At 41.0% G+C, this 109204-nt stretch overlaps 1 protein-coding gene across 2 annotated transcripts; it reads left to right on the top strand.

Moving 5' to 3' along the window:
- The first annotated feature begins 823 nt into the window (after nucleotides 1-823).
- Nucleotides 824-77737, top strand: MSH2 (mutS homolog 2). 2 transcript variants are annotated; one of them, XM_082642839.1, is made up of 16 exons: nucleotides 824-1095; nucleotides 8007-8161; nucleotides 11165-11443; nucleotides 12689-12835; nucleotides 15130-15279; nucleotides 16207-16340; nucleotides 28246-28445; nucleotides 46462-46571; nucleotides 62164-62287; nucleotides 63986-64136; nucleotides 66810-66907; nucleotides 70203-70448; nucleotides 71557-71761; nucleotides 73012-73259; nucleotides 75284-75459; nucleotides 77285-77737. In XM_082642839.1, exons 1-16 carry the CDS (start codon nucleotides 885-887, stop codon nucleotides 77453-77455), a joined length of 2805 nt encoding a protein of 934 aa, XP_082498965.1. In that variant the 5' UTR covers nucleotides 824-884; the 3' UTR covers nucleotides 77456-77737. The 2 variants fall into 2 exon arrangements, with proteins under 2 accessions (XP_082498965.1, XP_082498966.1); XM_082642840.1 differs by having other exon boundaries at nucleotides 824-957.
- Nucleotides 77738-109204: the final 31467 nt, after the last annotated feature.

Here is a 109204-nt window from a genome sequence, read left to right on the forward strand (position 1 = left end):
CAATACCTTTTGTAAGGCAGGTAACTGTGCAGGACGTATCCTGACCTCCTTCAAGTCTTTGCTCAACATTAAAAAAAAAAAAGAAAAAAGTCAACTCCCCCATCTTTTTTATCTAAACACTTATCTTCTAACAGTTTACTTATTATAAGTTTACTTAGGATATTATCTGAATCCATTCATTAGAATGTAAGTTCAACAAAGGCAGTGGTTTTTCTCTTCTTTACTAGTGATCCTCAGATCCTAGAAGTCTGGCGCATAGCAGGCCTTCTGTTTTTGAATGAATGCATCATTCAAGGAGTGGACAATACGAGAATCTGGCCAGGACGGAGGCTGTGGAGAAGAAACGTGTAACCTTAATGCAGGCAGTTTGCTTAAAAACGAAAAGTGAGGCAGTTGGAGAGAGAGGGGCACAGGTTAAACAAATACTGTGATAGGGAGGAAGGCTAGTTTTTCCTTGTTTTCACGTTTCTTTCTGATTTCACTCTCTTTCTTCCGGGTACATAACAAACTCAAAACCTGCCAGAACTTCCCACCTGGTCTCCTAAACTAGCTAACCATACACCTGGGACCCACACCAGTGCAACCGAGAAGACCCAGAGAACTGAATTCTCTCAAGGACGGGTGTCTGCCGGGGCGGCGCGCGACCTAGGCTCAAGCATGCGCAGTGGACAGAATCACCAGCGTGCGCGGGAAGCTGGGCCGCGTCCTATTATGATTGGCTGTCGTGACGCACTCCCACCCACCGAAACGCAGCGCTGGATGCTGATTGGGTGTCTCCACAGAGGCCGGACGCCGCACGGGGGGCGAGGGAGGGGAGGCGGGAAACAGCTTAGTGGGTGCGGGGTCGCGCAGTTCCGTCAGGCAGGCGGCGGAGAGGTTCTGAAATGGCGGTGCAGCCGAAGGAGACGCTGCAGCTGGAGAGCGCGGCCGAGGTCGGCTTCGTGCGCTTCTTCCAGGGCATGCCGGAGAAGCCAACCACCACGGTGCGCCTCTTCGACCGGGGCGACTTCTACACGGCGCACCGGGAGGACGCGCTGCTGGCCGCCCGGGAGGTGTTCAAGACCCAGGGGGTGGTCAAGTACATGGGGCCGGCAGGTGAGGGCGGGGACGGCGCGGGCTCAGGGGAGGACCCCGCGGAGTTGGCTCCTCTCAGGAAGTGGGAGGGTGTCGGGCAGGGAGACAACGGGGGCGGGGACGCTGGTGCCTCGTGGGGGCACTGCGCGTGCTCCGGCCCCTGCCTGGCCTAGTGGGGCGCCACCCGCCCACTGCCCTGCCTCCGCCCTGAGTCTGTCCCTCCGGAGCTGCCCCGGATCAGACCTAATAGCGATCGCTACGTGCCAGGCTTCGTGCGAGGCGTTTTAACACATTGTTCTATTTAATTTTGCTGCAGTCCGCGTGGGTGTCTGCTTCTCGCTCCAGCTTTGGCGCTGTGGATATCATCACAAACGCCGCCAAACCTCTTTATCACAAACGCCAGTCCAGGATTGAGATTTAGAATAGAAGGGGGTTAGGGAGACGGTTTTACGTCACCAGCGTGATTTTGCCTGTTGGGCGAACGTGATTTATATCGCTGTTCAGCGCAGGGACCTATAGTGTCTACTGTTAATAGGCAGTATGCCAAGTGGTCAGGACCTCGAACTGGAGCCAGATTGCCTGGCTTCAAGTCGCAGCCCCTCCACTTACCAGCTGTGTGGCCTTGAGCTAGTCATGTATGTCTGTGCCTCAGCTCGGCATTCAGTGCCCTCGGTAACCCATCCCCATCTCTCTAGCATCATCTCTCCCTGGAAAGCTACAAACTTCTCGCTCTCTTGTAGTTAGATGTTCTGAACATCTAGTTTTCTGTTAATCTCTTTTATCCCTGGCTCCTAGGAATGAACATAATAGGAGGAGTAAGGAGTTGTGGGTTTTAGTCCTGCCTCTGCCATATGCAGATGGAAGGTTACTGACAAAAGATGTTTCATTCATTAGATAGACATTTATTGAGTGCTGCCTTGTCGGGCAGGGTTGTGGACACTGGGAGTACTTAGATCAAAAGGCAGTATCCCCACCTTCACAGAGCTCCCCCTAGTGGAGAGCAAGGTAGAAGTAATTCCAGTTCCACGTGAAGACCTATGGAGGATGCTCCATAACAAGTTGCCAAAGAGGCAGAGGCAGGATTGCCAAAGACTGGAGCCATCAGAAGAGGCATTACAAGAGAGGTTAAATTTCACTTGAGTCTTGAGAAACCCTGTACCCATTAGCAGGAACTAGATTTGCCTATAACATTGGTCTTTTGTGACTGATTTCTTTCACTTAACATTTTCAAGGTTCATCTGTGTTATCAGTACTTCATTTCTTTTTATTGCCAAATATTCCATTGTATGGATATACAATATATTGTTTAATCCATTCGTTAGGTGATGGATATTTGGGCTCTTTCTTTTTTCTTTTTTCTTTTTTTTTTAAAGGGAACTTTATTTATTTATTTATGGCTGCGTTGGGTCTTCGTTGCTGCACAGGCTTTCTTTAGTTGCAGCGAGCAGGAGTTACTCTTCATTGCAGTGCACGGGCTTCTCACTGTGGTGGCTTCTCTTGTTTCAGAGCACGGGCTCCAGGCACGCGGGCTTCAGTAGCTGTGGCACGTGGGCTCAGTAGTTGTGGCGCACGGGCCTAGTTGCTCTGAAGCATGTGGGATCTTCCTGGACTAGGGCTCGAACCCATGTCCCCTGCATCGGCAGGTGGACTCTTAACCACTGCGCCACCAGGGAAGCCCTGGGCTGTTTCTTGAACCAATACTTTTAATGTCGTCTGTACCCGTTCTCTCCTTCCGTGTTGTGCCAGTGAAGAGATGAGCCTTTTGCTGTGGTCTGGATCCCCTCTCCTCTTCTCACAGATGGCTTTTCTGTTGATCATTTCTTCTCTCTTTGGTTCATTCTTTTGGCATTCAGGCTTATTCATATCCTTTTAGCTACTTTTCTCTTATTTTTCAACAACTATCAAAACATTATTATAATAAAGCCCTGTGAGGTGGGTTAGTACCTAGCTTCAATTTAGATAAGGAATCTGAGTCCCTAAAAAAGGAAGTTGCTTAGAAGCATCTCCTCTTGGAAGCCTTTTTTTTTTTTTTTTTGCGGTACGCGGGCCTCTCACTGCTGTGGCTTTTCCCGTTGCGGAGCACAGGCTCTGGACGCGCAGGCTCAGCGGCCATAGCTCACGGGCCCAGCCGCTCTGCGGCATGTGGGATCTTCCCGGACCGGGGCACGAACCCGTGTCCCTTGTATTGTCAGGCGGACTCTCAACCACTGCGCCACTGGGGAAGCCCTTGGAAGCCTTTCTTAACTCCCATCTTAAGGCTTCCTGGTTAGCTGCCCCTCTCACGTGTTCCCTGCCCTAGGACCTTCTCCTTACCCTAGACACAACATTTATTTTACTCTATGCCAATATACTGAAAACTCCTAGAGGGCAGGAACTCTGTCTTAACCAGTCTCTGCCTTTGAATCCCAGCACCTGGCACAGTGCCCACATGTAAGCAGACACATTATCAGCTGAATGAAGATGGGGGCTCCAAATTATTCTTGAAGAGGAGGATCTTGTATCAACCTGAGGTTTTTCTTCTGTGCCATGTGGAGGCTGGGTAGCTTTCCCTTCCAGTTTCCCTTCAGTCTTACTTCCCAGCTTTCAGACTTAAAGCATACAGCCAAGCTCTTCACCAGGAACATCCAGTGTGTCACAAACACTCCTTTGAGAGAAATAGTATCTTCGGAGGATAACCTTTTTTTTTTTTTAAAATAAACTTATTTATTTTTATTTTTGGCTGCGTTGGGTCTTTGGTGCTGTGCGCGGACTTTCTCTGGTTGCAGCGAGCAGGGGGGCTACTCTTCGTTGTGGTGTGCGGGCTTCTCAATGCGGTGGCTTCTCTTGTTGCAGAGCACGGGCTCTAGGCGCGCGAGCTTCAGTCGTTGTGGCTCGTGGGCTCTAGAGCGCAGGCTCAGTAGCTGTGGCGCACGGGCTTAGTTGCTCCGTGGCATGTGGGATCTTCCCGAACCAGGGCTCGAACCCGTGTCCACTGCATTGGCAGGCGGATTCTTAACCACTGTGCCACCAGGGAAGCCTGGAGGATAATCTTGATGGTTGGGCAACCTATCTGGAGATTAGTAATGGAGGAAGTAGGGGAGGCCATGGTGGGGAGGGGAATCACCTCATTTACCTCTTCACCCACCCACTCTTAAGAAATCAGCACTGGGGACTTCCCTGGCAGTCCAGTGGTTAGGGCTCCATGCTTCCACTGCAGGGGGCACAGGATTGATTACTGGTTGGGGAAAGATCCCGCATGCTGCGTGGTGTGACCAAAAAAAAAAAAAAAGGGAAGAAGGAAATCAGCACTGTTGTGAATGTGTTCCTGTGTTCCTGTTGAGTGTGTCTAGAAAAAGACTGAGGATTGCTCTGGATCCCTCTGCCCTTGGCCTGGCAGATAACATTGATGTGCAAATAGTCAGGTATAAGTAATAGGGAGTGGTGGGGCTTGTGGATCTGAGAGTGCTTGTTCACGTGCGCTAAGCATTCAAATTCAAATGCTTTAAAAACCCAGTGCTGGCCAGACAGCTATGCTGGTACATCCTGTTGGGCTGATGATTTTTAAGACCTGTTTCTGAATTAGGTGCCAGACCAGTGTTATTTTGTCTTCTAAATTAAAGGATGATATAACACTGTTTTGAAATTCATTGCTGTATTTACTGGAAGTTGCTGACTGATACAGTGGCATTTATAAGTGTCTCTGGGAGAAATTCATCTCTAATTTTGTATTAACTCTGGTTTAGTGCTTTCTGTGAGCAAATTTTTTTTAATGATAATATTTTGTCATATGAGTAATGTTACTTATGTAGAATTCAACTGGATAAGCTGATAGTGTGTTCAATCATTCTGGTTTGCTTGAGACTGACCGGCGGGGTGGGGGGGGTCTCCTGGGATGCTGGACTTTCAGTACTAAAACCTGGGGAGTCTTGGGCAAAATGGGATGAGTTGCTCACCCTATGTGCTAGGCAAAAACAGGAAATAATTTAAATGGGGCCTACCATTCCACTGAGGTTCTGGTTCTGAGGGAGTCTTAATTGGGAGATGTGAGTCTGTTGCAGCCTGGATAGGCCTTAGATACCGCTTATGCCTCTGAGAATGTTAGTACAGGCTTTGCTGAATGAGTAACGTTCACAGTAAACATAATTTTCATGCAGCTTTCCAAATGCAAGGTAAAAAAACAGCAGTATATTCAAGTCTGTAAAATGTGGCTGTGTTGAACTTGCCGAGTTGGAAACTGGTGGCCTAAATAGTGTTTTCTTAAAAGTTTGAATTAATTGCCTATATTTTAAAGATTGGGTAGTTTCAAGAAAAAATTCAGATTTTGAGCTTCTTTTGAAAATTCTGCACAGTTGGAAACTCTGGGCAAATTAGCATTGGGTTGGAGTTGAGTGGCTGCTCCCTCTGACCTACTGAGTCTAGATTTTTTCTTTACCCTGATGTGCTTTCCTTGTTTTGCCACAGTTCCCACCATTTGAAGTCATTTTTCATCTGTCAGTTGTGTTGTTCTTCCTTTGGCTTTCTCTGATTATTAGATCCTGCCTGGTCCCTGTAGATATTTTTTGCCAGTCCTAGGTTAGATCTTAAGGAATGTTCTAGGGAATAACTTTAAAGAGGCAAGATTTGAGCCAGTTTTCAGGGTGTCTGTGACAGCAGAGGGATTCTTTTTTTTTTTTTGTCTGCATTGGGTCTTCGTTGCTGCGCACCAGCTTTCTCTAGTTGCGGCGAGCGGGGGCTACTCTTTGTTGCGGTGCGTGGGCTTCTCATTGTGGTGGCTTATCTTGTTGTGGAGCACGGGCTCTAGGTGTGCTGGCTTCAGTAGTTGCAGCACATGGGCTCAGTAGTTGCGGTGCACGGGCTCTAGAGTGCAGGCTCAGTAGTTGTGGCACACAGGCAGCGGGGATTCTTGTCTACTACTTATAACTAGTGAACTGATATTGAAAGTATCAGCTGCGTTTTGCTGTACAAAACAATTGTATTATGTCATTTAATTAATCTTTATGCTTATTTGTATTTGATATTTGTACTTGATATGATCTATTGTTAAATTTAGGTTAAATCTTTCATAAGATCCAGAATTGTCAGAATAATCTACAAGTATAATCTGAATTACCTTTAAGTGAATAATTTGTATTACCTATATTATATGAAAATTGAATTTTAATTCCATTTGATGATGTGTGTGATTTTATTTATTTTGTAAAGAAATTGTTATTTACAAATCAAAGCTAAGGTGAAACACTATATTCCATCTAAGACAATTTTTTAGCCTTGGCACTACTGATATTTTGGACCGAAGAATTAATTTGTTACTGTGAGGGGCTATCCTGTTCACATTTAACAACATCCCTGCCTCTTCCTACTAGATTCTGTTATTATTCCCTTTCCCCAGTTGTAACAACCTAAATGCCCCCCAGGCATTGACAGTTTTCCGCTAAGGGAGCACGATCGTCCCCCGTTGAGAACCAGTGATGTAAGATGAAGGCCAGGAAGTTCGAAAACTCGGTTGACTGGATAGGGGAAATAGGTGCACTCATACTTTACGGGTGGTAGGGTTAATTGGTACAGCCAACCAAGGGAGATAGTCTGCAATATTTATAAAAATCACACATATCATCCTTTGATAAAATCCAGTTTTAGGACTTTATCTCACAGATACACTCAGATGTTTGGAGAGTGAAGCACATACAAGGTTATTCATGCAACACTGTTGTAATAACAAAGATTGGAAACAACCCATAGGTCCATCAGGAGGAGGCTAAATTATAGAAATTCCTTAGGTTCATTGGAACGTTTGCAGCTGTAAACAGAAAGAAGCTAATTATGTACTGATGGAACAATCTCCAAAATACTATATCAAAGTTAAAAAAAAGATACAGTACAGTGTGTATAGTGTGCAATTATTTATGTAAAAGAGGAAAAAAGCGGGCTTCCCTGGTGGCGCAGTGGTTGAGAGTCCGCCTGCCAATGCAGGGGACACGGGTTCGTGCCCCGGTCTGGGAAGATCCCACATGCCGCGGAGTGGCTGGGCCCGTGAGCCGTGGCTGCTGAGCCTGCGCGTCCGGAGCCTGTGCTCCGCGGCGGGAGAGGCCACAACAGTGAGAGGCCCGCATATCGCAAAAAAAAAAAAAAAAAAAAAAGAGGAAAAAAGCAATGCCTTATATTTGCTTGTGTGTGCCTAGACTATGTTTGGAAATATATTCTATAAAGTGATAACACTTGGGTGGTGAACTGGATGTGTAGGGGACTGGTGAAATGCAAGTCTCCTTTTTGATGTACCTTTTTGAGCCTTCAAGTTTTCTTTTCTTTTTTTCTTTTTTCTTTTTTGATGTGGACGATTTTTAAAGTCTTTATTGAATTTGTTACAATATTGTTTCTGTTCCGTGTTTTGGCTTTTTGGCCGCAAGCCATGTGGGATCCCACCTCCCTGACCAGGGATTGAACCCACACCCCGTGCATTGAAAGGCCAAGTCCCAACCACTGGGCTGCCAGGGAAGTCTCTGAACCTTCAAGTTTTGAACTCTGTTACCTAGAACATTTTATAATGAATAATAACTAATTTGTTTTTATGGACTTTTGAAAAAAATCCTATACAAATACTATTGTAGCTATTACATAAGAGTTTTATTCAAACTTGTGAAAAACAAATGATAAAAAAGGACAAGTAGGATTAGCTGTATGTATATTGACTCATTCTTTTGTCTTTGTATCTTCTCAATTTTTTATTTTGATGTGTAGGCTCCACAGGTGCAGGGGGTTATGTCTATCCACCATTGTATACCCTTCATCTACTAAAGTCTCTAGGATATGTAATAGGTGCTTGATAAATAGTTTATTGAGTGAATGAATTACTGGGAAAACAGCATAGCTTGGGGGGAGGCATTGTGTTAGGTCTTCAACACTTATGACTTCAAATCCTCAAATCCGTAACATGTATTTTTAATATTTTTCTTTAGGAGCAAAGACTCTGGAGAGTGTTGTGCTTAGTAAAATGAATTTTGAGTCTTTTGTAAAAGATCTTCTTCTAGTTCGTCAGTACAGAGTTGAAGTTTATAAGAATAGAGCTGGAAATAAGGCCTCCAAGGAGAATGATTGGTATTTGGCATTTAAGGTAATTATCTTCCTTTTAAATTTAGTTGTGTTTTTAAGAGTAGACAAAATAAAAACATGAGAGAATTCTGTGTTGGTTTAATATTTTAGCCATGTTGTGATAGTAAAATGCTGTGAGAAACTTTAATATTCTTTAGCATGTGGGTTTTAAAATCACAGTTTAATAGCAATTCAGAAATTCAGTAAATCCTTATGAGTATGAATACTATGAGCTTTGTCACTGTCCCTAAAACCTAAATAATAAATAGCCTTTAAATAAAGTTGAATACCAGCATTAAAGAAGATTTGATTTTACTGTTTTTGAAGTAATATCACGCAAATTTACATATCCCAAATATCTGTTTATACACGTTTTTAATATGTTTGGATATTTGTATGTTCCTTTCTCTTTCATTAGACTAATTTTTTAGAAGTGTGGAACTTTGTTTAATGCTGATCATATTCCTAGGTGTGCCTAGAAGGGCTTATTGACGTGCTTCTAATGCCTTCATGGAGATGGGGGTACTATTTTGTTTTATTTAAGGACTATCTTTATTTTTAGTCTGTAAAATCATGTTTCTGTTTGTTCACACACAATACCTTCACATAAATATTGGATAATGGTTAAAATGTTGGGGAGGTGAGATTTATCCTTGAAAGGGAATAAATGTGTGGTAAGGTGGGACAGTGTTCTGGGCTTGTATTTGGCTGATCTCATTTCTCCTCTGTCCCTCTGCATGACCTTGGCAAATTTCCCAGCCTTCTCCTGTATCTGTTTCTTTATAAACAGTAAAATTAGAAGGTTTTTAAGATGTTTTCTGACGTGAAAGCCCTGTGAAAGTTTTTTTGTGAGGTTTAATACAACATTTCAACACTTGATGTTGGTGCTGCCCCAAATAGAATATTCTTCAATATTCCTTCCATACTGCCTGCTGTCACCACCCCCCGCCTTTGTAAATGTCGACATGTACTGAAGATTATATCTGAGAACATTTATCATTCTTTATTATGGAATTTCCTTGGAATTTTCGTTGCTACTTTACTGAGAAAAGTGGGACTTATAGTTTTATCCTACATTTTGAAAGATTTTTTTTTTTTTTTTTTTTTTTTTTTTTTGTGGTACGCGGGCCTCCCACTGTTGTGGCCCCTCCCGTTGCGGAGCACAGGCTCCGGACGCACAGGCTCAGCGGCCTCTCAGGTTAAAAGATAGTATCTTCATCCTGATATTTATTTTAAGAAGTTCAGATCTAAAACTGCTAAAACTGATTTATCTTTTAATTTTTAGCTTATTGATTCTATTGTAAAGTATTAGTGATATTTGGGATAGTTGACCTCTATAATTGACTTTTTTTTTTAAATTTAATTTTTGGCCTTGTTGTGCGGCTTGCGGGATCTTACTTGATAAGCTAGCTTCTAGTTTACTTTTGAGAGTTTTTTTTTTTTTTTGCGGTACGTGGGCCTCTCACTGCCGCGGCCTCTCCCGTTGCGGAGCACAGGCTCCGGACGCGCAGGCCCAGCGGCCACGGCCCACGGGCCCAGCCGCTCCACCGCATGCGGGACCCTCCCGGACCGGGGCACAAACCCGTGTCCTCTGCATCGGCAGGCGGACTCCCAACCACTGCGCCACCAGGGATACCCTTTTGAGAGTTTTTTTAAGGTGTGCATAACCTGTGCGTGTAAATCCAAAGCATGTATGTGAAAATATGTTCACATTTGTGATTGAATCAGTGCTTTTAAAATTTGAGTATCAGGTAATACTAGCTTTCCATTTCTTTTTTTTTTTTTTGGTCGCAGGGATTGAACCCAAGCCCCCTGCAGTGGAAGTGCGAAGTCTTGACTGCTAGACTGCCAGGGAACTTCCTCCATTCATTTTTGATCCAGATTTTAATTAATAATCCATATATAGTTATAGGATATTCAGAACCATATTGGGAAAAGATAAATGATTATCATGATTATGATGCTAAAGACATTTGAGAACTATTGATGGCTACTTGTTGCTTAAATTTGGCTTGTCACTCTGCTCATTTGGACTATTTCTGACTATCTCATGTTTCATACCGTGGTCCATCAGTTGCCCCAGAAATGCCTCACGTTAACAGCAACCTGTTAGCTTCTGATCATGTTGAAGTACTGTTACCCACCAGCTTGACACAGGTGGAGCCAAAAGCAAAGAAACTTGACCCTTTACTTACCTTGTACAGTCTTAAAGAGATTTCTAATCTTTTTGAAATTTTGAAAATAGGTCAGGGACTTCTCTGGTGGTCCAGTAGTTAAGATGCCGCACTCTCAATGCAGGGGGCCCGGGTTCGATCCCTGGTCAGGTAACTAGATCCCACCTGCCACAACTAAAGATCCCACATGCCGCAACTAAAAGATCCCACATGCCTCAACTAAAGATCCTGTATGCCGCAACAAAGATCCTGAATGTGGCAACAAAGATCCCGCGTGCTGCAACTAAGACCCGGCACAGCCAGAAACAAACAAACAAACAAAATTGGTCAAAGACCCTTTATTTGGAAATCATTGATCTAGAAGAATCTCTGCATTTTACAAATAAATACATTGATATAGAGAGATGTCTATTCAAGGTTAATATTTAAGCTAATAATACTGTTTTTCTATGTGGTATAACTACTCAGTGAAAATTCTGATATGTGCAACCAATAGGTAGTTTGGCAGAGTGTAGAAATTTAGGCACACCATTGAGAGGGTTATCACTTTGGGTACCTCAATGATTGTGTGAGTGAGTGTAAACTTAGATGCCAAATTTCAAACTGAAAATCGCTTTTGATACTATTACTTTTAGATGTGCCCAAGTGTTCTGAAATTAATTGGAAAAGTAGGGAGGATACTTTATAGAAAATGTGGTAATATTAATTGGACTATATGGTTATAAGTAATTTATTTTGGTAAGAAAACGTTTAATTAATAAAATTCATCTAGGTTGGGTAATTTCTGTTGGTTAGTAAAGTTTTAAAGTACATTCAACAGTTTCTTAAAATTTTTCTTTATTTTTGCTTAGGCTTCTCCAGGTAATCTTTCTCAGTTTGAAGACATTCTCTTTGGTAACAACGATATGTCAGCTTCCATTGGTGTTGTGGGTGTTAAAATGTCTACAGTTGATGGCCAAAGACAGGTTGGAGTTGGGTATGTTGACTCCATACAGAGGAAGCTAGGACTGTGTGAGTTTCCCGATAATGATCAATTCTCCAATCTGGAGGCTCTCCTGATTCAGATTGGACCAAAGGAATGTGTTTTACCAGGAGGAGAGACTGCTGGAGACATGGGAAAACTGAGGCAGGTAAGGAAATGGAGTGTAGAGATAGAGGAGAATCCAAGGCTAGGAATGGCTCTAAATTAACATAATACTGTTTTACTTAAGGAAAAAAAATTTTTAAGTCAAAACCTTTTAAATCTAATCACAACAGGGCTTTGAGGAATGTCTTGATGTTTGTCTTTGATAGAAACTTTGTATCTTTATTAGGACTTCAGAAGGAGCTGTTTCTTAAGGCTTGTTCTACCTCAGATCATCCCCCCTCCCCCTGCCTTCCAGAAGAGTAACTCAGTGCCATTTTAAAGGGATCACAATTGATAAAAGGAGTGCTTTCACAGTTGGGGGGTGCAGGATGGGGAAGAGGTGATTTAGGGCCATTAAAGAAAAAAAAACTATGACTGTATTTAGCCTGGATATATCAAATAAGTTGTAGTTCTTCAGGATTGATTTTTAATAGTTCAAGTGGAACTTTAGCCTATTATTATTATTATTTTAATTAATTTTTGACTGCATTGGGTCTTCATTGTGGTGCGCTGGCTTCTCATCGCGGTGGCTTCTCTTGCTGTGAAGCATGGGCTCTAGGCACACAGGCTTTGGTAGTTGTGGTATGCAGCCTCAGTAGTTGTGGCTCACAGGCTCCAGAGCGCAAGCTCAGCAGTTGTGGTGCACTGGCTTAGTTGCTCCATGGCACGTGGGATCCTCCCGGACCAGGGCTCGAGCCCGTGTCCCCTGCATTGGCAGGTGGATTCTTAACCATTGTGCCACCAGGGAAGCCCTAGCCTCTTATTATTTTACTGATTCTTTTATTTTAACAAAGTTCGGTTTTGCTATTTGTATAGATATATGGTTTATTATTTAGATATTTAAGGGATGTTGTATTCCCCCCAAGGATTCTTTTCTTCTCATGAGCCTCAAATACAATAAGAACTACTTGAGAGTTAGCATATCTGTGATGGGCATTTTTAGTATAAATAGTATTTAGGGAACTTTCCACAAGTATTATTCTGTTAAGAGTTTTTACTATTGAGACTATTTTTTGAAAGCTTTATGTGAGCCTAATTTTAAATTTCCATGAAAATTTGATTTACAGATTTTAAAAATACATGTTAATACATATATTACCAGTGTCTTCTTGCATGTTGTATAAAAATTTAATGTGGGTTAATAATTTGTTAATCTGTTGTCACTTTATATTTGTCAGTGATACAGCTTTCCTTATTGCTTTTCTTGTTCCTTTTCTCCTAGTAATTTAAAATATTTCTTGTAAAATAGGTTATTCAGAGAGGAGGAATTCTGATCACAGAAAGAAAAAGAGCTGACTTTTCCACAAAAGATATTTATCAGGACCTCAACCGGTTGTTGAAAGGCAAAAAGGGAGAACAGATGAATAGTGCTGTGTTGCCAGAAATGGAGAATCAGGTATGTGGATTACAAATGTGAATTTATCATTAAATAGTGACTTTTTAGAAGGCTACTTCTGTCATCTATATCTCAAAGCCTAAACTGGATCACTGATATTTAAGCTTATTTTAATCTATGAAGAAGCTTGTGAAAAACTCAAGGACTGACTAGAAAAATTTAAACATAACCTTAAATATAATTTCATTATATTTACACAATATATATCCTTGGGGTAAGGAAGAGTTTATTGTTTTATTGGTTTCACCTGAAAGAGCCTGATTACTGTCACCTAAGTAGGTGAGGTAGCTTAGTTGTTCAGGGGGAAAAAGACCTATCAAAGTTTTATAATGTACGAGCTGTGGGGGTTTTAATAAATTACTTCAGTTTCATTATCTGTCTTAAAGGATCGTTGTGGAGATTAGGAAGTAATAAGGGTGAAAGTATATACAGTGCATAATAGTTGCATAATAAATGTTACATTTAAACAATTCAAAAATTGGCACTGGTTATGTATGTTCAGTGTAGAAATGAATATGCAAACAATGTAACTTTTTATGGGATTTTTCAGTGGTTGAAGTTTATCTTCAGTTTTTCAAATCTTTGAGGCAAGTATGGTTTGAGGGATGTATTTTTATGGTAAAATATTAGAAACTCTTGACAGGTTATTTGTGGATCACTGATAAGTAAAATGAAGAATTGTATATTTAAATAAGAGCAAGCTCTAGCTTATAATTTTGAAAATTGATTTCAAACTACAATAAACAGAGACTATTATTACTATCATGATCTTGCAGTGATTGCTTATCACATAATAGTTTGATCCTTATAAACTAAGTTTACCTGTTTTACTTTTCTTGTGTGACAGAATCAGAAGCAGTTGTGTATGAGCAATAATCCCAATATAGACGTTCCCTGACTTATGGTGGTTCAACTTACAATTTTTTTTTACTTTACAATGGTGCGAAAGTGATATGCATTCAGAAGAAACTATACTTCGCATTTTGACCTTTTCCTGGGCTAACAATACTCAGTGCAATTCTCTTGTGATGTTGGGCAGGGCAGCGTGTAGCAGCTCCCAATCAGCCACGCAATCACAAGGGTTAAATGGCTGATACACTTACAACCATGCTGTACCCATAGAACCATTCTGTTTTTCACTTTCAGCACAGTATTCAATAAATTTTGAGTTATTCAACTTTATTATAAAGTAGGCTTTGTGTTAGATGATTTTGCCCAACTATAGGCTAATGTAATGCTCTGAGCACATTTAAGGTAGGTGAGGCTAAGCTACAATGTTCAGTAGGTTAGGTGTATTAAATGCATTTTACATTTATGATGCGTTTATTGGGATGTAACCCCATCATAAGTCAAGGCAGATCTGTATTAGAGAAACTTACTTCAGCGTTGAAAATGGGAAGAAGCTTTTAGAGCTACTAAAAGGTGTTATCATCTGTGCCTTGTGGTGACGTAGCAGGAGATTCTTGTGACAACCTTATATATTTGTTAGAGTTTGGCAGAGGCAGATGGATGACTGTGTTATCAATTAGGAAATATATGCACATTCACAATGAATCTGGTATCGAGTATAAGTAGAACTTGTCATTGGGCTATCAGTTTGATGTCCTTAGCGTCTTTATTTTATGTTACAGTAGTAATATTTATTTAAACTTTTTATTTAAATACACATATAGGAAAGTGCATATATCATAAGTGTATAACTAAATTTTCATAAATTATAAGTACCCACATGACCAGCACCCATGAAACAGAAGAGTAGCAGGATCGTAAAGACCCTTTTTGTTTTCTTCCAGTTGTTACCTCCACCAAGGGTAACCCTGCTTCTTACCTCTGACAGTATGGATTAGTTTGGTCTATTTTTGAGGTTTATATAAATGGACTCATACAGTTCATGCTCTTGTGTTTGATTTCTTTTGTTCAGTATTATGTTTGTGAGATTTATCTATATTGTCGCATGTTGTTGTGGATTGTTTGTGCTTATATCTGTTGTTGTGTGTAGTATTCCACAATGTGAACATGCCAGGCTGTATCCATTTTACTCTTGGTGGACATTTGCATAATTTCTACTTTTGGCTATTATAAATAATGTTGCTGTTACAGTAAATTTTCACTTTCTGAAAATCATTTTTTAGTCTTATGTTTATTTAAACTTTGTCTGATTTTCTTGGTTTGGATTGGGAAAGAACAGGGAAAATGATAGTGTTTGAAATTATTTTCATCTTGCCATTTGTTTTTTTAAAAAATCTCTGGAATTCTAGTGATAGTCATCTCTTATTTTAAATTCTTAATCTTAGGTTGCAGTTTCTTCATTGTGTGCAGTAATCAAGTTTCTAGAACTCTTATCAGATGATTCAAACTTCGGACAGTTTGAACTGACTACTTTTGACTTCAGCCAGTACATGAAATTGGATATTGCAGCAGTCAGAGCCCTTAACCTTTTCCAGGTAAAAAAAAAAAATACATGGCTTAAAAATATTGAGTGGTTAAAAATCTCTCTCTCTCTCTCTCTCTCTCTCTCTCTCTCTCTCTCTCTGTATATAAAAGACTCTTACTAAGGAGCTTAAATATTTTGAAATATTATACTTAAAATAGATAGTTTTGAATTACTGTATTTTTCTAATTGCAAGCTATATAAATAGTATTTGTCCTGGTTTTATGAATAATTTTGTGTATTAATAGCAGTTGTTTTTTTTTTTTTTTTTTTTTTTTTTTTTTTTTTTTTTGCGGTACGCGGGCCTCTCGCTGTTGTGACCTCTCCCATTGCGGAGCACAGGCTCCGGACACGCAGGCTCAGTGGCCATGGCCCACGGGCCCAGCCGCTCCGCAGTATGTGGGATCTTCCCAGACCGGGACATGAACCCGTGTCCCCTGCATCAGCAGGCGGACTCTCAACCACTGCGCCACCAGGGAAGCCCTAATAGCAGTTTTTTAAAAATTACACTCTAAGAAGTTTTATGTCTAGAACTGCAGTAATTTGGTGGTTTTGGTTTGGGGGAAAATATACAGCAGAAAATCAGATTAACAGGTTGAAAGTTTGATTTTCGGATGAGGAACCTTTGTGTACATTTCTGTTTAATATTTGAAGAATGTTAAGTGTTTTTTGTTTGTTTGTTTTTACAAGTTTGGGGAGTGTAGGGGTTGGTTATTTTTAAATTTTTTTTGGCTGCGTGGCTTGTGGGATTTTAGTTCTCTGACCAAGGATCGAACCCAGGCCCTCGGCAGTGTGGGCACAGAGTCCTAACCACTGGACTGCCAGGGAATTCCCAGTGTTAAGTGTTCTTGTTCCCCAAATTACTTAATCATTATTCATGGCATAGTAAAGTTTTCACTAATGAGCGTGCCATTTTTCTATTTTATTTTTTGTTCACTAGGGTTCCGTTGAAGATACTACTGGCTCTCAGTCTCTGGCTGCATTGCTGAATAAATGCAAAACCCCTCAAGGACAAAGACTGGTTAACCAGTGGATTAAGCAGCCTCTCATGGACAAGAACAGAATAGAAGAGAGGTATATTACTAGTATATACTTCTGTAAGCTCTGAGTAACTTCCAGTCACTCCGTATGATTATACCCCTTATTGTAACATGCAATTTTGCACCTATATTTTAGCATCTAACTGCACAGAAAGCTAATAAAGTAATATAGTAGTAACGATTTAGATTGATTAAATAACTTATTTTCTTAATTATTATTTTTTTCCTCCACTATGAAAACGTAAAATTTTATTACGGAGGTGGTATGGATAATGTCTCAGCATGAGCTTGGGAGCCAGATGACCTTGGTTCATGTTAAAGCTCTACCACTTAGGAGCTGTGTTATATTGGGTGTTATTCAACCTCTGTGTGGCAGTTTCTTCCCTTTTAAAATGACAGTAATAACACACCTACTTCTTAGGGTTGTTTTGAGGATTTGATGATTTTCTGAGGATTAGATGATCTAATGTGTATAAAGTACTTTGAACAGGTCTGGCACATAGGAAGCACTTATGCTTTATTATTCTAGAAAGGATTTAAGGCAGCCTAAATGTATTTCAGAAAATCTTTAAAATTGAGGAAATAAAAGTTATATAATGCTGCTGTCCTAATATAATTAGCATTGGAGTAGGTTTTATTTTATTTATTTATTTATTTTTTTTGCGGTATGCAGGCCTCTCACTGTTGTGGCCTCTCCCGTTGCGGAGCACAGGCTCCGGATGTGCAGGCCTAGCGGCCATGGCTCACGGGCCCAGCCGCTCTGCGGCATGTGGGATCTTCCTGGACTGGGGCACAAACCCGTGTCCCCTGCATTGGCAGGTGGACTCTCAACCACTGCGCCACTAGGGAAGCCCGGAGTAGGTTTTATTTTTATCTTTTGTTTTAGATACAAGTTTTAAAACTTAAATGAAGTATACTGTGCACAAGAGCACAAATCCTAAATGTGCAGTTTGATGGATTTTCACAAAGTGAACACATTGGTAATAACACACAAGTCAAGAAACAACATAACTAGCATCCCAGAAACTCCCCTCAATTATCCTGATAGTTACTACCTCTCCTCACTTCAAGAGTAATTACTGTCCTTCTAACATCATAGATTAATTAGTTTTGCCTGTTTTTGAACTGCCTATAAATAAAATAATTTTCTATAGTGCACTCTTATGTTTGATTGTCTTTATAAAAACATAATTGTAATCCTAACATAGTTTTGTGCCCTTGTTTTTTCCCACTTGTGCTTACATTATCATAAGCATTTTTTAGTGTTGTTTTATGTTCATATTCAGCATTTTTAATAAGTACGTAATACTTTATTGACTAGATATACTTTACCTTTTTCAATAATTACGTTATTTCATGTGACCTTATACCTAATTTTTTTTTTTTACTTTATTTATTTATTTATTTATATTTCTTTTTGGCTACGTTGGGTCTTCGTTGCTGCATGCGGGCTTTCTCTAGTTGTGGCGAGTGGGGGCTACTCTTCCTTGTGGTGCGCGGGTTTCTCATTGTGGTGGCTTCTCGTTGCAGAGCACGGGCTCTAGGCGCGCGTGCTTCAGTAGTTGTGGCGCACGTGCTTCAGTAGTTGTGGCGCACAGGCTTAGTTGCTCCGTGGCATGTGGGATCTTCCCGGACCAGGGCTCGAACCTGTGTGCCCTGAATTGGCAGGTGGATTCTTAACCCCTGCGCCACCAGGGAAGTCCCTATACCTCATGTTTTCGATTTGGTAAATTAAAATATATTGCCAGGATAGGTAAAAGAGAGTCAGTATTTTTATAGATTTGATGTTGTCAAATTGTTCAAGAATTTGTTGAATAGCTACTGAATTCTGATGGTATAAAGCATGGTGATCCCTTGACTGTTTGGGACTCTGTGTATGCCAGGCAAATGTAAAATAGTTGATCAGTATCATAAGACACCCTGCAGATAACTACCAAGCTAAGTGTTGATCCTGTGGATTCTCAAGGGTCTTAAAATAAAAATAACTCATGAGGTCAGTTATTCGTGGGTATGTTGATATATCATTGAAAATGCAAAAATTGAAATGCTAAGGCAACTTTCTGAAGGCAGTTTTTTTGGGGAAGAAAAGTGGAATTTAGTAACTTAAAATAAGAAATAGGAAGGATTGGATATTTGCAAGTAATTAAGGCAGTTTACAATTTTTTATTTTAATAATTTGTGAGTAAGTAACTACATTAACATGTGTCAAAAGTCCAACAGAACAGAAGGATATACAGTGATGAGTCTCTTACTCTTGTCTTCCAGTTTCTCAGTACTTTTTCTCAGGGCCTCTGCACAGCTCCAGGGACACATTTCTTATTGTACTCTATGTGAATTGCCAGCACCTGCCCTGGGAGCAACTTGTCTTAATCAGTTTCTTGAGTATCCTACCATGGAAAGCCTGTGCCTAAACAAGTAAAAGTTTATGTCCATTCTCCCTCATCTTTTAGTTGTTTCTTAAAAGAAATATTAGGTAATTTAAATAATTCCCAAGATCTAGGTCATTGGTTTTATTTTTAACTTTGGGCTTGTGGGAACAGGGCACATGTCAGTGGTCCTCTTCCGGCTTAACAACTAGAGCCTGCATGTATTTAAACCCTTCAAAAACCTTACATACTATTACCAGAATAACAAATTACTTAGAAGACAAGATATCAAAATTAATTTTTTTTGACTGTAAGTAAAGGTTATTTTCATAGGACATAGCAATAATTTCCAAAATCTGGTGGCCTTATAAGACTTACTAATTAGAAATAATATTTGCGAGAAAGGCTTTATAAGTCAAAATATGATCTACTAAGATAAGAGGAAATATTTTCCCCTTTTTATCTTGGGGAGAAATTTTTTTTTTTAACCAGCAATTACTAAGGCCTGTGGTTTTCAAAGCCAAATGCTGAAATTCCACAGACCAGGAAGAAAAAGTTATACTCCTTAAGGCAGACTTTCACTGGGACAGTCTCCTTTTCTTATCACCATTTCTCAATTCCACCTGCTGTGATACCTCATGCTTTCTAGTTAATGCCTTCCTGGGGTTCTCAGGGCAAGTCTATTAGCTCCCTCTCTAAAGATTGATCTTCAGGATTACACACTGAATCAAGTTTTTTCTTTTTTAATATTTATTTATTTTTTGGCTGCGCCGGGTCTTAGTTGCGTCGCGCGGGCTTAGTTGCCCTGCGGCATGTGGGATCTTAGTTCCCCAACCAGGGATCGAACCGGCGTTCCCTGCATTGCAGGACGGACTCTTAACCGCTGGACCACCAGGGAAGTCCCCAGTTTTTTCTTTTTTTTTACTGTCATTGTTTTGGGATGATTTTCTAGCAGAGAAAGTAGTGGAAATTTCTACTCCATCCTCTTAAACAGTAAGTGAGGAGTTAATTTTAAAGTGTGTGGCCGTGCGGTGAATTCTGTTAAGGGAAGCAAAGATTTCTCTTTCTTCTATTTTTATTAGAGCAGACATAGGGACAGTTATGACTAGATCTTTGAGTTTGATGCATACATCTTGTCCAGGACTATAGCCCAGTGATAGGTTCAGGAACAATGATGAAAATAGGATTACTTTTAAGTTACGGTCAGGCTCTTAGGAGGAAGAGAAGACAGGTTGCCTGGCACTGTGCTAAGCATCTCATGTTCATTAGCTGTGTGGTGATGGAGGCTGGCTTTAAAGCCAGGCTGGCCTGACTCCAGAGCCCATGCCCTTAAATGCTGTACTGTATTTCTTTTTTTGAATATAAATTTATTTTATTTATTTACTTTTGGCTGCGTTGGGTCTTCGTTGCTGCATGCAGGCTTTCTCTAGTTGTGGCGAGCAGGGGCTGCTCTTCGTTGCGGTGCTCAGGCTTCTCATTGTGGTGGCTTCTTGTTGCAGAGCGCGGACTCTAGGTGTGCGGGCTTCAGTAGTCGCAGTGCGTGGGCTCAGTAGTTGTGGCTCGTGGGCTTTAGGGCTCAGGCTCAGTAGTTGTGATGCATGGGCTTAGTTGCTCCATGGCATGTGGGATCTTCCCGGACCATTAGCCGGTGGATTCTTAACCATTGCGCCACCAGGGAAGTCCCTGTACTGTATTTCTTGTTTCTGTCAATTGTATTTAATTTGATCCAAGTTGGATTAACATCAGAAGTGAAATGTACTATTTTGGCTTTTATTTAAGTTAAATCCATGGAATTGCTTTATGTGTTGTAATGCTCATTTTTCCATTCATTAGAACCTGTTTGCACTGAGACTACAAATACTTTTTAGCTAATGGCTTAAATACTTTAATCTCCAATGAGAATTGATATGTTATTACCTTTTTAGGAGTGAGTTTCTGGGTATTTCTTCCTTTTGTGCTTTATCTAACAATCAAATTAGGAATTATAAGAACACTGTCCATATTACTATTTTTGCACTTATTTTCTGATAGGTCCAAAGAGTCCTCATGTTTGCACATACACTAGGACTGTTACTATTACTTTTAATCTTCTGGGATTTTTTTTGTTTTTGTTTTTTTGTCTTTCCATAGATTGATCTGAAGCCTTGGTAATTTTCCCATGTTTTTTCAAAGTTAGAATTCTTTTTTTTTTTTTTTGCGGTACACAGGCCTCTCACTATCGTGGCCTCTCCCGTTGCGGAGCACAGGCTCCGGACGCGCAGGCTCAGTGGCCATGGCTCACGGGCCCAGCCGCTCCACGGCATGTGAGATCTTCCCGGACCGGGGCACGATCCTATGTCCCCTGCATCGGCAGGCGGACTCTCAACCACTGCGCCACCAGGGAAGCCCCTCAAAGTTAGAATTCTTTAAAGAACGTTGAATATATGTTAGCATATGAAATAGTTCACTTGTGAAATTGCTGATGGTGTCATTTGCGTATGTTGAATTTGGTATTCTTATTGCCTTCTAGTTTAAAACTGAGTATTTCTTTTTCTATGACATTTAATATGATTAATGTAGCAATCTTATTAGAAATATATATCTCCAAATAAAAGTAGTTCTGGGCTTCCCTGGTGGCACAGTGGTTGAGAATCCACCTGCCAATGCAGGGGACACGGGTTTGAGCCCTGGTCCGGGAAGATCCCACATGCCGTGGAGCAGCTAAGCCCATGCACCACAACTACTGAGCCTGTGCTCTAGAGCACACAAGCCACAACTACTGAGCCCCCGTGCTGCAACTACTGAAGCCCACGTGCCTAGAGCCTGTGCTCCACAAGAGAAGCCACCACAATGAGAAGCCCGTGCACCGCAACGAAGAGTAGCCCCCACTCGCCGCAACTAGAGAAAGCCCGTACACAGCAACGAAGACCCAACACAGCCAAAAATAATAAATAAAATAAATAAATTTATTTTTAAAAAAGTGGTTCCTATAAATGTAGAAATGGTGGTGGTGCTTATGTGATAATATATCATGCTTCTTGAGGCAGTGTACTTCCAGGGTTATATTAAGACTTAGACCTAGACTTCTTTCCAGATTATATTAAGTATCCTTTTGTGCAAGGATGTCTTTAGTTAGTAGTCTGTATTCTGTGGAAACAGAGAGGTCTGGAAGTCATACAGTGAGTGCAGTTTCTTTAAAACAGCAAAGCATTGCTCTGGCCTCAGAGGAAGAACAGGAGGGCTGTCACTCTACTGCTTTTCCACCACTTTTCTCTGCTTCCAGTCAAGTTTAGTGGAAACCCCTTTTTTCTGGTCTCTGGGCTGATGTGTTAGTCCCTTTGAATTTTATTTGCCTTCCTGTCCAGTCTGCACCACAAAGGCAGCCCTCTTTCCAGTGCTTTCATGGGGGCCATAGAATTTCTTGCCCCATTGGTCCTTTGTCATACTGGCCCCTCTCTCCTTAGCTTTCTTTCTCAATTAAAAGTGTCTGGAGAAGGTCACAGAATGCTGATTGGACCCACTGTACTTTCAAGCTATCTAGTTTTCACTGCTGCCTGGTATTACTTTTGTTACATGACTCATTTCAGTGACCAATCTAACATTTTTTATTTTCCCTTCAGCTGCCTCCTACGTGTAAGCAGATGATCTCCTCCCTGATTCTTATAATCTCAAAATGTACCTGTATTTTCAGTCTTTTACTCCCTGGCTCTTTCTCAGAAGAGGAAATAATGCTCTTTCCTTTCCAAAGGCAACCTTTCCATTTTGCCTTGGTTATAGTTTTTTTCCCTATTCCTTCTCTGCTTCAGTTTTCTTCCAGTGCATTCTGTACTGTTCTCCCTTCAAGTCTCTGCTGTTGCTGCTCCACCCTCGCCTCTCAAGTATTTTCCTCAAGATCCTATCTCTTTAAATCCCAACTATTTAGAATATAGGCAAATGAAATACCCAAAAATGAGGTTCCCCAGCTCCCATAGAAATTCTCTGCTTTCTTACTTGTACCACATTTCATTGCATTTTGTATCTTGGTTGTTACTCAGCACTAACTGTAAGATGCAACATGTCCTTCTCCACTAGATTGAAAATTCCTTGAAAGCATGTTCCTTTCTCTTATATTTTGCCATACTTTTTTTTCTTTTTTAATTTTCTCAAGCCTATGTAGCAGATTATCTGCTATTTAATGTATCAAATGAGTGGTTCTGTCTGCGTTAAACCATGTGAAGAACAGATAAAGAAGAGGCTCAAAAACTTGTAATTGTATTTAGGTACCAGATGTGTTCTCAGCCATATAAATAAGCTGTCATGAAATTCTAGTCAACTGTTTTTACAGTGAGAGATCAGAAGTGCTGGTTTTAAAGAACAGAATGGTGATTTTAAAATATCAAAAATTTCATGACTAATTTTATAATTTATTCTTTGGAATTTTAGAGATTAACTTACCCTAAAAATTATCTTGTATTCCAGTCAACTTTTGAATTAATGTATCAAATTGTGACAGCTGAGTAATTTTGAGTAGGATTGACAGGTATACTCTGTTTTGCCAACACTAACTTTGGTACTTCTGAAATTGTGATTTGAAAGTGGGATTGTCATGGAAACAGTAGAGCAGTCTTTTAAAAAAAAACCTCTGTTAGCCAGAACACAAACTAATACTATAATTATTTCTGAAATGGCATGTTGAATAGACTTGTGAAACTAGCAATTTATTAGACTTTTTTTTTAATAAATTTATTTATTTTTGGCTGCATTGGGTCTTCGTTGCTGCGCACGGGCTTTCTCTAGTTGCGGTGAGCAGGGGCTGCTCTTCACTGCGGTGCATGGGCTTCTTATTGCGGTGGCTTCTCATTGCAGAGGACGGGCTCTACCTGCGTGGGCTTCAGTAGTTGTGGCACGTGGGCTCAGTAGTTGTGGCGCGTGGGGGCTTAGTTGCTCCGTGGCATGTGGAATCTTCCCGGACCAGGGCTCGAACCCGTGTTGCCTGCATTGTCAGGCGGATTCCTAACCACTGTGCCACCAGGGAAGTCCATTATTAGACTTTTAATGATATCCAGGCCAAAGACTGAGGGGGCTGTGTATCTTGCCTTGTGCTATGTGTTTTAGAAACTTTTTCATTCCCTTGCTGTTTTACTTCTTAATACTCTTTCTGGAACTTTATGCTCTTTTTTTTTTTAATTAAAGTACAGTTGATTTACAATGTGTTAATTTCTGCTGTACAGCAAGGTGATTCAGTTATATATATGTATATACATTCTTTTTTTATATTCTTTTCCATTGTAGTTTCTCATAGGATATCGAATATAGTTCCATTTGCTATACAGTAGGACCTTGCTGTTTATCCGTTCTATATATAATAGCTTACATCTCCTAACTCCAACCTCCCACTCAATCCCTCTTGCCCTTGGCAACCACAAGTCTGTTCTGTATGTCCATGAGTCTTGCTGTTTTGTAGATAGATTCATTTGTGTCATATTTTAGATTCCACATATAAGTGATATCATATGGTATTTGTCTTTCTCTTTCTGACTGACTTAGTATGGTAATCTCTAGTTGCATCCATGTTGCTGCAAATGGCTTTATTTTGTTCTTTTTCATGCCTGAGTATTATTCCATTATATATATATATATATATATATATATATATATATATATATATATATACACTACATCTTCTTTATCCATTCATCCATCGATGGACATTAGGTTGCTTCCATGTCTTGGCTCTTGTGAATAGTGCTGCTGTGAACATAGGGGGTGCATGTATCTTTTTGAATTAGTTTTGTCTGGGTATATGCCCAGGAATGGGATTGCTGGATCATAAGGTAATTCTATTTTTAGTTTTCTGGGGAACCTCCATGCTGTTTTCCAAGTGGCTGCACCAACTTACATTCCCACCTTTTCTCCACACCCTCTCCAACATTTGTTACTTGTAGACTTTTTAGTGATGGCCATTCTGACTGGTGTGAGGTGATACCTCATTGTAGTTTTGATTTGCATTTCTCTAATGATTAGTGATGTTGAGCATCTTTTCATGTGCTTATTGGGCATCTGTATGTCTTCTTTGGAGAAATGTCTATTTAGGTCTTCTGCCCATTTTTCGATTGGGTTGTTTGTTTTTTTGTTGTTGAGTTGTATGAGCTGTTTGTATATTTTGGAAATTAAGCCCTGGTCAGTTGCATTGTTTACAAATATTTTCTCCCAATCTGTAGGTTGTCTTTTCGTTTTGTTTGTGGTTTCCTTTGCTGTGCAAAAGCTTCTAAGTTTGATTAGGTCCCATTTGTTTATTTTTGTTTTTATTTCTATTGCCTTGGGAGACTGAGCTAAGAAAACATTGGTAGGACTTATGTCAGAAAATGTTTTACAAAATTATGATCTCTTCTAGGAGTTTTATGGCATCATGTCTTATGTTTAAGTCTTTAAGCTATTTTGAGTTTATTTTTCTGTGTGGTATGAGGCTGTTTTCAACTTCATTGATGTACATGTGGCTGTCCCAGCTTTCCCAACACCACTTGCTGAAGAGACCGTCTTTTTCTCATTGTATATTCTTGCCTCCTTGGTTGAAGATTAATTGACCGTAGGTGTGTGGGTTTATTTCTGGGCTCTCTATTCTGTGGAACTTTATGCCCTTGAACAATGTTGGTTACTTATGATTCTGTGGTCAGCTTGAGAGGAAACAGTGATAAGACACTTGGTGGAACAGGAAAGAAGCATAGGGAGATTCTAGATCAGAGATGTCTTCTCTATGGATACTTACCATTTATGGAGAGTGGCCTAAGGAGTTTTAGGAAAAGAAAGATGAGGTAGGTGAAGCCAGCATCAGGTTTCTTTCATCCTTTTCCTGACCCCCTTAAACTTCTCTTCCTGCTTTATCATGAGAACTCAGAAATTTCTTGTGATTGTTAGAACTCACTTTTTTAAACTGTTCCGGGCCGAAGAATCGCTTGAGAAGCTCATTGCAGTTTCACAGGTGGGCCCCAACCTTGGGGATTCTGTATTCCACCTCCAAGTGATTTTAATATGGGTAATCTTGGATCAAACTTGGAGAAGCCCAGTTAGAGCCAGAGGATAGCTAGGAAGGCCCGAATTTGCTGTGATTTGGCTGCATCCCTTACTCAATTTTGTTTGCTTTGTTTTTAAAATCTAGAGTACAAGCCATAGAAATCTTTTCCTAAGCAGTAAGTGCCTGAATAATTCTGTTTATATAACCTGTGACTGGTTCGTAATACAAGCTTGGTAGAAGATTATTTCCCCACTAATTTGGCATTTGCTACAACAAATACATCTACTACCAACTCCCTAAATATTATCTTGACATTCTATAGAGTTTGTTATTTTTCTCTTTATTTTCATCTTTTAAAGTGATTCAAGGTCATTTAAACCAGTGGCCCAGCCTGGGGCTGTCCTCCCCTCCCCCGCCACCTCTGGGACATTTGGCAGTGTCTGGAGACATTTTGGGTTGTTACTCTGGAAAGAGTATAGTGGGTGGAATTCAGGGATGCTGTTAAACAGCACAGAACAACCCCTCACAGCAAAGAATTATCTAGCCTAAATGTCAGTGTTGCCAAGGTTGCAAAATCTTTTTTTTTAACTTTTTACTTTATATTGGAGTATAGCTGATTAACAATGCTGTGATAGTTTCAGGTGCACAGCAAAGCGACTCAGCTATACATAAACATGTATCCACTCTCCCTCAGGCTCCCCTCCCATCCAGGCTGCCCCATACCAAGGTTGCAAAATCTTGCTTTAATATTTGTAGTCATTATATGATTACTACAGGGGCAGCATATTTTTCCCTTCATATGACATGCTAGATGAACGTTATGATGATGCAGGAATTGTAAATGCTGATGGAGAGATCAGCAAATAGTTAAGAAATTTAGAAAGCTGATTTGGTTCCTTTTCCTGTTCCTGTGCAATTTGAGGATTAATTTACTACTCATATAGTTTACAAATGTAAGGAAAACGGTTGTTTGTCTGATAGCGTTCTAAACCTAGGATTGTCTTCTGTGCCCACACCATTTCCCCTACGTTTGAATGTTAAAGTTTACCTTTCAGCTATTACTTCAATACCATCTACTACAGTTTTTCATACTGCATGTTGTGCCCCAGTGGTGGGTTGTGAAGTTAGTGTAGCAGGTGATAACTAGCATTTTTGAAAAGTTAAATACAATAGAAAGATAAAAGAGTGCACCACGTATAGTAAGAGTTAAGTTTTGTCTTGCAAAACCTATTTTAATTATATGTTGTCAGGGAGGAAAGTTTCTTTTTCCTACTACTCTCCTAGTTCTTTGGCTGTGGCCCTATGAATTGGACTGACAAAAGACAGATTAACAAGAGAAAAAACAAACAAGTTTATGCTTACATGTGGGAGCACTCAGAGATGAGTAACTCTAGGGTTAGTTGGAACTTGGGCTTATATAGCATCTTAGCAAAGGAACAATAAATTTTCAGAGAAGTGACAAGACAAAGGAAAAGGACTTTGAGTTCGTAGGGCTACAAATTGTGGGAAGGGAAATGTATGGACACTAAAGGTAGATAAAGGCTAGCTGGTAGGGTTATGTAGGTTCCTCTGTTGCCATTTCCAGGCTGTTAAGGATCTAAAGTTGAGATTAATTGTTGTCCTTCCTGGTAAAGAAGGAAGGGGGAGCACCTTGGTAAATTTATGTCCTGCTTTCGGGCAAATAGGGAGAAGGCAAAGAGCTTTCCTTCTTTCTGCTCCTTTTCAATTGTCCTCAACTAAAAATAGTCCTTAAGGACCAAAGTAGTCCTTATGGACACTAGAGTGGCATGTTTTGAGGTGGCTTATTTTGCCCGCTACAATATCTGTGCATGTGTGTGCTGGGTCATGATGTAAAACTATATTTCTTGCTGTGGATTTACAGGGAAAAAAATGGAAAGCCACTGATTCCAATAAATTACAAAAGCAATATTAGCTGTGTATTTTATAGTTCTTGAAACAAGCTAAGATTTTATTTATTGATTTTGTGAAGCAATAAACTTATTTCAGTTTTTTAATTAGAAAATTTTGGCTTTGTACTATCATGAGGTAATTTTAGAATGCATTTTGAATTTATAAGACTTTCTGATAGAATAAGTACTGAATTTGGCAACATTCTTGAATTGTAATTCTGTTTTATTAAAGATCATTTTGGCTTTGTACTATCATGAGGTAATTTTAGAATACATTTTGAATTTATAAGACTTTCTGATAGAATAAATAATTGAATTTGGCAACATTCTTGAATTGTAATTCTGTTTCATTAAAGATCATTGTTTCCATGTGCAGTAATGTGTCAATACCAACAATCCCAATAATGAGATTCCTCTATTTAAGAAATGTCAATTTGGTGAAAGGCAAACAAAATTGGGTATATTTCAGTATCATATGATACTACTTAACTAAACATTAATTTGGTTATTAACTAATCACAAACTGCTTACATCACAGTGTTATGGAGCTTTCCATCCTCTATAAAAAACTAACATTTCAGAATAGATTCAAGCTTCTTACATGGAGTTTTTGAGTTGAGACATGCACCTAGTTGACAAATTTTAGTTTCATACTAAAATATTTAAGATTAATTCTAGTATAATTTATTTCAGATTAAATTTAGTAGAAGCTTTTGTAGAAGATGCAGAATTGAGGCAGAGTTTACAAGAAGATTTACTTCGTCGATTTCCAGATCTTAACCGACTTGCCAAGAAATTTCAAAGACAAGCAGCAAACTTACAAGATTGTTACCGACTCTATCAGGGTATAAATCAACTCCCTAATGTTATTCAGGCTCTGGAAAAATATGAAGGTAATAAAATGATTTTGTTTTTGTTTTCCTTCACTCTCAATATACTTAGCAAATGTTCTGTCCTTTTAAAGTTGGTTCTAGTGACTCATCTTTAAGTTTTCCTAATAGGTTTGTATTGCCCTCTGGCTGTATCACAGAAGCCAGAAGTCATGAGACAATTTAGAATTTTTGTTTTTTAGAAATGAATATTAGGATTACGAGGTTTATTAATAGGTGTCTTTCACTAACAGTGGCAGTTGAACAGGGTTTGATTCCTAAAGACTCACAGGACCCGAAATGACAGTGCTTACAAACATATGGTTTATTACGGGAAAAGGATACAGTCTAGCAGCTGCACTGAAGTAAGGATAATGCATCACAGCCAAAGGCTGTCACAGCAAGGGGGCCAGGGAGGTCAGGTGCAGGTACCTATAAAAAGGTCCTTGGTGAGGTGCACCTTCTCAGATCAGGGACCATTATTGTATGCAGAACACCCTGGAACCAGGGAGCCTAAAACTGTATTGCTGGGCTTCTTAATACTTTACTGGTCTTGTGGGCGTATTCCTGTTCTGTAACTAGTTTCTACAGCAGAGCCCTCTTGGGGCCTCAGTGAGACCAGGTGCAAATCATCGATCACATGGTGCTAAGCTGAATGAACCACCTTGAATCTCCTGGGACTAGAGATTACAAAACAACACAATTAGTATGTTTCATGCCTTGACCATTGCCATGCAGGAACTTTAAGAAAACACTGGAGGCTAATTCCAGGCCTGCGGGAATTAACCTTTCCAGTACACCTATGAAAGAAAGTTAAGACAGAAGGTCTTGGTGGTAACAGTTGAAGTCAGAGGGAAGTTACTACAGTAAAGTAAGCAAAGTCATACATTAGTTAATCAATATAGTATTGGTGGATAAAATCAACTTGCTCTTACAAGCGTAGTTTTTAACTTTAAGTGAACATAAGTTTCTACAACAAATATTTTAGTAAGTACAAAGTTATATGTCTAATACATAAAGCATTTTAAGTTTCAGAGTTAAAAATCAACATCTCTTAGAACTATGGAAAACAAACCTTTCAATATTATGAGAAAGCTTTATGATTTTTTTTGTAGGCAGACTTAAAAAAAACTATGATGACTGGTACAAAATAAGTATAGATTTAATTTAAATTTTATGGTAACCTTTCCTCTTACTTATCTAACAGAGTGTAAAAGAATAGCTAACTGCTTATCGTTTCAGAGTACCACTGTATAAAAAGTATTCCTGTTCTAGTCAAGGCTCCTCATTAGACTGATGAGGCTTAAATGCCATAGAATTTAGTTCCACCAAAGTGGAATTAAAGAAAATGGGTCTTTAATCTTTTCTGTTTCACATTTCTTTAGTGTGGCTTAATTTCCCTCCTTTGTGCCTCAATTTCCTCATCCTGTAAATGAATATCTTCTACTGCTACGATTTTCTGACTCTGTCTCCTCTGGCCTCATTCCAGCAGGATCAGTTGGAAGCACAAGGGGATTGACTGGTGTTAGGGATGTAATCAGGGTGTAATCATGGGGATAGGGTCTCTAAACAATTTACTCTTACCACTTAACATCAGCTGTTTTAAACATTTGTCTCACATCTCTTCCCTCATGAGGTAAAAAAGCCATCCTTGTCCCTGTGTCCTCCTCTTGTACCTGTACTCAGTGAAGTTTCTGAAAGCCTACATTTCCATATTCCATTCACTCCACTGGCTTCAGCCCTGACCACTGTACTGAAATGGCATTTGCTAAGTGACTTACTTGTTGCTGAGTTCAGTGAACACGGTCCAGTCCTTATCTTACTAGGTTTCACTGGTGAGTGTGACAGGCTTTTTTTCCTCCCAGTTTTATTGAGAAATAATTGACATATAACATTGTATAAATTTAGGTGTACAACACGATTTGATATGTATATATATACTACGTAAATGATCACCACAATAAGTTTAGTTAACACCGTCACCTCACGTAGTTTTTTTTTTCTTATGAAGAGACCTTTTAAGGTCTAATCTCTTAGCAGCTTTTCGAATATACAATACAGTTTTAGTTTTTGTTTTTTAATTAGTCACCATGTTGTACATTACCTTGCCAGGACCTAAATCTTATAACTTGAAATGTGTACCTTTTGACCACCTTCACCCATTTCCTCCACCCCCTGCCTCTCGCAACCACCAGTCTGTTCTGTGTTTATGAGTTTGGTTTTATTAGGTTCCACATATAAGTGAGATCACAAAGTATTTGACTTTCCCTGTCTCACTCTTTTCACTTGACATAATGCCCTCAAGGTCCATCCATGTTGTTGCAGATGGCAGGATTTCTTTCTTTATGGTTGAAGGATACTCCATTGTACATATGTATCACAGTTTCTTTATCCATTCCTTCGCTGGTGGACACTTAGGGTGTTTCCGTGTCTTGGCTGTTGTAAATGATGCTGCAGTGAACATGGTGGGGGGGTGCAGATATTTCTTCGAGATAATGATTTTGTTTCCTTTAGATATATACCCAGAACTGGAATTGCTGGATCTTTCTATTTTTTGCCATCCTCTTCAGTGTAGTCAACCCACGCCCACCCCACAACCCCCAGTTCTATTTTTGGCCCCCTTTTCACTCAATACCTGAAACTTTAAACCTGGGATTTTTGAATGAGTTCTTGAAAGTATCCTGAAATTTAATGCAAAATTTTGTGTATTTGTATTTTTGGAGGGGTAAAGGATCTGCAAGTTTCATCAGATATTCGAAGGTATATGTAAACCACCCCCCCCAAAAAATGTAAGAAATATTGCTCTGCATATTCTCTGGGGAATCTTTCTTATTCCCTGAGATAAGCATGGAAGTTAGGAATTGGATTTGAAAGGCTTGGCTCTCTTCATGAACCTCTCTGCATATGTGTGGATTAATGTACTTGAGAGTTTTCAACAAATCAGTAATTCCCTACTTTTTCAGTGATACACTTAATATAAGACCTGTGAGATATCATAACATTAGACATCATCACATATGGACCTGTGAGATATCATAACATTATGTAAATCAAATGCTTTACATTGTCAGTTTGATAACTGATGTCCAGTTAAGGTATTTGAAATCACCCAGCCTAGAAAATATTAAAGGAAGACTGTTCCAAGTTTCGTGGTGCTAAGAGCTATGTATTTTCTTTCAATAACATGGAACATTGGAGAATCTAGGTGTATCCTAGTCACTGGGAACCTAACTAATCTCTCCTGAGTTGATTTACAGTATTAGTTTCAGGTGTACAACATAGTGATTCAGTATTTTTATAGATTATACTCCATTTAAAGTTATTATAAAATATTGGCTATATTCCCCATGCTGTACAATATATCCTTGTAACTTATTTTACCCATAGTAGTTTGTACCTCTTAATCCCCTAGCCCTATGTTGCCCCTCCCCACTTCTCTCTCCCCAGTGGTAACCACTAGCTTGTTCTCTATATCTGTGCGTCTCTTTGTTTTATTATATTCATTTGTTTGTTTTATTTTTTAGATTCCGCATATAAACGATAACACAGTATTTGGCTTTCTCTGTCTGACTTCATTAAGCATCATACCCTCCAGGTCCATCCATGTTGTTGGAAATGGCAAAATTTCATCCTTTTTTACGGCTGAGTAATATTCCATTTATATTTATATGTATACACACACACACATCTTCTTTGCCCATTAATTTGTTGATGGACACAGGTTCCTTCCATATCTTGGCAATTGTAAATAATGCTGATAGGAATATTGGGATTTGTGTATCTTTTTGAATTAGTGTTTTCATTTTCTTCGGATATATACCCAGGAGTGGAATTGCTGGATCATATGGTAGTTCTATGTTTAGTTATTTTTTTTTTTTGCATACTGTTTTTCACAGTGGCTGCACCAGTTTACACTCCCACCAACAGTTTATGAGGGTTCCCTTTTTTCTACATCCTTGCCAACAATTTCTTATTTGTGGTCTTTTTAATGATAGCCATTCTGACAGGTGTGAGGTGATGTCTCATTGTGGTTTTGATTTGCATTTTTCTGATGATTAGCGATGTTGAGCATCTTTTCATGTGCCTCTCTTGAGTTTAAAATGGCATTTTGCAGAGTTCAGCATAGCTCCTTAGCCTACTGACTTCATGGAGAAAGTCAAAACTGAGGCTAATTTATGAGGAAAAGCCAGATGCACTCTCCTTAAAAGTAAAATCATTAAAAGTTTTTAAAAATATATTTGTATATTACTAGAAATTGAGTGTATTCTGCTATCCTGTGATGTTTTGGTTTTGATTAACTCTAGGTTTAATGTTATTTTAATGTTATTACTGGAAAAAAAATGAAAAAAAGTAAATTCAGAGACAGCAGAGGGCAGCAACAGTTTAGAAAGTAGATTTGCATTGAGAGATAAAAGCTCTACTCTAAATTATCTTTCTCCTGTTAAAAAAAAAAAGGCTATTTGAAAAATGTACTTGGCCTCCCTTATTCCTCATCTTTTAAAATTGAAAAGTTGAGACACACATTTGCAGCAACATGGATGGATCCAGTGTTTATCAAGCTAAGCGAAGTAAGTCAGAAAGAGAAAGACAAATACCATATAATATCATTTATATATGGAATCTAAACTACGACGTAAATGAACCTATCTACAAAACAGAAACAGACTCATAGACATAGAGAACAGACTTTTGGTTGCCAAGGGGGAAGGGGGTCGGGGAGGGAAGGATTGGGAGTTTGGGGTTAGCGGATGCAAACTATTATATATAGAATGGATAAAAAATGAGGTCCTACTGTATGGCAAAGGGAACTATATTCAATATCCTGTGATAAACCATAATGCAAAAGAATATGAAAAAGAATATGTACGTGTAACTGAATCATTTTGCTATATAACAGAAATTAACAGAACATTGTAAATTATAGTTCAATAAATTTTTTTTTAAAAATTGAGGCACAACCTAAAACAATGGTATTCTGCATTGGGAGCATATTTCTGATAGTGCTTAAAACAACTCTAAGTATCTAGATTCTGTTGATGAATTTTATTGTAACAGCTATCACACTGAGGTATGTAACCCTTCCTTCTGCCCACATCCAAGTAATCATCCTTTTCTGTTTCAGTATATTTAAAAACCTTACATGTGCTATTTTCCCTCCCCTGGTCATTGCATCCTCCTCAATGAACCCATAGTAATCTTTCTTAGCACGTCTGATCATATCATTTCTTCCCTTTTGGTTATGAACACATTAATTTGCTTCCCATAACCTACCAGAAGAAGACCCATTCCTGTGCCTGGCTGGCTGCTACTTCTCAGTCAGCCTCCCTTATACTCCCTCACCTACTCTTCTCCTCACTGTGCTGGTTCTCCAGACTGCTCTCATTTTTTGTGCTTTTCTCCATGTTTTTCCTTTGTCTTAAATGCCCTTCACTACCTTGTCCATGTGATGCAACCCTACTAATATTTAAGATTGAGCCCAAATATCACCCTTTCTGTGAAGCTTTCTCTGCCCTCCTCATGCAGTTTTCTGGTTTCCATAGCACCTTCTGCTTATCTCCATTGCTTTTTAACCCTAAATAACAGTAAGTTAGTCTAATAATAATCCCCCCCCCCTTTTTTTTTTGCGGTGCACGGGCCTCTCACTGTTGTGGTCTCCCGTTGCGGAGCATAGGCTCCGGACGCGCGGGCTCAGCGGCCATGGCTCACGGGCCCAGCTGCTCCGCGGCGTGTGGGATCTTCCCGGACCGGGGCACGAACCCGTGTCCCCTGTATCGGCAGGGGTACTCTCAACCACTGCACCACCAGGGAAGCCCCAATAATGCCCCCTTTTAACCTGATTGCTCAGTTTCCTTCTAAATAGAAGATAAGAATATGAAAGCAATTTGGCATTTCTGAAAAGGAATCTGTTTACTAATGTAGCACTTTTTAAACTTTAGCCTATAAAGCTGCAATTTAAGATCTGGTTGGATTTTGTATTTTGGAGATATTTTCTTTAAATTTCGTCTTTATCAGTTTATAAAAGCAAGGTAAACTCTTTGTAGTAATTATTCTACCATCCAGAGGTAATCATTATTAATATTTTGCTTTATGTTGTTTCATTCTTTAAGCAAAATTATAGAAGGTCAGTTAAGCTTAACACTTTCTTTGACAAGCAAGACTTGTTCTAATGTAGTTCATATATTAGGAAACAATTTGAGCATAATGTGAATTTTGTGTTGCTTATGCACATTTTGCCCATGGGAAACACTGGGTGAATGCAGAAAATTGCACCCAGCTGAACTGAGCAGTGCAGGCATACACAAAATATACACAGACACACACATCAAACATCCACCGTGTATTCATGAGCCACACTCATTTGCACGTGGTGTTACAGCTTTGCACTGCACTTCAGAGGACTCACCATTTCACAGTAACTTACAAGCTGCAGCCTTTTGGAAGTCCACCTCCACAAGCAAACTTCATGTCTTTTGTGAGGTAAAATGCATTATTTATTGTAGTATTTTTGTATTTCCTATACATTTAATTTAATTTAACATGTGTAAAACTGCCCTTTAAATTTTTTTGTTTTTTATTTCTTTTCTTAATTTTATTTATTTTTTTCATGGAAGTATAATTGACTTACCCAGTTAGTGTCAAGTCATAGAGGTTAAATTATGGCAACTAACAATTAGTACTATCTTTACTATTGTAAAATCAGTACTATTTATTTATTAAATGTACAATTAGAACATTTTTATCCCACCAATATATTCTGTTACACTTTTGCATACAGCCAGTTCTGTTATAATGAAACATATGCATCCCTATGCAAAACTGCAATAAAAACTAGTTTACGAGATAAAAGAGGTCAAGGCACAACACTCAGAAACTTCATCAGTTACACTTCCGGTCGCCAAATGTGTGGAGGTTTTGCCCCACAACAAGTGATTTCCTGTGACACTAACTGGGTGTTCTGCAGTTTAACTCAGTTGTGACACTGTCTCCCTGGAGATAGCATCAGATCCCATAGGTTAAGGGTTCAATCCCACAAGCCTGCAACCTCTCTACCCAGTCTCAAGCCCAGGTATTACCTGTACTTCTGACCAACCGGTTACAGAGGAGGTCCCAATGACCCCCTTCTTGGGTTTAATCAATTTGCTAAAACAGCTCACTGAACTCAGGGAAACACTTAACTTACACTTAACAGTTTATTGATAAAGGATGCAGATGAACAGCCAGATGAAGAGATACGACAAGTCTCGGGGGGGTCCTGAGCACAGGAGCTTCTGTCCTATAGAGTTGAGTTGTGTCACCTTTCTGGTGGATGTGTTTGCCCTCCTGAAACCTCTCTGAACCAAACATGCCCCCCGCCACCACTACTGGGGTTTTAGGAAGCTTCCTCACGTAGGCATGATCAATTTCCCCTCTCTGGATGACGGGGGAGTGGGGGGTAGAGCTAAAAATTCCAAGCTCCTAATCATGGCTGGTCTTTCTGGTGACCAGCCCCCATTCAAGAGCTCATCTCGGGTCACCTTATTAGAACAAGAGATGCTCCTAGTACTCTGGTCACTTAGGAAATTACAAGCGTTTTAGGAACTCTGTGTCAGGAGCCAGGAGCAGAGACCAGTACATTTTCTGTTATCTCACAGAGACTAGCATGGTGTAAAATGATACTCATAACTAATCAGTGGAATCAGAAGAGAAAGTCAGCATAGGAAAGAAAATTACTGTTTTGTCAAAATGACAATAGTAAGAAAGGAAAATGAGGTATATTGTCAGGGAAAGTATTACCTGCAAATGAAGGAATGGAAACAGGTGGCTGTGCTCAACAAAAGGGGTGACGTGACCCGAGAATCTGAAAAGGAAGAGAGGGCAGGGGCCATGAGGGAGGATAAGAGGCCAAAACTATAGGGCGGCTGTTGGTGGTGGAGGAATAACAGAGATGCCCTTGTGCTAAAGGTTGTTATTCAGAGCGATTGAATTATTTTGATCTTTTATCATGATTGACTGCACTTCAACTGTTGGCTTCTTTGCTAATTTGGTAATGTTTTGGCTCCAGCCTCATATTTGTGTGAATACTGTAAACTTTCATTAGCAGCATCTTGCTAGCCTTTTTTCCACTTACATGAATTTTTAAATCCATTTCATAAATATATTTAAAGGGTCAGATAAAATTTAATTGTACTTCATAAAACTTCTAGGTTGGAGTTAATAATAGAAGGAAATTATGTTAAATTAGTCAAGGGAACATGGGCATAGAATAAATTTTTAAATCTTTGTTAATTGAAACTCATGTCTTTTTATTACCATTTACCAAAATATTTACTAGAGGGCTTCCCTGGTGGTGCAGTGGTTGAGAGTCCGCCTGCCGATGCAGGGGACACGGGTTCGTGCCCCGGTCCGGGAAGATCCCACATGCCGTGGAGCGGCTGGGCCCGTGAGCCATGGCCGCTGAGCCTGCACGTCTGGAGCCTGTGCTCCGCAACGGGAGAGGCCACAGCAGTGAGAGGCCTGCGTACCGCAAAAAAAAAAAAATTTACTAGAACAAGGATGTTAATACTAACTTGATAATTAATTTAGACTTTAGGTTGGTTTTTCCGGTCATATTCTATTTGGAAAGTCTGATTCAGCAGATTTGTGACTAGTGGTAGGCCTTGGACCTGAGTTAGTGTCGGGAGGGCACGTGTAGGGAGGCACCTCATGTCTGTTACCCAGAACTCTCCTATAGTTCATTTTGATTTTAGTGTTACTTGCTCATTTAACTTGATTAGAAAATCTTAGTGTCTTTTTCTTAATTATTTTGCCAGCTGTTTCCAGTTACTTCTCAGTTACATTAAATAAAATGTAAATGATTTGAGAGAGAAGACGTTTACCAGTGAGTATCAATAATTTAGGTGCAATTACAGCCAATTTACCCAGCAACCTCAACTTTGCCAGACACAGATCTGGGAAAGTCTTCTCGTGGTGGGAAGTTGGGGGCCTGTGGTGTGGTTGGTGTCTGCCTGTGGTGAATAAGACTGGGCATTGCAAGCTTGTGCCTGGAGGGGCCCGTCAGGTTACAGATATTGAGGCAGAATGGTGGGCTGATATTCTGATGAGCTAGGGAAGTCATGGTCTGACTAAAGTGGACCGTTGCCGGTCGGACTACCTGATTATCACTGAATGGGAATTCTGACTGAGGATTTCTCATATGGGCCCATGTTTCAAAGTCTACTCTGAATTCCTCCTTCTAAACTCTGCTTTTGGTGTTCTCTCTCTCAGTCAACGGCCCCATTATCTACCCAGTGGTCTAAGCCTTGGGAATCAGCCTTAACTGTTTGCTCTCCCTCTTTGCATTCACTTAGTCACTAAGTCCTATTGGTATCGCATCATATATATTCTTCACCTCGGACACCTTTCCATCCCACTGCCAGCACCCTAGTCCAGGCTATAGCATTTCTTACCTGAACTACTCTCAGCCTCCTAATGCTTTTACTCTCTTGTCTTGGCTCTTTCTAATCCTTTCTCTTTGCTTCAGCCAACTGTCTTTCTCAATATGTAAATATATTTATAAATAAAAATATAAATGTGTTGTTAACCCTTCAGGGGTTTTTCACTGCCTTTATATATTTACTGCCCTTATATTTCACTGCCTTATATTTTTGTGTGATTACTTGTCTAATGTCTGTTTCCCTCACATGCTGTAAGGGCAGAGACAAGACTGGGGTTTGACAGGCCCCTCATAAATTGTTGCCTCTGCCTATCTCTCTATCCTTTCCCTCCTAGGATTCATTGCCAGTGTTTCTCAGACTTTTTTGACCATGTCTCACAGTAAGATATATATTTTCATTTGACTTAGTGCATACCCATGGGTGTGTCTATGCAGTGTTAAAAAACAAAATTCAACTGAGTGAATTTTAAAGATCTTATTGGCTTTATTGAACAATTCATGAATTGGGCAGCATCCCATCCAGGAGGTAGAAAGGAGCTCTCTAGAGCTGTACAAAATGAAAGACTTTCATAGGCAGAAGGGAGCTGAAACAAGGAAGTTATAAAAAGCGGGTTGGTTATTGTAAGGTCACTTTCCTTTAGGGGATTTTAGGGTCTGTCAGGTGTATTACCTAACTGGTGCTGATCAGGTGATTCCTGATTGGCTGGTTTAAGCTTCCATTTCTGGGAGAGCCGAAACTGTAGTTAAGGTAAGCCTCGATTTGGTGACATGGGGCCTAGCATAAGCGACTCCATTTGGGGCCTGGTGTCTTGTTTTTAACAACATGTATACATGGTATATATAAAAACTGAAATAATTTTATAATAAATTGTATAAACTGAAATAATATGTAAAACTGAAACAACAATACAGTGTACTTGGACATTTTTCAATTTTTTCACTGAAAAATGCTAAGATTTATTAAATCTATGCTGGAGAAAAGTCTGCAATTTGAAAAAACAAACTGCATTTGTTTTTTGCATCTGTTCAAGTGAACTTGAACATCCTCCGGATCTCACATATACTGCACACTCTTTGGCCTTTGTATGTGCTGTTCCTTTAGAGTCAGACATTTATCTCTTCCTGTCTCACCTGGCTTTGTTGTCTTCATCTTTAGATTTTCACCTTCAAAGTCATTTCTTTGGGTAGACCTACCTTGTTCCTACATTTGAGTACACTCCTGTCCTGGTTATGTGTTTCCAAAGCACCCTGTATTCCCCTGTCATTATACTTGCCATCGTTCTTTGTAATTAGTTTAATGACTGTGTCATCTCTCCCCGACACCTGAGTGTACGGTATGTCCCCAGGGAACAAGTATTCCAGCCCAACTTCTGACATGTAATAGGCCTTCAGAAACTTCTTTTGGGAGAATGAGAAAATACCACGTAGTGTAGGAGAGAGAATGTGTCAGAAAGGAAACTGAAAAGCAGTGAAAGAATAGGAAAGTACTTAGTGATGAATGGTTGTGCTAGGGGTTCAAGATGCTTTGTCTTACCATTGTTATTTAAGAGGTCCTGAAAGCTTACGGTGTTCTTTATTTTACTTTAGTGTCTATACTAATAAAGGTATGTTAGCAAAAATTGATTAATTCATTGCTTACATCATAACAAAGGACTGGTATCCAGAGGTTGTTAGGGAAGATAAGGGAGAAGCAGAAACAGCGAGAAGGTTTAGCAAACACTTGGAGTACTCACTATGTTCCTGACACTGCTAGCTGCTGAGGCTGTGATAGGACCCCAAAACAGTCTCTGCCCTTATAGCATGCGAGGGAAACAGACATTAGACAAATAATCACACAAAAGTATAATTTTGATAGATGTCATAAAAGGAGAATTCTAAAGTGGTATTTCAAGAAAGTGCAACATTTTATTTGGGGGCAGTGCACATGCCAAAGTGGTTTTCATTGGTGTTTTTGCCACTTGACAAGTAGCCGTGCGGCTTGTGGGCTCCTAGTTCCCTGACCAGTGATTGAACCCGGGCCCCAGCAGTGAAAGTGCTGAGCCCTAACCACTGGACCGCCAGGGAGTTCCCCTGAAAATTTACCTTTCTAAATTCACTAAGGATAGCCTCCATAGTATTTCTCTCAATCTATGATTAAGTGGCATGAACATAGGCAAGATGGAGAAAACAAGTCCCAAAAGTGGTATTAATACACCAGTTAAGGCTTAGATTTAAAGCTGGCCTGGGCGTCATTCCAGGAGTATATTTAATGAACCACTTAACTTTTTTTTTTAGTATTTAAATATTTATTTATTTATTTATTTTTGGCTGCATCAGGTATTAGTTGCTGCACGCGGAGTCTTCATTGCGGCATGCGGGATATTTCCTTGCGGTGCATGGGCTTCTCTCTAGTTGTGGCATGCAGCCTCAGTAGCTGTGGCGCATGAGCTTGGTAGTTGTGGCTCATGTGCTCAGTTACCCTGCAGCATGTGGGATCCTAGTTCCCTGATAAGGAATCAAACCTGCATCCCCTGCATTGGAAGGCGGATTCTTTTTTTTTTTGGCAGTACGCGGGCCTCTCACTGTTGTGGCCTCCCCCGTTGCAGAGCACAGCTCCAGACACGCAGCCCCAGCAGCCATGGCTCACGGGCCCAGCCGCTCTGTGGCATGTGGGATCCTCCCGGACCGGGGCACGAACCCGTGTCCCCTGCATCGGCAGGCGGACTCTCAACCACTGCGCCACCAGGGAAGCCCCACATTTTCTTTATCCCTTTATCCATCGATGGATACTTAGGTTGTTTCCATATCTTGGCTATTGTGAATAATGCTGCTGTGAACATGGGAGGTGCAGATACCTTTTCCAGTTAGTGTTTTGGGTTTCTTTGGTTCTATTCCCAGGAGTGGAATTTCTGGATCATACGGCAGTTCTATTTTTAATTTTTTGAGGATCCTCCATATACAGTTTTCCATAGTGGCTGTACCAGTTTACAGTCTCACCAGGAGGCTCAAGTGTTCCCTTTTCTCTACATCCTCACCAGCATTTGTTCTCTTGTCTCTTTGATGATGACCATTCTAACAGGCATGAAGTGTTATCTCATTGTGTTTTTGGTTTGCATTTCATCTCTTCATGTACCTGTTGGCCATTCATGTATCTTCTTTAGAAAAATGTCTTTTGTCCGTTTTTAAATTGGATTAATTGGAGTTTCTTTGTTATTGAGTTGTGTTGTTAGTTTTTTATCTATTTTGTGTATTAGTGCCTTATCAGATAAATGTTTTGCAACTATTTTCTCCCCTTCCATAGGTTGGCTTTTCACTTTGTTAATTGTTTCTTTTGCTGTGCAGAAGCTTTTTGGTTTGATGTAGTCCCACTCGTTTATTTTTAATTTTATTACTTGTGCTTTGGGTATTATATCCAAAAAATTATTGCCAAGACCCATGTCAAGGAGCTTCTCCCCCATGTTTTCTTTTTTCTTAAAAAATATTTATTTATTTATTTGGCTGTGTTGGGTCTTAGTTGTGTCATGCAGCATCTTTGTTGTGGCATGTGGGATCTTTCATTGTGGTGCGTGGGTTCTTTGTTGCGGCACGTGGGCTCTAGAGCACACAGGCTTAGTTGCCCTGCGGCATGTGGGATCTTAGTCCCCCAACCAGGGATCGAACCCATGTCGCCTGCGTTGGAAGGTGGATTCTTAACTACTGGACCACCAGGGAAGTCCCTCCCCCGTGTTTTCTTCTAGGAGTTTCATGTTTTCAGGTCTTAACAAATTTAAGTATTTAATCCATTTCAAGTTAATTTTTTTAAGTGGTGCAAGATAAGGGTCTAGTTTCATTCTTTTACATGTGAATATCCAATCTTCCCAGCACTGTTTATTGAAGAAGATTGTCTTTTCTCCATTGAGTATTCAGCAGCATTCTCAAAAATGAAATCTTCAGCGAGTTTAAATGAATCTTTAGGGGCTGACAATGAATCTGGAGTTCTTAGAGAAATTATTGAATTTGATTGCTTAGATATTCCACATTTTGATGCATTTAAGGAGGTAACAGGGACTTCCCTGGCAGTCCAGTGGTTAAGACTCTGTACTTCCATTGCAGGGGACGCAGGTTCAATCCGTGGTCAGGGAGCTAAGATCCTGCGTGCCAAGGCCAAAAAATAAAAATTATTAAAAAAAAAAAAGAAGAAGAAGCTTAACAGTTATTTCCCGGTGTGATCTTTTGTATTTTTCCTAGGTGACTGTTGTGTGTATCAGAACTAATGACCAGTGATTGGTTGCTTCATTAGTCCCTTGCTCCCTTCATAAAGTCATTCATTCAGCATAGAGTTATCCATTGCCTACTTTGTGCCAGGCATTGTTCTGGGAACTACAATGGTAGATATGACAGATAAGGTCCCTCTTCTTATGGAGGTTCAGTAACAGTGGAAGGGTAGAGAGAGAGAAATAAATGAGCAAGAATTTCAAAGAGTAGTAAGTACAACAAAGAAAGCATAATATTTTGATGTGACAGAGTGACTTGGCTGGGCCAGGAAGATGCTGAATATGGTGGTCAAGGATGGCCTCTCTATGGAATTCCTGTCTCAGGTGAATCTCAAATGATGACAAAGAGCTCACTGTTAAGATCTAGGGGAGGCTAGTGGGGCCAGCTAGTATAAGTACCTATAGCTTGACTTGTTGAAGGAGTGAAGGGAAGCTAGGGTTGTCAAGCATGGAGATAGAGAATAAGGGCGCTTGTTAGGAGGTGAGGCCAGAGAGGTGAGGCCTATCCAAGGTTCTTAACATTTTTCGTGCTGTGGACCCTTTTGGCTTCTAATAAAGTCTATGAACCACTTGTCAGAATAGTGTTTTTAAATGCGTAAAATGAAACACATAGAGTTAAATAGGAAGCCAATTATATTGAAATACACTTATCAAAATATAAAAAAAATTCTTGAGAAATAAGTCCTTTTTATTAATGCATTAAATAACATGATCTGAGTGAAGTTCGAACTTCTTTAATTTTGAACTAATGAGTTTAAATGTTAAAGTTATCTCCAAAAAACTATAATATGATATGAAAATATATCTGGAATTTTAATTGATGACAAAGACACAAGTACTGATGATACTACTGTGGTTTATTACTTACATTAACAATGGAAGAAAATGCTTGATTCCAGTTAGAGGTTAGAGAAAATGAAGATGGGATTTACTTCTTTGTTTATGTACTACCTTGAATTCAAGGATCTATGGACCTTTGTTTAAGACCCTGGGATAGATCATGTAAGGCTTTTTAGGTTGTGGTAACTAGTGGAAGATGGAGTTTATCAAAACCCAATGGTGATGTTCGCTTTGGCAGTACATACACTAAAATTGGAACGATACAGAGAAGATTAGCATGGCCTCTGCACAAGGATGACATGCAAATTCGTGAAATGTTCCATATTTTTAGGTAATAGTGTTATTTATTTATTTTTTTTTTTGTGGTACGCGGGCCTCTCACTGTTGTGGCCTCTCCCGTTGCGGAGCACAGGCTCTGGACGCGCAGGCTCAGCGGCCATGGCTCACGGGCCCAGCCGCTCCATGGCATGTGGGATCTTCCCGGAGCGGGGCACGAACCCTTGTCCCCTGCATCGGCAGGCGGACTCTCAACCACTGCGCCACCAGGGAAGCCCAATAGTGTTATTAAGATTTTATTTTAGGGCTTCCCTGGTGGCGCAGTGGTTGAGCGTCCGCCTGCCGATGCAGGGGACACAGGTTCGTGCCCCAGTCCGGGAAGATCCCACATGCTGCAGAGCAGCTGGGCCCGTGAGCCATGGTCACTGAGCCTGCGCGTCCGGAGCCTGTGGTCCACAATGGGAGAGGCCACAACAGTGAGAGGCCTGCGTACCGCAAAAAAAAAAAAAAAAAAAAAAAAAGATTTTATTTTAGTTTCTGTACTTCTGTAATTAAAAACAATCGTACTGAAAAGTATGTTATTTTGTTACTAGAAATAAAAATGATTAAAAAAAAAAACCAATGGTGCCCATCAATTGATGAATGAATAAATAAAATGTGGCATATCCATACAATGGAATATTGTTCCTCAGTCAAAAGTAATGAAGTACTGGGCTTCCCTGGTGGCGCAGTGGTTGAGAATCTGCCTGCTAATGCAGGGGACACGGGTTCGAGCCCTGGTCTGGGAAGATCCCACATGCCGCGGAACAACTGGGCCCGTGAGCCACAGCTACTGAGCCTGCGCATCTGGAGCCTGTGCTCCAGCAACAAAAGAGGCCTCGATAGTGAGAGGCCCGCGCACCGCGATGAAAAATGACCCCCCGCTTGCCACAACTAGAGAAAGCCCTCGCACAGAAGTGAAGAACCAACATAGCCAAAAATAAATAAATAAATGTGGGTTAAAAAAAAAAAAAAAAAAGTAATGAAGTACTGATGCATGATACAACATGGATGAACCTTGAAAACATTATGCTAAGTGAAAAAAAGCTGTCACAATATAATGTGATCCATTTATATAAAAAGACCAGAATAGGAAAATTTATAGATTCAGAAGGTAGATTAGTGATTGCCTAGGCTTGGAGGAATGGCAGGAGGTTGGAAGGAAATTGTAAGTTACCGCTAATGGGTACAGGGTTCCTTGTTTATTTTGAGGGCAGTGACAGAGTTTGAAAATTGATTGTGGCAATGGTTGCACAAATCTGTGAATATACTAAAAACCATTGAATCGTACACTTTAAAATGGAGAATTGTTTGGTATATGATTTATATCTCAATAGAGCTGTTATTTTTAATTAAAACCATAACCAATTGGGGGAAAAAAAACCCAGTTGGAAATTGCCAACTGGGGCTCAGTACAAATTACAAGTAGGGGAAGGAATTCAAGATGCTAGTGAAGGCTTTGCAGGATATGGAACAAGTGAGCAGAGGAAGGGACTTTAACTCTTAGAAGAGCTGCAGCAAGGTGGGCCTTTGTGTGTGAGGGGCTAGAGGACATGTTCTGAAGTTTATACAGGTACTTCTGTAATAATACTACTTGTGTTTTCTTGGAAAACCTTACCTTCTTCAAAGTCATGTGCTAGAAAACAGAACTTACAGAAAAAAATAGAGTTAAGGTAGACCTCAAAATATATGAAAAATTTTAAGTGATTAATAACAAAAGCATTAACAACCTTTAATAGAAACAATAGCCTGCGTAAATCTCCATTGCATTTGTAGCCAGCATCAAGTGACACTTTGCAGCTTTAAAGTCTGGGGCTTATTTCCTCCTTTGAGATGCCCTTTGAGGTCATTTGCTTCAAATGTCAGTTTCAACAAAGTTAAAAATCTGAACCAGGGTATGTAGAATTCAGTTAAATAAAAAATTTCTTTTTAAACAGTGGCAAATGTTTTTGTACTCTTCATCTATACTCAGCCTTTCCACATATCTTAACATAGTGGAAAGTATAATGGTCATTAAGCCAGCCACTCTCAGGTCTTTGTATGTTGCTAAGCTTACTTTTAATTGTGTGAAAGCTTTCCCTTGATCTCTTCAAAACATTAATGGGCTGGGGGAAAAATCATTTGTGAACCAGTGCCACCACCATGTTTTGCTGCCATCATTCCCCTCTACCAATAGCATATGAGCTAATTCAGAATAAAGAACCAGGCATTGTAGCACAACAAACATTATGTGGGCAAAGTGTTGTTTATAGGCTGTCTAAATAATGTTTCACACATATGTACTATTTTCTAAATATGTCTAGATGCTGTTGTGATTAATAATAAAATATGAATTCTCACAATAGTTTTACTGACTGCCATCATAACGTTTTCATCATTTTCTCAATCAAGAGCTACCAATACTTCTGGAAAATGTTGGGAATTATTGCTTTGGAGTGAAATGCAGTATGCTAGAGATCACTTGCAGCGTTCTCCTAAGGGAATTTATTGGAGATCAGAAGAAAATCCTTGTGTTATAACCAATAATAATGCGTGGTAACTATTGCTGAGCTTCTATTGTGTCAACTACTGTATATATACTAAGCATAGTTGTCTTATTTATTCACCTTCTAGGTAGCTGTTATTATTACTCCCATTGTAATAGACAAGGAAAAGGAGGCTCCAGATCACAGAGCCAGTAGATACCAGAGCAGGGATTGGCTTCCAGGTCTCTCTACTCATGCCTTTCACACTACAGACTGTTGCTTCACTTACTTCTCCTTACATAATTCCCCAGCATGTGCTCTTAAACAGCATCAAGTGAAGTTCCATTTACTTGTGGCTTGATTTAACCTCTGTTAATTGGAACACTGTATTATTAATGGAAATTAGGGATTTATAAGGTAAGTTAGATATTTTATTTTAATGACTTCAACTTTGGGTTATTAAATCTAAAAGAAACGCTATTCATTTGGTTGTAATTAATGTCACGTTTCTGCATCTATAGTACCTCTTCTGAAGGAGATTAGCAGACATGCAGGGCAGGCAGTGTTTTACTAGAGTGCCAGATCATCTCCCTTACTATATAAGTACTAAACACATTTGAATTAAGATACCTGAGTGAGTAGTAACTTCAGAGATCTGCTACACAGTTTGTGCTTTTGGGATCAAAGGCTGCTCATTATCGCAAATTTTCATGATTTGTAGTTTTGTATTTTTAATATAGGACCTATTTATTTATTTACTTTTTGCTTTCTTTTAGGAAAACATCAGGCATTGTTGTTGGCAGTTTTTATGACTCCTCTTATTGATCTTCGTTCTGATTTCTCCAAGTTTCAGGAAATGATAGAAACAACTTTAGATATGGATCAGGTATGCAATATACTCTTTAAAACAAGTGGCAGAATAGTTTTGAAAAGCAAAGGCACATCAGAAAACTTTCCAGATTTCTCTTTTTAATATTTAATTTTGGCACTTTTGTAAGGCACCTTTGAGACAGTGGATGTAAGATTAAGTGATGGGAAAAGGTTTTTAAACTTTTTTAAAATAACAATCATTTCGGTGGACGAAAATTAAGAAAGATTAACAGAGGAAGTGAATATTGGGCATAAGTGGCCTGGTTAAAGGAAATTTCATAAATAAAAGATTTCACATATGCCAGCTGAGTTTTGTTTTAATTCCAAGAAAGAAGGAAAGTTATAGTCACTGGAAAAGGGAAGGGTATAGAGGTAAACATAGAACGTAAGAGAAGTCAGCTTCTCTTGTTTTATTTTCCACGTAGGGAAGGTCTTTGGGGGAGGAGGTTAGAGTATGGGTGTATCTCCTGAGTAGGAGTATACTAAAAAGTTAACCATGACTCTAAATACTAATACTTTGAAATTTTCTACATACTAACTTTCCTGTTAAACATAATCATGCAGGAAATATGTGCTTACATTATTCCTATTAAAGAATAGTTAGATTCTTTGCATTCTTCTTAATAACTGGATTAAGTGGAGTTAACATTTGCCATATATGATGTTGATTTATTTTGTTTTTATTGGATCATTAACTGAGATTTAAAGAAATTAAACCTCGTTTACTCTGTGCTCTTTGGATTTTAGAATTACGTGTGTGTGTGTGTGTGTGTGTGCATGTGCACGCGTGTAGGTATAAATGCTCTTTTCTGGTAATTTGTCAGTGATAGGGCAATCTTTTCCATTTACTTGTAGGTTAAGCAGTCAGAAAACTTGCATCGTTCATCCTTTGTTTAGGAAAACTTGTTTTAGCTCTTGTTTCCTCTGTAATATTGCTGTTAGTGGAATGATTTTAGGTGCCCAACTTTTAGATCATTGGGAGCCCAGCAATCTGTTTTAACAAGCCCACCAGGTGATTCTGATACATGATTAAGTTTGAGACCCACAATATTAAGGCATGGAGATAGCAACTTAGAAGTTTCTAATAAAGCTAGCCACAAAGGGCAAAATCAACTGCAGCATTTCATCAGAGCTTTGCCTGGCCTCTGGGTTCCTTCAAGTGTGTAAATAGGTGTAATGACATGGAAAAGTTCAATTCTTGCTTTCCCACCTCTATTTTAGTCAGTTTTTTTTAACCATCAAGAGCTACACATTTACTTGCTTTCATTTAAAGGAATGTTTACAAATATCCAACTCTGCCCAGTCACAGGTAAGGCCACATCCTCACCTGTTGGGAAGAAGGGGGCAGCAGTATCCACCTGTTTAAAATCTTTGGATTTTAGAAGCACATGAATGTGTGTGAGTGTGTGTGTTTGTGTGTGTGTGTCTATGTGTGTGTAGGTATAAATGTTTTTCTGGTAATATTTTGTCAGTGATAGGGCAGTTTTTTTCATTTGCTTGTAGGTTAGTGTGCTTGTGGGTAGTTTTCCAGAAAGATATTTAAAATACCATGATATACACTTTTAAAGTGTTTTTCTTTATTTGGTGCATTTCTACTTATAAATGGAGCACATAGTATTAGAACAAGTGAAACGAAATGATGGAAAGAAATACAGAGTCAAAAATAACTGTCCTTGATATTTCTCTTTCCCTCTTTTCAGATGAACAATGTTAACAGCCTGGTGTGCTTTTCTTCAACTCAATTGTATTATCCTTATTGTGGGTTAAGGATTTTTACTTTGATCTGAAATACTTGACACATATCTGTTAAACTAGAATTTGCTGTGACTGTAAAATAGTAGTCAGTGTTAATTCTTGAATGATGCTATGGGATTAGAGCATTATAAGATTTTATAAATATCTGGGAAGAGTGGATTGCGAAGGTAAGCAGTGCAGTAATTGGTTGGATATAGACTGCAAAAGAAGAGGTCATTTGTCCTAATTTCATTGCTGTCACTTTAGATACAACAAGCCCTAGTTTTTAAATCTGAAAGTACAGTATTAAGTAGTTCACTTTGTAGGGAAAGAAAACTTTTCTTCTCCTTTCTTAGGTTCATTGTTTGGGGGACTGGTAATTAAACTGACCAAAAAAAAAATTTAGCAAGAGAACACAGAAAATGTGACTCAAGGAAGCTGTTATGAGTAACAGAAAAATGTGACTCAAGGAAGCTGTTAGAATTTGGGAATATTAGGGGAAGGGGAGTGGGAGAGAAGGCACTTATTGGAAAACAAATGGCTTTTAGGAAAGATAAATGAGCTCTTTGGAGAACAGATGGAAGATATGATAGTTTTGACTTCCCTGGTTGTGAAACTCCCTGGGAAAGGACTTAACGACAATTGAGTTCTTTGGGGAGGCTCTGCTTTTAGGTAGATAAGAGAGTTCAGAAACAAAGTCTACTCTCATGCTTTCATCTCAATATAATTTTTATGCCACAGTGACATGAGTAGATTACTTGTGGTTAAACTTTATATCAATTAGGACTCTTTATTTTTGCAGGTAATCTAAACTCTCAGTACACCTTGGCTCATGAAATTTTAAGTCTAGAGATACGGTAGGCTTTATTTAGAGTTGCTTTATTCAGCAGCTCTGTAAGGCCATCCAAAGGACCTAGTTTCTTGATCTCTTCTATTTTTTTGTGATTTAAATTTTGACCTAAGGCTGGTTCCTCTTTTGGCTCTAGGATGGCTACCTACCAGGAGCAGTTCATGCCATATTCCAAGAAAGAGTCCTGAAGTTTGCCTTGATGGGACTATTTAAGCAATGATAGTGGCCAGAGAAATAGAATGTGATGTTTGGCCTAAGGTACAAGGGGTAGGTTATTTCTCTAGTTGGAGATACACAAAGTATAAGAGCACTACTGGGAAGGGAGAAGTAGGGAAATAACTGTTGTAAGACCACCAGGAGTGTCTCCTAAGATTCTGTCTTTATTCTCAGTTACAAACTTTTAAACTTAGCTCAAGTTATGAGGTGAATTCAACCCTTCACTGTCATTGTAGATATTTGTAGTGAATTTAGGCGTTTCAATCACGTGATTCAGAACCACTTTGAGAAAACCTCAAGAGGATATCGATCGTTTCATGTATGATTTAATATTTTCTACCTGTGCACTTAGGAATTCATGTGATGAGAGGAGCAGTCATTTATATGAGTGGTTGGGTTAATTTTTGTTTTTTCCTAGGCTTAGCTTTTTATATAAATGTGTTGGGTGTTTTTTGTGGCTACTTTCTTATAGAAAGGTTTTCCATTTTTGAAGTAAATGTAGAGCAAAACTACCCCAAGACAGGGTTCAAAAAAAACAATGATTTTTCACAAAAATGTAAACAATATTTGTTTATTGGGTGATTCAGTGAGATGTATTAAATTTTTAAACCTTTCTATATGTATTTGGACCATTATATCTTTGAATCTTAGTTTTCACATACACTTATTATTGATATTGCATCTACTATTGGAAAAGTAATGACTTTAGATAAATTTTTATTGAAAATACTGGGACAGAAGAAATTGAAATAGTTTTTAAAAAGCCACAATTGAATAATCCTCATACAATATATATATATTTCATATATCATTACTGTATAAGTATATGAAAGTATAAAGATACTTTATAACTTTAAATTAACTATAACTTTAAATTAAATATAAATACTTTAAAGTTTTTGTACTTGGAAATGAAAAAGAAATACAAAAAATGGAAGTATTCATATTCTTCCATCTAGAATTCTGTCAAAGTGTTGACATTTTTTCTTATAGTTGTCCTATAAAAAACAAAACACTGTTTTTGTAAAACTGATACCTATATAAAATAGCATTCACACAATGCAGAAAGGTAGAGAGATGGTAGTTAAAAATATCCTCCACATCTATCACCCAGAAATAACTGTTACTAACATTTAGTCTTTTCTCAAGTATGGGCAGTATTGAAGGTTTAGAGGACAGATGTTGAAATTTTGTGTTTTAGTCCCTTACAATAAAGTATTGTCCCACTCAAAATCCTAGTAGTGCCCTTTACGCCGCGTAAGAACACAGCGAGAAGGTGCTGACTCTGAACCAGAAAGTGGGCCCTTAACCAAAACTGAGCCATGCTGGGACCCTCATCTTGGACTTCCCAGCCTTCAGAACTTGTATAGGAATGCAAGAGATTTCTGTGTCTTAATGTTGTATCCTGCAACTTTACTGAATTCATTGATAGACTTTAAAATAAAGACTGTTACAAGAGACAAAGAAGGACACTACACAATGATCAAGGAATCAATCCAACAAGAAGATATAACAATTGTAAATATATATGCACCCAACATAGGAGCACCTCAATATATAAGTCAAATGCTAAGAGCCATAAATGGAGAAAGAAAATTGACAATAATAGTGGGGGACTTTAACACCACACTTACATCAATGGACAGATCGTCCAGACAGAAAATCAATAAGGAAAAACAGTCCTGAAATGAAACATTAGACCAGATGGACTTAACTGATATTTATAGGACATTCCATCCAAAAGCAGCAGAATACACATTCTTCTCAAGTACACAAGGAACATTCTCAAGGATAGATCACATGCTGGGCCACAAAGCAAACCTAGGTAAATTTATGAAAATTGAAGTCATATCAAGCATATTTTCTGACCACAGCAGTAAGAGATTAGAAATCAGATACAAGAAAAAAAACTGTAAAAAAAACACAAACACGTGGAGACTAAACAGTATGCTACTAAACAACTAATGGATCACTGAAGAAATAAAAAAAATACCTAGAAACAAATTACAATGAAAACACGACAATCCAAAACCTATGGACATGGCAAAAGCAGTTCAAGAGGGAAGTTTACAGCGATACAAGCTTACCTCAGCAAACAAGAAAAAACTCAAATAAACAACCTAACCTTAAACCTAGATCAACTAGAGAAAGAAGAACAAACAAAGCCCAAAATTAGTAGAAGGAAAAAAATCATGAAGATCAGAGCAGAAATAAATGAAATAGAGATGAAGAAAACAATAGAAAGATCAATGAAACTAGAAGATGGTTCTTTGAAAAGATACACAATATTGACAAACTTTTAGCCAGACTCATCAAGAAAAAAAGGGAAAGGGCTCAAATCAATAAAAGTAGAAATGAAAAAGAATTACAATGGACACCACAGAAATACAAAGGACAATAAGAGACTACTCCAATTTATACAATTTTAAAGGTTATACTCCACTTATTATTACAAAATATTGGCTATATTCCCTATGTTGTACAATTCATGTTTGTAGCCTTTCTTACACCCAATAGTTTGTACGTCCCATTCTGCCCCCCCTATATTTCTCCTTCCCACCCTCTCCCTGTTGGTAACCACTAGTTTGTTCTCTGTATTTGTGAGTATGCTTCTTTTTTGTTACAATCACTAGTTTGTTGTATTTTTTAGATTCCGCATGTAAGTGATATCATTAAAAAAAAAAATCCTAGTAGTGCCTCCATTGAGACACAGCTAATGGTCTTTTTATGGTTATGTACAGACAGATGCATAGATAGGGAAATGAGTTCATACTATAGACATAACTTCTAATTTAAAAAGGATCCAACCTAATGGTTTTCAGTGTAACAGAAAAAAAAAATTATGGGAGGGAATTGTTGAACTTCAAATGAATAATTTTTCACCATAAGAGAGGGAAAATAATCTAAAACATAGGTTAAAGAAACTCACATTAGGAAAAATATGAGGAGATTGGAGATTTCTTTGAAGGACATGTTTCAATTTTGGAGTATTAATTAACCTGCTCTGAAAGTTGAGCAGTTAACCACTCTTGTATGTGCTTCTGTAGAACTCCCTTCATACCTCTTGGTATTTATTAATAGTTATATTTTTACACTGGCCAGGTCTAAAATATGCACAACATGTCTGTAGCCTTAATTCCAATCTCCAGGCTGTTTAATGTTCATGTTTATATGTAAATGGATTCAGTGCTTACCATGTCCTTTTACCATGGCTTCTTCATTCCTGGCTTTAAAATGCTTGATTCCACTTTTATTTGGCTAGATCTGTTTTTCAGGTGTTTTGGGTTTTTTAAAAAGAAAGGTTGATGGATATTATAGTCCTTGAATTATTTTATGCTTGATAAGCATATCTGTCTTTTAGCTTTATTCTCGAGCAAATCTTCATTATTATAGTTGCAGCTTTCCTAAACTTTGAGGGTGATGCACCACTATCTTCTGACATTCAGCGTTAATGAAATGTCTGTTATCACTTTGATTTACTACCGCCCTGTCCTCCCACCTGCCTCCCCATCCCCGCATTCCAGGTAATCTGCTCTGCCTGGATGCCTGAAGAATTCTTCATTCCTGTTCTCTTTCCTTCACCCCTTATCTTTCCCCACTTTCACCTTCCCCCTTTCCTCTGTCTGGCCCCCTCTGGGCCTTGACCTCTTTTTCTTTCCTTCTCTCTTCCCACCCCTTTTCCTTCCTTCCCCCTTCTTTCTATCCACATTCTTTCTCCTGTTAATTTCTCCATCCACTTTCCTCCGTTTTGAGGTATTTAAAAGTTTTAAATTTTGATTATAAAATACTTGTCATACTAATATAATCAACATTTGTATGCACACTATAAAGTCCTGTTTGCATACATCCCTCCACAGAATTACATGCTATCCTGAAATTGGTGTTTATTATAATTTTCATGCATTTCATTAATATTAATATTTTCATCATATTTCATTAATATGTGCTATTGGTTATTTCTAAACTTTATAAATAATATTGTCTTAAGTATTTTGATTGAAATTGCATTTAATTTAATGATTAACTTGGGAGAATCAACATCATTACAACATTGAGTCTTTTTAAAAATTAATTAATTAATTTAACATCTTTATTGGAGTATAATTGCTTTACAATGTTGTGTTTCTGCTTTATAACAAAGTGGGTCAGCTATACATATACATATATCCCCATATCTCCTCCCTCTCAACATTGAGTCTTTCTATCCATAAATATATTTTTCCTTTGTTTTGTTTCCAATGATTACATTTTTTGGAGGGGAATTTACATAAAATTAACCAATTTAAAGGGTGTTATTCATTGGTATTTAGTACATTTACACTGTTGTGCAACCACTACCAGTTAGTTCTAAAATATTTTCATTACCACCAAAAGAAAACCCATATCCATTAGCAGTTACTTACTTTTCCCAATTTCCCTAGATGCTGGCAACCACTAATCTACTTTTCATCTCTATGGACTTGCCAATTCTTGACATTTTTTATAAATGGAATCATACAATATGTGACCTTTCGTGACTGGCTTCTTTTATGACTCAATAATATTCCATTATATGTATATACTACATTTTGTTTATCTAGTCAGTTGTTGATAGACTTAAAGGTTGTTTCTACTTTTTGGCTATTATGAATAGTACTGCTTTGAACAGTCATGTACAAGTATTTGTTCAGTTCTTTTAGGTATATACCTAGGAGTGAAATTGCTGAGTCATATGGTAATTTTATGTTTAACTTTTTGAGGAATCACTAAACTGTTTTCCATAGTCCCTGCACCATTTATCATTCCCACCAGCAATATATGAGGATTCCAGTTTCTCCACATTCTTGCTAATACTTGTTATTTTCTGTGGTTTTTGTTTGTTTTGTTGTTTTAATAGCCATCCTAGTTGGTATGAAGTTGTATTTGATTGTGGTTTTGATTTGCATTTCCCTGGTGTCTAATGATAAGTATCTTTTCATATTTTGTTGATCATTTTATTTTATTTTTAAATTTTATTGATTGCTTTTTGGCTGCGTTGGGTTTTCGTTGCTGTGCACGGGTTTTCTCTAGTTGCGGCGAGCGGGGGCTGCTCTTCGTTGTGGTGCATGGGCTTCTTATTGCTGTGGCTTCTCTTGTGGAGCATGGGCTCTAGGTGCATGGGCTTCAGTAGTTGCACGCGGGCTCAGTAGTTGTGGCTCGCAGGCTCTACAGCGCAGGCTCAGTAGTTGTGGCGCACGGGCTTAGTTGCTCTGCGGCATGTGGGATCTTCCCGGACCAGGGCTCGAACCCGTGTCCCCTGCATTGGCAGGAGGATTCTTAACCACTGCGCCACCAGGGAAGTCCCTGTTGATCATTTTATATCTTTGGAGAAATGTCTCTTCAGATCCTTTGCTCATTTTTAAATTGTGTTGTCTTTCTGTTGTTGAGTTGTAAGTGTTCTATTTATATTCTGAATATATTTCTAGTAGATATATATTTCTGAGTTTTCCAATTGCTAAAAGTTGTTCATAGTGATTGCTTATTATTTTTAAAAGGACTGCTGGGCTTCCCTGGTGGCGCAGTGGTTGAGAGTCCGCCTGCCGATGCAGGGGACACGGGTTCGTGCCCCGGTCTGGGAAGATCCCACATGCCCTGGAGCGGCTGGGCCCGTGAGCCATGGCCACTGAGCCTGCGTGTCCGGAGCCTGTGCTCCGCAATGGGAGAGACCACAACAGTGAGAGGCCCGCATACCGCAAAAAAAAAAAAAAAAAAAAAGGACTGCTGTATTTGCAGATAGATTTCTTATTTATTTTTAATATAATTTGTTTGTGCCTCCCTTGACACTTCTTCCTTTCCATAGTTTGTCTGTTTTTTAGAGGTCAGCTTGTCTAAATCGACCTTTAAAATCCTCTTTTGTATCTTTGGTTTTTTTTTTCCCATTAATTTCCATTCTTACATATATATTTCATCTATTTTTGGTCTCTTTTCAGCCTCTTTAGTTGAGCGTTCACTATTTTTCCAGCCTTTTCTTTTTTAGTAAGCACTTAAGATTATACTTTTCTTTCAGTGTGTTGTTTTAGCTGACTGAATCCTATACGTTTTGAGAGGTACAATTTCTTACTTAGTTTTAAGTCCTTTATTCCATTATCATTTATTTGTTCTTTGGTTGTCATTTGTTTAGAAGTAAGTTTTTAAATTTCCAAGCTTGGTATGTGTCAATTTCATAAAAATTCTCCGTGTGTGTGGATTATGAGTGCTCCCTAATTTTGGTTGCAGAGTTCTCTATATGTCCATTAGATAAAGCTTTAGTTGTTTTGTTCACATTGTCTGGATACTTGCTAATTTTAATCTGCTGAGTTACTGAGAGAAATGTGGATGTCTTCATAAATTCAGTACATTTTTGCTTCATGTTTTCAAGGCACAGAGCTGTCATTTTTTGTGTATGTGTGGGCAATTGAACCTTTATCATTCTTAGGGGTATTTAAATAATAGTAATGCTATTATTATGTAATGCTTTTTGCCTCAGATTTATTTTGTCTGATAATAAGAAAGCAGTGCCAGAGTCCTTCTTTTTTGTTTTTCACATGGTATATCTTTTCCCATCCTTTGTGAGTTTTTTTGGTTTAGGTAAAACTTATAGCAGGATTTTATTTATTTTAAAATTTAATTTGAGGGCTTCCCTGGTGGCACAGTGGTTGAGAATCCGCCTGCCATTGGTCTGGGAGGATCCCACGTGCCGCGGAGCAACTAAGCCCGTGTGCCACGACTGCTGAGCCTGTACTCTGAAGCCCACGAGCCACAACTACTGAGCCCGCATGCTACAACTACTGAAGCCCTCACGCCGCAACAAGAGGGGCCACTGTGGTGAGATGCCTGTGCACCTCAGCAAGGAGTAGCCCCCGCTTGCTGCAACTGGAGGGGGCCCGCGGCAGCAACAAAGACCCAACACAGCCAAAATAAATAAATAAAATAAATAAAATAACTAAATTTTTAAAAAATTAAAAAAAATTTTAATTTGATAGGGACTTCTCTGGTGGTGCGTTGGTTAAGAATCTGCCTGGCAGTGGGTTCAATCCCTGGTGTGGGAAGATCCCACATGCCGTGGGGCAACTAGACCCATGAGCCACAACTGCTGAAGCCTGCATGCCTGGAGCCTGTGCTCTGCAACAAGAGAAGCCAGTGCAGTGAGAAGCCTGTGCACTGCATCGAAGAGTGGCCCAGCTCACCGCAACTAGAGAAAGCTTGCGCGCAGCAACGAAGACCCAAAGCAGCCAAAAAAAGTTTAATTTGATAAGCTCTTTTTTTAAAGTGGTAATTTGGATTTATTTCTACCAAATTATTTTGTGATTCTTATTGTTCCTGGTTCCCCTTACCTGTTCTTTCTTAATTTTATGTTGATGGGGTTTTAAAAATTACCATTTTCCCTCTTATGCTCCTCCTGTATCCTATCACACATGCACTGGTTTGAAGTTCTTCACAAATTTTTTTTTTTAATGTGTATACATAACTCGTCAAAGTCAAAAACATTATCAGCATCTTCTTACTTCTCCCCCAGAATACTAGGACCTTAGAATACCTTAGATCAGATTATATTTCTTCATTACTGGCTGATAGTTTAGTTCTATTTTTTATACCCCTTAGATTTCTCTATAGTCAGTGTTAAGATTTGCCCATATGCTTACCATTTTCTTTGCTGTTCATTTCTTCTTCCTGGATATTCTTTAGGAGTTCCTTTATTGGTGGAGGGGAGTCTGTTAGTCAGATTTTGTTTGTTGGAAAATGTCTGTATTTCACCCTTGTTCTTTTTTTTATTGGGGTATAGTTGTTTTTACAATGTTGTGTTAGTTTCTACTGTACAGTGGAGTGAAGTAGAATTCCCTGTGCTATACAGCAGGTTCTTATTAGCTATCTATTTTATACATATTAGTGTATATATGTCAATCCCAATCTCCCAATTCATCCCACCCCCGAACCCCCGCTTTCCCCTCTTGGTGTCACCCTTGTTCTTGAAGGATATTTTATCTGAGTGTACAATTCCATGTTGATAGCTGCTTTTCCTTAGTACCTGTAAGATTGTGTTGCGTTGTCTGTTGGCTTGCACTATTGTTGTTTACAAGTTTTGATCCCAGATATTGGTTCCTTTTACTACACTGGGTCCAAGAGTGGATTTCTTTTTTATTTTTCCTATTTGGATTTGCTGTGTTTTCTTTCTTTTTTTTTTTTGTGGTACGCGGGCCTCTCACTGTTGTGGCCTCTCCCGTTGCGGAGCACAGGCTCCAGACGCACAGGCCCAGCGGCCATGGCTCACGGGCCCAGCCACTCCGCGGCACACGGGATCCTCCCGGACCGGGGCACGAACCCGCGTCCCCTGCATCGGCAGGCAGACTCTCAACCACTGCGCCAACAGGGAAGCCCTGCTGTGTTTTCTTAATAAGAGAACTGAAAATTATTAGTCATTATCTCTTTGACTATTGTGTTTCTTTACTCTTTTTTTCTAAAGCTATGATTAGACATGTTAGACTTTTGCATTCTTTTTCTGCCATGTGTCTGTGCTTCTCTCTTTGTGATTATTTCAGATTGTCTAATTCTTCAGCTCTAATATGTTGTTTAACAATCCCATTGGGTTTTTTAAAAATAAATTTATTTATTTTATTTATATTTATTTTTGGCTGTCTTGGGTCTTTGTTGCTGCGCGCAGACTTTCTCTAGTTGTGACGAGCAGGGACTACTCTTCATTGTGGTGCACAGGCTTCTCATTGTGGTGGCTTCTCGTTGCAGAGCATGGGCTCTAGGCGGGTGGGCTTCACTAGTTGCGGCACGTGGGCTCAGTAGTTGTGGTGCAGGCTCTAGAGCACAGGCTCAGTGGTTGTGGCGCACGGGCTTAGTTGCTCCGCGGCATGTGGGATGTTCCTGGGCCAGGGCTCGAACCCATGTCCCCTGCATTGACAGGCAGATTCTTAACCACTGCCCGACCAGGGAAGCCCCGGTTTTTTTTTTTTTTTTAATGATTATATTTTTCATTTATAAAAGTTGTTCGGTTCATTTCTAAGTCTGCCTAGTCTTTTTTTTTTTTAAGTAGTATCTTGTTCTTTGCTCATGTATTCCATTCCCATTCTTAATATTCCATCTCTAAAATTTCTTGGATTTAAATCTGCTCCTTGTCTTCTTTCTGCTGAGTCTTACCTTTTTTTTTTTTTTTTTTGACTCTCTTACTCGTGGTGGCTTGTTTCCTTGTCTGTTACGTATGTTTAGATTATGAAGTCTCATTTATCTGGGTTCCTTCTGTGCAAATCATACAGGCAAATCATATATCCTCTCACATAAAATTTGCTTTTGCTTTTTGCCTGATACCCTACAAATGTAATTAACCCAGTAACACATTTAAGTTAATTTCTCAGCCTGTAGCTTTCTACATTTGTTAGGGCAGAGATTTAGCTGTTGAAAAAGAAACCTCAAATAAATAAGTAACAGTGGCTTAAACAGGAATAGGGGTTTCATTATCTATCACGACAGTGTGGGCATAGCAGCACAGGGCTGGCAGGGACTGTCTCTGCACCCTGTCTCCTCCTCTACTTCTCTAGCATCCTTAGGGTGTTGCCTTCATCTTCAAGGTCTAGGATGGCTTACTACCTTATCTTTATTCCAGCCAATGGGAGAGGACTAAAGGGGAAGAGGAGGACACATTCTGGAAATGGTACACATCATTCCTGCTCACATTCTATTGGTCAGAATTTAGTTACATGCCCACACCAGCTTCAAGCAAAGCTGGAAAATGTAGTCTTTGTTCTTAGTAGCTACGTGTCTCATGAAAAATTGTCAGTTCTGTCACTGTAGAAGGAGGGGATAATGGAAATGGCCACACCCAGCAGCCTTTTTCACTGCTAAGACATACAGCAGACATTTGAAATCCCAGCCCCAGTGAAGGCAGGCTTTTATTTATTTAAAATTAATTTTTATTGGAATATAGTTGATTTCCAGTGTTGTGTTAGTTTCTGCTGTAGAGCAAAGTGAATCAGTTATACATATACATATATCCACTCTTTGTTAGATTCTTTTCCCATATAGGTCATTACAGAGTACTGAGTAGAGTTTCCTGTGCCAGACAGTAGGTTCTTATTAGTTACCTATTTTATATATAGTAAAGGCTGGCTTTTAGTCACATATTGTCAGAGAGGAGATTCTGCCCCCGCCTTCCCTTTTCCAGGGGCCCAGGCTGATAGAGGCAGGTTTCCCTAATTGTTACCATATCTCATGAAGTAGATTTTTAACATGGTCCCCCGGCCTTGCTCTATGCTGGGGACTCTCCACTTTGCAGGAGCTGAGACATAGTTTTCCCTAACTCAACTATACATTTATTTGAAAAAGTGCTTATAATATTTTATCTAGTATTTCTAGGATAGTGGAGTTTTTGCTTTTGTTTTTGAAGATTTCTAGTATCTTCCATACTTATTTTCTCCTCTCTAATTACTTTAATCTCTTTCATGTGAATTCTCTCTGATTATATCAAGTCTTTTCTACTATGTCAGTACAGGTAATATGATTCAACGGTATCTCTCTTCTTTGTTATGTTGTATTTATTTGTATTTTAATGATATTGCTAGGATCTAACTTCCCTTCTTTATTCTTTTTATCGTTTCTTGATTACATTATCCCGTTTTGGAGTTCTAAGTCTGGGTTTATTTTGTTCCATTTCCTTTGTGTAGGCTGGTGTAATGGGTGTGTGTGTTTCTGGAGCTAGGTGGGTGATAATCTGAAAGATAACTCGTAGAGGTCATTGTATGGTGTTTGTTAGAATACCTCAGTTCTAGGTTAGATCACTTAGTTGGGTGGTATATTTTCTTATCCATTGTTTGGGAGGAGTAAGGCATTACTGAAGGATACTCCATTTGGCGTGTGGCCTAAGAGTGTTTACTAAGTTAGAGTTCAGTCATCACTTTCCCTTGCTTCACTGGGGTCTCCCAGCAGCATTTTCAGAATAGTATTCCCCCATCTGCAGAAGGAAAATGTAAGGGCACCCCTCAACTTTCTACTCTCCAGGTTGGGATTATTAGTGAGATTTCTCAGGGTTTTGTTGACTCACCAGGGAATTTCTGGAAGGTGGGAGTGAGGATGGGAACTAAGCCTGGCTCAGCCTCACTTCTCTTTAAGTTTCATTGGAAGAAGGCAGTTCTGCTGTAACACTGTCAATCCACCATTGTAACATTATTTTTTTCCTTGGATTATCATGTCTTGGTCCTTGTTTCTAGATCATCTTCATTGTTCGTTTAAATAACTGTATAATATTCTAGTGATGTACGATTGTGCAAATATTGTGATGTTCTGTTATTTCCAGGTCTTGTTGTAACAGATAAATCTGTAGAGATTTTATTCATCCCTGTGTTGTTTGCTTCTGTTGCATTATTTCCTTAGATTGAATTTCCAGGAGTAGAATTGCTATGTCAGAGTATAACAGATATCTCTGAGTCTTGTCTCATATTGCTTTCTCTTTTTTAAAGGTTATAACAACTTAGATTCTCACCAGAAATGAATGAGTATACTAATTTCACTATAGCCTCATTAGTATTTCGTGATAGGTTTTTTCCTTTTTCTTTAAAAAAAAATAGCTATAGAATAATACCTTAAGGTTGCTTAAATATTCATGTGTTTTGGGCTTCCCTGGTGGCGCAGTGGTTGAGAGTTCGCCTGCCGATGCAGGGGACACGGGTTCATGCCCCGGTCCGGGAAGATCCCACATGCCGCGGAGCGGCTGGGTCCGTGAGCCATGGCTGCTGAGCCTGCGCATCCGGAGCCTGTGCTCCACAACGGGAGAGGCCACAACAGTGAGAGGCCCGCATAACGCAAAAAAAAAAAAAAAAAAAAAAAAAAATTCATGTGTTTTATTATTATGGAGCTTTAGCAGTTTTCTGTGGCTTTAGTTTACTACTTATTTTCTCATCTGTGAGTTGTGTGTTTTTATTCCTGCTCATTTAATGACTTGATGTTTTTCTCATACATGCAAACAAGTGCCGTTTTATAAAAGAAAATGTCAACCTTTACATTTTTATATTTTGCAAAGCTATTTTTATAAATCTTTTGCCTTTTAAAAAATTAGGTTTATTTAAAATTTTAGTATATTATATAATTAAATCTTTTGTTGGTTTAAATTGAGAAAGTTATTTGATAAACGTTTTATTCTCTTTTTTGCTAGCTTTCTGTATTGTGATTTTATTTCCTTATTGTGGTGTTCAATTTTGGTATGTGAAGAAGGTGTGCTCTGATTAAGTGGATAGTAATTGGGAGGAATTTATATCAATCTCACTTACTGAACTTTTAAAAATCTTGTTTTAGAAAACTGACTCATATTTTTACATAAAATTAGGTCTTTTCAATAGTTCTTAATGTCTATAAGGATAGGATTAATTCTTTTTAAAAGTATTCTTTCAAAAGAATGTCTGTTCAAGTTTTAGTCGTTTTGTTTCAAAAAGGGATTTCAAGGCCTAACTTTTCGAGATTCCTAAGATGGATCCTTGATTTGGGCAAAAACTACACATTCTGTTACAGTCTTTAAACATTGCTTAGGGAAAAATATAAATAAAAATAATGAATACTGTTAGGGACAAAATTATCATCAGCACTATGTTTCATATGAATAATTTTTCTATATCTAGAGATCTAAGCTCCTAATAAACAGAGCTCTTTATATCTGTTAATGTATACAAACTCCTTATAGTTGTGACTGAATAACTTATGGATAGTGAATCATTTAACTCAAAACATTAGTGAATTTTAAATTAAATAAGAAAAATACTTTCATGACTTCCATCTTTACCCATCATTGATAAAATTTAGCTACTCTTTGTTCTGTCTCTAGGTGGAAAACCATGAATTCCTTGTAAAACCTTCATTTGATCCTAACTTGAGTGAATTAAGAGAAATAATGGATGACTTAGAAAAGAAGATGCAGTCAACATTAATGAGTGCAGCTAGAGATCTAGGTAAGAATGGGTTCTTGGAGGTTTGAATAATTCTTTTGTCTACATAGTGTCCACACTGGAGCCAGAATTGCTTTCCTAGAAGACACAATTGATCATGCCACTTCCTTGTTTAAAGTGCCAGCCCCCTTTTCTACTGAATAATATTACAGTCACATAAAGTTTACATACAGGGTTCTTTACATCTGGAGCCTGGCCTCCCCTTCAGATTCTTCTCTTACTAATTTCCCTAATCCCAGGATGACCCCACGTTCCTGCCAGACAAATCATCCTACATGCCCTTGCATCATGTCTTTTAAATAAGACCTGTTTTAAATGTCACCACCTCTATAAGCCTAATTCTACTAGGAATAGTTCATTGATTTGCCTTTGGGGTTCCCAAGCACTTCATTAATGTCAACTTAAAAAAATTACTAGATTTAAATTCTCTAGATTATCAGTTCCCTAATAAGTCTCACACTGTTTTGTTCTCTTTTGCTTTGAATTTATAAACCTCTTCGTTCTGAGCATCTCTCACATGTATGTTGAGCAAATAAATCTTAGCATATCAGAAGAGCCCTCAGAGCAGTAATACTCTTGTATATGCCCATATCAACATATATAAAATTTTTTACAAATTTCCTTGGAGAGTCCTTATATGAACTAGATCCTAGATTTAAGAATCTTTGCCTTGAAGGATACTGAAATTTACCCTCCTCATTTCATAGATCTCTCCATGTTCTCTCTCTGTCTCTTTGCTCCCTGGTCAAGTGACGTCTGTCTTTAGTTGTTTGCTGCTTCTGACATTCCATAGTCATGCTTTAGCAAATAAGTTTGTAGATGCTATCTCTCTCTTCTGGTTTAGGGTCTAAAGATCACAATGATGGATGAGATTATGAGGACAGGACAAACATAAAAACTCAAAAATCTTAGGTGCATAAAGTCTAGCTGATTGATCATTGCTTGTTTTGTGAAGCTTCCTACACTTAACACGAAGTATATGTTCTAATTTTTCTAGGGCTTCATTGTCAGAGTCTCACGTTTTTGTTTGGAAAGTATATTTGTTTTCTTAATTACACTCTATATTAGTTCCAGAGAAATGCTTTGGTTAACTAGAGAACGCTCAGCAGAACTTCTCAAGGACAATGACCATTTCTTACCTACCCTCATGCCCACAGCATCTTAGAACAGTGTGCGCTACCCACTGCTGGTGCTCCGCAGCCTTGGTTGGGTTTACCTAGAAAGGCCTCCACATCAGAAGCTAACATTAATAAGGGGATTTAAATATTTTCATGTAGTTTTTTGAGTGAAGTAGGATGTGCATCTTTCCCAGTTGGATAATATTAATAATTTCCGGTATGCTGTCATGTAATAAAAGTGTATTTTTCACTATTTAGATTTAAGTATTTTAAACACTTACATTGAAAATGGCTGTAGGGCTTCCCTGGTGGCGCAGTGGTTGAGAGTCCGCCTGCCGATGCAGGGGACACGGGTTCGTGCCCCGGTCCGGGAAGATCCCACATGCCGCGGAGCGGCTGGGCCCGTGAGCCATGGCTGCTGAGCCTGCACGTCCACAGCCTATGCTCCGCAACGGGAGAGGCCACAACAGTGAGAGGCCCGCATATCACAAAAAAAAAAAAGAAAAAAAAAAAAAGAAAAAAAAAAAAGAAAATGGCTGTAGATATCTATGACATACTTTTTCTTTTTTTCCTGATCATGAAGGCTTGGATCCTGGCAGACAGATTAAACTGGATTCCAGCACACAATTTGGATATTATTTTCGCGTAACATGCAAGGAAGAAAAAGTCCTTCGTAATAATAAAAATTTCAGTACAGTGGATATCCAGAAGAATGGTGTTAAATTTACCAACAGGTTTGTAAGCCTATGTTAAATTAAGTCTTTACTAGTCCCATGAAACTATTCTCTGATGAAATGTGAATGTTCTATGATAAGGAAGTTTTACCGTATTTATTGTTAATTGATATAAGGCATAAGATAAGATTGAAGCTTTTTTTTCCCTTACAAGAGGTTGGTCAGATATCCCAACACCACTTGTTAAATAATTCATTTTTTCCTCATTGACTGAAATGGCACTTTGGGTCTATTTTTAAGATTATTCTTTCATGTATGTCTCTTACCATCCTTTTATCAGTGTGAAACGCATTATATTACATTTATTTTATGTTTCCATATCTATTAGAGTTAGTTCCCCTTCATATCTCTGTTATTTTCACATTTATTTTTTCTAAGAAAACTTTGTTATTCTTGATCAATTAAATTCTGGTATATCAGTTGGATGTATCATTTAGTTTAGGGAGATGTCTACCAGCCTTAATAAGGCCATTCATTAGACTACAGCTTTAAAAAAAAAAAATGTGTTCCATGTTAAAAAACCTTACCAGTTTTTTTCTGTGTTTTCTCTTGCTGATGTTAGGAAGTTCCTGAGGCAGATTATTCATGGGTGAAAAAAGAATTATTTAAAAATAAATCTTCTGTGACCGGTAGAGTGAGGGCATTTATCCTTTCTCTTCTGTATTGTTCTAGAACTTATGGCCAGCCTTACTCCCACCCTCCTGAATATTCTTAGTATTTACAGCTAACTTTTGTATATATGATCCTCTTTTATCCATTTATTTAGTAAGTGTTTTGAGTATCTGTTATATGTAGACATTATTCTAGGTGTTCAGACAACCTAGTAATGAGAACAGTCGGTCTGTTTAGTTTGTTTCTCATAACAACTCTCTGAGATAAATAGAACAGGTTAGGGCTTCCCTGGTGGCGCAGTGATTGGGAGTCCGCCCGCCGATGCAGGGGACACGCGTTCGTGCCCCGATCCGGGAGGATCCCACATGCCGCGGAGCGGCTGGGCCCGTGAGCCATGGCCGCTGAGCCTGCGCATCCGGAGCCTGTGCTCCGCAACGGGAGAGGCCGCAACAGTGAGAGGCCCGCATACCGCAAAATGAATAAATAAATAAATAAATAAGGCTTGCTAAACGGGAAGATTTAAAAAAAAAAAAATAGAACAGGTTACAGTTCTCTCACTTTTTAGATGGAGAAACTGAAACTCCAGTTCCCCAGGATTGGACAGCTAGTAACAATAGATACTCAAACCTGGATCTTCTGTTGCCAAATTTATTAGTTGCTGCTTCTCAATCACACTATATCCCTGATTCAAGAAATTTATATATGTTATAACTAACCACTGGGTGACTGGAAGATGATTATAACACCTCAAAATTTCTGTCTTATCTAAGCCAAAATATATATAAAGTTTGAACTGACCACAGTGGTTCCAAAAGTTGTGAAAGATTCATTCGTTCATTCATTCATTGCTTGTTGTCAACAGATTGCTTGCTGTGGATCTGACTCAGATCATATAATTGTCCTTAAAAACCTCCAGTGTCTGTCATCCAGAAAAATTTTAAATCTTTACTGTAACCTGTACAATCTGATTCCTGTCCACCTCTTCTTTTCTCTCTGTCAGCTCTTCCCGTCACACAGCAGTCTCACTTTTATAATGTCTTTGCTTCTTTCTTTTCTTCCTTTAATTCTTTCCAGTTGCCTGTTTCATAGTCTTTTTGTGCCAATGTACTGTTCTCGAGCTGTATATGCATGTTATGGCATTGGCTGGTTCCATCATGTTCACAATTATTGCCTTGATTGACTAGTACTCTCCTTCTGATAAGTACTTCCCCCTCTTTCTCGTATCCTCTGTGACCCCCTCATCTTGCCTTTTTGTTTTTAATTTCATTCCCTTCCTTTGATACCAGTGAATATCTTTTCTCTATTCTCATCTCCAGTAATTTTTATTTCAACCTTTAATTTTCATTTACTCTTCAAATTGCTCAGTAAGATTGTTTTCAAAACATTTACCTTACTTCGACAACTTTCAGTATCAAAGACCGTTTCCTACAGTGATGAGAGAAACTGTGTGGGTGTGTGGGTGTTATTTATTTTTTAATCGAAGTATAGCTCATTTACAATATTATATTAGTTTCAGGAATACAGCATAGTGATTCAGTATTTTTATAGTTTATACTCCATTAAAAGTTATTATGAGATAATGGCTATAATTCCCTGTGCTGTACAATATATCCTTGTTGCCTTATCTATTTTATACATAGTAGTTTCTATCTCTTAATCCTATATCCCTAATTTCCCCCTCTCCCCACTGGTAACCACTAGCTTGTTTTCTGTATCTGTGTCTGTTTCTGTTTTGCTGTATACATTCATTTGTTTTATTTTTTAGGTTCCATTTAAATATTTTTGAAAAGGTCACAGACCAGAATTTTACTCAAGGGAATAATTGTTATAGCAAGAATACTATTGGTGCCAGTGGGCCATTCCAAACAGCATAAATGTTAATACACTGAATTCCAGCCACATCTGCCCCTAATCTAATGAGTTGCCCATTTTCTACTGATATTTCGATTTTAATTGTTTTGATGCTTTATAGGATAATACTCTGGATATATTTTATATAGTGCACATTATCTCCAGTAGATGTTTTAATATTTTTAATAATACCATTATCTTGATTTGCAGTAAATTGTCTTCTCTCAATGAAGAGTATACCAAAAATAAAACCGAATATGAGGAAGCCCAGGATGCCATTGTTAAAGAAATTGTTAATATTTCTTCAGGTAAATTTAATAGAACCAATACATTAAACGTTGAAGGTTTGTGGCAACCCTACCTTGTCAAATGATGGTTAGCATTTTTTAGCAATAAAGTATTTTTTAATTTAAGGTATATACTTTTTTGTTATTGCACACTTATAGACTACAGTATAGTGTAAACGTAACTTTTATGTGCACTGTGAAACCAGAACATTTGTGTGTTGCTTTATTCTGATATTCCCTTTATTGCGGTGGTCTGGAACTGAATCTGCAATATCTCCGTTGAAAAAAATGTTTAACCTGGGGCTTCCCTGGTGGCGCAGTGGTTGAGAGTCCGCCTGCCGATGCAGGGAACACGGGTTCGTGCCCCGGTCCGGGAAGATCCCACATGCCGCGGAGTGGCTGGGTCCGTGAGCCATGGCCGCTGAGCCTGCGCATCCGGAGCCTGTGCTCCGCAACGGGAGAGGCCACAACAGTGAGAGGCCCACGTACCGCAAAAAGAAAAAAAAAAAAAAAAAAAAGAAAAAAATTTGTTTAACCTGAATAGTAACAAGAAGAAAAAAAATTGGATAAATTTAGATTGTGGGACATACTTTTTAACGCCTGCAGTCTTTAAAAATGTCAGTGTCATGGAAGCAAAGAAGGAATGGGCAGATTCTGTTCCAGATAAAAGGATACTTAAAGTGACAGAACAGTCAAAGGCAGAGGATGATCCTTGATTGGATCCAGTACTAGGGGTTGGAATTGGGGACTAGCTATAAAGGGCACTATTGGGACAAATTGGCAAAGTTTAATATGAGATAATATGATATTGGTGTCACATTTCTTGGGTGTGTATAGTGGTTAAGTAGGAAAATGTCCTTGTTCTCGGGTTATGTGTGCTGGATTATTTAGGGGTAGTAAGTCATTTAAAAAGTATAAGCATGTATAATTCTGTAAATTGTTTTACTATTACGAATTTTTATAGTAAGTCAGAAAGAAACATAAAACTTTTAAAGGGTTTTAGTATACTTTATATATTTGTGTTGAGATGAATGAGATTTGTAAAGATTACATTTTTGCTTGGTGGTATCAGATTGCTGTAGCATGGTAATCTTCTAGTTGAATTAAGTTCCTAGCCTAGATTGCATTTGTAAGGACCCTAAAAAACACTACATATATTCAAACTGGGAGTCTTCCCCCAAAATAATATTAACTACTATTCATTAAATACCTAGTAGGTTAAAGCTGCTAGATTTTAACATTTAAATGGAAGGTTTTGTATTTAGAGTCACCTTGAATTTAAATGAAACCTCTTCTTGGTCTAATATACACATTATAAACTATCTTTATTAAAAATGTAATAGATCATTTTTGTAATTTATCTTGCTCTTAAACCAGAAAAGGTGATGCTGTGAAGAGCCAGGTGTTGTGAGATACCAAATATAGACTCTTGATTAAGAGGCTTTTGGTTTTCTTATATTATAAACCTATTCTTGTTGGTATGTTAGAAATTTTATGAGTTAAAGTAATTATGTAAGTACTCCACTAATATTTAAGTAATTCTCACAGGTTCCTATTGCTATATGGTAGGGTAGTATGATGAACTCCCCGCCCCCCCCCTTTTTTAATATGTTAGGTAAAACAGGAATAAATTTAAAAGTGGTGAAACAGTAAGAATTATTTGTTTTGGGCCATTCATAAGTTAATTTTTATTTTCAAAAAATATTTTATCACTTTTTTTTTTTTTTTTTTTTTTTTTTTGCGGTACGCGGGCCTCTCACTGCTGTGGCCTCTCCCGTTGCGGAGCACAGGCTCCGGACGCGCAGGCCCAGCGGCCATGGCTCACGGGCCCAGCCGCTCCGCGGCATATGGGATCCTCCCGGACCGGGGCGCGAACCCGTATCCCCTGCATCGGCAGGCGGACTCCCAACCACTGCGCCACCAGGGAGGCCCTATTTTATCACTTTTAATGGGGAACAAGGGAATCAGAGATTAGTCAGATTTTCTGCCATTTGATTAAACTCATAATGTTGTATTTTTCTAAAATTAAACAGTGTTCTCTTGATTGTCTTTTGAAGCTTTTGACACATTGATGTCCATGTGATAGTTCCGTGTGACCCATGTGTCTATTATACCAGCCCCTCCGACCTATTAAAATTTTAGAATCTATTCTGAAAATTTTGACCATTTTTGTTGCCTAATCATGCTTTGCCTAGCATGTGTCAGGGACTGTTTAATGTATGTAATAGCTTTTAGTTTTACTGCTCTAGCGGAGTGGAATCTTGTTGAAAGTGTTTTAAGAGACAATTATGGAACTAAATTTATGCTAAAATTTAACTGCATGGGAAAAAAACCTCAAGTAACAATCTTGACAGTCACATTATATCTTATTACCTTGTGTTTGCAGGTTTCTTAGGATAATTGTGAAATGCCATCCTGGTTTCAGACTCTTAAAATTTGGAAATGTGCCTCACATATCACTGCACCCTGCTTTTCTTACCTTATCAATATATCATGAAAGCTTTTCCATAGAAGCTTTTTCTTGTTAGTTTTTTTTTTTTAACCTACCTCATTTCCTTATATAAGCAGCTATGCACTCTTTTTTTTTTTTTTTTTTTTTGAGAACAGTCCATTTATTTTGTAGAACATTTCTCAGTTTGAGTTTGTCTGATGTTTCCTTATGATTGTTTTCAGGTGATACAGTTTTGTCTGGAATACACAGACGTTACCGTTGTCTGTGGATTCATATTAAGGGGCACATGATGTCTTTTGCCGTATCATTGGTGATGTTAACTTTTGCTGCGTGCGGGTTTCTCTAGTTGCCGTGAGCTGGGGGCTACTCTTTGTTGCAGTGTGCAGCCTTCTCGTTGTGGTGGCTTCTCTTGTTGCAGAGCATGGGCTCTAGGCACGCCGCCTTCAGTAGTTGTGGAACATGGGCTTAGTTGCTCTGCGGCATGTGGGATCTTCCTGGACCAGGGATTGAACGGTGTCCCGGCATTGGCAGGCGGCTTCTTAACCACTGCACCACCAGGGAAGTCCAGGCAGCTATGCACTTTTATATTTTAATGGATCTTGGTAAGGGAGGGCATCATACTCTATTTTTGAAATCTGTTCATAGTAAGGGAAAATGTGACAACACATTTTAACCTCATGTTAAGTTTTAGGTGTTCCTTTCATGTTTAGTTATGGCAAACCTCTGTTAGTTTTAAAAAATTATATAAACTAGGAAATGGTTTTTGAATTCCCAAATGGAGGAGGGTTGAATTTACTCTTACAGCTGCTTATATGTATTTTTTCTTATCCAATATTCCTGTGTACCTTTTCTGTTTTTATATAGGCTATGTAGAACCGATGCAGACACTAAATGATGTGTTAGCTCAGCTAGATGCTGTTGTCAGCTTTGCTCATGTGTCCAATGGAGCACCTGTTCCATATGTACGGCCGGTCATTTTGGAGAAAGGACAAGGGAGAATTATACTGAAAGCATCCAGACATGCTTGTGTTGAAGTTCAAGATGAAGTTGCATTTATTCCTAATGATGTTCACTTTGAAAAAGATAAACAGATGTTCCACATCATTACTGGTAAAAAACTTAGTTTATGGGCTTTTTGCGGGTAATGTTTCCCATTTATTATGTTGGAGTGGAAATATATTTTAAGTTGATGAAGAAAATCCTAGTCCTTGATGTTAGAAAAAGAACGTTGTTCATTCTAGTTAGTAGTATATTAATAATATGTGAATGAGTGAATGAACGAATGAACGAATGAATGAAGATATGTGAACAGAATGAAACCCCTGTTCCAGGGGTTCAGTGCATTTAAAAATGAACATCTCTTCATCCTCCAAGCTTACCTTTGGGCCAAACCTTTCAATAGTGAGGTCATTGAAAGCCAAGCAGAATTAGGTGCTGGAATGACCTCAGCTTAGGGTAGCAATTCTTTAAAAGACATGATACTATATTCATGTGAAACTCGAAAAAAGTAGACTTGTGTATTGACTAAGGTAGCTTGTCTCAAAGTAAAGGGTTTTGAGAGATCTTAACGAGATTCTAGAAAATAAAAGTGTTGGGGTGCAGGGGTGATAGGAGTCTTTGGGCAAATGTGTTTGGGAAGCAGTCAGTGATTGTATTTTATTTCCCCAAATGGATTTTCAACTTGTTCATATAATCTAACACCATTAATTGGTAAATTGCACATTTTCCAAAAGTAGGGTCATGTCTTTGGGTTTTAGTGTGGAATTTACTTGATTTGAAGGATTTGATCATACTGATTCATTCTCTGATAGATGCATTTATTAATGAATTACAGTGTTTAGTTAATTAATCAGTTAGGCCTGTACTGCTTTTCTGAATGTCATAAAATTATCCAGCAGGCAGCTTTGTGAGCTGTGGGGAAGTGGTCTGTATGTTCTTTCTAGACCATAGTCAAATTATAGGTAAGATATATTTTTCATGGGTCTTCTTGAAGAAGGGTACAGTATAGGTTTGTCTGAAGAGAAAATAGCATTGTTTCAGGGACTAGTATAAGGCAGGAACTTTGTTCATGCCTTTGGGCAGCCTGTGGTCTGCTTCTTGTATGTCATATCACATGACCTAGGTAATTAGTAACCAATGTGCAATTTAGGAGTAATATTTAATTTATTAGTAGCACAAATAAGTTAATAATTTTGCTTGTTGATATCATGTTTTGTAGGTCCCAACATGGGAGGTAAATCAACATATATTCGCCAGACTGGGGTGGTAGTTCTCATGGCCCAGATTGGGTGTTTTGTGCCATGTGAGTCAGCAGAAGTGTCCATGGTGGACTGCATCTTGGCCCGGGTAGGGGCTGGTGACAGTCAGTTGAAAGGAGTCTCCACATTCATGGCTGAAATGTTAGAAACTGCTTCTATTCTCAGGTGAGTTCATTTCCCAGTCTCCTGAAAATGGAAATGGATATGGATGTCTCTGTCCTTTGAAAAGTAGATTTGCAGGTTCATCTTTAAAACATCTGTGATCTTTTATCTAGTTTAATAGTTTTCCTCTGAACTTTATGCACTTTATATTATCTTAAAAGGGTGATTGGCGATAGTTGTGGAAAGCTTCTTTGATTTTTAATGTTGTCTTCTTAAGGCTTCTGGTAGTTGTTCACCTTATGAATCTCCCCGCTGCCATGCTTTTGCTTACGCTGTTCACGCTACCCGGAATGGTCCTTCCCTGCTGTTTACCCAAGCACGTCCTTTCTAATCTTTACAGGCCCGTAATGACAGAAATTCTACTTCTCTGATGACTTTCCTTGTCACATGTGCCTAAGGTCATGGGTGTTTCTTTGAACTCTTTGACATGCCTGTAATTTATTAGCTTTTAATTTTAGAGTTTATGAAATCTCTTGTCTTTATTTCATTTTTTGGAGCTTCTTTGAAGACAGGGAGGCTATGCCTTCTATTTCTTGGAGTCTTCTAAAGTACTTTGCATATAGTAGTAGATCCTTAATAAATTATGCTTTGATTATCGTTTGTGGGGAATTATAAAAGCAATACAAATGTTCAGTAATTAGTCAATAAGTTAATATGCATAACTTAAAAAATTAAAGAAATAAGCAAAAGGTGTCAGTGGCATTTCATGGAGAAGGAAAGAAATGACCAATAAGCACATGAAGAACTGTCAAATTCTCTAATTAAAAAAAAAGTTCCCCTCCTTTCACTTGGTTAAAGAGAAAATAAAATGCTAATATCTGGTGTTGGTAGGGCTGTGGCAGGCACACAGATTCACGTGACCACCAGCCGTGTATGTGAGTGTTGGTGTCACCACACCCTTGTCCCATCTTCTTGTGGTATTATTTTTTTTAATCTTGACTGATTTCATTGTTAAGAAATGAATGATAGCTGCTTTATTTGGAAATTCTTAGATTACAGCTAATGAGATTGGTAATTTAAAAAATATTTATTCACCATTTGTTTCCTCTTATGTCAATTGTTTGTTCATGTCCATGCCCATTTTCTGACTGAAATTTAGTGCTTTTCATTGACCTTATTGAATTTTTGTATATATTAGGATAATTAATCTGTTACATTTGTGGCACATCTTTCCCGTTGTATTGCCTTAATTTTGTTGTTTGCATTACCACATGCTATATCATGGGAAATTTTCATGTAATTATGTGTTTCAGGTCTGCAACCAAAGATTCTTTAATAATCATAGATGAATTGGGAAGAGGAACCTCTACCTATGATGGATTTGGGTTAGCGTGGGCTATATCAGAGTACATTGCAACAAGGATCCGTGCTTTTTGCATGTTTGCAACCCATTTTCATGAACTTACTACCTTGGCCAATCAGATACCAACTGTTAACAATCTACATGTCACAGCACTAACTACTGAAGAGACCTTAACTATGCTTTATCAGGTGAAGAAAGGTGAGTGCATACCACTGGTGTACTGTAAATTAGGTGTTCCTATCCTTGGAATCATTAGTAATTGCCTTATTCTGCATTAGGATGAATTAACTGATGTTTTTACGGAACACATTTACCTCTTAATTTACAGTCTGGGGACAGGGACGTGGTATGTTATCTATATTTCTTTTTTTTTTTTTTTTTTTTGCAGTACACGGGCCTCTCACTGTTGTGGCCTCTCCCGTTGCGGAACACAGGCTCCGGATGCGCAGGCTCAGCGGCCATGGCTCACGGGCCCAGCCGCTCCGCGGCATGTGGGATCTTCCCAGACCGGGGCACGAACCCGGACTCTCAACCCCTGCGCCACCAGGGAAGCCCTATCTATATTTCTGTGTGTCACAGTAGAGCCAGTCATTTTAAAAAGGTCACAGAAAGAATGATCTGCACTTTGGAACATCGTCACAGGGGTTTTGTTCTACCTCCCATGGCAGCATGTTTTCTTGTCAAATGAGCCACTTGATAGTAACAATAAGCTTTGAAGTTCTGAGGCTCTAGCTGTTACTGTTTAATAAACTGTCATAATTATCTGATTATATTTTTAAGAATGTGTTATATAACAGGTTCATTTAAAGCTGGGGTTTCCAGAAACCTTGAAATTTTTAGTAGTTATCAAGTAAGGAATGACTTATTTGTTGGCATTTCATCCTTTGAGAAAAGTTTGTCATTAGTGGACCTGGCAGCTAATCAGCTGACTGCGTTGATGAGATTAACATACTGTAAAGTTTTTATTGCTTTAACATTTCACCAATCATCAGAATAGCTTTTTCAGATGGCTCTCTGATTTTCCATGAATGCATTTTTCTGCATCAGTTGGTTGCACATAAATGAGATTATTTTTGATTCTTTGTTGCTTATGCTTCTTAGGAATCCTTCTGAGTTACTGTTTGCATTGTTGTTGCTGATAGAGAATATAGATACTCTTGGTTGGACATGGCATTTAGCATGAAGTTGAGGTTTTGCTTTTAAAAGGTGTTTTGTGTGATAAAGAAATGGGTTCAGGGCTTCCCTGGTGGCGCAGTGGTTGAGAGTCCGCCTGCCGATGTGGGGGGCACTGGTTCGTGCCCTGGTCCGGGAGGATCCCACATGCTGCGGAGCGGCTGGGCCCATGGGCCATGGCTGCTGAGCCTGTGCATCCGGAGCCTGTGCTCCACAACGGGAGAGGCCACAACAGTGAGAGGCCTGCGTACCAAAAAAAAAAAAAAGAAAAGAAATGGGTTCAAAGTATTAAAAAAGATGAGGTGGAGTTTGGAGAAGATAGGAACAGGTTCCTCCTTCACTGTGGATGTTTATCAAACACTTGCTTCTATTTTATTTTTGTTTCTCTAAGCTGTGCAAAATATCCAGCTCCAGAATGCATGGGATACATAACTAGGCTAAAGGAAAATTTACGGTTGAGGCGAAAATGGGAGCTCCATGATAACACTGTGAGCATCACTGGTATTTAACATTTGGAAGGAACGTCTTAAGTCAGTTTATTTTCTGCAAATGTGGGTGAAGTTAACATACCTAGTCTAAAAATTTACTAGACTAGATTTGGGTCAAAAATTTCATTGTCATTTGAAATACATTTTGAATTAAATACTCCTCCTAATTAGTGATACTTTACATTTATCTTTTTTTTTTCACAGTACTTTAGTTCCTCCCTTATGAAATGCGAAAACCTCAGAGATATTGTGTTGATTAATTTTTCTTCCGATTCAGATATTTGTCTAGGCTTTTGAGGACTATCTGTCAAGGCTTTTCTCTGCTATTTTTATTTTTCCTACTACATTTGTCGAGGATAAAATACAGCACTGTGCCAAGTCATAATCACTTTTCACTGGAGGCTTAATTAAAATTTCTTTAAGTTACTCTGAAACATTTGGCTAATGTATTTGAAATAATACAAAATTAAGTTTCCTAATGACAAAGTGAGAAAGTAAGTTCCATTTGCATAAATTGCTCTCTTCCTACGCTGCCCCTCACACTCCTCAAATTTCTTACAGGTGTCTGTGATCAGAGTTTTGGGATTCACGTTGCTGAGCTTGCTAATTTCCCCAGGCATGTAATAGAGTGTGCTAAACAAAAAGCCCTGGAACTAGAGGAGTTTCAGAATATTGGGAAACCACAGGAATATGATGAAATGGAACCAGCAGCAAAGAGGTGCTATCTGGAAAGAGAGGTTTGTCAAATTATTTTTGTAGTTATTTTTTTCCTATATGATTCTAATGTTTACTTATTGATCATTCATTATTGGTTTCCACTTACATTTCTTTGCACGGTAAAGAATCCATCTGTATCATTTTGGTTTCACCACTGCACACATCTGCACAATTGAAAGATAGCACTTCAAGTACCAGATTTCAAAAGTAGGAGGATAGGAATATTAGTGTAGGTTAGTGTAGGTAATTCAAAGGAGTTATAGAGGTCCATGCACATCTTTGATTACTTGTAAACAAATAGATCGAGTTCAGTTAAATTACGTATTTACTCAGTGCTTAGCTAAGATGATGAAGAAATGAACACAGTTCCTGCCCTCCAGTTGTTTAGAAACTAGTTAGGGAGGTAGTAATAGTGAGCATGTCATGGAGAATTATGACAAATGTTTACTCAGGAAAGCTCTCTGTGGGCAGGATGTTTCAGTTCTTGTGGGAGCAGTGGATCTTAAGTTAGGCCTTCTGAGTGGTGGGTGAAATTTAGATGTTCACACAGAAAGGTATAAGCGTATGCCCAGTGAATTTTTTAAAAATTAAAGGATTATTAGTTTTCTGTAATAACGAAAATAAAAGAATCTTAATTTACATCTAGGTCCTGGCAGCATTTACTGTGATTATGCATTGTGACAACTTCTTGTCACATTGTTAGCTTTTACCTGGTGAATTTTTTGTTGTTCTTACTTGAAGGATAGATGATGTTACAATAATAGATGATGTGTATGGTTTTGGGGCTTAAAAGATAAGGTTTTATCTGTTGTACCTATACAAGCAGGAGATATGTATTATAACTTGTTAATAGTTTTAAGTAGGGAAGGTTGCCATCCTGGATATGAAACGGTCTTGGTATCAGCCCCACAGCTATCCATGATCCAGGATTAGGTAGGCTCCTTTATGTAAATGATTCCCAATTAGAATAGAAGTCATATACTTTTGATAATATTAATTACAATGAATTTTTAAAAAATTTTAAGCTAAGGGAGACATATAACACAGAATTATTGATGTTACTCAATCTAGATTTTATTTTTTGGGAAAAAGAGGCACTTGTTATTTAATAGAGATGTGTTTCTTCTCTATCTTATCATTTGGATTATCTACTTTCACCTCTTAAGGTACATATTACTAACTGGCTCCCTGGTAAAAAGCAGACTTTTCAGTTCAGCTTCACATGCAGTAATAAACATTATATCCTTTGCCAGGCACTGTTCTTAGCACTTTACACTCTTTAACTCTTTAATTCTCACAACAGCCCTGTGTGGTTGGTAATATTATTGTCCCCATTTTACGGATGAGGAATGTGTGTTAAGGAATTAGCCCACGGGTCACATAGCAAGTAATAACCACGTTCTTTAGAATGGCAATAACTAGGCAGTAAAATAAACAAAGAAGAAACATCCCATGTGTGTATGAGTATTAAATTTTCAGTGACTGTTTATACCTTATAGTATTTGTAAACCTTGAGTTCTTTTTCCCCCAGAAAGTTAAGTTTATATATCAGTTATAAAAGCTGAGGGATTTGGGAACTACTAAAATATTCAGTTTCTTTGGCATTAGCAGCTGAAAATATATTTATAAATATCCTTTTAATGACTTGCTATGAAGAAATACAGTCAACTAAGGCCTTTGCTATAAATTCTAGATGGTGCACACTTAAAACTTAAAGAATGTTGTTTAAATATTGGGTGGGTGGAGTGTTTAGATTGAAATTATAATGGGACAATTCATTACTATTTAATGTGACTTTTAGAAAAGTCATTTTAAAGACTAATGAAACGTTCACGTGTTTTTCAGCAAGGTGAAAAAATTATTCAAGAGTTTTTATCCAAGGTGAAGCAAGTGCCCTTTACTGAAATGTCAGAAGAAAACATCATAATGAAGTTAAAACAGCTGAAAGCTGAGGTGATAGCAAAGAATAATCGTTTTGTAAATGAAATAATTTCAAGAATAAAGGTAACTACATGAGTAAATTCCACTAATGGAATGAAGATAGTATTGATAAGCTATTGTCTGTAATGCTTTTGTACTGTTTTATATTAACCCTTTTTCCATAGTGTTAGCAACTGATGTCCATGGGATATCAAGTTAATAAAATATTTAGTATACTTTGCTCTACCTGAGTATATTTTCAAAGATCTTTATTTTGAAAAATGAGAGCTGTAACTGAGGAATACTTAAATGGACATGGGCAATAGTAGGCAATATGTTGAATTTTATAAATAAAATCGTGTAGTTTTTAGAATTTGATATGTGTTGTATTTCTTTGTGATAAGACTTTTACACGTATTCCCGAATGGTATGGAAGAAACAAGTAGCCCAGAGACTTTGTAAAAAAGTAAGGGATCTTAAAGCTAGAAGGAAGCATGGAACCCATTTCCAGTAATTTCCCCACAGTGTCCATCTGTTGGCACGAGCCAGGTTGGCTGCATATGCATTAGTCAAGGAACTTATTATAAATCCAGGGTCCTAGTGTGATCCTCCAGCCCCTCTGCCATTCTCCCACCCCCAGTTTGTAATGAGATTTAGAAATCTGGGTTTTAACAAAATCTTTCAGATTGTGAACGCTGATTTATTCTACTTTCATTTTACAGGGAGATGGAGAGGTTAAGAGTGTAGTGGCTGGTCCTGCTGAACATGGGAGGAAAAGGATAGCCTTTTTAATAAATGGTGATGGGATGATAGGGTATTCATATAGGAACAAAACGAGATTGGATCCCTATTCCATATCGTATAGAAAAATCAACTCCAGTGAATTTTTTACCTAAATGTACAAAGCAACACTACCAAGATTTTAGTGTTTGTAATTCTGTAGAAAATAAAATAGGGAAATATTTTTATGACTATAAAAATATAGGAAATATGAAGTTGGCTCTGGGAAGGATAGTTCTTTTTTTTTTTTTTTTTTTTTTTTTGCGGTACGCAGGCCTCTCACTGTTGTGGCCTCTCCCGTTGCGGAGCACAGGCTCCAGACGCGCAGGTTCAGCGGCCATGGCTCACGGGCCCAGCCGCTCCGCGGCTTGTGGGATCCTCCCAGACGGGGGCATGAACCCGTGTCCCCTGCATCGGCAGGCGGACTCTCAACCACTGCGCCACCAGGGAAGCCCGAAGGATAGTTCTTAAGTCACAAACACCATCCATAAAGTTTGACACACTTAGCAATATTGAAATTAGGAACTTATTTTCATAAAAAGGCATCACAAAGTTCTAAGAGTACAGTTGACCCTTGAACAGCGAGCAGTCTGGGGCACTGACCCCCTGTGCAGTCGAAAATCCACATATAACTTTACAGTCCCTTCATATCCACAGCTCTGCATCTATAGATTCAAACAACTGTGGATCATGTAATATTGCAGTATGTATTGAAAAAATCCAAGTATAAATGGACCCACAGAGTTCAGACCGGTGTTGGTCAAGGGTCAACTGTAGATCCATAATGGGAGAACATATTGGTATCACATAAAATATCAAAGAATTTATATCTATGATATAGAAAGAACTATAAAAATCACTAAACAGACACGATTCTTAATACAACTCATTAACAAAAAGACAACCCAGTTAAAAGGCAAAGGATCTGAATAATTTTCCAAGGAAGATACGCAAATAGCCAATAGGCAAATGAAAAGATGCAAGATGTTATCAGGGAAATGCACATAAAAACCACAGTGAGCTACTACTTCACACACATTAGGATACTAAAATCAAATCAGATAAACCAGTATTGAGGATGTGGAGAAATTGGAACTCTCCTACACTGCTATGAAAACGTAAAATGGTGCAGTCACTTTTGGAAAACAGTCTGGCATTTCCTCAGTTAAACATAAGAGTTACCAGATGACCCAGTATTTCCATTCCTAGATATATATCCAAGAGGAACATGTTTACACAAAAACTTATGCACAAATGTTTATAGCAGAATTATTATATTTTTAATTAATTAATTTTTATTTTTGGCTGTGTTGGGTCTTTGTTGCTGTGCGTGGGCTTTCTCTAGTTGCGGCAAGCGGGGGCTACTCTGTTGTGGTGGGCGGGCTTCTCATTGCAGTGGCTTCTCTTGTTGCGGAGCATGGGCTCTAGCCATGCAGGCTTCAGTAGTTGTGGCACACAGGCTCTAGAGCGCAGGCTCAGTAGTTGTGGCACACGGGTTTAGTTGCTCCATGTCATGTGGGATCTTCCTGGAGCAGGGCTCGAACCCGCGTCGCCTGCATTGGCAGGCGGATCCCTAACCACTGCGCCACCAGAGAAGTCCCAGCAGAATTATTTATAATAGCTCAGAAGTAGAAATGATCCAAATGTCCATCAGTGGATTAATGAATGGATGTACAAAATATAGAATATCCATACAATGGACTATTGTTTTTTTAATTTTATTTATGTATGTATGTATGTATGTATGGCTGCGTTGGGTCTTTGTTGCTGCATGTGAGCTTTCTCTAGTTGCGGTGGGCAGGGGCTACTCTTCATTGCAGTGTGCGGGCTTCTCATTGTGGTGGCTTCTCTTGTTGGGAGCACGGGCTCTAAGGCACGAGGACTCCTTAGTTGTGGCACCCGGGCTTAGTTGCTCCTCAACATGTCTGATCTTCCCGGACCAGGGCTTGAACCCATGTCCCCTGCATTGGCAGGCGGATTCTTAACCACTGTGCCACCAGGGAAGCCATATACAATGGACTATTAATTGGCCATAAAAGGAATGAAGGACTGATACATGCTAAAGCTAGGATGAGCCTTGGAAATATTAGTGAAGAAGCCAGGCACAAGAGCCTACATAATATGTAATTTCATTCTTGTGAAAGTCCAATCCAGAATAGGAAAAGGTATAGAAACAACGTAGATTAGCATAGGGCTGGCAGGCAGGGCATGGATGGCTAGGGAGGTGATAGCTAAAGGATATGGGGTTCCTTTTTCAGATGAAAATGTTCTAAAATTGGTGATGGTTGCACATATCTGTGAATATACCTAAAAACCATTGAAGCATACACTTTAAATGGGTGCACTGTACAATGTAAATTATATTTCAAACTTTTTTTAATTTTAAAATTTTTATTGAAGTATAGTTGATTTATAATGTGTTAGTTTCTAGTATACAGCAAAGTGATTGAGTTTTATATATATATATTCTGTTTCATATTCTTTTCCATTATGGTTTATTACAGGATATTGAGTTTAGTTCCCTGTGCTATACAGTAGGGGGCTTGTTGTTTGTGTATTTTATATACAGTAGTTTGTATCTGCTAATCCCAAACTCCTAATTTATCCCTCCCCCATCCCCTTTCCCCTTTGGTAACCGTAAGTTTGTTTTCTGTGTCTGTGAGTCTGTTTCTGTTTTGTAAATAATTTCATTGGTATCGTATTTTAGATTTTATATGGAAGTGATATATGATATTTGTCTTTCTCTGTCTGACTTCACTTAGTATGGTAATCTCTAGGTCCATCCATATTGCTGCAAATTGACATTATTTCATTCTTTTTTATGGTTAGGTAGTATTCCATTGTATATACAACACCTTTATCCATTCATCTGTCATTGGACATTTAGGTTGTTTCCATGTCTTGGCACTTGTAAGTAGTGCTGCTATGAACATTGGAGTGCATGTATCTTTTTGAATTATAGTTTTCTCTGGATATATGCCCAGGAGTGGGATTGCTGGATCATATGGCAACTCTATTTTTAGCTTTTTAAGGAATCTCCATACTGTTTTCCTTAATGGTTGCACCAATTTACATTCCCACCAACAGTGTAGGGAAGAGTTCCCTTTTCTCCAACAAAACTTGTTTTAAAAGAAGTTCAGGCACTTTACCCAAGAGGAAATATAAATGATCCATACACATGAAAAGGTCTTCAGTCACCAGTCAGAAAAATGAAAATGAAAACTTCTGGGTTACACCCTCCTGACTCTGCCCTCCCCATCAGATTGACAGTCCTTTAAAATGTGACAGTACCAACTATTGGTGGTATTTGTTGATGTGGCACAATACTGCTGGTGAGAATAATTACCTTGTAAAGTTGACCAGTTGACATATGACCCAGCAATGTTGCTCCTAGGTGCATACTGTGGAGATACGTATACACACTGTACAATGATGGTATACAAGAATATTTGTGGTAGACCCAAACTGGAAACAACCCAGCTATGAATTAGCTACACAAAATAACATAGATGGAATCTTAAAAACAGTAAGCAAAAGAAATGTCAGAAAACAAATAATACCGTTTTTCTCCCAATCATATGAAGTTGAAGAATAGGTAAAATACTGTTTAATGGTACATTCATGGGGGTGAGACGATAAAGAAAAGCAAGAACTTGACTATGTAAGTCGGGAGAGTGGTTGGCGGTGCTGACAGGGAGGGGCTTCTAGAGGGCTTCTTGTGTGCTACAGCATTCTGGTTATTGACCTGAGTGGTGGTTATGCAGGTGCTTGCTTTATGATTATTGCTAAACTCTGCAATTATGTGTTAAGCGCTTAGTTTGGTATGAGAACAGATGAAAATTTAATGCCAATAAGCCCTTTAAAATGCTCATCTTGATTTACCACGCTCTTTTTCATCATTGATAATTTGGAGTAAGATACATCAGCTTTTCTTTTCTGGCTAGCAAATGCTTGGGTAGAAGGCAGACTTAACAGAGAAAAAATTTAAATGTGGACATTTTTATTGGTTTAACAAAATCATGTAGCTGCTTATAAGCGGAAGACTTTTATATAATTCAAAAGGCAATTTTAAAATTCCAGTGAAATATTTTATCCCCTGGTTAGCTATGAGCACGTGTTTTTAGATTGCTGTACAAAAGCATGTATAAAATGGAGATCAGCCCATGGTTTTAGTTGTTAGGGCTACGAGAAATGGAGGGGGGGAGGTGTTGATTCTAAGAAAACATGTAGTCTCTCAAGCTCTGATAAATCAGGCTGCTTTCATTTCTCTAAAAGAGACTTAATGTTTAGTTCTAAGATGTTTTTGAAAGTGAAAAAAACATAATGGACCTGTTGTTTAAGATGTTTCAGACTTAAGCTGTGCTTATTACATGAATATGCTAATGAAGCAACCAGTCTCCTTCCTTTTGGAATGGTAGATGTAAAGCAAAAGATAAACTAATTTCTGACCTGTCAAAAGACAAGTTGCGTTTTAAAACTCTAATTGCAGTGTGGCTTGGTTTTCCTTCTCCACTCAGACACGAACTTGGATAATACCAGAATAAAGCCGAATCTATAAATATTATCCAAGATTTAGAACTCAACCATACTGTTACCATGAAATCTGTTGGCCACATAACCATGTTTCTGAGAAAATACATGGCTTTTTTGCATTTTAAAAAAGTTAGCACTAAGAATCCATCCAAGATGCAATTGTTTTTGTAGTTAGATATTTTTCCTTAAAATACTCTTTTGAGGGTAAAAATTAGAACAGAAGGAAGATGTTTTAGGATATATTTAAAGAATAACTTTTTCCCTGTAAAATCTCAGTGTTCCACATACTAAGCACATCCTGTTAGACTTCATGAGTATTAAATGCATCTTCTATCCTTAGTCTTTCTGCATTTAGCTTTTTTGGGAAGTATGTTTTTACCCACAGCATATGGTATGAGCTGCTGATTCAGTGCTGAGCGGTTCTTTAAGCTTGTTAGTTATATTCTGTTGATTAAGATGGTGTGCAGAATAGTCAGAAGGAAAACCAGTGCCTGGTCTGAAATAAATTAAACCATGTTAATCAGCTTATGGGGAAGAACAAATGAGTAAAGAGAACTTTCATATACAAAGGAAATCTCTATTATTGCCTTCCTAGTGTCGGTCAGTGTGTTTGGGATAAGGAGATAGGGTGTGGCCGGGAGAGATGATGAAAGTGCCCAGAATGCTGCACATATTTTCCGACTAAAACTGGAAGTGGAGCCCAACTTAAAATAATAGTTTCCTGCCTGATGTTCTCCCCACTCCGCTTCCCTTGATAGACAGAGCCACTGCTTTCTCTTATTATTCTGCTCCAGAATTTACCTATTTGGCCAGCTTTCAGTTATCTGTGAACATTGTGGTACAGGGCCAGGGTATCCAGAGGAAGTAGTCCCTTGCAGACACTGTCTCATTGCAGGTAGCAATGCCTCCTGTTCTTTGAGGAGGAAAATGGGGAGCCCTCGCCTTGCCTTTGACACAGCAGCTTTCCCACGGTCCTGGAAGCAACAGTGTTTCCTGTGTCAGACCACATTCAGAACATGATCCAAATTCAATGTATGTTAGCATATTTTTGCCTTGGCATGTGGTTTGTCCAAACAAGTGCCCACACACATCTTTCATCCAGCTATGTGGGGAACTCAGCAGTGGCATGAATGATACTGGATGCTGGGTGGCCTTCACTGGACCATTCCCATCCTATTTCTAGACTTGGTAAATAGAAGACCAGACTGCTGCTGCCTTTGCTTCACCTCAAAGAGATAAAATTATAAACTCCCCAAAATTGTTAAATTTAGAAGAAAGGATAATTCTGTCAGTGGACAATTTCTTATTCTAGCAAAAGACCAATGGCAGTGAATTCCTCAGTGTTCAGAATCAACCAGTAAATGAAACCATAGGGATTAACCTGTATTATCACAATATTACTATTGCATTTATTTCCTAGAATTTTGTTGACACTTATCTGTTACAATTAGCAGTCAGTTTAATTTTATGAATAATCTTGATATGTTTTAAAACCACATTAAGTATAGTTAAATCTAATTAAGGCAATGCAACTACTTTCAGTTCAGCCACTAATCTAAAATTTTATGGTGCATTGCCCATCTAGCAGGATGTGTTTTATCAATTTTTTCTTCACATAATGATTAGGACTTCATATTTATTATCAATTCTAATGTGATGTTTTATTGCTAAACATTGTTTGGCTCAGCCAAATCCATCATGAAAATGACTTTACACATTGAATCCTTAATATTACAAAGTAGATGCACGATTTGGCAACATTAAATACTTTGTGAATATCTGAAAATGGCAAGGTGCTGTGCTGGGCTCCTCAAAAGACTCGTCCTCTTCAGCAGTACTGAAAGGTGGGTACTTCTATTACCTGCGCTTCACAGATGAGAACGTCGAGGCTTAGAGGTTGAGTAACTTGCCCCGGGCACCCAGCCAGTAAGTGGCAGAGCTGGGGCCTGAACCCCAAGCAGTGTGTCTCCAAAATCCGTACCTTTTTTCTTTCCATTTAAAGGCTTAAAATATTGTTAGGAATCTGAGATGCGCATGTGACAAATTTAATCTTTCTAAATATTATTTAGTGTCAAATGAGTGATGTCGGCAGTGCAACAGGAGTTAAGGAAGACGGGAGGTGTGGTGCAGACATTAAGAAGTACTATTTCTGTTCTCTTGTGAAAGCTGGTTCTCCTGTGGAAAGCTTCTCTCGGGGCTGTGGACACAGCAAGAGGCATCCACCTGGGGCCCTGCCGCCCATCTGGCTCATGGCAACTACATGGCTGCTCTCTGGGGCTTGATACCCCAAAGGAAACAGGAGCTAAGCAGCTGCATTCTTTCAGAAGTTCACCAGTCACCAAATGCCAACATCTGGCCAAGGGATTACATTGAAACATTTGGACAAAGGATTATGTTTAAATGAGAAGAGAGACAGTCAGCCAGAAGCTTGCAAAATGAGGAGATGGAATTAAATGTCAACAGTGTTTGGAGCAGGACACCGAATCTGGCACACTTAGATATTCGGATCACTTAACTTGGAGGTGTTATGTATGTTCTCTCTTGAGCCAGGAAAGTTTTATCCAGCCTGTGGGGAATAACCCTGGAGGTTTTCTCCACCGCTGTGCTCTGAATTCGTGCCTAGTGAGTAAAGTGCTGAGTAAGCCTGCACAGGTCAAGATATGGATGAGTTAAAGTGAGCAGCAATGTGGTGCATCAGGAAGGCTGCTTGAATTGGATTAGCCCTTGCTTGGCTACTTAGCTGTGTGACTAGAAACTGCCCCTCCTTGGATTGCCCCTCTTCTGTAATTTAAGGGGGTTGGGTTGTTAGAGTTCTCAAATGCCACACCTTCAGGGCCAGGCAGGTGCAGAGTACAGGGAATAGTAGGGTTAAGGTGAATGCCCCAACCTAAAAACAAATGATTTTTTTCATAGGTACTATAAAAGGGCTTAAGCCTTGGTTGCAGTTAGTCTAAGCCAGCATCCAAAGAGCCACCCTGAGGTGATACCCGCTCTCCTCAAAGTGCCATGTCAGTAATCTAGCTCGTAATTCTCTAATCAGCAACAGAGCACTTTGCTGCTTTATTTTTATCATTTTTAGCTGTGATCTTAGCATCCAAGTATGTTGAGGCCTAGAAATATTCATTGATAATGCTTTTTCCTGAAACCCTTTTGGTGGCCCTTTCACTAGAATCAGACATGGAGAAAAAAGGTCCAGTGAATTCCAAGTAAATAGAATGGGGGAGTCTGGTTACCTGAGAAGGGAAAGAAAGGCAAGGCGGTCAGACCAAAGTGGCACTTCCAAGCCTCTTTCAGCTCCATGAGCTTAAGTCTAGGTTTTGGGGGCAATGGGGATGAGATAAAGCAGGCTGTTGCCTTCAGAATTGGCTATGACTGAAGTAACTTTCAAGATTGAAAAATAGTAGCTTGAAGTAAGTCCGTAAAGCAACCAGGTCGAGGATGGGAATCCCCAGAAGGATGGACTCGAGGAAGAAATGGGACGAGTGGACCTGCCGTGTTTGAGTGCAGTGAGGGGAGCGTGGGGGTGAGTTAATAATAGCTGCAAAGGAAGAGCAATAAAGAAGAAAGGGGGCAGGATTATTAACTCCAGGAATATCAAAACTGTATCATGATAGTACACTGCCTATCCTAACTATGAATTTTACTCATTTAGTGATAAGTTAAACACCGACAAGTGATTTAAGAAAAATAGTAAAACAAACTATATTTGGGATGAAGGGTGTAAGAGAATAAATCTGCCACTCTTTCTGTAAGGTAATGTCTAAAATTGTAAAATAAAGAAATAGTAGTATAAGCATGTTAAAAATATGGAGATAAATGCTAGAGGATTCTAAGCTGAAAGTGAGCAGGGCAGCATTGAGAGGGGGGACTGGTATTTTTTACTATAAACCTCATGATGCTCCAATTTGATCTTTTAAAACTATATTGCTTTGATAAAATCAATATTAAATTGAAAATGACTGTCTTATCTTAAATCAAGGACTATCTAATATTACAAAATATCTTCAAGCACCCTTACAATTGTGACTAAAGAGAATTTACTATTAAAAACAAAACATACCTAGGACTGGGGAGGCAGAGGCAGAAATGGGGAGTGACTGATAATGGTACAAGCTTTCTTTAGGGGATGATAAAAATGTTCTAAAATTAGATCATGGTAATAATTGAAGAACTCTATAAGTATGCTGAGTTGAATACTTTACACAGGCAAACTGGTATGTAAGTTTATATATCAATAAAGCTCTTAAAAATAGTAGCTTCAATAAGATGTAATAATAGCTATGTGTCTGGCACCCAGTTTATTCTCAACCTATTAGGTAAATACTATTCATTTTAGAAATGAAGAAGCTGGGGTGTAGAGAAGATAAGTGACTCGACAAAGATCATCAGACATGAGTAGATTAGGGTGGAAGTTATTTTTCTTTCATGTAAAAGAAATCTGGAGGGAGGAAGACTAGGTAAGGTGGCTCTATGAGCATCAGGGACCCTGATTCTTTTTTTTTTTTTTTTTTTTGGGACCCTGATTCTTGAAGCTTGTGTCTCTACTGTGCTTGGCTTCTCTTCCCAAGGTCCCCTCATGGCCCAAGGTGACTGCTGGGGCTCCATCCAGTGCACCCACATTTTAGGCAGCAGGAAGGAGGAATGTGTAAGGATGCTCTTCCTAGCTTTAAGGAATCATGGACATTGTACACATTGCTTCCACTTACATCTTCTTGGCCAGAATTAAGTCATGTGTCCACACAGAGAAAGCCAGGAAATGGAGTCTTGGCTGTCCTCCCTACCTCATAGGGGGCAGTTGGACCAAACTCATTTTGAAAAGTGTGTTTTGGGAATGGCAAGGATTTGGTGCTTTGGGGTGATGATGTTTCTTTCCTCTTCAGCCTACCATCTTCAAAGCCCCACCCTGTCTAAATGTTAATTTTTTACTGTTATTTAATTTGTTTTTTCTCAAAGCATGTCTTGGCTTCTGTTCTTTCCTTCTCTTTCCCGAATAATAGCTTCTTTGGACTCCACTCTGTTCTGTAATCCTGTTTCCACTGAACTCAACTAAACTAAAAACTCAGGACCTCAGCACAGCAGGCATGGAGTAGTTTCTTAGGAAAGACTTGTGCACAGAGCATGAGCTCCCTGGGGACTTGGGTCACTGACACCATGGAGCAGGGACTCTAATGTGGCCCCATGCAGATACTTCTCCCTCTGTGCTGTCGTGAAGGGTAGCGGAGCACTTGAACATTGGCACAGGTGGAACAAGATGACCCTCCACAGGATGCAGAGGGCGGTTGATGTGCCGATGACCTCATGGCTGGTTGGTGGCAGAGCTGTCCTGGAGGGTGAGCCTCCTGACCCTCCAGCACCTCTGACCACAGAGCTTCTCAATCAGACACTGAGTTCCAGGTGGAGCCACTTCACACAGGGTCATTAAGTAAAAGAAATGGATGATAAATTTTTGTGTATTCAGAAATTGTTTCTCTCCTCCCCTCCTCTTGGGATTGATTAACTTCGTTGGAAATAATGAACCTGAACTGATTTTTGAGCACCAGGTCTAAGTGGTAGTTGCTATACTTGTACTTTGTTTGCAGACTTTGCAGAGACCGTAATACTTGCTAAGATGATCCTTTTCTCTCCCCTACTCTCCCAGTTTTCCCCTTGGTGTGAGAACTGACAAGCCAGAAAATAAATGAGCTGGAAAAAAGAATAGTTTCATTTTTCTAGGAGTTGTGTCCTTTTTCTAAAGGTCAGCTCTGGAAGTGCTATCTTCCCTTTGGGGAAGCCATCATGCTTCAAGGACACTCAGTGGCGGGCAGGCTCCAGGGCAGAGTGGCCATTTCAGGACCTACAGTCATTGGCCAGACTCCTTCCTTCCCACAGTCTTGCTGACAGAGGCCGTAGGGTCACCTCCAAGGGTGTTTTGAGGCCATTTCTGCTTTCTTCTGACTTTTCTCAGTAGATTTTTGTGGGTCTCTTAATGATATTGTCTCTCAGACCACTTGGAATCAACCCACATCTATCTCTTGGTTCCTCCTTATGTGAAGTTGACTCCTGTTCTCAACTGGCGTCACAGGTTTTAAAGGCAGCCCTTTCTCCGAGTCTCAGGGGTTGGTGGGCAATTCTGTCTACCTAGCGAGGGACATGGAAGCATCACAATCTCCCCTGGAGCTAGTCCGATGGTGACTCCTGCCCAGATTCTGTGGTCACCAGAGGTCCCAGGTGACAACTCAGAGAGGTCACCATCCCCTGGGAGCCCTGGGGACTCGGCCTCTTGTTAGCTTGAAGATGTTCTCTGTACTTCCCACCTGGGCCCTGGCAGCACAACAGCCAAGTAAGAAGAGGCGCAACCTCCTTGGCCTGAAGCTGAGTTGCTTCCTCTATACGTGTAGCTTTTACTCTCTCTGGTTCCTTCCTGGAGCTTCCAGATCCCTGCCATCCCGGCCCCACATTCTCCCCAATAGTCCAGGCAGACTGAGGCCCGAGTTCCTGGAGCACCTTCACAACTTCCAACAGTCTGATGCCAGTTCTTCCTCACCCACAAGCAATTTGATCTTCCAGTGATGCCAAGCCCAGCTGCTTCCTGATCTTTGCTCTGTGAGGGCTGGCCTTTGGTCCTGGCTTTGGCCCTTTCCCCTGCCTTTGGCCAGCCCCCCGCTTTAGCTACTTTAGTACCAGCTCCTGCACAGTTTGGGGCTCAGGCTGTGGCAGGGATCCCTTTCCCAGGAGGGCTTCATGTATTGTTGCTGTGACAGTCCTTGGATGATAACGCTGGGAGGGTCTTCAGACAACTCTGCCAAGTTCAAATGCTGGATTTAGATACGAGGAAACCAAGGAACCGAGGCCACACAGGTGGTATGAAGTGGAATTGCCAGGAATGGAGATGGTAAGCAGCTGTGTGCCCCCATCCCAGGGTGTTGTTGCGGGGAGGCTGGACTGGACGTCCTCCACTGAGCCTTCTACAAACTCTAATCCACTTTGACAGTGAGGTGATGTCTGATGTTTTATCTGTTCACCATCCCTTCCCTCCCCACCTTTCTTGGTGAAGCCCCTCTATGTAGTTCAAAAGTGGCTGCCAGTCACAGGGCCCATTTTCCTGGCCACAGAGGTGGGCCAATGAGCCAAGCTTCCTACTAGAGTTTATACACAGATTTGGGGAATGAGAAACTCTCCTTCCTCCAAGATGGTTTGGGATGTTGCTTACCCATAACTGTCTATGGGCATGCCCCTCCCCTCCCTTCATCTTCCCTCACCCACCAGCCATCATCACATGGAGCCCAGCAGCAGCAGGAAAAATTGAGTCAACATCCAGAGAGAGGAGAGCTCTTAGATGTTGGTGGGGGAAAGGTGCAAAAGCAGGCTGACCATGTTGTGGTCCCTGGGGTTTCTGAGGGCAGCTCCACCCCTGGTCTCTGAGTCACCAAGCCAACCAATTCCCTTTTGGCTAAGTTACTTTGAGTGCAGTTTCTGTTGCTGGTGACCAAAGGGTCCCTGGATGATTCATGCACAGATTTCGTTCTGAGCCAGAGTGAAAACCCATGACAGCCAACTCCTAATGGGCCTCAAAAGAGACATAAGAGACTCGTGCTTCTGTGAATTATTCAGGCATCCACTGTTTAGGGCAACTCTGCTATGAGTTGTTTTGCAGCATCATGCAGACCGTAAATATGGCTTTGCATACGTGGATTTGAATAAAGTGGGGTTGTATCAGTAACATGTGACTGCACCTCTTCCCTAGGCTGTTCTAAGAGAAGAACAACCCTTTCTCCACTGTTGTATTTGCACGGCATCCAGCGTATGGCCACATTGGGCACTCATTTAGAATGAAATATATTCATGCAAAAATCTTTGCTCTGCCTCTGGACCTCAGAACCTTAACCTCATCTTCCACAGCTTTAAATTGAGGATAATAATAGAATTTATCTAATATACCTATCTACGAATAATCAGAACTTTTTTGCTTTCAGGTGAGAGAAAGCCAACCTATACCAATTTATACAAAAAGAGACATCTGGGGTCGGAGCTGCTGGGAACTGGAGCAGTGCCAGCTGGCCTCCCTCCCTCCCTCCCTCATCCCTGCCTGTCTGGGTGTTGGCCTCGTCCTCAGGTTCCTTCATGTGACGGGGAGGACATGGCCACCAGCAAACAGCAACAGGGTCATACCCTTACAGCTCTCATCCCAGAGAAAAGAGGGCCTCTCTCTTTAGGGTCCACATGTAAAGTCCCAGGAAGGATTTCAATCACCTTGACGTGAGGCAAAGGCTACCAGGGCAGCCCCCAAGAACCACGCAGCATGGGGGTGGGGCTTCTTGGAGGAAATGGGGGGCAGTACCATGATGCAAGGAAGTGAAGAAGGGGTGCTGGGCTGAAGAAAAGGGCACATGTCCACACACTTCTTTTTGGAGGCTTTCGAGGATCAGAAGGGACATGACTCGGGAAACGCGGAGCACAGCGTCTGGCTCCTGGCGAGCCCTCAAGAAGTGTCAGCTGCCGCTAACATGGCCGCTGGAGGGAGGGAGGGAGGGAGGGGAGGGGGAAGGGGAGAAAGCGGAAGGAACAGGAACAGTGATGTGGCAGCTCTGCGCCTTGCATGGGGGTGGCCAGCTCGTGGCTGAGGGGGCGACACTGCAGCCTTCACTCCACCAGTCGCCCTGGTCTGGCCTTTATCTGCTCAGAGGGGCGTCTGGTTCTCATTACCACAAAGGCCTCTGAGGAGAAGGGGATCTCTTTGTGCTGAAGCACAATGAATGAAAGTGATTCTCAAGTCTGGTAAAGGATGCTGAACTGGGGCGTGAATTGGTGGCTGGTGGTGCAGTGAAAGGAGGAAGGGTTTCAGAAAATCATTTCCTAGGAGCCGTCAGCTACTGAGCCTGGCTTGGTTTCCAAGTAGAAGTCATCCTAAGGCCTCAGAGGTGTTAGTCAAAAATGGGGGGCACCAGAGAGTGTTTGGTTGGCCTCAGCATTCGGGATCCAGGGGAACCCTGTGCCTCCTGTTCTAGGCTGAGGGCACTCCTCTGAGTGTGGACAGCAAAGACGGGGGGCGGGGGAAGGGAACAAAAACCAATGAGCACCTGGCGTGCTCCGCGTGCGCCATGCGTCTCATTTAATCCGCACGCGAACCCGTAATCTACACAAACACGGAAGCGGAGGCTGAGGGGAGGGATGCTACTTGCCCAAGGCCACTGAGCTCATGAGAGATGGGAAGACCGTCCCCACCAGGCCTCTCGCCCCGGTGAGCTGGCGCCCGGAGAGAGCACCGTCGCAAGCAAGCCGGCCGGCCGATATAAGCGAGGTGGGTGCTTTTCCTACTTACCCGCTAGTAAATGGAGATTCAGAGAGGTGAAGGGCCTTGCCCAAACTCACACGGCTGGTAAGTGCCAGAGCTGGGTCTTCTGTCTCTAAATGTGCAACCTTAACTAACCCCACTGGCCGCATCGGCAGCATTTTCTCAGCAATGTCTTTGGAGGAATCTTACGGTCAAATTCCTGGTGGGTAGTGGCCTGCAGAGATGATGGGGTGTTTCATTCATCATGTTGATGGGTCCTTGTTTCTCACTGTGGCAACAAAATTTGTAAGATTTTCCTCTTTTATCAGCTAGAAATGCTGCCCTACGCTGTTTATCAGGCACTTTTGTAGGGAGATACTTTCCCCCTAATTCTTCCGGGGGTTGACTTAAGTTTGGGCAGAACTCAGGTGGCGAGGAGAAGTTTTTTTGTTGTTGTTGACACCTTTATTGGAGTATAATTGCTTTACAGTGGTGTGTTAGTTTCTGCTTTACAACAAAGTGAATGAGTTATACATATACATATGTTCCCATATCTCTTCCCTCTTGCGTCTCCCTCCCTCCCACCCTCCCCATCCCACCCCTCTAGGTGGTCACAAACCACCGAGCTGATCTCCCTGTGCTTTGCGGCTGCTTCCCACTAGCTATCTATTTTACGTTTGGTAGTGTATATATATCCATGCCTCTCTCACTTTGTCACAGCTTACCCTTCCCCCTCCCCATATCCTCAAGTCCATTCTCTAGTAGGTCTGCGTCCTTATTTCTGTCTTACCCCTAGGTTCTTCATGACCTTTTCTTTTTTTTTTCTTCTTAGATTCCATATATATGTGTTAGCATACGGTATTTGTTTTTCTCTTTCTGACTTACTTCACTCTGTATGACAGACTCTAGGTCCATCCACCTCATTACAAATAACTCAATTTTGTTTCTTTTTATGGCTGAGTAATATTCCATTGTATATATGTGCCACATCTTCTTTATCCATTCATCTGTTGATGGACCCTTAGGTTGCTTCCATGTCCTGGCTATTGTAAACAGAGCTGCAATGAACATTTTGGTACATGACTCTTTTTGAATTATGGTTTTCTCAGGGTATATGCCCAGTAGTGGGATTGCTGGGTCGTATGGTCTTTCTATTTGTAGTTTTTTAAGGAAGCTCCATACTGTTCTCCATAGTGGCTGTACCAATTCACATTCCCACCAGCAGTGCAAGAGGGTTCCCTTTTCTCCACACCCTCTCCAGCATTTATTGTTTCTAGATTTTTTGATGATGGCCATTCTGACTGGTGTGAGATGATATCTCTTTGTAGTTTTGATTTGCATTTCTGTAATGATTAGTGATGTTGAGCATCCTTTCATGTGTTTGTTGGCAATCTGTATATCTTCTTTGGAGAAATGTCTAGCGGGGAGAAGTTTTTAAGGAGGTGGAGGCTGGCTGCTGGTGCTGCAAAGCCCTCACTTAATGGACTCTCTGGCAGGCTGTTGTGTAGGGAATGCCTGGCCTGAGGCAGCTGTCTTTAATGTATCCATCATCTCCTCATTTAGCTTGTGGTGGTTTCAAATTTCCTCATGGACGGTCCGATTAAAATCCTGGAAGGAATCTGGACTCTGCACATTGTCTTCAGTGGAGCAACTGAGAGCTGAACACAGTAAACTGAAAGCCGAGACAAAGCCAGGACCCAGGTTAGGAAAATGAGACTCAGGCTTCTTCCTTGTGCAGGAGGAGAAAAATGTCCTAGTGGTGTCCATTAGAGAAGGAAATGTTTTATGAAATCAGATGTAATCCTGGTAATTGCCTTCTATTGGAGCTCGAAGAGAGGTCTGGGAATGTTTAATTTCCCAACACTTTCTCTGTACCTCCCTTAAGACACTTTTCACGTTCTGCCAAGTCATTTGTATCTTGGTCTTAATATTTAATTTTCGCTTCTAGATTGTATATTACTATATCTACTTCTGTGGACAACTTGCAGTGGCTTGTACATAGAAGGTGCTCAAAAAATGATGTAATATAGATACATGGATGGATGCGTAGATGGATGGGTAGGTGGATGGGTAGATGGGTGGAACAGTGAATGGCTGGATCAATGGATGCATGGTTGGTTGGGTAGCCCCTTATAGTCAGGTTGGCACAGGAAAAGTAGAATTTGTGGATTGATAAAGGGAGATAAGAAGGGAACTGAATGTCTGTGCTAAACACTGTGTCTGGCACTTTATAATATCATTTCACACCAATTCAGTAAGGTAGGTTTGTTTTTCCATTTCAAGATGTTGAAACTGATGCTAAGAGAGGTTAAGGAATTTGCTTAATGGGACCCTCATCCAGGTCAGTCTGAATAGAAAATCACACCACACTCTAGAAGTCAACCCAGCACCAAGTAGACACCAAAAGTTGATTTTTATGATGTTTTTTACTCAGAGCATTGACTCAGAAAGCATGTGGGTGCTGGATTAAAGTGGAGTAGGCTCGGGCTTGACTGAGAGTCTGCAGTAGGGGCTGAGGGAAGAGCTGCCCTCCCCCAGGCCTGGGTGACTCAAGTGTCAGCCTCAGAAGATTATTCTTCTCCTTGGTTTGAGAGGAGTCTGAGGACAGGTGTGGCCTCAACAGACCTGTCCTGGAATGCTGTGTGCTGGAACAGGTGGGGCCCAGGCCAAGGCCAGCTGACCCTGCCTATCTTGGTCCTTCTCCCCTCCTATGTCCCCCAGCCCTGCCTTCCCCCAGGCAGGCAGCAGATCACCCCTTTCTCAGTGCTTATTCCAGAGTGTAAAAGCTGAGAGCAGGTGTCACCTGAATGGACAGGCCTCAGAGGAGGAGCGAGGTGAGGTCTCATTGTGGGAGCTGGGGGCTGCCCAGGAACAATGTTTGCCAGGCCTGGTGTCACTCTCAGAGGAGATGGGGCCGGCTGGGAGCCAGTGGGCAGAGCGCTTTGGGAGCCCAGCCTGTAGATTTGGTTCTGGAGACTGAATCCTTGGTGTGACAGCCCAGCATGATTGTGGTTTGACCCCAAAGCCTACCGCCACCCTGGCTGTGGGCCTGTCCCTCCCAGAAGCCCTGTCTAGGTGACTTGTGGGGTGAGGCTCCATCCGCAGGCCCACCCTTGACGGAACCGTCTGCCATGACTACTCTGTCTCTTTGAGGCTGGGCTTCTGAGCTTCTGACAAACCACAAAGCTGCTGGACCTTTGTTCCCTCCCACCCCCTCCCCACCTCCAGCCCCTTGTGGTACCAGTGAGGCCTGCTATTTCTGCCTTTAGCTTTGCCATAAACAGCCCTATGCAAGGGTTCTATTGTCAGTCATCTATTTGTGTGGTAGTATAAGTGGAAATCACAGTATCTCCTTTCTCCCTGGTTATTTACACTTCAAGTCATAGTGTGGAGAAAAAGTTTCTGTCAGCAAAAGAATAGTAATCCTCCTCATTTCTATTCATAAGGCCTCTGACGGTAGACATAATTTTTCTCATATGTCATCTTTTGGGCATGGAGTATTATAACCCTGTTTTACTTGCATCCCTGTGGAGGGCTCATTTGCTTATGTGGCAGCTCTGGCAGGCCCAGGCAGTATTGACATATTTTTGTACAGGGATCAGGGGTCCCTGTGGCCTTTGGAGTTGGCAGGGGGGAAAACAGCCCCAAGATGGAGGAAAGAAATCACCCCCTCCATCCACCAGGATGTTGACAAGGTAGAGAAGAAACTCCTCGTGAGGCCGCAAAGACTTAAGGCACTTGCACTGGACCTTGGAATTCTGTGGCGAGAGGTACTTTTGGGTATGACACTGTAGTGCCATGTGAGTACCCTTTGATATGGATTGTCCATGGTTCCTTGAGCGAGAGAGCTATAGGAAAAAGAGCCGGCCGGGCCTGCTCTTGGGGACATTACTAGGGGCTGTAACGCTGGTAGAGAGAGAACTTCTACCTTCCAGAAGAGCTGAAAACGGGACGTGTGTGAAAGTGATACAGCGGAGTGATGTCACCAGTGGGCGTGCGAGAGGAGCATGTCAGGGTCCTTCCACGTGGAGAGTCAGGAGGTAGAAGGGATAAGGGTCACCTCTGATGGCTGCAGCAGGACAATTTTTATGGCCACCAAAGAGAACACATCAGCCCCTCAGGTCCCTGCTCGGGGAAGAGAGGGTCTTTGGGGCTGGGATCTGGTGCTGATTCTGCTGGGAGGGGCCATGGAGCCGAGCCCAGCTGTGCTTCCAGTGCTCTTCTTGCCCATTTTGGCCACTGGCCTCTGCTGGCATGACCCAGGGAGGCAGAGTCTACCTTCCAGTGAAGAACTGGGCCCAGGTGCAGGTGTGTGCACGAAAGGGTCTACTCAGCAGGTTGGGGGTGCTCACATCTGCACGTTCTCAAGGCCTGGCCCTTAGCTGCTCTGGGGAGATAACCTCTGAGCCCTTGGAAAATCCTGCCTGATAGCAGTGTCTTTGCACACCTGGAAACTCGAGCCACGCTACATAGTTTACACTAACAGTGTGATTCATGGTGATCACCTGGGCCCTGGGCAGTGCTGTGTTGGTTTGCTCTCTGGAGGGGCTGAAGGCTGAGTAGCTAAGGTCAGTCCGTGGGTGCTCCCTGCCTGCATGACTGACCCTCATGAAAACCCTGGACACCAAGTCTCAGGTGAGCAGCCCTTGCTGGCAAATACTTCGTACATGTTGTCACACATCGTTACTGAGAGAATTAAGTGCTGTTCATGTGGTTCTGCTGGGAGAGGATGCCTGGGTGCTGATGCACCTGGTTTCTCCTGGATTCTTGCTGATTTTAATCTGTATCCTTTCACCGTAATAACCCACAGCTGTGAGTAGAGTAGCTTGTCTGAGTTCTGTGAGTCCTTCTAGTGAATCATTGGACCTGAGGGTGGTCTTGGGGACCCCTGACAAAAGGAGCCAGGGTCTGAGCCTCATGTTTGTTTCCAAAGTCCTACAGCAGGTGGTCTGGCCAATTTTCAGCACCAAGATGCTGGTGGGGGAGCATTGTTTTTTCTTCAAATGGTACCATTGGTGAAACTGGGGAAGAGATGCCTGAAATCTCAACCCAGAGGCAGCTGCTGACTTGCCTGGGGGTTGCACCTTTTCTTGAATGTCTCAGGTGGTGTGCCGGTCACTTCATTTTCAGTGACCAGCAAGTAAGCACTGGTGGGGACTGGGCCCTGACATGGGCACTGGGGCAGATGGGGTCGGGGGTTGACGATGGAGAAATGAGGAGTAAAGAGATTTTATATTTAACAGTTGTGCTGTTTCCAAGCTATGTCTCTTTTTATTTTCACAAAATCCCTAAGAGATATGGGCTAACATTTTAAACTCCACTTTATGGTTGAGAAAAGCAATCCCCAACAAGGCTGTGACTTGTCTAAGTAAACAGTAAAAGGGGGGACAATTTGGCCTTGTTCTTGGGGGAGATCATGAGCTCCTGGAGCAGGTGGGGACATACACTCAACCATGATGAGAACAGCTATAGATGAGCAAGTGTGTACCGGTCAGGATAAGCAATGCGAAGCTGCAGTAACAAACAATCCCCACATTTCAGTGGCTTGACATTTCAGAGGTGTATTTCTTGTTCATACAAAGTCTACTGTGGATCTGGATGACTCTCCGGGCAACTGTCTGGGGGACTCTCCAGGTGGGCTGGGGTCACCTGGGGTTAGACCTTGAAGGCCTTGAAGTGATAAATGTTAGAAGAGAGGGAACCTGTAAGCAGCGGAGGAGAGCATCCCCTTGGGGGTATGGGTCAAGGCCATGTTCTCCCTAGCTATGGCTTGACGTCATGGAAAAAACAGAGGCTTTCTGCCAGAGGTGCCAACAGATGTGCTTCTGGTCCAGGCTTTTCCCACATACAACCAAGAGACTCTGGCCAAGTCACTTTTCTCCACCTAGGCTCCTCATCTGTAACACAGGAGGGTCAGACTAAACCATGGTGGGCTATGCAGGCATCTGTAATTTGGGAGGATTTCTTGGATCTCTCTTCCTGAAGAGAGGTGGCCAACCCAGGCTGGAATCTGGCCTCGTCCGCAAGCTGCTTGCCTGTGTGGCTCTAAGCAGTTTCCCCAGTGTACAGTGGGTGAGCTGGAGCAGGCAATAAGATGGCAGTGATGCTCGTCTTGCTCGTTCTGTGGTCAGATCGCTTATTTCACCACTGCCTCTAAGGGGGCACTGAAATTGGTGGCAAATCTCTCTGGAGTTTCTGCAGCAGGAGTGAAGCTCCTCCATTGTATCAATGATGGAGCAGCAGGTGTGAAACCAGCCTGGAGTCCACATGCGGTCCCCACAGTCACGGTGCAGATAGGATGGGGCACTCACTGCGTGAGGCTGTGGGAGGAGGGAGGGGGTCTTGCTGCCTTCAGGAAAAGGGGTTGAGGGGGACTGTAACATCCAGGAGAAGGCTGCACCCTAAGACATCTCCAGGCCAGAAAGCTTGACTCTGCCTTCAGCATTTTGCATCATTTTCATTAACTTGTTTAGGATGAATAAAATTGCAATAGTAATAATTTTTTCCCCTTTCTATTATTTTGATTTTTAACCAATGAAAAAGAAAATTCCTTGTTAGGGAGAGTGGGGTGAGAATTGGAGGGCTGGGGAGGGGCAGACCTTCCAAGTTTCTGGAACAGAGATGCTCCTGGCTTTCTAGCCAGGAGGAATCTCCCTCCTGCTGCCCTCTTGCCCCAAGCTCTGGGTGCTCAGAAGAGAATCTGGGGAAGTTGGAACATGGAAGAGAGAGACAGATTGAGAGATTCCTGCGAATGTTGGGGTGTTTGGTTAATAGAATTAGAAGCTGGGCTGGCAGAGACGCTGTCACATAAACATTAAGTCAACACAGGAGACTGAGCATTTGTTAGAAATGTAATGGGATGGCTGGAAATTTGTTTTTTTTTTTTTTTTTTTTTTTGCTGTACACGGGCCTCTCACTGTTGTGGCCTCTCCCGTTGCGGAGCACAGGCTCCAGACGCACAGGCTCAGCGGCCATGGCTCACGGGCCCAGCCGCTCCACGGCATGTGGGATCTTCCCAGACCGGGGCATGAACCCGTGTCCCCTGCATCGGCAGGTGGGCTCTCAACCACTGCGCCACCAGGGAAGCCCCCTGGAAATTTGTTTTTTAAGGGAAGGAGTGTTAGGGCTTCTATTCAGTTTCAGTTCTATGAAGCCTGAGTCAGCAAGATTGATCCATGATGCCCTCAAATGGCCTTTTCTGTGGCCTTTGTCGGATCAGTAGAGCTCCCATCTCCATATGCCAGGAGCCAGGGCTTTTCCCTCCCTCTGCTTCATCAGAACCTGGTCTCAGGAGAGGCTCCATTGTCAGTCATTTACACTTTAGTGTGAAGTGTTATTGTACTCACTCTCCCAGAGCGAGTCTGCATTCCAAGACTGAACTTTCCTATGAAAGTGGCTATTGCTGTAAAAGACATTTCAGCCCTCAGAACACAGGGAAGGAGTTAATTTGGGGTAAAGAGACAGTGTTAGCCCAAATTTTTTTGGTTGCAGGGTAACCTAACTCAGCCCACAGGCAAAGGGGGAAGTTACAGGTTTTCACTGGTAAAGAAAGGCTGAGGAGGCTCCCAGATTTGAAGGAAGAACTGCAGGCACTAGGCCTCAGGGAGCACAGCTGGGCTCAGGCAGGCGGCTAGGCCAGCCTCTGCTTCCTCTGCTTCCTCTGCATGGTGGCTTCCCTCTCCTCCTGTAGGCAGACCCTACACCAGGGTGGAGATAGCACCAACCTGTGGGTGTCTCTCTCCTGAGAGTTGGTCCTGAGAGCCCAACCTAGAGTCTTTTCAGCTTTCCCAGTGATGGGCCATTTAACAGCCCAGGTTAAATTAAAAAATGAATCCCATCAGAGACCAAAAGTAGAGTGCTGAGTGAAAAAGTTTTCTGCCAAGCAGGAAATCTGATCCAGGACAGGGTCTAGGAAGGCCATTAAGGCCATTTCGATGAGGATCTTTTTTTTTTCTCCCCCTGGCCGCGCCCTGCGGTTTGTGGGATCTTAGTTCCCCAACCAGGGATCGAACCTGGGCCTACAGCAGTGAAAGCACCGAGTCTTAACCACTGGACCACCAGGGAATTCCCTGGATGAGGTTCTTGAGGAGGAGAATTGGTGTAGGTCTTTTAAAACCAGAAGACTGCTGTAATGCACAGCATGGTGACTACAGTTAATAATACTATATTTCATAGCGGAAAGTTGCTAAGAGAGTAGATCTTAAAAGTTCTCATCACAAGAAAAAAATCTTGTAACTTTGTATGCTGACAGCTGGTAATGAGAATTATCGTGGTGATCATTTTGCACTGTATACAAATATCAAATTATTATGTTATACACCTGAAATTAATATAATGTTATATGTCAATTATACCTCAGTTTTTAAAAAAAGGCTGCAAATTCCCTCTCTGTACCATAGTAGGAAAGCAAAATCTCTGAGTGATATTGGCTGGATTTGTTGGCTGTGTAAGCATTTGGGGAATGGTGGTGGCCTGTTGTGTACGAGTAGTGCCTGTCTCAGGATTATGGTGTCCAGATGTCTCTCCTAAGCACATAAGACCCTGCCCGGGGACTGTGGCATCAGTGCCCTGTGACATGCCTGAGTCGTAGTATGTAACTCTGTCAGGTTGTCAGTGTCAGTGGGCTGAATGGCCAGGTCAGTGTTTATCACCTACAATAAATTTTTTTCTGCTTAAACCAGCTGAACTGAATTCTGTTGTATTAACTTTACCCTGACTGGTGTACTAGGCCTAACTTGTATTCCAGGAGAAGAAAGGGCCACTCTATCACCTCCAGTCCTTGTAAGGCCAGGGAGCTGCTTGCCTGGCCGGGGCATGTGCCCTTCCTTAGACCAATGATTGTGTCTTTAAGGATGTGGGACCATGATTGATCCAGCTTAGAGGGGAGGGTGGCAGGGACCGTAGGTGGTCTTACTACACACCATCCCAGTCCCCTTGCCCTTGCTGTCCTCCTGTATAGAGGATTGAAAGCAAAATGCACCATCTCCTGGCCTCCCCTGTAGGTAGTGGTGACCATGGGACATTCTTCTGATTAATAAGATGCCAGCAGAAAGTCCCTACGGAAGCCTGGGAAAAGGCTCACTGGGAATTCTCCCTTCCTACTTCTTGCTGCTGGTAACATGGATGTGAGACTTGGAGGTGTAGCTACTGAAGTCACAAGCATGAGGACCAAAGCCAGCATGCTAAGGACCCCAGGGCAAAAGAGAGGAGGAGCTAGCTGTACGGTGGGCATCACCGAGACACGCACCACCCCACACCACCTGCCTCCAGACTTCTGGTTATCGTCATCAAATAAACCCCTGTTGGGCTTCCCTGGTGGCACAGTGGTTAAGAATCCGCCTGCCAATGCAGGGGACACACGTTCGAGTCCTGGTCCGGGAAGATCCCACATGCCGTGGAGCAACTAAGCCCGTGCGCCACAACTACTGAGCCTGAGCTCTAGAGCCCTCGTGCCACAACTACTGCAGCCCATGTGCCTAGAGCCCGTGCTCTGCAAGAAGAGAAGCCACTGCAATGAGAAGCCCACGCACCGCAACAAAGAATAGCCCCCGCTCGCCGCAACTAGAGAAAGCCCACGCGCGGCAATGAAGACCCAACACAGCCACACACAAAAAAGCCCTGTTTCTGCTTCTTTAATCTACTCTCTGTTGGGCTGTCTGTTAATTGCAGCTGAATGCATTGGTAACTAACACAGGAGGCACCCTGTGATCCACAGGCCCGCTAGACCACAGGGAGATGGGCTGGAGTTTTTCGCAAAGGATAGAGCGACAGGGATACTGTTCCCATAAGAAGGAAACAGAAGAGCATCCTGGGCAGACAGAGACAAAGGCTCTAGGATCTACCTTGACAGGCCTTCTCAGCACACCTAAAGTCTCACCTGAGACAGCTATGATTGCAACTACGAACATGCCCCACAATCATGGTTTGTGCCTACTGAGTGCAACTCAGCAGTACTGCGACCTGGGTGTGAGAGGGTCTTTAAGAACTTGATCTGGAGCAATTTTAGGTGGAGGAGCGAAAAGGATGGGGTGTGGGTAGAAGAGGTCTCTAAACCCTGGTGCTAACTGGCTGCTGAAATTTTGATAAATGAAGAATGTATCTTATTCTTTGCCAGGTGGAAAGTAGGTGAGGAATGGGGAGCCACAGGACTAGAGCTGGGGTGAAGTACAGAGCCACCCAGTGCTGGGCATGGGGCTCATCCCCAGGCCCTGGCTGTACCTCCTTCTGTGGTCACCCACCACCGTGTCATAGCTCCTCGACCACAGTGGGCGGGATTCATGTCTTATTGACTATGACTGCTATAGGGCTCAGCACAAAGCATACACGCAATAGGTGCTCATATGTGTTTGTTGAATGAATGAACACAAGACCAGGCAGATGGGCTGGACAGAGCTGTGGGCCAAGCAGGAAGGCCATCTGGCTTCTGCTGGAGATTGGCTAGTGAATTGCTGTGTGACCTTCTCCTTGCTGGGCCTCATTTTCCTCCATCTGCGGAATCAAGCAAATGCTCCTTTTTTGTTCCCTCTCTGCCAGAACATTCCTCAATGAATGTTCAGATCAAAGGGAACAGCTCTATGAAGTTTTGCTTCATGTCTTACTTGCAGCAATTCCTGGAACTAGGCTTTTGATAGAAATGTTTGTGTGCCCGTGCATACACATATGTATTTGGACCAAGGGCTCTCATGTGTGAGGACATGCATCCTGAAGAAATCTACCCATAGCCCCAACATCTATGGGGGCTGTGGTGGGAGAGGCTCCCATTTTACCAATGTGGATGTCACCCACAGTGGTATAAAGTCCTAAAGGAGGCCTCAAGGGGTAACCATGGGGTGGGAGAGGGGTGGGCGCCCCATGGTGTACAGCAGCAGGAGGGCTTTCCATAGGGACAACGGAGAAGAGGCCACTTGGAGGTGGAGGAGACCACAATGGGGCCTGGTGGTTGGGGAAGAGCTTCCACTTCAACTTCCGCCAGACCCGGCTGCAGAGCCCCCATGGGGTTCAAGCTTTCTGATTGCAGAGCTCCTCTAGAGCAGCACTGCAGCACAGACCTCACTGCGGTGAAAGAAATATTTTGCGTCTGTGCTGGCCAATATGGTAGCCGTTAGCCACATGTGGCTCCTGAGCACTTGAAGTGTGGTTAATGCAGCTGCAGAGCTGATTTTTTTTTTTTTTTTTTTTTTTTTTTTTTTTTTTTTTGGTACGCGGGCCTCTCACTGTTGTGGCCTCTCCCATTGCGGAGCACAGGCTCTGGACGCGCAGGCTCAGCGGCCATGGCTCACGGGCCGAGCCGCTCCCCGGCATGTGGGATCTTCCCGGACCGGGGCACGAACCAATATCCCCTGCATCGGCAGGCGGACTCTCAACCACTGCGCCACCAGGGAAGCCCCAGAGCTGAATTTTTAATTCCATTTAATTTAAATTCATTTAAAATTAAAGAACTGTGCATGGCTGGTAGCTACTGCATCGGACAGCACAGCTGTAGAGAATGGTACAAATGAAAACCAGGACCCGGCGCTGGCGGAGGTTCTTACAAGGTTGTGGGTGTGCTGGAGCCGCAGCTTTCAGCAGGAAGCTGGCCAGTCCTCAGGGGGCACAGTTCCTTCCCTCCTGCATCCAGATGGCTGGTCCTGCTCAGCCCAGTCCATGGGCAAAGAAGAACAGGGACAAATTGTTGAAGCTGGGTTGGGCATATGGCTGAGGTTAGCTAACGGTGGTTCTTGATGAGAATCCCTGTGGTACTCTCACATTTCTCCTCCCAAACCTCAGAGTTACAGAGCTGAGAGGCCAGCCCCTCATTTTGCTGACATGGAAAAGGAACCCTAGGGAGGGGAGGAGATCTGCTCACAATTGGCCAGATAGGCAGAAGCCAGAGAGGCAGAAGTGAGCTCTCATCACCTGGCGTTCGTTGCCTTATGGTTAAACCTTTTCTTTAGCGATTCCACCAACATCCCTTCTGTGAACATTTCCCTCAGAATGGAGTAGGAAGGGGCCTTGAAAGTAGTTTTCTTTGCCGGGACTCTACTTTTTCCAGTCAAGAAAGCACTGTGCAGGCTCCAGGCCCACAGGACTGCACACAATTCCCCTCTTTGTCTTCTCACATAGGACCCCTTCTGCTTGGGACACCTGTGCCCCGCTGCAGCTGGCTCACCGTGGCCCCTCTCGGGCTCAGCTTGGACAGCCTGCCTCTGAGAGCCTCCCCTGACTGCCTGGCAGGCTGGCTGCCTCTCTGTGGGTGCCCCTGGCGGCCCAAATTGCCTGTGGACATGGAGCACTCATCCTGCAGAACTGCGGGGCCCTGTCAGCTGTCAGCTTCCCACAAGCCTGGAGTAAGGGCTGTACTGTCTTTCTCACTTTGTCTCTCCAGCCCCTAACATGGCAGGGGGGTCCTGGCCCCAAACTAAACAAATTACTTATCCCCTCTGACCCAGGACAAAATGAAGGGAAAGTACCAAATTCCCAAGGTTGGTAGGAGATTAAGTGAGAAAAAATATGCAAATCTCTTGTCCAAGTAAATGTAAGTTTTTTTTTTTTTTCTTATCAGGAAAACAGAAAGGTAACTGACCAACTGACCATAAAAGGGAGAGGGTTGGCAATCCATCCAGGCTGGCTGGCTGGGGGTCTAAAATGTCATAGGAATCATAGGCCTTAGAGCTTGAAAGGACGGTAAGGACCACTTCATGCAGCTAAAACACCCACCTGAATTGATTACACAGCTGGGGCATGAGACCCAAAGAGAGAGGAAGACTGGTGGGTGAGCAGAGCCCAGGCCTGTCCACTGCCACAGCTGGCTTGTGGGTCTCAGCTGGAAGCAGGGTAAGAGAAAGGCCTCTTTCCAGAAACACCACAGGCTAGAGTTTTTCAGACTGCTGGGTATAATTCCTAGGCAGATCAGGAAATCAATTTGATAGCTTTGACCAGCACTGAAACAAAACCAAACCAAAAAACCAGAATGGAAAATAGTACACTGTGTATCACTGCAGCTGTATGAAATCTTTGGGGCTGGGGGGAGCCAGAGAGTGATTTTGCAGATTGAGGCAGGCAGGGCCTGCACTTGAGTGACCTGTCAATTACTTCTTATCTCTAGGGCAAACTGAAGGAAAAAGATGACCTGGGGAGGGGGCTGTGGAGGAGAGAGGAAGTCTCAGTGGAGTTTGGCGATGGTGATTAAAGAGGTGCCAAAAAGGAGAGGGTTGCAAAGGCATCGTGGGCAGAAGTGATCATCTAGCTGCAGCCTTCTCCCCCAGCTGGCACCACAGAAAGGACCCCCTGCAGAAGCAATAGGGGCTGCCTGGTCTCTTATCATGAAATGCCTCTATAACAGTGATACTGTATTTGTGGAGCATTTACACTTTTTGGAGTTCCCAGCCTCCTGCGAGGTGATGGTGAGGTGCGGGGGGGCGTGCGGGGGGGGGGGGAATGAGATCATTCTCCCATTTTAGAGATGGGGAAACTGAGGATCTGATGAAGCTGACTGCCAGATGCGGAGCTAGAATCCAGACCTCCTAGCTTCTGAATACGTGCCCTTTCCACACCACAGTGTGAGTGCTCAGTGTTTAGAGTGTACGTTTCAGAACCTGGTTGCCCTTTAATTAATTAATTTATTATTATTTTTTTGGCTGCGCCGCGAGGCATGCGGGATCTTAGTTCCCCGACCAGGGATCAAACCCATGTCCCCTGCAGTGGAAATGCAGAGTCTTAACCACGGGACCGCCAGGGAAGTCCCCCTGGTTGCCCTTTAGAATCACCTGGGCAGCTGCCAAAAAATTCCATTGCCTGCCTGCTCCCCTCATTGAAATTGAAATCAGAATCGGGGAGTGGGAGCGGGGCCAGGGCATCAATATCTTTCAAAGCTCCTTTCATAGAATCTAGTTCACAGCCAGGCTTGGAAACCATGGCCACAGTTGGGGTCATTTCCCCCAGTGCTGGGTTCCTCATGCCCCTACCTTCTTTCCAGCCCTGGCCATCAGAATCTGCCTTGGCCCAGTCTGGCCAGGCTGCCTGCAAGGTCCATTGGTGCCCTTAGCTCAGATGGATTTCACTGTTGTTTTGTAAAGTAACTCCCCTGGGACGCTGCCACCCTGGCCCGATCCTCATCCTCGGAGCTGACATCTCTTGGGGCCCCGCCGAGAGGAGGTGTGATTAGGGAGATGGGGAGGCAGACGGCTTTGACAGACGAAAAGCAAACAGATCAAAGGGGTGGCAGGCTGCATTTTATTCATCGTTAATTTAATAAACACCCCTCAAGCCCTCTCTTGGAGTGTTGCTCGGAAAAATAAATGTATTGTCTAAGAAACCCTGCAGGCTTGCCCCGCATGCTCTAACCCCCTCCTGAGAGAATGGGTAGCATAGAAAATGATTTATAAAGCAAGGGGGAAAGCTTCCCTAGGGAGGAGGTGGGGGGAAGCTGACAGAAAGGGGAAGGGGGTCTTGGGCCAGGTCGGTGCAGAAACCTCACCGCTTCAGTGATGAGACTGGCTGGGTTCGGTACCTGCAGGTGTCAGAGCTGCTCCAGGGACCAGAGTCCGGGCCCTGAGTCCATGCCAGTGAGCCCGTCCTGGGGTTCAGGAGTGGTGTCAGCAGCCCTCCCCTGCCCCAGAGTGGAGCCTTTGGTGGCACCAACCAGCACATTTTATAACAACTGTTCCAGCAAAAAAACGGGCCCCAGCCAGTGCCTCTCTGGACTCAGAAGTGCCTCAAGCAGTCTGTCTGAACGTGCTTTCCAGACAGTGTGCATGTGGAATTGTGCTTTTTGTTTGTGAAGAATGTAAAAAGTTACAGTAAGGTGGAGCCGCCTGGCCCATGGCTCCTGTGGTCTCCGCCTCTGTGGGCTGCCGTGGCCAGGAGGGCTCGGGCGCCCCTCACCCAGGGCGCAGGAAGAGGGATCTGCTAGGAGGCCTGTCTGAGAGGCGGAGGAGCCTGTGTACATTCAGCAGCTGTTTTCTTGGGTTTGGCCGCTGGCGTCTGTGTAAAACACAGATACGTGCAAAGTGTCCATGAAACTCCCCCAAGACAGGGAGGAATTTTCCAGGCCCCTGCAGATCTCCAGGGAGTTAACAATGCAAACTCCTTCTCCTTAAAGTGGCCCAGACCAGGATTTTTTTTTCCGTGGGGAAAGGGGCCAGTAGCTCTTTATAAGGCTGACGTGTGTGTGTGTGTTGTGTGTGTACACACATGTGTGCATGATGCTGTGAGGTGTGACACTCCTGGCAAAGCCCAGGACTTCGTGGCATTTTCCACAAGCTGAAGGCCTGAGGCTGCCTGAGCCTTCCGACTCCTTCGCCAGGCCCGGAGGTGCTGGCTTCAGTCAGAGGACACAGGGCCCTGGCCACCTGGCCTTCTTAGAGAGCAAGGGCACCAAGGGCAGCTCCTTCCCTGCCTGCTCAGCTCTGAGAAGGCCCGGCTGCAGTCTAAGATCCTGGCCTCTGTGTGGCCACGGCCGAGTGACAAGAGCCCATGCTGATGGGCTGCCTTTACGGGAGCCCCAGAGCCCCAGCACAAGAGGGGTGAGTGTGGGCCTCAGGTTAGGAAGCAACTCGTGGAGCCTGGGGATGTTGTGATTACAGTGAGCTACCAGCTGTGGGTCAGACTGGAGACCCCTGCCTGGTGGGAGAGGCCACAGCATCTAAGAGGAAGGAGCTCTTTCTTAGCCTGAGGTTCAGAAGAATCTACACTAAAGAAAGGGGTCCCTATCAATGTCTATAATCCTGAAACGATGGGAGGACCCCATCCCAGCTTGTCAAGCAGGTCTGGTTCTCTATGCTTGCCCTCAAGCAGGATGTCAAACAAGCCCTTTAGGCACGGGTCTAGGCTCCAACAAACCCCCTGACCTTGAGAGCCCGGCTTTTCCCAGCAGCCCCTGGCATCTGGGGGACTGAGCCCTTTGGCCTGAGGTAAAGGACAATGATGATTGAAAAGGGCGGCGGTAGGGGGGAACCAGGGGAACATGGACAAAAACACGTGCATACCACTGAGTCCTGAGCTACCATTGTACACTAGAGGACTGGTGTTTCTCTGGGAGGTTGCTGAGCAGGAAGGGTCCCTTTCCTAGCTCCCTTGAACCATGCTTTCGATTCCTTCAGCAGCGTGCTCAAGCTGCCTGCAATTGCCTCCTTCCAAAGCCAAAGCATAGGAAAAGAAGTGAAAACAGCTAAGGCTGCAGCATGAGCAACTCAGAATAGACTTTAGGAAGCAGAGGTGACAGAGAAGACTGCCAAAGAAGGTTATGAGCTTTCCTTCTCCGGAGGCAGGTCCTGTTCCCGCCTGTGGGGATGGGATTCTTTGCCGTCCTGCGTGCTGGTCAGCAGATTGCCCGGATGCCTTTTTGGCCTGTCTAGCTCAAGGAGCCATGATGACTGTGTCTTAAGCCTCCTGTTCTCTTCCTGGGGCTCACTTTCTCTGAGTTGGCTGCTATTTTGCCTGCTATTAAGTCCTCATGATCTAGATGTCTCTGTCAATGGGGATGTCCCCTCTGGATAGCTCAGATCCCCAAATTATTTCCTGTTGCCTAGGTGACACCTCTAACTGGATGCCTTTTAATCTTTCCTTCTTTTAAAGGGATAAACCTGAAACTTTATTTCTAGGTCCTGTTAGAGGACTCTGCCCTAAACAATGCATGCCTCTCTGAGCACAGTGTGACCGCAGCCATTGCTCAGATGGGGGAAGGATGGCAGTGTTGGGGAGGCTCATGGAGCTGGCCTGGGGCTGACGTCAAAGTGCATCCTGGAAGCGTGGCTCTCTGGAAGCCTACCCTTCAGGAACTGGCAACACTGACTTCTGGCCAGCTCCTCCTCACTGGCTTCACCCCCAGCTTACAGTCTGTGTTTAAAAACCAATCCAAATTAGAAATTATCCCTCACCCCGCAAAAAAGAAATTACCCAAAGTAGCTGGAGAGTTACTCAGATCTTAACTTGTTTCTTCCTTCCTGCCATGAACTGGAAGGGGCGAGGGGAGGCTGACATTCAAGTATGACTCTTAATGCTCTGTGTGTGTGTGTGTGTGTGTGTGTTTGAGTGTTCTAGGCACATATGCTTCCTTCACTGCCAGGGAGGGAGATTTTACAGCTTTTGATGCCTCTCAGGCAGACGGTGTGAGGAGTCCTGGTGCTTTCCTAAGACTTCCTGTCAGAAGCTGTATATATATACTGGTGGGTCACACTGTGTCTGACTAGACTCTGGTATTTATCCTTGGGATCATCATCTTTTTGGATGAGAAAAAATGGGCCAAAAGAGTATTGTTCCTTTACAGTCCAAGACCCCCATCTCTTCAATGAAGGCTGGGTATC

Source organism: Mesoplodon mirus (genome assembly GCF_964341445.2).
Source record: "Mesoplodon mirus genome assembly, chromosome: 14".
Taxonomy (NCBI): Eukaryota; Metazoa; Chordata; class Mammalia; order Artiodactyla; family Ziphiidae; genus Mesoplodon; species Mesoplodon mirus.

Bases quoted from the DNA above. Each gene is read 5' to 3' on its own strand.
- MSH2 (XM_082642839.1), top strand. From the start codon at position 885: ATGGCGGTGCAGCCGAAGGAGACGCTGCAGCTGGAGAGCGCGGCCGAG. The intron at 28,446-46,461 runs GTAATAAAATGA...GCTTTCTTTTAG, and splicing joins GGCTCTGGAAAAATATGAAG to GAAAACATCAGGCATTGTTG. The intron at 46,572-62,163 runs GTATGCAATATA...TTCTGTCTCTAG, and splicing joins CAACTTTAGATATGGATCAG to GTGGAAAACCATGAATTCCT.